At 38.0% G+C, this 144,179-nt stretch overlaps 1 protein-coding gene and 1 long non-coding RNA gene across 14 annotated transcripts; one reads left to right on the top strand and one right to left on the bottom strand.

Annotated features, from left to right (window-relative positions):
* Positions 1-86,717: 86,717 nt before the first annotated feature.
* LOC117078061 lies at positions 86,718-89,049 on the bottom strand. Its single transcript, XR_004434915.1, has 3 exons — positions 88,874-89,049; positions 88,544-88,646; positions 86,718-88,259 (listed from the first exon to the last, which is right to left on the bottom strand). It is a non-coding gene; the product is annotated as an uncharacterized LOC117078061 (long non-coding RNA).
* Positions 89,050-89,122: 73 nt separating this feature from the next.
* Positions 89,123-127,490, top strand: FMR1 (FMRP translational regulator 1). Of its 13 annotated transcripts, none has more exons than XM_033200863.1 (17): positions 89,123-89,433; positions 99,124-99,176; positions 102,706-102,799; positions 105,489-105,560; positions 105,830-105,978; positions 107,169-107,262; positions 107,349-107,465; positions 109,641-109,811; positions 109,904-109,982; positions 113,487-113,596; positions 114,448-114,582; positions 115,078-115,140; positions 117,296-117,382; positions 119,842-120,037; positions 121,609-121,755; positions 122,235-122,317; positions 125,050-127,490. In XM_033200863.1, the coding sequence occupies exons 1-17, from the start codon at positions 89,383-89,385 to the stop codon at positions 125,209-125,211; spliced, it is 1,863 nt and encodes a 620-aa protein (XP_033056754.1). In that variant the 5' UTR covers positions 89,123-89,382; the 3' UTR covers positions 125,212-127,490. The 13 variants fall into 13 exon arrangements, with proteins under 13 accessions (XP_033056754.1, XP_033056765.1, XP_033056760.1 ...); XM_033200869.1 differs by having other exon boundaries at positions 89,124-89,433; positions 121,648-121,755; positions 125,101-127,490; XM_033200866.1 differs by having other exon boundaries at positions 89,124-89,433; positions 121,648-121,755.
* Positions 127,491-144,179: the final 16,689 nt, after the last annotated feature.

Raw genomic sequence — 144,179 nt, 5'->3', positions numbered from 1 at the left:
GGTAGAGAGAACAACAAAGATGACATGCAAACTTGTGAAGCATTCATATTTTTCTTCATAAGCAAACAAGAAAGTAAGATCCTTTTCAGACAAGCAAATGCTTAGTGAATTTTTCAACACTTGCAGGCCTGCCTTGCAAGATTTCTGAAGGAAGCACTGAATATGGAAAGGAAAAACCACTACCAGCCATTATGAAAACACACTGAATTGCACAGACCAGTGACACCATTAAGCAACCACAAAAACAAGCCTGCAAAATAACCAGCCAGCATCATGATGACAGGATCAAATTCATACATAAAAATACTAACCTTAAATGTAAATGGGCTAAATGTCCCAATTAAAAGGCACAGATGGCAAGCTTGACAGAGTCACGACCCATTGGTATGCTGTCTTCAAGAGACCCATCTCACATGCAAAGACACACATAGGCTCAAAACAAAGGGATGGAGGAAATGTTACCAAACAGATGGAAAACAGAAAAAAGCAGGGGTTGCAATATCAATTTCTGACAAAACAGATTTTAAAGCAACAAAGTTCAAAAAAGACAAAGAAGGGCATTACATAATGGTAAAAGGTTCAATTCCACAAGAAGAGCTAATTATCTTATATATGCACGCAATATGGGAGCACCCAGATTAATAAAGCAAGTTCTTAGAGACCTACAAAGAGACTTAGACTCCTACACAATAATATTGGGAGACTTTAACACCCCGATGTCAATATTAGATCACTGAGACAGAAAATTAACAAAGATATTTAAAACCTGAACTCAGCTCCGGATCAAGTGGAGCTGATAGATATCTACAGAACTCTCCACCCAAATTCAACAGACTATACATTCTTCTCATTGCCACATGGCACTTACTCTAAAATTGATCACATAATTAGAAGTAAAACACTCCTCATCAAATGCAAAATAACTGAAATCCTAACAGTCTCTCAGACCACAGTACAATCAAATGAGAACTCAAGATTAAGAAATTGACTCAAAACAACACAATTACATGTAAATGGAAAAACCTTCTCCTGAATGACTCTTGGGTAAATAATAAAATTAAGCAGAAATCAAGAAACTCTGTGACTAATGAGAACAAAGAGACAATGTACCAGAATCTCTGGGATCCAGCTAAAGCAGTGTTAAGAGGGAAATTTATAGTACTAAATGCCCACATCACAAAGCTAGAAATATATCAAGTTAACAATCTAACATCTCAACTAAAAGAACTAGAAAAGCAAGAGCAAACAAACCCCTAAGCTAGCAGAAGGCAAGAATTAACTAGGATCAGAGCTGAACTGAAGGAGATAGAGACACAAAAAACCCTTCAAAATAACAATGAAACCAGGAGCTGGTTTTTTGAAAAGGTTAATAAAATAGACCACTAGCTAAATGAATAAAGAAGAAAAGAGAGAAGATTCAAATAAACACAATCAGAAATGATAAGGGGGATAATCACCACTGACCCACAGAAATACCAACAGCCATCAGAGAATACTATAAACACCTCTATGCACATAAACTTGAAAATCTAGAAGAAATGGATAAATTCCTGGACACATACACCCTCCCAAGACTGAACCAGGAAGAAATGGAATCCCTAAATGGAACCCTACAGCCCAAAAACCCTACCCACATGCTCAGCGTTGCTAGTAATCTTTTTAGTATCTCCCTCATAAATATGAATGGACATCTAAAGATCACAGACATCTGAGGAAACTCTGACATGAGAGAAACCAAAACAAGCAAACAGTGAATAGCCTGAAGAAGAGAGTGATGTTTCAGGAAGATGACAACTTCAAAAACAAAAACAAAAACAACCATACACATTAATATGCCCAGCATCACAATAATGTAAACACTGAATATTGTTCTAACCAATGCGTAGGGAGGAGAGAGAAAAGAAGAAACAGGAAGTGTGAATGTTTAGGGAGTACAGGCAGTGATTGCAAAGAGTGAATTAGAAAGCTTTTCATTTTTGTTATATGACCAGCACAATTTGTATAGCATTACAATGATATGTCTATTGAAGATTTGATGGAACTCTACTGTAAAATCATCTGAGTCAGATACATGGTAAGGGTAAAATTTTTGAATATCTTTTCAGTTCTTATATTGTTATTTTCCTATTCAAATTTTCTACTATTTCTTCAGGTATTTTCTGTAATCATGAGTTTAAATGTAGGGTATAAAATTGTACATATAGAATTCTTCTTACAATTTTAAAATACACTCCATATATTTAATTCTGCTTTCTCATTCTTAACATTACTTGTGTGTCTGTTCTTTTTTCATAATCACACTTGTCAAGTTTTTTATCTTGTTCTTTCCAAAACCAAATTTCAGTTTTGTTTATTTATTTAATGTATTGTTGGCTTGTCTTACCATTTTCTATAGCATTATCTGTGTCAGTTCTTTCTGATTTCTTTGGGTATACTTTTTCTATTAATTTTCTAGTTTGTTGAATTAAGCACTTAATTTTTTCCCAATATTTACTGTTTTGTAATACACATGTTTAAAGCTATACCTTGTCCTCTGAGTACATCTTAAAGCATTCCATGAGTGTGAATATATAGTACAATAACTGTTTTTGATTTTGAAATAAATTGTAATTTCAGTTTTTATTTCTTTTTTAATTTTCTTTTTATTATACTTTATGTTCTAGGGTACATGTGCACAACGTGCAGGCTTGTTACATATGTATACATGTGGCATGTTGGTGTGCTGCACCCATGAACTCATCATTTACATTAGGTATATCTCCTAATGCTATCCCTCTGCCCTCACCCCACCCGACAACAGGCCCCAGGGTGTGATGTTCCCCTTCCTGTGTCCAAGTGATCTCATTGTTCAGTTCCCACCTATGAGTGAAAACATGTGGTGTTTGGTTTTCTGTTCTTGCAACAGTTTGCTGAGAATGATGGTTTCCAGCTGCATCCATGTCCCTACAAAGGACATGAATTCATCCTTTTTTATGACTGCATAGTATCCATGGTGTATATGTGCCACATTTTCTTTTTTTTTTTTTTTTTTTTTTTTTATTTTTTATTTTTTTATTTTTTTATTTTTTATTTTTTTTATTATACTTTAAGTTCTAGGGTACATGTGCATAACGTTATATCATGTATAACTCCCCAATGTAATCCCTCCCTCCTCCCCCCTCCCCATGATAGGCCCCAGTGTGTGATGTTCCCCCTCCCGAGTCAAGTGATCTCATTGTTCAGTTCCACCTATGAGTGAGAACATGCGGTGTTTGGTTTTCTCTTCTTGTGATAGTTTGCTAAGAATGATGGTTTCCAGCTGCATCCATGTCCCTACAAAGGACGCAAACTCATCCTTTTTGATGGCTGCATAGTATTCCATGGTGTATATGTGCCACATTTTCTTAATCCAGTCTGTCACAGATGGACATTTGGGTTGGTTCTAAGTCTTTGCTATTGTGAATAGTGCCTCAATAAACATACGTGTGCATGTGTCTTTATAGCAGCATGATTTATAATCCTTTGGGTATATACCCAGTAATGGGATGGCTGGGTCATATGGTACTTCTAGTTCTAGATCCTTGAGAAATCGCCACGCTGTCTTCCACAATGGTTGAACTACTTTACAGTCCCACAAACAGTGTAAAAGTGTTCCTATTTCTCCACATCCTCTCCAGCACCTGTTGTTTCCTGACTTTTTAATGATTGCCATTCTAACTGGTGTGAGATGGTATTTCATTGTGGTTTTGATTTGCATTTCTCTGATGACTAGTGATGATGAACATTTTTTCATGTGTCTGTTGGCTGTATGAAGGTCTTCTTTTGAGAAGTATCTGTTCATATCCTTTGCCCACTTTTTGATGGGGTTGTTTTTTTCTTGTAAATTTGTTTGAGTTCTTTGTAGATTCTGGTTATTAGCCTTTGTCAGATGAGTAGATTGCAAAAATTTTCTCCATTCTGTAGGTTGCCTGTTCACTCTGATGGTAGTTTCTTCTGCTGTGCAAAAGCTCTTTAGTTTAATTAGATCCCACTTGTCAATTTTGGCTTTTGTTGCCATTGCTTTTGGAGTTTTAGACATGAAGTCCTTGCCCACGCCTATGTCCCAAATGGTATTGCCTAGGTTTTCTTCTAGGGTTTTATGGTTTATGTCTAACATTTAAGTCTTTAATCCATCTTGAATTAATTTTTCTATAAGGTGTAAGGAAGGGATCCAGTTTCAGCTTTCTACTTATGGCCAGCCAATTTCCCAGCACCATTTATTAAATAGGGAATCCTTTCCCCATTTCTGGTTTTTGTCAGGTTTGTCAAAGATCAAATGGCTGTAGATATGTGGTATTATTTCTGAGGGCTCTGTTCTGTGCCATTGGTCTATATCTCTGTTTTGGTACCAGTACCATGCTGTTTTGGTTACTGTAGCTTTGTAGTGTAGTTAGAAGTCAGGTAGTGTGATGCCTCCAGCTTTGTTCTTTTGGTTTAGGATTGTCTTGGCAATGCAGACTCTTTTTTGATTCCATATGAACTTTAAAGTAGTTTTTTCCAATTCTGTGAAGAAAGTAATTGGTAGCTTAATGGGGATGACATTGAATCTATAAATTACCTTGGGCAGTATGGCCTTTTTCACGATATTGATTCTTCTATCCATGAGCATAGAATGTTCTTCCATTTGTTTGTGTCCTCTTTTATTTATTGAGCAGTGGTTTGTAGTTCTCCTTGAAGAGGTCCTTCACATTCCTTGTAAGTTGGATTCCTAGGTATTGCATTCTCTTTGAAGCAATTGTGAATGGCAGCTCATTCATGATTTGGCTCTCTGTTTGTCATTATTGGTGTATAACAATGCTTGTGATTTTTGCACATTAATTTTGTATCCTGAGACTTTGCTGAAATTGCTTATCAGCTTGAGGAGATTTTCAGCTGAGACGATGGGGTTTTCTAAGTATACAATCACGTCTTCTGCAAATAGGGAGAATTTGACTTCATCTTTTCCTAATTGAATACCCTTTATTTCTTTCTCTTGCTGATTGCCCTGGCCAGAACTTCCAACACTATGTTGAATAGAAGTGGTGAGAGAGGGCATCCCTATCTTGTGCCAGTTTTTAAGGGGAATGCTTCCAGTTTTTGCCCATTCAGTATGATATTGGCTGTGGGTTTGTCATAAATAGCTCTTATTATTTTGAGATACATTCCATCCATATCGAATTATTGAGAGTTTTTAGCATGAAGGGCTGTTGAATTTTGTCAAAGGCCTTTGCTGCATCTATTGAGATAATCATATGGTTTTTGTCTTTAGTTCTGTTTATATGCTGGATTACGTTTATTGATTTGTGTATGTTGAACCAGCCTTGCATCCCAGGGATGAATCCCACTTGATCATGGTGGATACGCTTTTTGATGTGCTGCTGGATCCGGTTTGCCAGTATTTTATTGAGGATTTTTGCATCGATGTTCATCAGGGATATTGGTCTAAAATTCTCTTTTTCTGTTGTGTCTCTGCCAGGCTTTGGTATCAGGATGATGTTGGCCTCGTAAAATGAGTTAGGGAGGATTCCCTCTTTTTCTATTGATTGGAATAGTTTCAGAAGGAATGGTACCAGCTCCTCCTTGTACCTCTGGTAGAATTTGGCTGTGAATCCGTCTGGTCCTGGCCTTTTTTTGGTTGGTAGGCTATTAATTATTGCCTCAATTTCAGAGCCTGCTACTGGTCTATTCAGGGATTCAACTTCTTCCTGGTTTAGTCTTGGGAGAATGTATGTGTTCAGGAATTTATCCATTTCTTCTAGGTTTTCTAGTTTATTTTTGTAGAGGTGTTTATAGTATTCTCTGATGGTAGTTTGTATTTCTGTGGGGTCAGTGGTGATATCCCCTTAATCATTTTTTATTGTGTCTATTTGATTTTTCTCTCTTTTCTTCTTTAGTAGTCTTGCTAGCGGTCTATCAATTTTGTTGATCTTTTCAAAAAACCAGCTCCTGGATTCACTGATTTTTTGAAGGATTTTTTGTGTCTCTATCTGCTTCAGTTCTGCTTTGATCTTAGTTATTTCTTGCCTTCTGCTAGCTTTTGAATGTGTTTGCTCTTGCTCTCTAGTTCTTTTAATTGTGATGTTAGGGTGTCAATTTTAAATCTTCCTGCTTTCTCTTGTGGGCAAGAGTTATTTAGAAGGGTGTCATTTCACTCCCTGATTGTGGTAGATAGGACAACTTCCTCCCCTAATCTCCCTGCAAAGATGTCCATGTCTTAATCCCTAAAACCTGTTACCTGACATGGCAAAAGGGTCTTTGCAAATGTGATTGTCCACTATCTTAAGATACGGAGGGCCCAATTTAATCTCAAGGGTCCTTAAAAGATGAGAGAGAATGGCAGCAGAGTCAGAGAAGGAGATGAGGCAATAGAGATTACAGTGATGAGGGTAACCTTTAGAAACTGGAAAAGACAAGAAAATAATTTTCCCCTAGAACCTCTAGAAAAAACAGAGATCTGTTGACACTTGATTTTAGCCTCATAAGATCTACTTCTGATTTCTGATCTCCAAATAATAAATTTATGTTGTTTCAAATCACTAAGTGTGTGGCAATTTCTTACAGCTGTAATAAGAAACTAATATGGAGACTAATTTTACTACTGTCTTTTTGTTAAATTCTTGATTTTGCTTTTGTGTTAAGAGAAAATGACTTGCTTAACTTTTGCTTTCGAGAATGTGTTCTTTTCCTTTGTGGCCATATTCATTATCAATCTTTGTAAATCTTTTGTAATTGCCTGGAAAAGATGTGAAGTCCTTCTTTGATGGATATATGTGTGGATATATATTTTTTATATATATAATATATAATATATAAAATATATCTTAGTTGACAAGATACATATATATTCTCTTGATGGATAATAGATTGTACTAATAAACTAATATAGATAGATGTCTATGTCTCATTTAATTGTTATATATATATATATACACATACATACACACACACACACACACAACAACAACAACATTTAGCATTTGGCCTTAAGTTACATCTAGTATTGATGTGTGCTTTTTTAAGACATGCATTTGCCTGGTGCTTATTTCCATATCTCTTCATTTTCAACTTCTCTGTGTCATTTAATTCATTTGGTTTATTTCTAGTATATTTCTTTATGGTATATAGCTAGACCTTGTTAGAAGGGGAGTTGTGTTTAACTCTATTTAAATGTCTGTCTTTTTCTTTGAATCAGGGAATTTAACCCATACATATTATATGAGTACTGATGCTCTATTTTATGTCTTATATTTACCTTTCTTTCCTTACTTTTTCTTTTCCCCTTCTATTCCCCTTCCTTTCCTTACCTTCCCCTCCCTTTTACTTTCTTGCACTTTGTTGACTTTTTCTTTTTGCCCCTATACAGCTTTGTTACACATCCTATTTCTATTATTTTAGTGGCTACCCTTAAACTGTTAATAAACATTAAAAATTAACATTTCCGTCTTCATATACAATTAATAGGTATCTATACACTGCCCCTGAAAAAGATAAGATCTTTAGCACTCCATGACCCTTTCAGCCTGCCCTGTCCGTCTCCCATATTATAGTGATCTGGAAATTTAGCCCTAGGGATTTTTTAAGTTATGCATCAATTATTATTTAAGCATATATATAACTATTTCTAGTCTCTTCGTGTACTTTTGTTTCTTGTGTTTCCAATTTTCTGCCTTGGATTTATTTTCCATTTTGCTACAGTAGCTTCTTGAGTAATTTTTTTCAGTGAGGTCTGCAGGGAATAACTTTCTGACTCTCTCCATGTCTGAAGAAATCCTTATTTTGCCTCACTATAGTGTTAGCTTGACTAGATATAGAATTGTAAGTTAAAAAATGGTCTTCCCTCAGAACTTTGAAGGTATTGTTTCTTTTTCTTCTTATACAAATCTGATTTTTACTCGTTTTGACAAAATTTTCTTTCTGGCTCTGTCTCTGTAGAAGCTTCTGGAATTTTCTTTTATCCTTGGAGTTATGAAATACATAAGAATATGCCCAGATGTGGGTCATTTATCATTCTTCTTGGTCAGCATTGGATAAAACTCTTTATTCTGAAGATTCCTTTTTTAAGCTTGGGAACCATTTTTCTGTTTTATTATTTATTTGATTATTTCTCCCCTCTTACTATGTTGTCTCTTATTAAACTTCTAGAATTGATTGACAACATCTCTTAACTTTTATCTCAAATTTTCATCTCTTTAGCTTGTAGGAGTTTTTCATTTGTTGGTTTCTATATTTCATTTTTTAAAATCCTTAACTTGTTCTCCAGAGCCCCAATTTGCTCTTCAGTCATGCACATTCTATTATTTAATACTTTTCTTGCATTTTTCATGTTTTGCTAAAAGCATATTTTCCAAGAACGGTTTCCTGTTCTCTCATTTTTGTTGCTGTGAAACTTATTTTGTTTTATGAATGAAAATTATTTTTTCAAACTTCTCAAAAATGTTATTGTTATTGTTGTATTCCTCATCTGTTGCATGCATTATTTCTATTTCCTCTGAGATCAGTTGTTCTCGTGGTTTGTAGTGGCCTTTCTGTTTTATGCAGCTCTCTAGAGGTACTTGGCTATCTGTTCACGTTATGAATGAAGGGCTAGGTTCAGAATACGGGTAGTTTTCATGGATTTCTCTGCAGTTGCATATATTTCCCTAACAGGATGTTCCATTGAATGGGCAGTATTGTCTGTAAACTCAACTATATGTAAATGGATAGGGCATAAAGTGTGTTTAGACATCGTTGCTTAAATGTATGTCAACCTAAAGTAGACCATCACCACTGCAATTGCTGATATATTGAAGGGTTTATTTCTCTCCTGAGTGGCAGTATCTTTCTCAGCTATCTAACTCAACTGCCTATCTGAAACTCTTTTCTACTTCTCTCTCATACTTCGATACCCACACTGAAAGCAGTTCCTAGGGGGCTAGTTCACTTGTTAAAAGTGCAGTTTCTTTATTGTCCACCGCTCCATGGTTAAGTGTATAACAGCCTTCAGCTCAGTAAGAGGTGGGTGTTGTGAGAAGGTATTGGAAAAGATGGAGAAACAGCCCCGTGATTTTAATTTAGGTATTTAATTAATTTCACTGATGGTTTCCACAGGGCCCCTTTTGCCCAGCAGCATTTATTGCTTCTGAGTTTGAAGGGTTGTTTTTTTTTTTTTTTTTTGGCAGGGAGTGGGGGGAGGTTGTTCTTACCTCTGCAGTTTTTTCCCATGTGTTTTGGAATGCAGTTTTCTCTATCTGATCCTGTCTGCTCTCTAGCCTCTGGGAATTTCTTATAATTTCTGGTTCACTGGTGATATACTGTCTTATCAGCATTGTTACGCATTCAACAAATGCTATGCAGCTCCTACACTGTGCCAGTCCCTGTTTTAGTTACCAGAGATATAGCCATGAATAACAACAACAAGAAATTCTCAGCTGTCATGAAGCTTGCCTTCTAGTAGAGGGAGACAGACAACGAATACATCATTAAAATGCGTAGCTTATCAGATAGTGATATCTGCTGGGGTTAGAAGTGGAGGAATTTAGCAAGAAGTAGGAAAAAAGAATATCTGTGTACCTGCTTGGGTCACGGGATGGGGAGGTTGTGTAGCAACATAGATTGAAGGAAGTAAAGGAAGAGATGAAGGCAGCCATGCAGATAGCTAAAGATAGGGATCCAGACAGACAGAACAGCAAGTACAAAGACACTCATAAAGAAATTGCCTGGAGTTCTATAAGAACAGTAAGAAAGCCAAGGTGGACTTGCTCTACATCACTATTTTACTAATTTTATAAAATTGGAATAGAAGGGAGGTAGATATTTGTGCTCAATTGGCATACTTGATCCAAACTTCCATTGGGATTTCATTCTCTGGATATATTAGCCTTATTCTCCATACAACTTATTTATATTATAGATCCTCTCATGACCTTTTATGTTGCTATACCATGTTATACAAGCAACGGTGTGCTAAAGCCAGCTCACACCAGCTTACAAGACTTGGTTGTTAACTACTCAGGAGTTTTGCAAGCTGGTTGTTGAACCATTGGTAGCTTGTAGTTAATTGGCCATGGTGGGAGTATTTACCCCATGGAATGACCAAATGCTATAAATCAGGCTTTTTTTCAGAGACCCACTTCACCAGTACAACAGTATAATTAATTTTCATATTATATAACTTTTTATGTATGTCTATTTCACCTCCCACAATAAATTAATACCAAAAGTTTCTTAAGGACCAAAATTATATTTTGGTATAACCAGAAATAATAAATAAATGTTGCTATGTATATAACAGTGTCCTGTAGTTATTCATTAGCTAAAGGAAACAATTAGGGCAACTAGAATTTTCTAGTTCAAAAGGTGGCTAAGACTAACAGATACGGACAGAAGAGAAAAACTGATGTCATTAAACCTTGAGGCTATCCATTAAATCCTTTTGTAATTCATATCAATTAACCATGGCACGCCTTAGTCTTTTCTACCAATGTTACAGTTAACAATTTTTAGTACTAACTATGCATATGGTGATAAGCACTTTATATGTGTTATTTCACTTACTCCTCAACAAATCCTAGGATGGGGTACTATAAATGGCTCTATTTTTGGATTAAGAGAGACTTGTCTGGAGTCATACAATTAGTGTGGGACAGAACCAAGACTTTTGTCTGGCCTGTATGACTTCCCATTCCATGTTCTTAACCACAGAATACCCTCACCTAATTGTTCCCAAAATGTCACTTCATGTAGCCTCATATTACCACTAATAGCCCCCATACTATGTGTTAATTTAAAATTAGGTTGAAATGGATTACTTTTTTCAATTTTAACTGAGGCAGATGTGAAGATTCTAATATTGACAGTGAGATGTTTTGCTAATTAACACTTCGGTTTAATAGCATGAGCATGGCTGAAATTTGAGCTCAACTTGTCTTTGCAGGTCCTCTTGTGGTACAACTCAATTACTGCAGTTTGGATCTACTAGATAACACAATTTGGAGATTTTCCAAAAGTAAATAGTAAAAGATACAATAAGTCAACACTTGAAAGCCTGGGAACTTTAGTCTGAGAAACATATTTTTGAGGACAGTATTTTGTTGATTCACTTTTTAAGTAATTACGTTAACGTCACAAAGTATATCACAATAGAACTGCCTTCTAGATAACATTTGTACCTGATTTGCAGTTAGGTACCGTATTTCTAGATCTACATTATGTAATATGGTAGCCATGAGCCACATGAGAGCTTGGAATGTGTATAGTGCAACTGAGAAACTGATTTTTAAATATTATTCCCCTGTATTTGATTTTAATTAATTTAAATTTAAAAATTGAAGCAGTGTAAAATAATTTATCTGTTAATCTTTTATTTGGTAGAACTACTTATCACTGTAACCACTGAAAATTTAGCATCTGAACTGAAATGTGCTGTAAGTATAAACTATATACAGATTTCAAGTACTGAATTTTAAAAGTCAAATATCTCATTAATAATTTTATATTGACTACATGTTAATATATTTCAAATATATTTTAAGTGAAGTATAATATGAAAATTAATTTTACCCTTTTTACTTTGTTGAGGTGACTAGTAGATTATTTAAAATTATATGTGTGGTTCACATTATATTTCTATTGGACAGTACTGCTCTAGAGCATTTAAATATTAATGAATTCTAGTAGAGACCCAGTTTTGCTGAGATCATTTGTAAATGAGATATTATACCTGTAGCCATGGTCACAGTCATGCCTAATCTTCCTTATAACGCAAGGAGCATTTCTTATAGCCCAGAGCCTCAACTGGTGTGCAGGAATAGTATATGGTATGCAGTGACAGGGATTGCCATTCCCTTCCTGCACTCAGGGTGGTGGGGGCTGTGAGCCTCCAGGTAGACGCTTCTGGCTGGCACATCTCCAAGCATTGGCCCCAATATCTGTCCTTAACATGCATTGGATTTTTTCTGTCCATTTGTGGCTTACTTGAGCTTTTGGTGGTGTCCAAGCTAGATGCAAGTTGATTGCTCTAAGAATGTATAGATGTTCTGCATTACTCTGAAAAACTATATATAAAAATACTCAACTTGATAGAAAAATATCTTATTACAAAATGTCAGTGTCACATTTGTTAATGAAATAAAAGAGTTGTTGAAATATTTATATCATTTTAACTATTGTACATTTGGAAATGCAAACATTGATTTTACATTTTGAACTGTCTCACTTATGAGAACTATCAAGAATTTAAAGAGGTGGGCCAGGCACGGTGGCTCACACCTGTAATAGCAGCACTTTGGGAGGCCAAGGTGTGTAGGTCACTTCAGGTTGAGGTCAGGAGTTCAAGACCAGCCTGGCCAACATGGTGAAACCCTGTCTTTACTAAAAATACAAAAATTAGTCGGGCATGGTGGTGGGTGCCTGGAGTCCCAGCTGCTCGAGAGGCTGAGGCAGGAGAATTGCTTGAACCTGGGAGGTGGAGGTTGCAATGAGCAATGAGCTGAGGTCTGGCCACTGCACTCCAGTCTGAACAACAGAGTAAGACCCTGTCTCAAAAAAAAAAAAAAAAAAAGAATTTAAAGAGATGATCTATTAAAAAGTCTTGATCAGGAATAGCAAGAGCCTTTTAAGCAAAAATCCTTTCTTTATTGCTTTTTTCCTTTAACAAATATTTACTGTGTACCTACTTTGTTCTCATAGTTATTCTAATGCTTGGAAGCTATTAGTGAAAAAAACAAACAAAAAGCCCTGAGCTCAAAATGCCAGAGGTTGGATAAGACACATGGATTATTGGTCACTTCTACTTTTAAACGCACTTCTCAACAGAAAATTCACTTTGTTATAACATGTTGCACCATCTATTCATCCTAAGAGGACTGAGATCTATGTATCCTTTGGTGATGCTAATTTCTTTCATTGCCCAGAATTTCATGATTTATGATTTAATATTTCCCAAAATTAGTATGTGTGCTTCATTGCTCCTAGATCCCCATTAAGAGGTTTGCTTTTCACATCCTCCTCCAACCCTTCAATGGAGAATAATAGATTCTTGTTCACAGAGAAAAGGACTAAATCTCAGTAGACTGGAACTTACCTCCCCTAGATTAAAGAAAACTGCTAATTTGCTGCAATGATATATTCTTTTTTTTAATTTTTTTTATTTTTTATTTTTTTATTTTTATTATACTTTAAGTTCTAGGGTACATGTGCATAACGTGCAGGTTTGTTACATATGTATACTTGTGCCATGTTGGTGTGCTGCACCCATCAAGTCATCAGTACCCATCAACTCATCATTTATATCATGTATAACTCCCCAATGCAATCCCTCCCTCCTCCCCCCTCCCCATGATAGCCCCAGTGTGTGATGTTCCCCTTCCCGAGTCCAAGTGATCTCATTGTTCAGTTCCCACCTATGAGTGAGAACATGCGGTGTTTGGTTTTCTCTTCTTGTGATAGTTTGCTAAGAATGATGGTTTCCAGCTGCATCCATGTCCCTACAAAGGGCGCAAACTCATCCTTTTTATGGCTGCATAGTATTCCATGGTGTATATGTGCCACATTTTCTTAATCCAGTCTGTCACAGATGGACATTTGGGTGAATATACATTCTTCTCAGCACCACATCGCACTTATTCCAAAATTGACCACATAATTGGAAGTAAAGCACTCCTCAGCAAATGTACAAGAACAGAAATTATAACAAACTGTCTCTCAGACCACAGTGCAATCAAACTAGAACTCAGGACGAAGAAACTCAATCAAAACCGCTCAACTACATGGAAACTGAACAACCTGCTCCTGAATGACTACTGGGTACATAATGAAATGAAAGCAGAAATAAAGATGTTCTTTGAAACCAATGAGAACAAAGATACAACATACCAGAATCTCTGGGACACATTTAAAGCAGTGTGTAGAGGGAAATTTATAGCACTAAATGCCCACAAGAGAAAGCAGGAAAGATCTAAAATTGACACTCTAACATCACAATTAAAAGAACTAGAGAGGCAAGAGCAAGCACATTCAAAAGCTAGCAGAAGGCAAGAAATAACTAAGATCAGAGCAGAACTGAAGGAGATAGAGACACAAAAAACCCTCCAAAAAATCAATGAATCCAGGAGTTGGGTTTTTGAAAAGATCAACAAAATTGACAGACCGCTAGCAAGACTAATAAAGAAGAAAAGAGAGAGGAATCAAATAGACGCAATAAAAAATGATAAAGGGGATATCACCACCGACCCCACAGAAATACAAACTACCATCAGAGAATACTATAAACACCTCTACGCAAATCAACTAGAAAATCTAGAAGAAATGGATAATTTCCTGAACACTTACACTCTCCCAAGACTAACCAGGAAGAGTTGAATCCCTGAATAGACCAATAGCAGGCTCTGAAATTGAGGCAACAATTAATAGCAATGATATATTCTTACGGAAAAAATGCCAAACTGTACCTATCTGTAAAAAAAAACCTTTTATAAAATCTCAAGACCTTTGAGTCTGCCTACAAGCCTCAAGTCATAATGGTAAGTTCTCTGTCTTCCAGGGACACCCTTTTCTAAAGATTTTGCTGCCGTCATCTCCCCTATTTGCTTTGAGAGTCAGAATATCCCTGAGATCTAGCTGCAGCTTTCAGAGTCCTCTCTAAAGTTCTTCTAAGAGGTCCAAGGATTTTTATGCAAATGACTCCAGTGCATTCCCAGACCTTCCAACCTGTGCAGTGAGTTATGTCACTCATATATGAATAGCCTCACTTGAACCCTATTCTTTAAGGCACTGCTTCCCACCTTTTGTGTACTAGAGCAATTGTAGGAAGTAATATTTGCAATGGGCACTAGAGTAAAGTGGGGGGCTTCAGGGGCATTAAGAGGGAGTTGTTTAAAAACACACATTACATTTATGTTATATAATGATAGAAAATATGTTAAGAAGGCTGGGTGCGGTGGCTCACACCTGTAATCCCAGCACTTTGGGAGGCCGAGGTGGGCAGATCACCTGAGGTCAGGAGTTCAACACCAGCCTGACCAACATGGAGAAACCCCATCTCTACTAAAAATACAAAATTGGCTGGGTGTGGTGGCACATGCCTGCAATCCCAGCTGCTCCGGAAGCTGAGGCAAGAGAATTGCTTGAACCCAGGAGGCAGAGGTTGTGAAGAGCTGAGATCATGCCATTGCAGTCCAGCCTGGGCAATGAGAGTGAAACTCCGACTCGAAAGAAAGAAAGAAAGAAAGAAAGAAAGAAGAAAGAAAGAAAGAAAGAAAGAAAGAAAGGAAGGAAGGAAGGAAGGAAGGAAGGAAGGAAGAAGGAAGGAAGGAAGGAAGGAAGGAAGGAAGGAAAAAATAAAATACCAAGCATTATAGAAGAAATTAAATATTAAATTTGATGAAAATAATAATTTTAACCTTCCTTTCATAAATACAACTTCATATCTGCCTTGCAGCAAAGGTATGGTATAAACAGACCAAATCCATATCCCTCTTTTGAAACAGTAAATAAAATAAAATATTTTTTCCATTAAAAAAAGAGTCACCAATAGTCTGTCAAGCTCCTCTCCTTTCCATTCTAATTCCTCTTCCTTCTTGTGTAAGTTGTTTTAGTAACCCTCCCCTGCCCCATTCACCCTTTCCACCACCTCCCCCATTCCCCAGATGAAGCTCTGCATGTTATTTTCCTTCTTAATCTTCCAGCATTTATAAAAATAAAGCATTATGAATATATAGTCTTATCCTTCTCCACCATTTTTATCCCAGAACAATGCACTGTTCTACACACTGCTTTATGCAACTAGCAAAATATGCTAGAAATCTGACATGTTTTATCATCACTGCATAGAGACAACTCTCATTATTTTTTCAGCTACATCCTAGCCTATCTTCTAGATGTTTCACAATTTATTTAAATAGCCTACAACAGCAGACCTCTTGATCTCTTTTACTATTACAAACAATGCTATGTATATATACACATATATGCATATATATGTGTATATATATGTGTGTATACATATACATGGAAGTATATATATGTGTGTGTATACATATATATATATATATATATATATGGAAGTATAACTGTACAGGTAAGGGGAGGTGCAGCTGACAAATGAAGTACTGAGTGTTGCAATTTAGTAGGCATAGCCTTTTATAGAGGTTATGCTATTACTCATCCCACTAGCAATGTATGACAGTGTCTGTTTCCCTACAGCTTTTCCTTCCATTCTCTCTTGAACTCTTTCCAATCAGGAGTCTGTGTGAAAGAACCACATTTAAGAAGTCTTGAGGCCAGGCATGGTGACTCACACCTGTAATCCCAGCACTTTGGGAAGCCAAGGCAGGTGGATCACCTAAGATCAGCAGTTTGAGACCAGCCTGGCAAACACGGTGAAACCCCGTCTCTACTAAAAATACAAAAATTAGCCAAACGTGGTGGTGCGCACCTGTAATCCCAGCTACTTGAGAGGCTGAGGCAGGAGAATCGCTCAAACCCAGGAGATGATGGTTGCAGTAAGCTGAGTTTGTGCCACTGCACTCCAGCCTGGGTGACAGAGCAAGACTCCGCCTCAAAAATAAAGTCTCTGAGGCAATAGGAAACATAGTACATTTAAGCCCTTTAAATAATTCAATATGGCTGAAGTATCATATGGAGAGGAGAGAGAAAGGCAGATATAAACATAGGTATAAAGATGAGGTTAAAGGCAAGAAATTAGACAGGATAGGTATGCATACATACACACATGTACACATAGAGCAACTTCAAATAATTCAATATTACCAGTGTAGTATATGGGTGTGGAGGAGAGCAGGAAAACAGATGTAAGCACATATATAAAGATGAGTGTAAAACCCTGAATAAAAATAATGTATTTTTGATGGAAGAATGAACCAAAAATTGAAAGTAAAATGGTTACATATAGGGAGAGAGAGGGAACAAGTAGAAGGAAACAAGGGTTGAAGCTACACGTCTCTGAATATGCCTTGTTTTGTAAATTTGATTGTGGAACTACAGTAATGTTTTTACATAATTATAATGCAAAATTAAATTTTAAAAAAGCAATTCACAAAACTCTATTTCTTTGAGACAGGGTCTCCCTCTTTCTCCAGGCTGCAGTGCAGTGACTGGATCATGGCTCACTGCAGCCTCAAACCCCCAGGCTCAAGCGTTCCTCCCACCTCAGCCTTCTGAGTAGCTGAGATTACAGGTATGTGCCACCACATGTGGCTAATTTCTTTTCTTTGCTTTGCTTTTTTTTTGTAAAGACAAGGTCTCACTCTGTTGCCCAGGCTGGTCTTGAATTCCTAGCCACAACTGATCCTTCTGCCTCGGCCTCCCAAAGTGCTTGGATTACAGGCATGAGCCATATCCATAAAATTCTAAAGCAAAACAAAGAAAGTGAACATAATCATTTACTGAGTGGTGGCATAACCTGAAAAAAAAAAGGCGATGCAAGTCTATTCTTGTATACATGTTAAATTTTCTATGAGTGGGAGAGGGAGAGGGAAAGGGATGATGAATGGGGGATGAGGGATGAGAGATATCATCCAGAAAGATAGGAGGAAAACATAATGTGAAGTCAAAGAAACTATTCTTTAAGCAAGAGAGAATAATCAAAACAGTGAAATGCTGCCCAGAGGTCAAATAAAATGAGGAGTATGAGACATCCATTGCACTTAGCAACACTCAGCGAGTTGATTTAAAAATATTACATGAGCTAATTTTTGTATAAGTTATAAGGAAAGGGTTCAGTTCTGTATTGGCATATGGCTAGCCAGCTTTCCCAGCACCATTTATTAAATAGGGAATCCTTTCCCCATTGCTTGTTTTCGTCAGGTTTGTAGAACATCAGATGGTTCTAGATACGTGGTGTTATTTCTGAGGCCTCCGTTCTGTTCCATTGGTCTATGTATCTGTTTTGGTACCAGTACCATGTGGTTTTGGTTACTGTAGCCTTGTAGTATAGTTTGAAGTCATGTAGTGTGATGCCTCCAGCTTTGTTCTTTTTGCTTAGGATTGTCTTGGTTATACGGGTTCTTTTTTGGTGCCATATGAAATCTAAAGTAGTTTTTTCTAGTTCTGTGAAGAAAGTCAATGGTAGTTTGATGGGAATAGCATTGAATCTATAAATTGCTTTGGGCAGTATGGCCATTTTCACAATATTGATTCTTCCTATCCATGAGCATGAAATGTTTTTCCATTTGTTCGTGTCCTCTCTTATTTCCTTGGGCAGTGGTTTGTAGTTCTCCTTGAAGAGGTCCTTCACGTCCCTTGTAAGTTGTATTCCTAGGTATTTTGTTCTCTTTGCAGCAATTGTGAATGGGAGGTGACTCATGATTTGGCTGGCTGTCTGGATTATTGGTGTATAGGAATGCTTGTGATTTTTGTACATTCATTTTGTATCCTGAGACTTTGCTGAAGTTGCTTATCAGCTTAAGGAGGTTTTGGGCTCATGACCACTGGTCGTTAGAAAAATGCAAATCATTAGAGAATGCATCACTGGTCATTAGAGAAATGCAAATCAAAACCACAAGAGATACCATCTCATACCAGTTAGAGTGGTGATCATTAAAAAGTCAGGAAACAACAGATGCTGGAGAGGATTTGGAGAAATACGAATGCTTTTAGACTCTTGGTGGGAGTGTAATTTAGTTCAACTATTGTGGAAGACAGTTTGGCGATTCCTCCAGGATCTAGAACCAGAAATACCATTTGACCCAGCAATCTCATTACTGGGTATATACCCAAAGGATTATAAATCATTCTACTATAAAGACAAATGTTCACGTATGTTTATTGCAGCACCATTCGCAATAGCAAAGACTTGGAACCAACCCAAATGTCCTTCAATGATAGACTGGATAAAGAAAATGTGGCACATATACACCATGAAATACTATGCAGCCTAAAAAAGGATGAGTTCATGTCCTTTGCTGGGACATGGATAAAGCTGTAAACCAACATTCTCAGCAAACTAACATAGGAACAGAAAACCAAACATCGCATGTTCTCATTCATAAGTGAGAGTTGAACAATTAGAACACGTGGACACAGGAAGGGAAACATCACACACTAGGGCCTGTCGGGGGTGGGGGGCATGAGGAACAAGAGCATTAGGACAAATACCTAATGCATGCTGGGCTTAAAACCTAGATGACAGGTTGACGGGTACAGCAAACCACCATGGTACATGTGTACCTATGTAACAAACCTGCACTTTCTGCCCATGTATCCCAGAACTTAAAGTATAAATACACACATACATACATATATACATTACATGTGGTTTGAAAAGGGCAAATGTTCTTACAGGGATACCATGATAGAAGGTGAAATCAAGAATGATCTGCACTACCCAGGTTGTGTGAACATGATTCTCTTACTTGTGGCCTTCCACGCTTCCAGATTCTGACCCAAACACCATTTATTATATCCCGTTGCATAAGACAGGTTAACTCCACCAAAATGAGGAGCTTACTCCATTTTGGTGGAGGCTTCAAGTTTTTGAAGGCCTCTGTAAATGACTCTGAAGGCATCAGAAGGAGTTAAGGAGGTAAGATTTGATCTGTTTGAGATGCAGCATGTTACATTGTATATTATTATTGTTGTTATTACTATTTATTTTTAGAGATGGGGGTCTCACTAGGTTGCCAAAGCTGGTCTCAAACTCCTGGGCTCAAGCAATCCTCCCACATCAGCCTGCTGAGGAGCTGGGACTATAGGTGTGTACCACCACACCTAGTTTATTATTATTATTATTAAACAGATACTAATATTGTGTTTACTAAGTACCAAATGCTCTTCTAAGCACTTTGTAAATATGGACTCATTGAATCCTCTCAAGCCCCCTATAAGGTGGATGATATTGTTATAAATGTTTGCTCTGGCTCTACTGCTTTCTCACCATGTGAGCTTCATCAAGTCAGTTCTCCACTCGGTGCTTCAGTTTGCTCCTCTGTAATCTTGGGATTGCAAAAGTTCTTTTAAACATTAATACTCTATAAGCTGCGATAATGAGAAACGAGCATTGCCCACTGACTTAACATGGTAGGGATGAGGATAATACTGACCTGGCCCTTTCTTTTTCCCATCTTCTCTCAACTTAGAGTTCTATTATCTATATTCTGTTGTTCTCCATACAGAAGGTGGAAAATGTTGAATAACTACAGTCCCTGGTTCTACACAGATGTTCAACAAATATTTGTAAATGAATTAATAAGTGAAAAATTAAATTATTCTAGCCTCCATTTCTTAGAGACCCTGTTATGACGTTTCTTTATCCAGAGAAGTGCTGAAATTTTGGCCAAGGCTGTGTATACGTGCATACGTGTGTGTGTGCATGTGCTTGTGTGTGCGTTTTTACAACCATGCTGCATTCCTATCCAGATTCTTTTTACTCAAGAAAAAGACTGCTGTGGTCATTCAAAGCTTTCAGTAAAGAATGTTTTGCAACAAAAATTCGTGATGGTTGCTAAAGGAACAGATTTTTGAGAGCAGTCAAAAGTGGCTTGAGGCTCTTAAGAAAGTTGACTAAGTACTCTAAACACTAAAGAGAAAGCTACATGTCAAGCTCTGCTGTTGATGGATTCAATTAAATGGCTTTTCCTTCAGGCTGTACACAGGTTTGTTAAAGCATTCTTATGTACATTTGCTTCTGAATTAATCAACAAATAATTAAAACTTGACTCTTCATTCTTTAAAGGTTTTCCCATAAAATTATTAAGGTAAAAGAAAAATGTTGGTGCTCCATGTCTTCAGAAAACCAAAACTCAGAAATTATACATATTAGATGAGGATTATTCATGTTACAAAAAAGTTCACTGAATGCAGTTCCTTTAAATAGCCTGCTCCCTCAGTGCCCTTAAGATGTGACTGGATTTTCCAAAGTTGTATCAACACAAAGCTTTTCAGGAAAATACATGTTTTGTAAAGTGAGGCTCCTCTATATTTAAACTGAGCAACCTTATGTTGACACTGTGTATCCAATATTTTTATAGTTACTTGAAGTGAAAACTCATGTTGAAGATGTAAAATACAAAATTGTCCCATTGGAAGCTTTTCAGTAAACACAACACAGAAAGTTCACATAACAGGGAGGAATTTAAAGTTAATTGTATCAATACTTGTCTATCTTGTGATGGAACTACTGCATTTTATTAACACTTGCAAATTAGTTTCTGAGTGATAGTTTCTCAAAAACTAATGTGCATATTTCCCAAATACGAAGTGAGTACATTCAGTATAATTTCTTGGTCAGGGTTATCAGAAACTCTTGGAAAACCTTCTTTGCTCTCCATTAGTTAATTTATGATTTAAAATTTATGATTTAAAATTTTACCCAATGCAGTAGTCATGATTAACATATCTTATGAATTTTTCCCCTTGTGGTATATATGTACTAGGTAATACATTATATATATATCTCACATATACCAAAAGGGGAACATTTCTTAAGAGATAATAATCATGTAATCATGACTACTGCATTGGGTAGCATTTTTTTTTTTTTTTTGAGACGGAGTCTCGCTCTATCGCCAGGCTGGAGTGCAGTGGCCGGATCTCAGCTCACTGCAAGCTCTGCCTCCCGGGTTTACGCCATTCTCCTGCCTCAGCCTCCCGAGTAGCTGGGACTACAGGCGCCCGCCACCTCGCCGGCTAGTTTTTTGTATTTTTTAGTAGAGACGGGGTTTCACCGTGTTAGCCAGGATGGTCTCGATCTCCTGACCTCATGATCCACCCGTCTCGGCCTCCCAAAGTGCTGGGATTACAGGCTTGAGCCACCGTGCCCGGCGTGGGTAGCATTTTAAAACATACATAAATCTTTCTTCCCCACTACCACATGCAGATTACATTTGAATCTCCTTTTCTGTAATCTGTATGCAGTAGTGAGGAAGAAAAAGAAGATTTAAAGCAGGAACATTGAAAATGAGAAGGAGAAAAAGTGGTGCTCCTGAGGGAGTAGTCTTTCTCGTGGCATGCTGCCCAGATACTGCTATTCCTTCCTGGCTAAAGCCACAGGGAAGATGAAAGGCAGAGGCCAACAAACAGAGTGCAACTGTGGTGGGCAACAGAGCTTCATGGATGTCAGCAATTTGCAAAGTCGGAATGTCCGGTTTGAGAGCAACGCAGGCCAGGAAGCTGTAATGGTCAGTCAGTGGAACCTGGGCAGGACAGCGTGGGCATCAGGGCTATCACTCAGAAAGTCAGTGTTCCCAGTAAGAGTGGGACACTGTGGTCATGCAACCAAGGGTGGAGTTTCTTAGAAGGATCATGTGACCTACAGCCCACCTTTTGGGAGAATTGTGCAGTATTGAAAGATGACGCAGACAAAAAATGGAGACACGAGGAAATATGATCCCAAAAGACAGTACAAAGAAAAAATATGCAGAGGTCAAGAGAAAACAGTGTAAATGGCAGTGGCCACAGTAACAGCAGCAGGAACAGCAGCAGAAAAACTGGAACACAAAGCATATAATTTTGCATCAGGATCAAAGACACTAGGAAAATGCAGCAGGAATCTGAGAGCCCCAAATGTCCACTAGCAAGTACCAATGAGATATCCAAAGTAGGGATAGCACATGCTGTCAAGGGGGAAAAGAAAACAAACAAACAAAAACAAAAACAAAAACAAAAAGCAGAATTGAACCCTAGTCTACCACTTTAATATTTCATGATGTGTCAGGGCATGAAAAAAATATGTCCAGTGTGATCAGGTAGGACAGACAGAACCAGGACCCAGAGCAAGGTGTGCCTGTAATGGTGGGGCAAGGACTTCTTGACAAAAGAGATTCCTAAATAACCTTCCAGGAGAACACTCTTCCAACAGATACTGCTCTCTTAAACCATCCCCACCCAGCTGACTCTGGGTGATTTCAGCAGTGGGGGCCTCTTCAGCCATCTCCTGCCTGCAGCTGAACTCACTCCAGGCAAGCTAGTGCCAGCAATTAACCCTACAGGTCACGGTTTCCCCCAAGGGATGTGACACCTGGTTCTGCAGTTTTAGCAGGATCCCAGGCTGAGTTCCCTTGCATTCTATTGGCTTGTTTATTAAGCCCACATCTACTAAAACTGTCAAAAAAGTTTCAAGCTGGTTCTCATGACCAAAAACATAATCCTATAATCCTTGAAAAAATATTTTTGAACAGATAAACTGTACAGCATAGTATCTGACACAGCCAGGCACCTGCAGGCCAACCATCCCCCAAAGTACAAGCCTCCTCACAGCAGTCTGGTCTGGTTAGTGGGCCCCATCCAATACAGTTAACCCTTTCATGCCAATCAGGATTCTAATCCTTCCTTGGAACTATAATCTTTTTAAATATTTTCTGCTAGGGTGCAGGTTACATGCAAAAAAAAAAAAAAAAAAATCAATAAACAATGCTGCGTGGAATAAGGGTTAATTTTTAACAGAGAATGCTGTTGGTTGACCGAAACACCTAAACAAGATACACTGAAGGTAATATTTGCCTTCAGTAAGCCTAAATATTTTACCTTTGGATGATTAAAAGTTTAACAGAAGGCTCTGATTTTTTAAAAAAGAAAGGTCTCTCATTTAATGTTTAAAAGAAAGCTCTCTCATTTAATGGAGGTCTGTTTAGGTTGATTTTTTAAAATAAAATCTTACCTAAAATTGATCTTAGGTGGTTTTGAATTTTGAAAGTTTCATTTCCCTGAAAGAATATTGACAAGGAAGCAAAAGCTCTTATTCAATATGAAGTGAGTATAATATTCCAATTGCCTAGGAGTCTAACTTCCAGTAACTTTAAACAACAAGCTCAAACTGGACAATGAAAGTAAGTGAAAATGTCCCTGAGCCCTTAATGAAACTGTGACAAAGGCCATGCACTTTAGTAAGTAGTAGGTGAGGAGGCTACTCTCCAGCCTTTCAACTAAAATTGTTGTTTTTGAACTATGTGTAATAATGAGGGGGGTGAGAAAGAAAACTGTGAGAAGAAGGTTCATTAATGAACCACAAAGAGAGAGAAAAGTCACTAGATGAGCCACAGAAGCCTGAGCAAACACTCTAAGTGAACCCTGAGAGCCCTGACAGGGCTACAAATAAAATACAATCTATGATGTTCCAAGGAATAATCAAGAAAAGGTTAAATCAGGTTAAGTACTTGATGTTGAGTAAAGCACAGAAAGTGCTTGAAGCATTTTAGAAATTTTCCAACTTTTGGGTAAACAAAGGGATAGACACTAGTTATGATGGGAAAATGCATTTACAGAGACTACCCCAATCCTTCATAGATAATATTCCATTCTCTCACAGAGAATAATGTATCCCTTATAGTCCAATAATAAATGGTAAGAATGGTTCTCAATTATTGAGTCCCTTCACTCAGATAATCAGTGCTGGAGTTCAGGTTCAAATCCAGGATGGTCAGGCTTCAAACCCTTCCCATTGCACAACATCTGGACAGTAAGAAAACCTGATTAAAAACAGGCAAAGGGGCCGGGCGGTGACTCACGCCTGTAATCCCAGCACTTTGGGAGGCCGAGGCAGGCGGATCATGAGGTCAGGAGATTGAGACCATCCTGGCTAACACGATGAAACCCCGCCTCTACCAAAAATACGAAACAATTAGCCGATTAGCTGGGAGTGGTGGCAGGCGCCTGTAGTCCCAGCTACTCTGGAGGCTGAGGCAGGAGAATGGCGTGAAGCGGCGAGGCAGAGCTTGCAGTGAGCTGAGATCGTGCTACTGCACTCCACCCTGGGCGACGGTCAGACTCTGTCTCAAAAAAAAACAAAAAACAAAACAAAACAAAAAGCAGGCAAAGGATTTCATTAGAAATTTCTCCAAAGATTATAGAAATGGTCAAGGGATACATGAAAAGATACTCAACATCATTAGTCATCACAGGAATACAAATCAAAACCAGAATGAGATACCACTTCACACCTTAGAGCTTCCATTTGTATTAATGACCTCATTTGCAAAGTAGAAATTGAATTATGGTTGTGGTATAGATTTGTTCTATATAACCCTGGGAGAGGGATGGCTATAATCAAAATGACAGATAATAACAAGTGTATGTTGCGTGTGGTGGCTAGCGCCTGTAATTCTAACAGTTTGGGAGGCCAAGACAGGAGGATGGCTTGAGCCCAGGAGTTTGAGACCAGCCTGGGCAAAATGGTAAGACTCCAACTCTACAAGAAATAAAAAATAAATAGCAGGTGTTGATGAGGATGTGGGGAAATTGGAACCATCATACATGCTGCTGGAAATGTAAAATGGTGCAACTGCTTTGCAGAACAGACTGTCAGTTCTATAAAATATTAAACATAGTCACCGTATGACTCAGCACTTTCACTTCCATGTGTAACCAGAGAGAAATGAAAACAAATATCCACACAAAATAGTTCATAGCAGCACTATTCATAATAGCCAAAATTGGAAGCAATCCAAATGTTTATCAACTGATGAATGGATAAACAAAACGTGGTATATTCCTATGGCAGAATATTATTCAGTCATGAAAAGAATGAAGTACTGATACATGCTACAATATGGACAAACCTTGAAAACATCATGCTAAGTAAAAGAAGTCAGTCGGAAAATACCACATATTATAAAATTCCAATTATAAGAAAACACAGAACAGGAAAATTTGTAACAACAGGAAGTAGATTAGAGGTACCAGCAGCTAGGGTACTTTAAGGATGGGAGGGATAGGGAGTAATGGCTAAGTGGTACGGGGTGTCTTCTTGGGGTGATAAATATCTTCTAAAATTGATTGTGGTAATGGTTTCACAACTCTGAATACACTAAAAAACACTTAATTGTACACCTTAAATGGATGAATTATATGATATTTGAATCATATCTCAATAATGCAGATGCATATGAAGATAGGATTTTTCTTCAACCTGCATATCTGAAGGACTCAACATTCAGCTTATTTGCTACTGAATTTTGTAAATTGCTTATGAAATGCTGTTGGTTTTGGAGTTATAGTCAGCAATGAACTTTTGCTGCTTTAAGTGTGTGTTCTTCTAAAGGTGCTGAGTAAAGTGAAAATGTTATGTTGTCATTTATTCCGAAGAACAGGAAAAAATATTTAGTAATTATATTTCATAATATATTAATATTAAATCAAGAGGTAAATCTATCTTGGCATGGGGAAGTTTTTATTTAATTATTTATTTGTATTGTATACACTTAAGGTGTACAACATGATGTTTTGAGAAAACTCTACACAGTAAAATGATTACTACAGTCAAGCAATTAACATATCTATCACCTCACATAGGTTACCTTTCTGTGCATTCAATTTCTAGACTTATTCATCTTACACAACTGCAAGTTTGTATCCTTTGACCAACATCTCTCCAATTTTCCCTTTCTGTACCCCTGGTAACCATGATTCTATTCTCTGTACCTATGTATTAGCTTTTTGGTGGGGAGGTTATCCATCCCCTCAAGCATTTATCCTTTGAGTTAAAAACAATTCAATTATACTCTATTAGTTACTTTGAAACGTACAGTTCAGCTATTATTGACTATTGTCACCCTGTTGTGGGATCCAATAGTAGGCCTTAGTCATTCTTTCTGTTTTTGTACCCAGTAACCATCCCCACGTCCACCCCCCTCCTTCCCCCTCCAGCCTTCCACTATATTTGCCAGTCTCTGGTAATCATCCCTCTACTCTCTATATTCTGACTTCAATTGTTTTGATTTTTATCTCCCACAAATAAGTGAGAATGTATGATATTTTTCTGTGCCTGGCTTACTTCACTTAACATAATGATCTCCAGTTCCATCCATGTCATTGCAGATGACAGGATCTCATTCATGTTTCTGGCTGATCAGTACTCCATACTCCATTGTGTATAAGTACGACATTTTCTTTATGCAGTCATCTGTTGATGGACACTTAGGTTGTTTCCAAATCTTAGCTATTGTGACCGCTGCTGAAACAAACATGCGAGTGAAGATATCTCTTCAATATACTGATTTATTTCTTTGGGATATATGCCCAGCAGTGGGATTGCTGAATCATATGGTAGCTCAATTTTTAGTTTGTTGAGGAAGCTCCAAACTGTTCTCCATAGTGGTTTTAGTAATCTCCATTCCCACCAACAGTGTACAAGTGTTTTCTTTTCTCTACATCCTCTCCAGCATTTGTTATTGCCTGTCTTTTGGATATAAACCATTTTAACTGGCATGAGATGATATCTTGTTGTGGTTTTGATTTTCACTTCTCTGATGATCAGTGATGTTGAGCACCTTTTTGTATTCCTGTTTGCCATTTGTATGTCTTCTTTTGAGAAATGTCTGCTGAAATCTTTTGCTCATCTTTTGATCAGATTACTAGATTTCTTCCTATAGAGCTGTTTGTGTTCCTTATACACTCTGGTTATGAATCCTATGTCAAATGAGTAGTTTGCAAATATTTTCTCACATTCTGTGAGTCATCTCTTTACTTTGTTGATTGTATCCTTTGCTGTGCAGAAGCTTTATAAGTTGATGAGATCCCATTTATTCATTTTGCTTTGGTTGCCTGTGCTTATGGGGTACTGCTCAGGAAATTTTTGCCTAAACCAGGATCCTGGAGATTTTCCCCAAATTTTTCTTGCAATGGTTTCATTGTTTGAGGTCTTAGATTTAAATCTTTAATCAATTTTGATTTGATTTTTTAATGTGGCAAGAGATAGAGGTCTAGTTTCATTCTTCTGCAGGTGGATATCGTTTTCCCAGCACCATTTATTGAAGAAACTGTCTCTTCCCCAGTATATGTTCTTGGCACCTTGTTGCAAATAAGTTCACTGTAAGTGTGTGGATTTGTTTCTAGTTTCTCTATTCCATTCCATTGGTCTATGTGTCTGATTTTATGCTGGTACCATGTTATTTTGGTTACTATACCTCTGCAGTGTAATTTGAAGTCAGGTAAAATGTTACCTGCAGTTTTGTTCTTTCTGCTTAAGCTAGTTTTGGCTATTTGGGGTCTTTTGTGGTTCCATATAAATTTTAGGATTATTTTTTCTATTTCTTTGAAGAATGCCACCTGTCTACCTTGTGTTCCATTTTATTGTGACTGAGCTGGCACTCAAACCACAAGACACAGTCCTTCCCACTCTTTCCTCCCCTTTCCACAAGCAGAGGAACCTCACCCTGTAGCCACTGCCACCCCAGGCCACGAGGAGTATGCCAGACTACCAACCAACATTCTCTTAAGACCCAAGGGCTCGTCAGCTTGTGGTGAATGTTCCCTGACCTGGGACTCACCCTTCAGAGCCGTGGCCTCCCCTCAGGCCCAGGGTAGGTCCATAAATGCAGTCCAGGTGTCAAGTCCTGGAATTGGGGAACCCAAGAACCTGTTTGGTTCTCTGTCCTGCTGTGGCTGTGTTGATACCTAAGGTGCAAGACAAAGTCCCTTTTACTTTTGCTTCTGCTTTTTTCAAGTTGAAGGAGTTTTGTCTCATAGCCACCAAAGCTGAGAATGTGCTGAATTTCACATGTAGCCAGCAAGTCTCAGATGCTCAACAAAGGCCCTTAATGTAGTACCTGGGGTTTTCAGCTGGTTATTTAGAGCCCAGGGCCTCCTCGGTTAGCAGGTGATGAGTGCTGCCAGCAATAGGTTCTTCCCTCCAAGGCATCAGGTTCTCTTCTGGCCCAGGGTGTGTCTTGAAATATCATCTGGGACCTAGGGCCTGGTATGGGTGCTTCATGCTGGCTGGTGTCTTAGACGCAAGACAATGTCCTCCCCGCTCTTCCCTCTCCTCTCCTCAAGCGGGAGGAATGGGTTTGTATTGGAGACTGGAGCTGTGTGGCCTGGGGTTATAGGAGGGGTGACACCAGCACTCCCTTGGCTGCCCAGCTGGTGTCTCAGTATGTCACATGCCTGCCCCGGTCCGCTGACTCTGGGCCTAGCACTAGGCCTTGCCTATGAGTGGCAGTCCTTATGGTCTAGACTGCCATTCAAGTTCGTTTAGAGACACAGAGCACTGTAGCCCTTGGTGGTGAGGTTTACAGGAACTCAAGGTTTGACCACTGGGATCAGCAATTCCCCTCTGGCTAGCACTGGTTTAAATGCTCCCTTAGTAAGCAGGTGTCAGCTGAGTTTGGTCCGCTTTTCTTTCCTGCTCTAGCAGGACAATACTAAGTTCAGTTCTTCATAATTGCTGTGCTCTCTCTACCCTGCAACGTCCAGAGATCCTCTCAGTACCAAGTTGCTGCTGTTGGGGGTGAGGGAGGGGTGACATTGGCTATTCAAGACTTTTAAAAAATCTCTTCAGTGCCTTTATCAGTGATATGAAGTTAAAGCCAGGTGGCATGAGTGCTCACCTGATTTTCGGTTCTACAAAGGTATTTTTTTTTTCTGTGTAGATAGTTGTTTACTTGGTGTCCTTGAAGAGGTAGATGATTGGTGGAGCCTTCTATTCTGCCATCTTGCGTCACCTATCTATAACACGTGGAAGTTTTTTCTTTACATTTTTAATTCACAAAATTATTTCTCCCACTAAAAAATAATGCATAGCAAAAACCTTTTGCCAGGATGGATTTCAGTCAACATAATCAGCCTCCTTTTTGAAGTACATTATTATCACGACCCAGAGATTGTGTGAAACACTTCCAGTGCCCTGTGAGGGACCATAATGGTAACCAATTATGGGAGAGAAGAAATAGAAGGAGCTAATCTTCTCTGTCCTGGCTTTCCTTTGCCCCGAACTCTTAAAAGAATTAATTCACTTCTCTGGGAGATACTGGGAAACTGAGGTCTTTATTGGTAACCTTCAAACACTATTCTTAATTTATGGATAGTTACTAAACCACATAATCACCCTGAGTTATCCCATTACAGGGCTCAGCAGAGCCCAGGTCTGCACCTCTGGGTGTGAAGCTCAATTGTGAGAGGTTTTGAGAGTGTTTATTAAAGAGGGCATGAGTGTGCCCAGCCATCATGCAGACCATTTAGGCTCCCAACACACAGCCCAACGAAAGGATCCCATGCATAGGATTTGGCATTTATCCATTGAAATCATTTCCTTTCATTGATTTAAAATGATAATTCAATTAAAATAATTCTTCCAATCAAACGTCATTATCTTTTTGGCAGGTTTTTTTTTGGGGGGGGGCCTCTGCCCTCAATACTATTTTAGTATTTGCTTCATTTGTTTTCTCACTGGGCTGACGTTGGCTCTCTGACTCTGGAAAATTTTATGTCATTGAGCAATTACTGCACCCTTCTGGAACTTTCTGCTCAAGATGCAGAGAACAAGGAAAACAAAATATCCTAGAGAAATGTTGCACTTTGAATTCTGACCAGTGGAGGCCAAGAAATAACTGAGAATGGCATATGGTTGGGGTCACTCACCCATTCACCTAAATGTAAACGTCCAAGAGGCTAGCCAGCCTGTGTTAAAGCTCTAAGGTGAGGATGAATGATAGTCTCACCATCTGATTCTCATCTTTTTAAAATTTCTTCATTTTTCTTTCAATGGCTGTTGTACTCTTGAAATGTATAACAGTGTATCAGATCTCAGAAATCTCTGATATGGTTTTGTTCTGCATCTCCACCCAAATCTCATGTCAAATTGTAATCCCCATGTGTCAGTGGAGGGGCCTGGTGGGAAATGATTCGATCATGGGGGTGGCCTTCCTTCTTGCTGTTCTCATTATAGAGTTCACTTGAAAGCTGATGGTTTAAAAGTGTGGCACTTCACCCCTCGCTCGCTCTCTCTCCTGCCACCGTGTAAGACGTGCCTTGTTTTCCTTTTGCCTTCTGCCATGACTGTAAGTTTCCTGAGGCCTCCCCAACCACATAGAATTGTGAGTCAATTAAACCTCTCTTATTTATTAAAATAAACAAATAATGCAAAATCAACATGGAAAATTCAAAAACTGCAGAAAACACAAGCCAGTCAATTCTATTCTCATGCACAATATAACAACTGTTAACATATTGATGTATTTTGTCCTTTTTTTCAATACTTTTTTTCACATGTTTGTGATCACATGGTGCATTTCAACATTAATCCCCTATCTACTTTCATTATTGCTTTGAGAAATTAGCCTAGTGAAACATGTACCAGAGCACTGATCTATCTCTTAAGGTACATCTTCCCTCCCTCTCAACCTTCTTTTCCTGGAGCTCAGCCCCATCATCAATTGAGCCTGAAGACAATGAAATCATTAAGAATAAAAGCTATTAAAAAAGGCTTGAAGTGTTTATCATCTTGAAGTGTCCATCCATCACCATAAAGCTCACTGTTGTCTCTCTCAGGGTTACATGGAATGAATCAATACTGCAGCAAGAGTTGAATTTCATCTTTGCAAATAAGGTCATGAATAAAAACAGAGATGTTAAAGAGACTCAGCACTCTTCTAATCAAGTATCTGACCCCCTCGCCACATCACAGGAGATCTGTTATGCTGTCACAATCTTCTCAGTATATGACCTCTTTAATGTTGTTAATAGAACAACACACCAGTTCTCCACAAAGTAGAAGGCTGTGTTGCCACTGTTAGGCATGATCATTAATAGTGTAAAATCATTCCAGGCTGAACATTGTATTTTAAAAGTTGTTCGGCATGGTGGTACACATCTGTAACCCCAACTACTCAGGAAGCTGAGGTGGGAGGATCACCTGAACCCAGGAGTTCAAGGCCAACCTGGGCAATACAGTGAGACCTCTGTCTCTAAAAAATAAAAATGTGTAAAAAGACAATGATACAAATTGCGTTTATAAGCAGTGTGAAGCCTGTTTAAAGCATCAGGAAACAGAAGCTCTGCACTAGTCCGGTCTCACACTGCTATAAAGAAATTCCTGAAACTGTGTAACTTATTTTTTAAAAAGAGATTTAATTGGCTCATGGTTCCACAGGCTATACAGGAAGCATGGCCAGGGAAGGCCACAGAAAACTTACAATTATGGCAGAGGTGAAGGAGAAGCTGGCATGTCCTACATGGCTGGAACAGGAGAAGACAGAGCAAGGGGAAAGTGCCACATGCTTTTAACCATCAGATCTCATGAGAACTTACTATCATGAGAACAGCAAGGGGAAAATGTACCCCCATGATCCAATTACCACCCACCAGGTCCCTCCCTCAATATTGGGAATTACAAGTCAACATGAGATTTGGGTGGGGACACAGAGCCAAGCCATATTAAGCTCCACCTATTCCAAAGTCCCCAGCCAGCAAAAGTTGATAGATCCAAAGCTTGTAAATATAATAAATATAAAGGAGTTAATGTCCTATACAGCAGTTGTCCCCAACCCCCAGGCTATGGACAGGTACTGTCCCATGGCCTTTTAGGATAATGAAACCAGGCTGCACAGCAGGAGGTGAGGGGTGGGCAAGTGAGCATTACCCCCTGAGCTTCACCTCCCGTCAGATCATCAGGCATTAAATTATCATAGGAGTGCAAACCCTACTGTGAACTGTGCATGGAGGAATCTAGGCTGCATGTTCATTATAACAATCTGGTGCCTGATAATTTGACATGGAACAGTTTTATCCCAAAGTCATCTTCTCCCATCCTGCAGTCTGTGGAACATTTGTCTTCCATGAAACCGGTCCCTGATGCCAAAAAGGTTGGGGACCACTGCTATACAACTTTATAAAGTCCCTGTGCCTGGGAAATGTACCTGTGCACATATGTGTTCTGTTGCAGGAAGAGCTATTTGATCCAACAAAGCCCAAGGCCCCACATTTAAAAATATGTTTGCTGAAGGTAAGATCCACAGATATGCACTGCAAGATCTACCAAGGCAACAGCCTTGATAACCATGGTAGCACGCCTGAAGTTGCTGAAATGTTGAGTAGGTATCAGTTAAGAGACCTGCTGCTAATACCCTTGTGAATCATTAGGTCTCAATTTTCTCCTTGACATGCTCAGTATTAAAGTGCCTCAGACCTTCTTGTGTACCGATGAAAAATAATACATTAAAAAAAGAAGTCACCTTAAGCCAGTTGTTCTTTGGATCTAACTGTGATTGAAAGTGCTATTAGGACAAAAGCAGAAAGAAACAGATCATTCAAAGCCTGTAACATTAGTCACTAATAGATTCTGTGGGAGAACTAAATGTAATAAGATAGGTACATTGTATGATGTCAAATTAACCCATCTTTTCAGGGACTATTGTACTGAGAAAAACAAAGTAAAAATGTGTGTAGTTGTGAATCCAAAGGTTTACAGTTATTAACAATACTCAATTTGTATAATTTACTAGAATGACCTGAAGTAAAAGTAGCCAGTCCTGTAGACAGGAAAATATTTGGCTAAAACATGGCAAGAAGCACAAACCAACTCTTGAGGAAGTAGTGAGTGTTATGAAAAGCCAGTCGGAGTGGAATAATTTGTTAAATGAGTGTTTTCTTCTACCTTCACCTTGATAAACAAGCACCTCTGAAGTGAGCAGAAGCCTTAAGGAACAGCTATCTAATGCAAGGATGATGACCAGATTTCAGTAAACAAGTGGTTGAACTCAAAGGACCAACCTAAGGCTAATATTCACCAAAGGTTCTTCTAAGGCTAATCACTAATTCATATTAAAGCATCTATGAGTCCAAATACCTGATATAATAGATCCAACAAAGAAAAGATAATTTAAATACGGAAAATTATTGAACTATCTTATAATTTTTCCCCAAATTTAGTCTTGCTGTTTCAGAATAACTGGAAAATATTATGACTGATACTGTTTTTCATGCTAAGGGACAGGGATTTACAGATTATTCCTTAGGGCATTCTGTAGTTTTTATTTGGATTACAGAAAAATAATTTGGAAAATTCATTCTCAATTTCCATTTGTCATCTTTCTGTATCAAAGACAGATGGAATTAGATGCAAACATATGGGAAGATTTTTTTTTTCTAAGCCTAAAATGTCTTGTATATTTGTGTATATTCTCATTAGTATACAGGACTGTCACTTGGCTGTCACCTTAAAGTAATTTCATCTGGGACATAGAGAGTATCTAGGCCTAGGTTAATTCCACCATAGGAAAAATGAAAAATATATAAAACAACTTCACTAAGCAGCCTGTTTTTTCTCTACCCTTCATAAAAACTACTTCTGACCATGTGCTCAGGGCAGTTTCAGCTGCACTCTTCTGGTGCCTCTCTCTCAGTAAACTTTGGACCCTAAAACAGGCGTACAGGATTTCCATGACACAATTGCTTGCAAAATCAATTTCTGTGTTATCTTTCCATTTGTATGTTTATACTCATCTCTCATTTTTGAAATTGAACCAGTCATATGCTTTCTCATCAGCATTTGAGGTCTGTTTGCCACAAAACACTTATTGTCTTTAAATAAGCCCCCGGGATTTACCTTATCTAGCTGCCATCACTATCCACCAATAAACATTTTAATATAAAATATTTCTTTACATAGTTGGCAGGACTTGTTTCCCACGTTCATTGGTAGTAGATTAAGTTTGATTCCTCTATTTGTTGTACTCACCTTCCTGAATCACTCCTTCCCCAGTGTCAGATAAGAAGTGAAAGATGGTACCATTCCAGTTATTTTAAGTTAAAATAAATCCATGAAAGATCAAGAAGAAAATATGGAAGAATATTAATCTTTTCTCAGAATGGGCTAGGCTTTTGTAAACACAAGAGCAAAAAAGAAAAGTCATGAAATAAAAGATGTGTGCACCTAACAACTAAAAAATACAAATCTTCTGTATGTTGAAACAAAACTAAATTGTAAACAAGAAGCTGGGAAAATATACTTACCAAACATATGTGATATGTGAAAAGATAATAGATAAAAACATAACTTAGTAAGTTAGCCAAACAACAGCACATGGTTTTTTGCCCATTTATCTATTTGAATATAAAACTTTTTGTACTGGTTTGTAAAAGCTATTTGTATAGTAACAATATTAACCCTTTTTGTGAGTCACTGGCAAAATGACACAGGGTAAGGATAGTAATGTGACACAAGCTTGCAAGCAAGTATCTGCGGAGGAGAGAGGCATTTCTAGGAAACCTGGTTATGTTGATTAAAAATACAGACATCACATATATTACCACCTCATTCTTCCTGCCTTGGACAAGGATGGGATGGCTGAAGCTGGGGCAGTCATCTTGCAAACATGGTATCATTGAGCTGCTCAGACCGAGACTTACACCATTGGCTCCTCTGCTTCTCAGGCTTTCAGACTTGAACTGAATTGCAACACTGACTTTCCTGATTCCACAGCTTGCAAATAAAACAATATCAGCAGCTGCTTACTTCAAGACATCTGTTTGTGTGAGGAAAAAATAAACCCTTATTATTAAGCCACTGTTAATAAGGTTTCAGATACTTTGAGCCAAAAACATTTCTCACGGATGTTCCTCACATGATTAAGCAAGTCACACACAAAAAGTGAGATACAGATGGACAATAATTATGAATATTATTTCACTTCTGTGATGGTTAATTTTATGTGTCAACTTGACTGGGATAAAGGATGCCCAGATAGCTGATGAAATATTATTTCTGGGTGTTTCTGTGAGGGTATTTCCAGAAGAGATTAGCCTTTAAATTGGTAGACTCAGTAAGGAAGATTGTTGTCACCAGTGCAGGTGGGCATCATCCAATCCTGTAAGGGCCTAAATAGAACAAAAGGGCAGAGAAGATATCTATTTGTTTCTATTTGAGCTAAGACATCCATCTTCTTCTTCCCTAGGACATTGGTGCTCCTAGTTCGTGGGCCTTCGGGCTCAGACTGGGACTTACACCATTGGCTCCTCTGCTTCTCAGGCCTTCAGACTTGAACTGAATTGGACTGAATTGCAACACTGGCTTTCCTGACTCCTCAGCTTGCAAATGACAGACCATGGGATTTCTAGGTCTCCATAATCACATAAGTGAATTCCTGTAATAAATCACCTCATATATATATATATATACACACACACACACACACACATACATTGATGTATAATTCCATTTATTGATATTGAATTTATATATGTGTGTGTGTGTGTGTGTATATATATATAAAATTGGTTCTGTTTCTCTGGAGAACCTAACTAATACAACTTAACAAATAATAAAATATATTAAAAATAAGATAGCCACCTTGAAGACATTATGCCAAGTGAAAGAAGCCAGTCAAAAAGGACAAATATTGTATGAGTCCACTTGTATGAGGTCCCTTGTGTAGTCCAATTCATAGGGACAGAAAGTAGAAGAGTGGTTGCCAGGGTCTGAGGGAAGGAGGAATGGTAAGTTAGTGTTTCATGGGCATAGAGTTTCAGTTGGGAAAAGTGAAAAAGTTCTGGTGACTGATGTTGGTGATGGTTGCACAACAGTATGAATGTACTTAATGCCACTGAGCTATACACTTAAAAATATTTAATGGTAAATGGTAAAACTGGTAAATTTTGTATTATGTATATTTTACCACAATAAAAAAGTTAAAAATCAGAAAAAATAGTATTTTAAATTAATAATTAATACTACTTTTCAATTTTAAAACTGACTACATTTAAACATTTTTTATGAATTTTGTTAATGATGGTCTGCCGGTTCTGAGTGTGGGGAAACAGGGATTCTCACATGCTATTGGGGGCAGTCTAAACTGGCCAAGCCACTTTAGAGGGAAATATGGTCAATTGTACTCAAAAGTTTATACACTTTAACAAAGTGATCCTACAGCCAGTAAAATAATCAAAATTGTAGATAATGTTTTGTGTCCAAAGATGTTCATAACAGCATTGCCTATAATATTAAAACATTTGAAACACCCTATGTGTCCAGAAAGTGGTTGATTAAAATGCATTTCTATGTATTCCTTCCATGGAACACTGTACCAGCGTGATGAAAAATGGAGTAGATTAGCCCTGCATATTTGCTGCTCATTTGAATCACCCAGAGAGATTTTACAATTCCTAGTGCTAGCCTTATCTCATATCCAGTAAAGCAGTATTTCTGGAGGTGGGGCCCAGGGACCAGTACTTTTTAAATCTACCCTCTCCCTAACCACGTACTGATTCTAATGTGCAGCCAAGCTTAAGAATACTTATGTAGATTTCTATTTATTGACATGGAAAAAATATAAATATTCACTAGAATTGATGATAAAAGCAGATTATAGAACAGTCTGTATAGCATGAGCTCATTTAAAAATATAAATGTGTGGGCCTTCTGCGTAAGGATGATGGATTGAACACCTACATTTGCTTTTACTTCCTCCTGAAACTCCACTAAAACAACAATACAAAGATATTTTAAAAAGTGCAAACTGATGAGGAAAATATAACTTGGGGGAGGAGGAACACCAACGGAATTTTGGAAGTTAGAAAGCATTTGAATGGTGACTTAGTAGAATGAAGTTGAATCTCAAACCAAAAGTGGTTGGTAAGCAAATTTACAATGCAAAACTCCCATCCTTTATGATAAACTAATTAGCAGACGTGGATACCTCTGGAAGGGATGAAAGAAAAGATCACTAGAAAGTTTATTTAGGAAGCAGTTAAAGCTCCATATTCTTTCCCTAATCCCAGCAGGAGTTGGTTTATTTTCTGAAGAGAATAAAATAAAGTGTCTCCAGACGGAGTCACCAGACACAGTTGTGGACTGACGGTGCTGTGCTAATAGTGGATGGATTCGGTTAAGGCCAAGATCTCTAGCTCCTTTTTCCCTACTCAGTCTCCAGAGCTGTATTGCCTGGTTTATAATCTTCCAGGAAGAAAGTTGGGAGGAATCTGAGTAGCCCAAGAAGAGAGACATAACGGTATTTGTTACAGGCGTATTGAGCTCTCCAAAAATTCATATGCTGAAGTCTTACCACAGAATGTGACTGTAGTTGGAGATAAGATCTTTAACGAAGTAGTTTAGGTAAAAATGAAGTCATTAGGTTAGACCCTTTTCCGATATGACCGGTATCCTTATAAGAGAAAATTTGGACACAGACACATACAGAGGGAAGGCTATGGTGAAGATACAGGGAGAAAACATCCATAAACAAGCCAAGAAGGGAGACCTTAGCAGAAACAAACCCTGACAACACCTTACCTTGGACTTCTGACCTCTAATATTGTGAGAAAGTAAATTTCTGTTATTTAAGCCACTCAGTATGTGCTACTTTGTTATGGTAACCCTAGGAAACTAATACAGTACTATGCCAGAATTCTCCCTGAAATGGCTTTACCATGCATGCACGCTGCAGACAGACTCTAAGTTGACAAGGCCTACACACTCTTAGATATTCCAATTGACTTCTGGTCCCCCTCTTTTAAAACTTAGCAGATATCCAAGGCTTATCAGACATTTGTGGAACACTTCCAACATGAAAGATATAATCCAAAGCAAACAAACACAAAGACTCATGGAAAGCAGGAACTACTCATGAAGGACAAAACCACATGCTACAACATGGATGAACTTTGAAAACATGATGCTAAGTTAAAATAAGCAGACACAAAAGGTCACATATGTAATGATTCTATTGACATTAAATGTCCAGAATAGGCAAAACCATAACGATAGAAAGTAAATTAGTGGTACATATAGAATTGACTGCCCTACATCTTTTCTTTTTGAAACGTTCCATTGCTTTACTGGGGAGAAAATCCATCATCACACAACTCTGCTTCCCCTGCCTCAAGAGTGTTCACTTGCCCCAAGTTGATCAATATATACCATCCTCCTGATCATGCTGGTTGTTTCCTAACATTGTACAAATAAAGCCAAGCCTAGATCTTTTTCAGGATTGACATAGACATTGGTTATAAAAGTGCCTCTTCTAAGACTGTAAGCACCAGGGACAACGTAAGCCTGGAATTGTCGGAAGCTCTCTTTGCAGCCTAGTGTGGGAGGACTGCTTAAGAATGAAGCTACACTAAGTAATTAGAGCAAAGACATGGAAAGAGAAAAACAGACTTGAAATGATATTATTTGAATGCTTGGAACTAGCTTCACCTTTGGCCATGCAAGGTTATGTGAGCAATCAGATTCATCAGATTCTTTATTTTTTTTCTTTTTCTTAAGCTCATTTGAGATAAGTTTTTGTCAAAATCAAGAGTCCTAACTAATCCAATAATTCATTGCATTGGTATTTCAGAGCAGAATAACTACATTAGCAGTGATACGGTCTTGCTTCATGTGCCAACCCAAATTTCATGCTGAATTGTAATTCCCAGTGTTGGGGAAGGGACCTGGTGGGAGGTGATTGAATCATGGGTGTGGATTTCCCCCTTGCTGTTCTCATGATAGTGTGTGAGTTCTTATGAGATCTTAATCAGGTTGTTTAGCACTTCCCCCATTCTGTCTCTTTCTCTCTCCTGCTCTGCCATGGCAAGACATGTTTGCTTCCCCTTCACCTTCTGCCATGATTGTAAAGTTTCCTGAGGTTTCCCCAGTCATGCTTTCTGTACACCCTGTGGAACTGTGAGCCAGTTAAACCTCTTCTCTTTATAGTTGCCCATTATTAGGTAGTTCTTTAAAACATTGTGAGAACAGACTAATAAAAGCAGTCATCACCAGAATATGCTAATTTTGTCAGTTTCACAAAGGTAGATTCCAATAGTAGCAAGGATTCCTTAGACAATAAAAAAAAATCAGTTATAAAAGTTTCTGCCCCCTGGATTTACTCAAACCTCAATGAGTTTTTTAATGGAATAGAGATCCTATTCGGCAATCAAATAATATTGTATCTGTAATTCAGCATTAGCAATATGTGTGCAAAAAGTTAATTTTTAAAAAGCAGTGTTATTTTCAAAAACGGCATATGTCTTAAATTTGAGCTATAAGATACATGATACAGTTGAAGACATGATAAAAAGAGTTTATAATTCTAACCTAAATTTCACAAATAGGGAGCAAGATGGTGCAATAGAAGGCGCCACCAATCAACCCTTCTTCAAGAACACCAAGTAAACAACTATTTACACAGAAATAATACCTTCATAAGAATCAAATATCAGGTGCACGCTCACGGGTACTTGGCTTTAACTTCATATAACTGATAAAGGCACTGAAGGGATAGAAAAGCAGCCTGGAATTGCCAACACTGCCCCCAACCCTGCAGCAGCAGCATGGGGTGGGGAGTACCTCTGGGTGCTAGGGGAGGGAGAGCACAGCAATTATGAGGCACTGAACTCAGTGTTGTCCTGTTAGAGCAGAAAAGAAAATCAGACCAAATTCAGCTGATGACTGCCCAAAGAGGGAGCATTTAAACCATCCCTAGCCAAAGGGGAATTGCTGATCCCAGGGGTCTGAACTTGAGTTCCTGCAAACTTCGCACAGAGGGCAACTGCACTCTAGGTCTCCATGAAAACTTGAAAGGCCGCCAAGGCCACAAATATTGCAACACTTAGGCGAGTCCTAGGACTGAAATATGCCCAGAGACAGCAGACTGGGGAAGGTGCACACGACCTACGAAGACACCAGCCAGGGCAGCTAAAAGAGTGCTGGCATCACCCCTCCCCTAACCACAGGCTGCACAGCTCTCAGCCGCAAAAGAGACCTCTTCCTTCTGCTTGTGGAGAGGAGAGAGAAGAGTAGGGAGAAGTATGCCTTGCATCTTGAATACCAACCCAGTCACAGCAGGATAGGGCACTATACAAAGTCATGAAGCCCCCTTTCTAGGCCCTAGCTCCCAGATGATATTTCTAGACATGTCCTGCGCCAGAAGAACCAGATGCCTTGAAGGTAAAAACCCAGCCCTGGCAGCAGTCATCACTTGGTAACTGAAGAGCCCTTGGGCCCTGAACAACCAGCAGCAATACCAGGTACTACATCAAGGGCCTTGGGTGAGATTCTGAAATTTGCTGGCTTCAGGTGAGACTCAGCACATTACCAGATGTGGTGGCTATGGCATGAAACTCCTTCTGCTTGAGAAAAGCAGAGGAAAGAGTAAAGGAGACTTTGTCTTGCACCTTCATTACCAGCACGGCCACAGGAGAATACAGCACCAAGTGGGCTCTTAGGGTCCTTGTATTCAGGACTTCACTCTTGGACGGCATCTCTGGACCTGTCCTGGGCCAGAGGTAAAACCACTGCCCTGAACGGTGAGTCCCAGGTCATGCAACACTCATCGCCCAGAATAGTGAGTCCCAGGTCACGCAACATTCACCGCCCTGAATAGTGAGTCCCAAGTCATGCAACATTCACCACAAGCTTGGGCCTTAAGGGAATATCGGCAGTAGTCTGGCAAAACTCCCCATGGCCTATGGTGGTGCCTATGGGGTGAGGCTTCTCTGCTTCTGGAAAGAGGAGGGAACAGTGGGAAGGACTGCATCTTGTGGTTTGAGTGCCAGCTCAGACACAGTACAATGGAACGCCAGGTAGAACTCTAAGGTTTTTGACTCTAGTCCTTGTCTCCCACACAGCACCTCTGGAACCACTCAGGGCCTGGAGGAACTCCCTGCCCTGAATGGAAGTACACAGGTGTAGCCGACTTTTTCATCAGCTGACTGTAGAACCGCAGGGCCTTTAGCAAAGATAGGCAGTAGCCAAGGAGTGCTTACAGCAGGCCTTTGGTGAGACCCAGTGCTGTGCTGGCTTCAGGCCTAATCCAGCATAGTCATAGTGGTGGTGGCCACAGGGGTACTTGTAGCACTCCACCCCCAGCTTCAAGTGGCTCAGAACAGAGAGAGAGACTCTGTTTGGGAGAAAGTAAGGGAAGAGAACAAGAGGCTCTGCTGGGTAATCCAGAGAATTCTCTTGAATCTTGTCTAAGACCATTAAGGTGGTATCTCTACAAGTCTGAAACAACCACAGCATTACTGGGTTTGGGGTGCCTCCTAAAGTAGATACTGCTTAGATCACAACACCCAAATTCTTTCAAATATGTGGAAAGACTTCTCAAGAAGGACAGGTACACATAAGCCCAGACAGCAAAGACTACGATAAATACCTAATTCTTTAATGCCCAGACACTGAAGAACATCTACTAGCATCAGCACCAAAAAGGGAAACATAACCTCAACAAATGAACTAAACAAGGCGCCAGGGACCAATCCTGGAGAAACAGAGATATGTGACCTTTCAGATGAAGAATTCAAAATAGGTCTCTTGAAGAAACTAAAATAAATTCAAGATAACACAGAGAAGAAATTCAGAATTCCATTAGATAAATTTAACAAAGAGATTGAAATAATTTAAAAGAATAAAGCAGAAATTCTGGAGATGAATAATGCAATGAATATAGTCTTTGAAAAGCAGAGTTGATGAAACACAATAAAGAATTAATGACCATGAGGACAGGCTATTTGAAAATACACAATAAGACCAGACAAAAGAAAAAAGAATGAAAAACAATGAAGCAAATAGTCTTACAAGGGCAAATCTAACAGTTATTTGCCTTAAAAAGGAGGTATAGAAAGAGATAGGTACAGAAACGTTATTCAAAGAGTAATAACCAAGAACTTTCCAAACAGAAAGATATCAATCCCCAAATACAAGAAAGTTATAGAACACCAAATAGATGTAACCCAAAGAAAACTATCTGAAAGCACTTAATAATCAAACTCCCAAAGATCAGAGATAAGGAAAAGATCCAATCCCAGCACTTTGGGAGGCCAAGGTGGGCAGATCACAAGGTCAGGAGATTGAGACCATCCTCGCTAACGCAGTGAAACACCATCTCTACTAAAAATACAAAAAATTAGCTGGGTGTGGTGGCAGGCGCCTGTAGTCCCAGCTACTCAGGAGGCTGAGGCTCAGGAGGCTGAGACAGGAGAATGGTGTGAACCCAGGAGGCAGAGCTTGCAGTGGAGGAAGTATTACCAAAGGCTACAGTGACTCTCTCTTAATGACATCACTTGGACTCAGGAAGGGGAACATCACACATCGGGGCCTATCATGGGGGGGGAGGGGGGAGGGTTTGCATTGGGAGTTATACCTGATATAAATGACGAATTGATGGGTGCTGACGAGTTGACGGGTGCAGCACACCAACATGGCACGAGTATACATATGTAACAAACCTGCACGTTATGCACATGTACCCTAGAACTTAAAGTATAATAAAAATAAATAAATAAATAAAAAATAAAAAAAAGTACGGCAGAAGGCCGGGCGCGGTGGCTCAAGCCTGTAATCCCAGCACTTTGGGAGGCCGAGACAGGTGGATCACGAGGTCAGGAGATCGAGACCATGCTGGCTAACACGGTGAAAACCCGTCTCTACTAAAAAATACAAAAAACTAGCCGGGCGAGGTGGCGGGCACCTGTAATCCCAGCTACTCAGGAGGCTGAGGCAGGAGAATGGCGTGAACCTGGGAGGCGGAGTTTGCAGTGAGCTGAGATCCGGCCACTGCGCTCCAGCCTGGGCGACAGAGCCAGACTCCGTCTCAAAAAAAAAAAAAAAAGTAAAAAAGTACGGCAGAAGCGAACTGAAAGTGGGGCTGAAAAAAATACAGAAGGAGTTCCGCGTGGTCCCAGCTACACCAAAGGTTGAGGTGGGTGAGAGATCGTGCCACTGCACTCCAGCCTGGGTGACAGAGCAAGGCTCCATCCCCCACCCCCCCCAAAAAAAAAAAATCCTAAAAGTAGCAAGAGGAAAGAAACAGATAACATAAAATGGAGCTCCAATATGCCTGGCAGCAGACTTTTCAGTGGAAACCTTACAGGACAGGAGAGAGTGGCATGACATATTTAAAGTTCTGAAAGAAAAAATATTTTACCTTATAATAGTATATTCGGCAAAAAAAATATCCTTCAAACCTGAAGGAGAAATAAAGATTTTCCCAGACAAAGAAACCCTGAGGGACTTAATCAACATCAAACTTATTTTACAATAAATGCCAGAGGGAGTACTTCAATGAGAAATAAAAGGATATTAATGCACAATAAGTTATCTGAAGTATAAAACTTCCTGGTAATAGTAAGTAAACAGAAAAACATAAAATATTATAACACTGTAACTGTGGTGTGTAAACTACTTTTATTCTAAGTAGAAAGATTATATGATATCCCAATCAAAAATAATAAATACAACTTTTCAAAACATAGTAAAAGAAGATGTAAATGGAAACAAAAGAAAAGTGTAAAGAAAATGGGGACAAAGTTAAGACATGGAGTTTTTATTAGTTGTATTTTTGCTTGTTTGATTGTTTATGCAAATAGTGTTATGTTGTTATCAGGTTAAAATAGTGGCTTATAAGACAGCATTTGCAAGCCTCATGCTAACCTCAAACCAAAAATCATACAATGGAAGCAAGGAAAATAAAAAGCAAGAAACTAAATCATATCACCAGAGAAAATCACCTTCACTAGAGGAAGACATGGAGGAAAGAAAGAATAAAGAGAAGACTACAAAACAACCAGAAAACAAATGATGAAATAGCAGGATTATGTGCTTACTTACCAATTGTAACATCTAATGTAAATGAACTAAACTCTCCAATCAAAAGACAGACCGGCTGAATGGATGAACAAAACAAGACCCATTGATCTGTTGCCTACAAGTAACATATTCACCTATAAAGACACATATAGACTGAAAATAAAAGGATGGAAAAAGATATTCCATGCCAATGGAAACCAAAAAGGAGCAGGAGTACCTATATTATATCAGACAAAATGGATTTCAAGATTTTAATACAGAAAGTGTAAGAAGAGACAAAGAAGGTCACTGTATAATGATAAAGTGGTCAATTCAACAAGAGGATATAACAATTATAAGTATATATGCACCCAACACTGGAGCACCCTGATATATAAAGGAAATATTATTAGAGCTAAAGAGAGAGAGATGGACCCCTCTGCAATAATAGATTGCAACTTCAACACTCCACTTTCAGCATTGGACAGATCTTCCAGACAGAAAATCAACAAAGAAACATTGGACTTAATCTGACCTATAGAATAAATGGATCTAATAGATATTTACAGAACATTTCACCCAAGAGCTGCAGAATGCACACTCTTCTCCTCAACACATCGACCATTCTCAAGGATAGAATATATGTTAGGTCACAAAACAAGTCTTAAAACATTCAAAATAATTGAAATAATATCAGACATCTTTTCTGACCACAATGGAATAAAACTAGAAATTAATAGGAATTTAGGAAACTATACAAATACATGGAAATTAAACAATATGCTCCTGAGTGACCACTGGGTCAATTAAGAAGAAAATTGAAAAATTTCTTGAAAGAAATGGTAAAGGAAACATGACATACCAAAACCTATGGGATATACCAAAAGTAGTACTAAAAGGGAAGTTTTCACTATAAGTGCCCACAACAAAAGAAGAGGAAGAAGTTCAAATAAACAATCTAACAATACATCTTAAAGACCTAGAAAAGCAAGATCAAACCAAACCCAAAATTAGTAGAAGAAAAGAAATAATCAAGATCAGAGCAAAAATACATGTATTTGGAATGAAGAAAACAATAAAAGAGATCAATGAAACAAAAAGATGGTTTTGGAAAAGTTAAAAAAATTGACAAACCTTTAACAAGACTAACTGAAAAAAAAAGAGAGAGGCTCAAATAAACAGAAACAGAGACGAAAAAGGAGACATGAAAACTGATACTGCTGAAATTCAAAGGATGGCTACTATTAGCAAAATATGCCAATAAACTGGAAAATCTAGGAGAAATAGACAAATATCTAGAAACATACAACCTACCAAGATTGACTCATGAAGAAATCCAAGACCTGGACAGACCAATAACAAGTAATGAGATCAAAGTGGTAATAAAAATTATCACAATAAAGAAAAGCCTGGAACCCAATGACTTTGCTGTTGAATTCCACCAAACATTTCAAGAAGGACTAATACCAATCCTACTCAAACTATTCTGAAAAATACAGGAGGAGGGAATAGTCCCAAACACATTCTATGAGGCCAGTATTACCCTGATGCCAAAACCAGACAAACACACATGAAAATGAAAAGTACAGGTCAATATCTCTGAGGAATATTGATACAAAAATCCTGACAAAATACTAGATAACCAAATTTAATAATAAATTAAAACAATCCTTCATCACAACAAAGCCCTGTGATGCAAGGATGGTTCAACATATGCAAATCAGTATGATACATCATATAAGAGAATTAATGATGGAAACCATATGATCATTTTGATTGATGCTGAAAAAACATTTGATAAAATTCAGCATCCCTTCATGATAAAAACTCTCAAAAAGCTGTGGATAGTAGGAACATACCTCTACATAATAAAAGCCATCTACAACAGACCCATAACTAGTATCATACTGAATGGGGAAAAACTGAATGCCTTGCCTCTCAGGTCTGGAACACAAGAATGCCTACTTTCACCACTGTTATTCCACATGGTACTGGAAGTCCCAGCTAGAGCAATCTGAGAGAACACATAAAGGGCATCCAAATTGGAAAGGGAGAAGTCAAATAATCCTTATTTGCAGATGATATGATCTTATATTTGGAGAAACCTAAAGACTGTAACAAAAAACTATGAGAAGTGATAAATTCAGTAAAGTTGCAGAATACATATCAACATACACAAATCAGTAGTATTTCTACATGCCAACAGGGAACAAACTGCAAAAGAAATAAAAAAGTAATCCCATTTACAATAGCCACAAATAAAATTAAATACCTAGGAATTAATCAAAACATGCATGATCTCTACAATGAAAACTATAAAACATTGACGAAAGAAATTGAAGCAGACACCAAAACATTGAAAAAATGTCCACGTTCATGGATTGGAAGAATCAATATTGTTAAAATGCCCATATGACCCAAGGCAATTTACAGATTCAATGAAATCCCTATCAAAACACCAATGACATTCTTCCCAGAGATAGAAAAAAACAATCCTAAGATTTATATGGAACCACAAAAGACCCAGAATAGCCAAAACTATCCTAAGCAGAAAGAACAAAACTGCAGGTATCACTTTATTTGACTTCAAATTATACTACAGAGCTGTAGTAACCAAAACAGCATGGTATCAGCATAAACTCAAACACATAGAACAATGGAACAGACTAGAGAACCTAGAAACAAATTTACACACTTACTCATTTGCAACAAAGGTGCCAAAAACATATACTGGGGAAGAGACAGTTTCTTCAATAAATGGTGCTGGGAAAACTGGATATCCATCTGCAGAAGAATGAATATCCTTCATTCTTCTAGATAGATAGATAGTCTATCTCTTGCCACATTCTATCTCTTGCCACATTCAAAAATCAAATCAAAATGGATTAAAGACTAAAATCTAAGACATCAAACAATGAAACTATGACAAGAAAACACTGAGCAAAATCTCCAAGACATTGGTCTGGTCAAAAATTTATTGAGAAGTACCCCATAAACACAGGCAGCCAAAGCAAAATGAACAAATGGGATCTTATCAAATTATAAAGCTTCTACACAGCAAAGGATACAATCAACAAAGTGAAGAGATAACCCACAGAACAGGAGAAAATATTTGCAAACTACTCATCTGACAAGGGATTCATAACAAGAATGTATAAAGAACACAAACAGCTCTATAGGAAGAAATCTAATAATCAAATTAAAAGATAGGCAAAAGATTTGAACAGACATTTCTCGAAAGAAGACATCTGAATGGCAAACAGGAATATAAAAAGGTGTTCAACATCATTGATAATCAGAGAAATGCAAATCAAAACTACAACAAGATATCATCTCATGCCAGTTAAAATAGCTTAAATCCAAAAAACAGGCAATAGCAAATTCTGGAGAGGATGTGGAGAAAAAAAAACACTTGTACACTGTTTTTGGGAATGGAGATTACTACAACTACTATGGAGAACAGTTTGGAGGTTCCTCGACAAACTAAAAATTGACCTATTGTATGATCCAACAATTCCATTGCTGGGTATATACCCAAAAGAAATAAATCAGTATATTGAAGAGACATCTTCACTCCCATGTTTGTTTCAGTATGGTTCACAATAGCTAAGATTTGAAAGCAACCTAAGTGTCCATTAACAGATGAATGCTTAAAGAAAATGTGCTACTCATACACAATGGAGTATGGAATACTGCTCAGCCAGAAACAGCCAGAATGAGATCCTGTCATCTGCGACAACATGGATGGAACTGGAGATAATTATGCTAAGTGAAAGAATGAATAAGACATACCGTTTGATCCCACAACAAGGTGACTATAGTCAATAATAACTGTACATTTCAAAGCACTAATAGAGTGTAATTGGATTGCTTGTAACACAAAGGGTAAATGCTTGAGGGGATGGATAACCCATTCTCCATGATGTGATTATTTCACATTGCATACCTGTATCAAAACATCTGATGTATTCCACAAATATATACACCTATTATGCACTCACAAAATTAAAAATGGGAAAAAAAATTAAAATTTATCAAAAAAGGGGGATAAGGGGAGGGATAGCTTTAGGACAAATACCTAATGCATGCTGGGCTTGAAACCTAGATGACGGGTTGATGGGTACAGCAAACCACCATGGCACATGTACACCCATGTAACAACCTGCATGTTCTGCACATGTATCCCAGAACCTAAAGTAAAATAAAAAGAAAAATTATCAAAAACTAAATTTCACAAATAATTTCCAATCTCTTAAAGTTTTTAAACATTAATTTGTAATCATTTTAATTTACTCTTTATAGTCTGTATGTATACATATATTCTCCTTAGAGCATATTTTCAGAATTAAAGAGAAAAACGTTTTCAATTACTATTGGCAAACAATGAGTTTGTGTGGGACTCAGATTAGTGTGAGTTTTTACTTTGGTGTTTTCTTTTGGAAATTGAATATATTAATTTTCATTTACAGAGAAAGGATGGAAGTAGGGAGAGAGGAAGGAGAAGGGAGGAAAAGGACATACATAGGCAAAGGGAAGAATAACTAGTACTTGAATCATTTGTTAATTATAAGCATAATTTTAAATTTTCAGGTGCAAAAGTAGAAAGCAAAAGATTTTGCATAATTATGATTCTATCAAGCCAGATTCTTAAATGGATGTGTTCTAAGTTTGGTATAAACATATTAACTCAAGGGTACATATTTTACCACACTTATTGTCACAAAAATGTCCAGTTTTTTTTAAATCTTGTTTAATCTTGTCGGAGAGCCACCCTTATTTAATGTAAAGGTTGAAAATACCAGCCACCTAATAGAATAATATCTCCTTTTAATAAGTAAGATCTCTTCAGATGAAACCAGTTTTAGCATATAAAATACAATATAAAGAAATGTCATTTGTATAAATATCCAATCCATTAGCATAATAAAACTTCTAAGTCTAATTACAATCTAGTATTTAAAAAAATAATTTGTATTTTAATATTTAAAAAGTAATCAAATTTACTTCTCTTCACAATCAGTTTAGAGTGAATTACGGTAATTCAGACATATTGGCTTATAATATGGTTTGGCTGTGTCCCCACCCAAATCTCATTTTTGAATTGTAGTTCCCATAATCCCCATCGTGGGAAGGACCCAGTGGTAGGTAATTGAATCATGGGGTTTTTACCCCCATGTTGTTCTCGTGATAGTGAGTTCTCACAAGATCTGATGATTTTACAAGGGGTTTTCCCCCGCTTTTGCTCAGCACTTCAACTTCTTGCCATCTTGTGAAGAATGACATGTTTATTTCCCCTTCCTCCATGACTGTAAATTTCCTGAGGTCTTCCCAGCCATGCTGAACTGTGAGTCAATTAAACCTTTTTCCTTATAAATTATCCAGTCTCAGGTATGTCTTTATTATCAGCATGAGAACAGACTAATACAGCTTATTCAACACATAACAAACTGCTGCTTTCCCTGTCCTAATTTTTACTTTATCAAAGTAATGAATGCAAATGGTACCAAAAGGTACAGAAAATCCTATGATGAAAGGCCCAGACTCTCTCCAACCTCACTCTTCCCCAACCCTGAACCCACTGTTCTAAAGCAGTCAATTTTTACTGTTTTGCACTTTGAGCTCTCTAAGTATGGATGACGTGCTTAGACCACTATTTCATGATTTGTATCTGTTGAGACTCTCAGAGTCCTGACATGAAAAACAAGCACTTAATTCACACGATCCCTCTGGTCCTCTCTCATCTTCCTGATTTTTGATCTTTGTTATTTTTAATTCTCCTCTGGTTGCCTAGGTAACTTTAAATACTTGTGAAATGTGATATACAAAATGGTGTCACTCTGCTTCAGAGCTCTAAAATGGAGTCAGAAAGCCATTCTAAGAAGGACTACCTGCACAGCTTGCAACCTTGCAAAAAACAAAAACAAAACAGAAACTTGCCTTGAACTTTTGAACTGGGCCAAACTGCAATGACCACAACATCTTGGAAAACAGCCGAATTTCACCAGCACTACAACTCCTGGACAGCAACAACCAATGAACTATGGACTCATGTAGCAAGCCAGCCACCTGCACCAATGATAATTCTTTCAAAACAACTTGCACAATCAGCATTCTTTTAAAAATCTCTACTCTCCTTTTCCCTTTGGAATACAATTTCATTTCTAGCCCAATCTGTGTCTCCTGAATTGCAATTCTAAGACCCCAATAAACACTTTGTCTTACTGCTTTGCTGTCTGGTCTTTTGCCTCTTCTTGGTTGACATTAAATGGTGTCAGAATAGAGTGGGGTACAAAGCAACTTTCCCCTGCATTCTGGCACTGCCATGGATTCAAGCATGGTACCTGTAGGATCCCTTGTGTTCCATCGTCTCCCCAACAGCCCAGGACCTTATTGGTGAGTCTTCTCGTGCCCCTGAACCTCCCTCCTCGATTAAGTTCAGCCCTGTCTTTTGTTGCTGGCTGTCGACAAAGGAAATTTTCCGTTTTTGGTGAGTGCTCATAGAGACGTTTGCTTCTAAGGGTATCGGTTATGTTGTTCCCTTTTGGAGGCCCTGCTGGGTTTTCGTACAAAAAAATTTATGGTCCTTCATTTTATAAACTTCTTTCTTGATGGATCAACATTACTAAAAATGATTTGGAATCATAATGGCCAACCTGAGGATTTTTTGATCTCCTGAACTTGTTTTCCTCCATGGACAATTAGAAGGGCTAAAAAGAAATATTAAAAGATTAAACAGTCAAAAAGGGACATCTACTTTAATTCGGTATCTTGAGGCAGCTAAAATACTCCAGGAATGTAAACTGGTGTCCCTAAGAGGTAACAATACCAAATGAGCTCAAAGACCCTAAACGGGGGAATAAAAAGTAGAAGCTTCTATTAATAATAATAAAACAAATCCGGAATTGTGCATGCCTCTGTTTGTCTTTGGCCTGTGTTGCCTCCTGCTCCTAGCAAACCTCCATCCCACTACTACCCTCTGCATTCTCTTGCTTATGTTGTAAAAATCTATTCTAAACTGGAAAAATTATCTCCTGGGCTCCATGGAGAGGCTTGTTGGAGGGAGTCACTATTGGAATAGGAACACCATTAGAAATTCTAATCATCAGTGGTCAAAAGATGAATCCTTTAAATTAAAAAGACTCCTTTATTTGAAAAATAGTTTAGAGATTTCTCATTCTAAACAATTATTTGTACTTATGGGAGGATTAAAAAAATTAAGATGCACAATAATGTCATGGCTAGCCTTACAAATTCTGACAAAATTAAAGAGCAAAGATCTAATCTTAAACAAAGTTAAAATCCTTTGTATGCTCAAACTGCCTGCTTTGGATTCCCTGTGGGATTTACATAGAACAGGCACTCCACCCTAGGGTCTAGGGGCCAGGATTTGGCACTTTTACTGCTTTTGCCCTGGTTTAATTCCCAATCAGGAAACCATTCCCTGCTGATTTAAGTCTTTTAAATCAGAAGAAACATTTACTTAAAAATCATTTGATATTAGTGTGACTCAACATTTTGGGGTACTAATTTGTTATTGATCCTATTCCTTCTATGGGCAACTTTTGATTTTCTGTCTTACCAACTGATATGGTTTTGGTATTTGTTCCCTCCAAATATATTTTAAAATTTGATCCCCAATATGGAGCTAGATCCTGGTGGGAGGTATTGGATCATAAAGGCAGATCCCTCATGAATGGCTTGGTGTGTCTTCACAATTATGAGTGACTTCACATTGTATTAGTCTACGTGAGAGCTAGTTGTTTAAAAGAGTGTGGCACACCTCCCCTCTCTTGCTCCCTATTTCATCATGTGACACGCCTGTTCCCCCTTCACCTTCCACCATAATTGGAAGCTTCCTGAGGTTCTTACCAGAAGCAGATGCTGGTGCCATGCTTCTTGCACAGCCTACAGAACCGTGAGCTAAATAAACTTCTTTTCTTTATGAATTACCTAATCTCAGGTATTCCTTTATAGCAATGCAAAACAGACACTAACTGACTTTTAAAATCTGTTATCTATGGGGCACATGGGATGGTGACTTTTGTGTGTAGATGGTCAGCTGAGAAGCTGAGATCCTAGATAATTTGGCAGGAAAGAAATATGGGTTGTACTTTATTTGTGACTGAACTTTCTTTAGCTGCCTTTGAGATGCTTCTGGATCTTATGAGGACTGCTTTGCACCTCTTTGGAGATGTCTCATGCATTCTTAGTTAAGTCATAATCTTGGTTAAGAAGTTTTGGTTTTGATGAGTTATTTGAAAGATAACTTCAGGGGGGAAGTTTGAAAGCCAAGAATATTGACTATGTGTCCCAACTAAAATCTGATCATGAGAGATTAATTTTTTTTTAAAAAAAAAAAAGCTCTATGGTCAGAAGTCAGCTTAATTAAAGGCTGATATTCAGACTATAATATTTTTTAAAAAAAATAAAGGTTCTTTCTACTTTTTCTCTTTTGGATTCTGCTAGTGGGATTTACTTTTCAGTCATTTGAAACCGTTTTTTAATTATATGATTGGTTATTCCGTTTCCTTTTTTTTTTTCTTTTTCCCATGATTTTTTTCTAAGAAAAATGTAAAACTTCATTGTCCCTTCTGGAAAGCTTAAAATCTCCAAATTGGTACATCTAAGACTTGTTCTTTCATTTTCTTTCACTTCTACTCCTCTTTCTTTTTTGCCATCTTCAATTCCACATAAAGAAATCTAGAAAGGACTTCTAGTAGCTCTAAGACCCCTTATGGAACACAGAAAAAGTCAAAAAGTCCCACACATCCCTTTTCGGGGTCATATATTTTCTCATGGATCCCCAAGAGTTGTGGACAGGTTCCTCTCAGTTCTAAGGCTCTGCTCTTTTGCATTAAATTCTATGATCTAAATTTCTGGGGGTACCAGGAATTACTTTGTACCATGAGAGAAAACTTAATCTCTGTGTGTCTCATAGCTAGTGGATCACTAGCAAAGGCTGTAATTCTGGGGGTGGCTGAGAGCAGTTACAATGAACGGTTATTTCTGTATGGGGCTATTCATTTGCTTGTGCATTTAGATCAGAAAAGTGAGGTTTGGACACTTGGAGGCTATGGCTACATCACCATCATCAAGGGATAAGACTCCCATGGGGGACGAACTGATCACAGAGTGGGCTGATTGACATTGGGTCACCTTTTGCAGTGTGGAAGTGTTGTATAGCTTGGTCCTGTGGCATTCCTTTTTTTTTTTTTTAGGTCCCAGGATTCAGTGAAAAAATTGGGTTATTCGGGAGGTGGAGCTTGCAGTGAGCCGAGATCGCACCACTGCACTCCAGCCTGGGCGAGGAGTGAAACTCTGTCTAAAAAAAAAAAAAAAAAAAAAAATGGAGTTAGTGATTCTGAGGAGCTAGATGATTGCCTTCCACTGCTTCTGCTTTTCACTATATAAGTGAAAAGACCTCAAAAGCTACAAAGTTTTGTTTGCCCTATTCACTAATGGGCTCTACCCTGAGGTCAGTGGTCCAGTTGTAAAATGGAGACTAAACTAAAAGCCACCTATCTAACTAAAATTGGTCTCCTTATAAAATCATCTGGTGATTCTCAATGATTTTGTGTTACCTTAGCATTCATTTTAATTTTCCTCTAACATACCCAAATTCTTTCTTCAAAAAGCTTAAATTCTCTCTTCATTCTTTGAGATGTAAATTTGCAACCCTGGTTTCTCTAAAACTCAATAAGGACTTCAACCATGTGAGACAAATAAACTTTATTAAAAATATTTTTTATTTTTTATTTTGTTAGAGACAGGGTCTTAATCTGTCACCGAGGCTGGAGTGGTGTTATGATCCTAGCTCAGGGTCACCTCAAATTCCTGGGCTGAAACAATCCTCCCACCTCAGCTTCCCAAGTAGCTGGGACTCCAGGCACACACCACCACGCCTAACTAATTAGTTTATTTTTTACTTTTTAGTATAGACAGGGTCTTGCCTTGTTGCCCAGGCTGGTATTGAACTCCTGGCTTCAAGTGACCCTCCTGCATGAGGCATTGCACCCAGCCCAGACAATCTTTAACTTGTTTCATTTACAGAGGCACAAATTAATCGAACTGTCCTTTTAAACTAGTGAGTTTTATCTGTCTCATGACTAAAATTTTAAAATAAAGGAAACATAGCTTACATATTTTCCCTACCCAAATCTTATGTTGAATTGTAATCCCGAATGTTGGAATTGGGGACTGGTGGTAAGTGTTTGGGTCATGGGGGTAGATCTCTCATGGCTTGATGCTGTCCTCAGGAGAGTGACTGAGTTTTCCTGTAATCTAGTTGGTTAAAGTGTATGGCACCTCCCCTACTCTCTCTGGCTCCTGCTTTGGCATGTGAAATGCCTGCTCCCATTTGCTCTCTGCCAGGAGTAAAAGCTTCCTGAGGCCTCATGAGAGGCTGAGCACATGCCAGCACTATGTTTCCTATACAGCCTGCAGAATCATGAGCCAATGAAATCTCTTTTCTTTATAAATTACCCAGTCTCAAGTATTTCTTTATAAAACAGCCTAGCAAAAAAGCTATAAAATCTTTATTTATGTCTGTTTGTTTTTTATGTATCAATGTGTATATGTCTGTGTTTGTATATTGTCTACATGGTACTGAGTTGACTTATAAATAAATGAGTACTCACAAATTAAATAATCCCAAGTTTTTAAAATTCATATGACTTAGTAATCTTTGATATAAAAAGCAAATTTTTACATTGTCCATAAAATAAAATAGAAATGTCTTCAGAACTTTAGACTTTTTTGTCTTAATCTACTGGTCAAACAAATGTATGTTGTTTCTGCTAAATGTTTTAAGGTCAAAAAACTTGTTTCTGTGATATTTTTGATAATTGTTTGATTTGTCTTTAAGCATATGTCTTTGGTTTCGAGACTTTAGATTCCAGAGTCTCGACAGGTGGTCATGGTGAGGCTTCCACAGCACGTAGACCACTAGCTGCAGGGCAGAGTCAAGCCCAATACATCCTCCCTGGCCCAACTTTGCCTCCTGGCCATGCTGGAAGGGGATAGATCCTCCATTAACTGTCTTTGCAGCTCCGTCATTTGTCCTGGGATTTGCATTTGATACATAACAATTAAAATTGCTTTACTTCCTAACTTTCTCATTCGAAATTGGGGTTACTAGAGTTAAAACTGTAGATAATATATGAAATTAAATCTACTAGACATAAGAGAAATGATTCTATAAAAAGAATGTACAAAGAATGTAGGATGTGTTTGGGGTGAGGAAGGTTATAAGAAAAACATGAAGCCAGATGCTGTGGCTCATGCCTGTAATCCCAGCACTTTGGGAGGCTGAGACAGGAGGACTGCTTGAGCTCAGGAGTTCATGACTAGCCTGGGCAACATAGGGAGACCCCATCTCTACACACACACACACACACACACACACACACACACACACATATACAACTTGAGAATGTGGTTTTTGTTAAAGGAAAAGTATTTTTTTCTAGTTTAGAGGTTATTTGAAGGCTCCTTTAAGTTGAAAGGATAAAAAGGAATGACAGGAAAAACTGAATGGATATAAAAATTGGGGAAAGAAAGAGAATTGGAAAAATTGTGAAAGATTATAAAATGTTCATGAAAATCTTTCTGTGGTCAAAGCTGATTGAGATTGGATGGATTTGTTTATAATATTTTATTAAATTAACTTTAGTGTTAATAATACACTGAAGAAAAGTACAATTTGGTTTTCTCTTTTGAACAAGATTTTCATGTAGCACTAACAAGAAATGGTAAAATATTTGTTCACCTTTTCAGTTAAAAAGGAGGAAGACTTTGCCTCATGCTGTCTTTATTAGGTCTTTTGATTGTTTGGAAAACTTAATCTCCTCTCTATCAAATAGTAAAGGGTTTTTTTTCACTTTTTGAAATCTTTTAATTATCATTTTGACTAAATGAATGACTAATATTTTATAGTGATTTGTGATCTTATTTTGATATCAAGTGTTTTAAACCTTTGATATTTGACAAACATCCCAAAATCAAATTTCAAATTCTAAATTAAGTGTTATTTAAGCTTGAACTAAATATTTGAACATTCCAAAAAGAGCCCCTGGAAGTCCAAGAGAGACATATTAGGCTTATTTGGTATGTTAAAATTATATGGGAAGCATTGTCAAATAAAAAGTGATGTCTAACTTTCTTTGAGTTATATCCTTATGGATATGTTATTAATGTATTCCAAAATTCTATGAGATTACTAAAAGTATTATATATCTTGGCATATTCAGTAAATTGCTTAATTCTGATGCTCTTTTTCTAAAAGTTCTTTTTTACTTCTAAAGTGATGTGTCTTCAAGGAAGTTCATGGAAAAGACTGATATGTAATCTGAAATACAGTCCTCTGCATATGACTTTGAGATTACACAATTGCACTGGGGGGGAGAAAGTTAAAAAGAAACCTCCAATGAAAAATTAGACATAAAATTAGAAAATTGCTAACCTAACATCAAGTAGAACAAGAACATGAGACTAAAGTGATGAAGGGCTGAAATGATTTTTCATGCTTTTTTGCTTCAACATGGATGATTCTTTATCTGCTTTGTTTTCTATAATCAAGAAACATCTTTTTCCCTCTTAAGCTATTCATAGCTTATAGTAATGGGTGAAATATAGTTTTGTAAGAAAATGGAAACATTTATCTCATAGGAATGTTTTCTTCTTTAACAGGACACAAATGAAAACACTGGTTATTTTACAAAAGCTTGGTAATTTTGTGTCATATTTTCAAATGTGACTAGGCTGCTTTGAGGAATTGCAGTTTACTTTAAAGCTGACATACTTGGAAAAAGACTGGCTGGGTACCTTATCTACACTGTTCCCTTACAGGGTTCCTGACCTTGTGGTAAGTAAAAGTTGTCAATTTCTGACAGAAATAAGCTACCTCAGATATTTTGGGGACCTCAACAAGAGAGACACACACAGGTATTACAAGCCCAGTCTGAACATGAATCCTTCGCTTAGTGTCCTAGCCTCAAGAAGCTTTTAAAACTCTATTCCGGGATTTCTTATTTAAAAGTTCCAGCAAGGCCAACTTAAAAATAGCCTATATGGCCAATCACTATTCTTACTGCAAACAATCAGGCAAAGTATACTAAAAGTTGTTTTGCAAATAAATTGGTCCTCCTATGTTTTAGCTTTGGTAGAAATGGGAGACTAAAGAGAGATATATTTTTCAGAAGAAATCTATAGTACACATTATTAGACTCTAGCCTTGTCCTTTGTGAGTTTTTATTATTTGATTACAACAATTTGTACCGAATTCTGAATTTTTTCCTGGCTACAGATCTCCAAACTAACATTTTCATATTTTTCCATTTTTCTGACTTGGACTCAGTGAAACTGCAGCTTGTTCCTGAGGCCCTGCAAGCTGAAGCTCATATATAAACAACCTTGTGATATACAAACTACAGACCAGAAAAATATGTCAGATTGCCACTGCCTACTTCCACTTTAACTGAAGATGGTTTGAGTCTAACGTCTAGCACTTCAACTGATTGACCCCCAAACTCTAAAGAAACTGACTTAAAAAGTGTTCCAAACATTTGGGAGGCCGAGGTGGGCGGATCACGAGGTCAGGAGATCAAGACCATCCTGGCTAACACAGTGAAACCCCGTCTCTATTAAAAATACAAAAAATGAGCCGGGCGTGGTGGCGGGCGCCTGTAGTCCCAGCTACTCGGGAGGCTGAGGCAGGAGAATGGCATGAACCAGGGAGGCGGAGCTTGCAGTGAGCCGAGATGGACTGCATTCCAGCCTGGGCAACAGAGCCAGACTCCGTTTCAAAAAAAAAAAAAAAAAGTGTTTCAAACATTAACCTTTCTTCTTCTTCAGTTTGAGAGCCTGACTGCAACATCATTTCCTGAAATGAGACACAGCTATTTAATTCACTGGCCTATTCCCAGAAATGGGAGATCAGTTTAATGGTATCCCTAGCCACTCAGCTACAAACTCAGTTTTTCCCTCCACAGCCACCAACTCAGTTTTTAGTGTGTAAAACGTCTAGGGAAGTTTCAGGAAGGAGAATGTTGGGCTGCAGAAAATGATTTTCCAAAATATGGCACTTTGGCACGCTGAGTACTTTTGAAAATTGAAAGGCATCAGAAATAGGATGTTAGGCTAGCAATTTTATACGTCCTCAGAATCAAAGTCCATCTAACCTTGTCTTGTTCCTCCCACTGCATGGCCAAAGAGGTACTCTCTCTAGAATTTCCTTCCGAGTAGCTAGAATTACAGGTGTGCCCCACCATGCCTGGTAAACTTGCCTTTTATCCTATCCCTGAAATCTCACAATCTATTTCAGAAAAGAAAACTGAGTAATGACCTACAGACATGGTTAATCAAATATACTCTTCTCCTGACATACAGCTAATCACCATAGACTAATGCAGACCTCCTTATTAGAAAGGCTTTTTTGTTACTTAAATTAGACTAATCTCTAATGGCTTGGACGCACACTGACTTTCAATAACCCAAACTCTAGAAACACCTTTAGAGTGGAACATGACACTCTAGAAACGCATTTCTACCTCCAAGAGGAAAAGATAACAAATCTTTGGCTGACCAACTGATGTTTATCAGCAATGCTTCTTCACATCACATCTTTATCAAAATGAAGAAATGTGAAATGTGATATATAAAACAGTATCACTTGGTTCAGAGCTCTAAAATGGAATCAAGAAGCCACTCTATTACTACCTACACAACATGCAATCCTGCAGAAAAAAAAAGGAACAGGGACTTGCCTTGAACCTTTGAACTGGGCTAAACTACAATGCCCACATCTTAGAAAGTAGCTGAATTTCACCAGCACTGCAACTCCTGCATAGCAACAACCAATGTACCATGGACTCATGTACTAAGCCAGCCACCTCCACCAATGATAATTCTTTCAAAACAACTTGTGCAATCACTCTCGGCATCCTTTGAAAAATTCCTACTCTCCTTCCTCTCTTTGGAAAAGAATTTGGCTCTTAGCCAACTCTGTGTCTCTCAAACTGCAACTTTAAAGACCTCAAATGCCTAGTCTTACTGCATTGCACTCTGGTGTTTTGACCCTTCTTACTTGACATAAAGTTACATCTCTATTTCTAGTTGTATTGATTTTTTTTTTTTTTTTTTAAGATAGTGTCTCACTCTGTCACCCAGGCTGGAGTAAAGTGATGCTGTCAGGGCTCACTGCAGTCTTGATCACCTGGGTTCAAGTGATTCTCCCACCTCAGCCTCCCGAGTAACTGGGACTACAGGCATGCACCACCATGCCTGGCTAGTTTTCTTATTTTTTGTAGAGACATGGTTTTACCATGTTGCCCAGGCTGGTCACAAACTTCTGGGTTCAAGAGATCCACCTGCCTTGGCCTCCCAAAGTGCTTGTATTACAGGTGTAAGACACTGTGCCTGGCCTTGTATCAACTTTTTGATAGTATCTCTTGGACAGAATGTAAATGTGAGTAATATAGACTCAGCATGGTAAAGAAATGATATATGGAAGAGTGGTATTACAGAGACAGGATAGATTATTCGATAAATGGCTCTGGGACAATATGCCCTATTCAAAAATCAGTTGCTGGTGGATCAAAATTTTATTTTAAAACTTTATTTTAAGAAAGTTTGTTTATTTTATCATATATATATATATATATATATATATAAGCATCTGCATGGAATTTTTCCCATGTTTTTAAGTGTTTGAGGGTACACAGTAGATACACATATATTTATGGGGTACATAAAATATTTTCTACAGGCATGCAATGCATAATAGTCACATCAGAGTAAATGGGGTAGCCATCCCCTCAGGCATTTATTCTTTATATTATAAACAATCAGATTGTATTCTTTTAGTTATTTTGAAATGTGCAACTTAATTGTTTTTGACTACAGTCACCCTGTAGTACTAGCAAATACTAAGTCTTATTCATTCTTTCAAACTATTTTTTGTACCTGTTAACCATGCCCAACTCCTACCCACCCAGGACCCCATTACCTTTTGCAGCCTCTGGTAGCCATCCTTCTAGTCTCTATGTCCATAAGTTCACCTGTTTTGATTTTTAGCTCCCACAAATAAGTGAGAACATGCAAAATTTTTCTTTCTCTGCCTGCCTTATTTCACTTAACATCATGACCTCAAATTCCATCCATGTTGTTGCCAATTACAGGATCTTATTCCTTTTTTATGGCTGCATAGTGCTCCATTGTTTATATGTGCCGTATTTCTTTATCCATTTATCTGTTGATGGAGACTTAGGTTGCTTCCAAAGCTTGACTATTATGAATAGTGCTGCAATAAACATGGAAACCTTGATACACTGATTTCCATTCTTTTGTGTATATACCTAGGGGTAGGATTGCTGGATCATAAGGTAGCCCTATTTTTATTCTTTCTGAGGAACCTCCAAAGTGTTCTCCATAGTGATTGTACTAATTTCCATTCCCACCAACAGTGTACGAGGGTTCCCTATTCTCTCCATTCTTGACAGCATTTGTTGTTGCCTGACTATTGGATAAAAGCCATTTTAACTGGGGTGAGATGATATCTCATTGCAGTTTTTGTTTTGATTTTGGATGATTAATGATGTTTAGCACCTTTTCATATGCCTGTTTGCCATGTCTATGTCTTCTTTTGAGAAATGACTATTCAGATCTTTTGCCCATTTTTAAATCAGATTATTAGATTTATTCCTATAGAGTTGTTTCAGCACCTTATATATTCTGGTTATTAATCCCTTGTCATATAAGTAGTTTGTAAATATTTTCTCCCATTCAGTAGGTTGTCTCTTCACTTTGTTGATCATTTGCTGTGCAGAAGCTTTTTAACGTGATGTCATCCTGTTTGTCTATTTTTGCTTTGGTTGCCTGTGCTTGTAGAGTATTGCTTAATAAATCTTTACCCAATTCAATATCCTGGAGATTTGTCCCAATGTTTCCTTTATTATTTTATAGTCTGGGGGCTTACATTTAAGACTTTAATCCATTTTGATTTGATTTTTGTATATGGTGAGAGGTAGGGGTCTACTTTCATTCTTTTGCATATGGATATCTAGTCTTCCCAGCACTATTTATTGAAGAGAATGTCCTTTTACCCAATCTATATTCTTGACATGTTTGTCAAAACTGAGTTCGCTGTAGATGTATGAATTTATCTCTGTGTTCTTTATTCCATTCCACTGATTTATGTGTCTATTTTTATGCCAGTACCATGCCATATTGGGTATTTGTAGTATAATTTGAAGTCGGGTAATATGATTTCTCCAGTTGTGTTGTTTTTGCTGAGGATAGTTTTGGCTATTCTGGGTCACGTGCAGTTTCATATAAGTTTTGGGATTCTTTTTCCATTTCTGTGAAGAATGTCATTGGTATTTTGATAGAGGTAACATTGAATCTATAGATTGCTTTGAGTAGTATGGACATTTTAACAATATTGATTCTTCCGATCTATGAATATGGAGTATATTCCCATTGTTTTATGATCTCCTCTATTTCTTGTATCAATGTTTTAAAGTTTTTCTTATAGTGATCTTTCACTTCTTTGGTTAATTCAGAGGTATATTGTTTTGTTTGTAGCTATGGTAAATGAGATTTTTTTTTTTATTTCTTTCTCAGATGGTTCACTGTTAGCATATAGAAATGCTACTACTTTTGTATGTTGATTTTGTTTCCTGCAACTTTATTGAATTTATTGTTTTTTGTTTTTTGGTGGAGTCTTTAGGTTTTTTCCAAATATAAGGTCATATCATCTTCAAATAAAGATGATTTAACTTTTTCCTTTCCAATTTAGATGTATTTTATTTCTTTCTCTTGTCAGATCATTCAAGCTATGACTTCCAGTACTATGTTGAATATTAGTGATGAATGTGGGCATCTTTGTAGCATTCCCAATCTTAGAGGAAAAGCTTACAGTTTTTCCCCATTCAGTATGATACTCTATATGGGTCTGTTGTGTATGGCTTTTATTATATAGAGGTATGTTCCTTTCATACACAGTTTTTGAGGGTTTTTACCATGAAGAAATGCTGAAATTATCAGATGCTTATTCAGCATCAATTGAAATCATTATATGGAGGCCAAGAGCAGTGGCTCACATTTATAATCCTGGCACTTTGGGAGGCCGAGACAGGCAGATCACTTGAGGTCAGGAGTTCAAGACCAGCCTGGCCAACATGGTGAAACCCCGTCTCTACTAAAAATACAAAAATTAGCTGGGTGTGGTGGTGCACACCTGTAATCCCAGCTACTTGGGAGGCTAAGGGAGGAGAATCGCTTGAACCCAGGAGGCAGAAGTTGCAGTAAGCTGAGATTGTGCCACTGCATTCCAGCCTGGGGCACAGAGTGAGACTCCATATTAAAAGAAAAAGAAAGAAAGAAAGAAAAAGAAATGATTATATGGTTTTTGTCCTTCAGCCTGTTGATATGATGTATCACATTAATTGACTTGCATGTGTTGAACCATCATTGCATCCTTGGGGTAAATTTCATGTAGTCATGATGAATGATCTTTTTAATGTGGTAATTAATTCCATTTGCTAATATTTTGTTGAGGATTTCTGCATCAATATTCATCAGTCATATTGGCCTATAGGTTTCTTTTTTTATGTGTGTTTATCTGGTTTTGGTATCAGGGTAATACTGGCCTCATGGAATAAGGTTGAAAGTAGTCCCTCTCTTCTGTTTTTGGGGATAGATTGAGTAGGATTGACATTATTTCTTCTTTAAAAGTGTGGTAGAATTCAGCAGTGAAACCATCAGGTCACTGGCTTTTCTTTGCTGGGAGACCTTTTATTACAGCTTTGATCTCATTACTGGTTATTGGTCTGTTCAGGTTTTGGATTTCTTTATGGTTCAATCTTGGTAGGTTGTACATGTCTAGGACTGGTCCATTTCTTATAGATTTCCAATTTATTGGCATATAGTTGCTCATAGTAGCCACTAATGATCCTTTGAATTTCTGCAGTATCAGTTATAATGTCTCCTTTTCCATCTCTGATTTTATTTATTTGGGTCTTCTCTCTTTTTTTCTTAGTCTGGCTAAAGGTTTGTCGATTTTGTATAACTTTTCAAAAGAACAACTTTTTGTTTCTTGATCTTTTATATTTTTTATTTCAATTTCATTTATTTCTGCTCATATTATTATTTATTTTCTTCTACTAATTTTGGGTTTGGTTTACCCTTGGTTTCCTAGTTCTTTAAGATGCACTGTTGGATTGTTTATTTGAAGTTCTTCCTCTTCTTTGACGTAGGCACTTATAGCTAAACACTTCCCTCTGATTACTGCTTTCATTGTGTCCTATGGGTTTTAGTATGTCATTTTTCCATTATCATTTTCTTCAAGAAATCTTTCAATTTCCTTATTTTCTTCACTGACTCGCTGGTCATTCAGGAGTATATTGTTTAATTTCTGTGTTTTTGTATGGTTTCCAAAATTCCTCTTGTTATTGATTTCTAGTTTTATTCCATTGTAGTCAGAGAAGATGCTTGATATGATTTTAGATTTTTTGAATGTTATAAGAGTTCTTGGCCGGGTGTGGTGGCTGACACCTGTAATCCCAGCACTTTGGGAGGCTGAGGTGGGCGGATTGCCTGAGGTCAGAAGTTTGAGACCAGCCTGGTTAACATGGCGAAACCCTGCCTCTACTAAAAATACAAAAATTACCTGGGCATGGTGGCGCATGCCTGTAATCCCAACTACTCGGGAGGTTGAGGCAGGAAAATCGTTTGAACTCAGGAGGTGGAAGTTGCAGTGAGCCAAGATTGTGCCATTGCACTCCAGCCTGGACAACAAGAGTGAAACTCTGTCTCAAAAAAAAAAAAAAGAGTTTTTTTGTGGTCTAAATATGGTCTATCCTTGAGAAAGTCTATGTGCTGAGGAAAGATGGTGTATTTTACAGATGCTGGATGAAATGTTCTGTAAATATGTATTAGGTTCATTTGGTCTACAGTTCAGATTCATTCTGATGTTTCTTTGTTCACTTTCTGTTTGGAAGATCTCTCCAGTGCTGACAGTAGGGTATTAAAGTCTCCAGCTATTATTGTACTGGGGTCTATTTTCTCTCCTTAGCTCTGATACTATTTGCCTTACATATCTGGGTGCCCCAGTGTTGGGTGCATATATATTTACAATTGCTATATCCCATTGCTGAATTGGCCCCTTTATCATTAAATACTGTCCTTCTTTATCTCTTCATATAGTTTTTGTTTTGAAATATATTTTTTTCTGATGTAAGTATAACTACTCCTGCTCTTTCTTGGTTTCCATTTGCATGCAATATCTTTTTCCATCCCTTTAGTCTATGTGTGTCTTTATAGGTGAAATGTGTTTCGTATAGTCAACCAATCATTGTGTCTTGTTTTTTTTGTTATCCATTCAGCCACTCTATTGGACTGTTTAGCCCATTTACATTCAATGTCATTATTGGCAAGTAATGACTTCTGCCTTGTTGCTGTTTGTTTTCTGGTGGTTCTGTGGTCTTCTCTTCCTTCCTCCCTTCCTTCCTGTATTCTATTCAGGGAAGACGATTTTCTCTGGTGGTTTTAATTTGGTGATTTTGATTTTTTGTCTATTCATTATATGTGCTTGATTTGAGGTTACCATGAACCTTGCAAGTACAATCTTAGAATCCATTATTTTAAGCTGCTAAGAACTCAATACTGCTTGCATAAACAGAGACAAAAAGAAACCTAATAACAATTCTACATCTTAACTTACCCCCAACTTTCTACCTTTTTGTTGTTTCTATTTATATCTTATTGTACTATGTCTTGAAAAGTCATTTTAGTTATTATTTTTAATTGGTTTATCCTTTAGTCTTTCGACATAGGAAGAGTTCACTCACCATAGTCACAGTGTTATAATATTATGCATTTTTATATACTTATTATTGCCATTGAGTTGCATACCTTCAGATGATTTCATCTTGATCATTAACATCATTTTCTTTCCGATTGAAGTACTTCCTTTAGCATTTCTTGTAGGAAAGCTCTGGTGTTGATGAAGTCCCTCAGCCTTTGTTTGTTGGGAAAGTATTTCTCCTTCAGATTTGAAGGCTATTCTTACTGGATATACTATTCTAGGATAAAAGATTTTTTCCTTTAGCACTTTAAATATGTCATGCCACTCTCTCCTGGCCTGTAGGGTTTTCACTGAGAAATCTGCTGCCAGATGTATTGGGGCTTCATTGTATGTTATCTGTTTCTTTTATCTTGCTGCGTTTCAGATCCCTTCATCTTTGACCTTTGGGAGTTTGATTATTAAATGCCTGGAAGTAGTCTTTTTGGGGGTTAAATCTGCTTAGTGTTCCATAACCTTCTTGTAATTGATTGTTGATATCTCTCTCTAGGTTTGGGAAGTTCTCTGTAATTGCCCCTTTTAATAAACTTTCTAATCCTCCTCTTTCTCTGTCTCCTCTTTAAGGCCAAAAAACCTTAGATTTGCCATTTCAAGGCTATTTTCTATATCCTGTAGGCATGCTTCATTGTTTTTTATTATTTTCTGTGTCCTGTGACTGTGTACTTTCAAATAGCCTGTCTTCAAGATCGCTAATTATCTCTTCTGCCTTATCAATCCTGCTATTAAGAGAATCTAATGCATTCTTCAGTATGTCAACTGCATTTTTCGAGTCCAGAATTTCTGCTTGATTACTTTTATTTCTGCCTCTTTGTTAAATTTATCTGATACAATTCGGAATTTCTTCTCTGTGTTATGTTAAATTTCTTTGAGTTTCCTCAACACAGCTATTCTGAATTTTCTGTCTGAAAGCTCATGTCTCTGTTTCTCCAGGATTGGTCCTTGGTGCCTTATTTAGTTCATTTGGTAAGGTTCTTTTCCTGGATGGTGTTGATGCTCCTGGATGTTCATCTGTGTCTGGGCATTGAAGAGTTAGGTATTTATTGTAGTCTTCGATGTCTGGGCTTGTTTGTACCAATCTTTCTTAGGAAGGTTTTCCAGGTATTCAAAAGGACTTGAGCGTTGTGATCTAACGCATATCTGCATTAGAAGGAAGCCCAAGCCCTGTAACTCTGTGGTTCTTGGAGACTTATAGAGGTACCGCCTTGATGGTCTTGAATAAGATCTGAAAGATTTCTCTGAATTACCAGGCAGAGACTCTTGTTCTCTTCCTTTACTTCCCCTCCCCCCCGCCAAAATGGAGTCTCTCTCTCTGCTCTGAGCTACCAGGAGCTAGGGGTGGAGTGATACGAGCACCCCTGCATCCACCACCACTAGAACTGCACTGGGTCAGACTTGAAGCCAGCACAGCACTAGGTGTTGTCCAAAGCTTGCTGTAACCACTACCTGGCTACCGCCTACATTTGCTCAAGGCCCTGAGACTCTACAATCAGCAGTTGGTAAAGCCAGCTAGCCTCTTGCTTGTTTCTTCAAGGCAGCAAGCTCCCCTGGGCCACAGGCAGGTCCAGAGGTACTGTCCATCCAGGAGCTGGAGACTGGAGTCAAAAACCTTAGAAGTCTACCTGGTGTTCTACTGTACTGTGGTTGAGCTGGCACTCAGACTATGAGATGCAGCCTTTTACACTGTTTCCTCCCCTTTCCAAAGTTAGAGGAGCCTCACCACATAGCCAGTGCCACCACAGGTCATGGAACCTACTGCCAGAGTACCGCAGATGTTCCCTTAAGGCCCCAAAGGATCATCAGTTAATGTGTGGTGAATGCTGCCTGGCCTAGGACTCAGGTTTTGGGGCAGTGGGCTCCCCACTGGCCCAGGGCAAGTCCAGGAATGCCATCAAAGAGTCAAGTCCTGGAATAAGGAATCCCAAGAGCCTGCTTGGTACTCTGCCCCACTGTGCCCAAGCTGGTTACCTGATTTGGGATTCTTATGAATATGCTTTTTTATTTTTTGTATGGATGTTAAATTGGTGTCTTTGTGGTGAGATGGTTGGTGGAGCATTTTATTTGGCCATCTCGCTCTGCCCCCTCCTATTTTTGGGATTAAAATTTTAATGTGACAAAACAAATTTTAAAATGTAAAACATACCATGGGAATATATCTTTACAAACTCACACTAAGAAAGTATTTCTTAAGACACATAAAGCAATGACAATAAACTAATAACTTTGAATTCATTAAAATTAACTTTTGTTCACAGAAAAAGATAACTCATAATCTGTCACTGGATTAAGACTGTTTAAAAAAAAAAGCAAAAAGCAAAATAAAGACAAATTAAAAAGACAAGTCAAACTAGGAGAAGATATTTGCAACAAATAGGCCTGTCAAAACATTAATATCTAGAATACATAAAGAACTCCTACAAATCAATAAAATAAACAATTGAATAGAAAACTGGGTAAAAGTCGTGAACAAACATTTCACAGAAGGTGAAAAATGAATGTCATATAACCATGTAAAAAGATCTTCATCCTCATTAATAAATTAATAATCAGAGGAATACAAATATAAATTTATATCCACTAGCTTGTCAAAAATTAAGACGTCTGATAATATCAAATGTTTTTCAGCGTGAATATCATTAGGAAGTACTGATGGGAGTATGTTCACATATAAACACTTTGGAAAACAATTTTTTAGTTCATTTTTCATTAGGAATACCCCAGCTTTATGTGAAGACTCACGAGTTTATATTCTGTCCTGCCACAGTCATTGTATTCTAACCCCACATTTTTTTTTTTTAACTGAGATTGGCAAGCATGACAGCCAGAGCTTCAGCTCCGCTCTAGCTTACACCAGTGGTTTTCAATTTCATTTGGTTCATCCCCTAGGAATTGCCCTTATTTGCTTTTGAGCTCAGCTAACACTTTTGAGATGTTAGGAATAGTTTATCCAACATTTTTCTGGTGGTTTTTGCCATGGTACATTATAAATTATTTTTTCAATCTCTTACATGAAATTGGTCTTTCCTTTTTCTAACTTCTACTTTGGTCAATTTTTGTTATCATATATTAAAAGGAAATCAGTAAGCCCTCTCTGTTTTCAGATCTGCTGCTAAACACACGTGTGTAATTATTTACTTATAATTCTCACTATATATTTTATATGCATTTACATCTTCTTTCTGCTTGCAAATTTTGTTAATTTTTGGTTTCTCTACTTTTTTTCTTAATCTTGCAAAGGGTTTAGCTAATTTACAGGTATTTTCAATGAAAAAGCATTTGCATTTTATCCTATGAACTAAGGATTTTTGTTTCTTAATTCATTAATTTTAACTTTTACATTTCTGATTGCTTTTTCACTGTTCTTTTTCTAATATTTCAGATGAATAATTTTTTAATCATATTATTTTATTAAATTGAAGACATTTAAGGCTATGACTTTTCCTCTCAGAATGTATATTGTGGTTTAAATTACTCCCATTGTTTTCTGAATAATTTTCATTTTTTTTCTTTGATCCAAAGTTTATTTATAAATGTGTTTTTAATATAAGCAGATAAGGGCCACCTTTATATTATTATTTTATTTAAATTGGATCTGTAAATTATATTTAATCTGTAAGGGAACTAATTTTAAAATTCTGTTTCATCTTTCTTTTTGGACCAAATCCTGATTGACATTTTAAATATTCCATTGCTTTCTCCCTTTTCCTCAAAAATAGTATGCTCATCAATCCACACATACCTATTAACTCAAGTTTATTGACTGTGTTATTTAAATCCTCTATGTATCAGACAGGAATTGTTTTCAGCTGCTAGAAAGAAAACCAACACAACAGTAATTTCAACAAGAAAGATATTTATTTTCTTTCTTAAGCACACACAAAGCAAATCTGGCAACAGATAGTCCAGGAAAGATATGCCAGCTCTATGATGTCATTAACAATCTGGATTCCTTTCAGCTTTGCAATCTTGAATTCTATCTTGTATCCTCAAAGTTGCTTCATGGTCATGAGATGGCTGTTGCAATTTTGGCCATCATATCCAACATTATGGACAGAAGAAATAAAGGGAAGGGGCAAAAGACATTTTCCAGGTGAGTCAGCCTTCTTTACATATCTCTCCTAAAACCTCACTCAATAATTTCTGTTTATAAATCAATGACCTCCCTTCACTCTCTTTAGCTGATATGTTGTTTACTGAGTATAAGTTTATGTTTATGACTTTTACAATTATATAATGTTCTTATTTGTCCTGTCTAGTGCTTTTAACTTTAAATTCCACTTGCATCTTTTTTTATTTGCATTTGCCTAGTATTTTTTGGCCAACCCTTTAAGTTAAATACGTATCAATTTATTTAAGTGTATTTTTAATCTCCTGTCTCTGTAGTTTAACAAGAGAGATCAGTTCATTCAAATATAATGTAAAGTATCACGTGTTACTTTGTTTTACAGCTTGCTTTATATTTACTATTTTTTTGTATTGCTGTTTGCTATTTTTCCTTTCTTCTAATACACATATTTCTTTACTACTTACTTAAAATAGCATATCAAATGTGGCCTCCATCAAAATGTTCTATTTCTTCCCCATTTTTTTCCAATGCAAGTAAGATAAAACACTTACAATACTTTCACCTCACCCTACCCTCGTCTCCTTATCCTTTAAAAAGGCCTTTATCTCTCCTTTCCTCCCATCTTTCAGCCTAACCTCTATATTTGGTGCAGGAACAATTGGATATCTATTTGAAAAAAATTGAAGCTTGACCCACACCATCAATTTTATAGAAAAGTTAAACTGAAATGGATGAGGCCAAGCATGGTGGCTCACGCCTATAATCCTAGCACTTTGGGAGGCCAAGGTGGGCAGATCATTTGAGCTCAGAAGTTCAAGACCAGCCTAGGCAACATGGTAAAACCCTGTCTTTACCAAAAAACAAACAAACAAACAAACAAAAAAACCCCACAAAAATTAGCCAGGTGTGGTGACGTGCACCTATAGTCTTAGACATATAGGAGGCTGAAGTGAGAGGATCTCTTGAGCACAGGAGGCAGAGGTTTCAGGGAGCCGAGATCGCACCACTGCACTCCAGCCTGGGTGGCAGAGTCAGACCCTGTCTCAAAAAAAGAAAAGAAAAGAAAAGAAAGAAAGAAGAAAGAAAAGAAAGAAATAAAGAAAAGAAAAAATAGATTTAACATTTTAAAAATTGAAATGAATGATAAACCTACATCTAAAATCAAATCTATAAAACATCTAGAATATAATATAGGAAAGAGACCTTTACCATCTTGAGGTAAGTAAAGATTCTACTAGGTAGAACACATAAAGCTCAATCTATAAAGAATAAATAAATTGTACTGTATCAAAACAGAATACTAAGAGAAACAAACAACCTTTTAAAAATCGGCAAAAGATCTTTGGGCAGTTTACTGTAGAAGATAAATACACGAATTTAACATGCTACTCATCGGGAAAATACAAATTAAAACCCATATGTGGTATCACTTCACACCTATCAGGCTGGCAGTTTTTTTTAATGACAATGCCCAGGGCTGGAAAAAATGTTCAGCAACATATATTGCTGGTGGCAATGCAGAATAGCCACTTTCAAAAATCGGCTAGCAATTTCTCGTAATAGTAAGCACACCATTACCATACAACCCAGCAATCCTGCTTCTGTACATTTACCTGAGAATGAAAAACTTGTATTCACACACATATTTCTATGCAAATTTTTAGGCCAGGCTTATTCATAATCTTCTAAAAGGGAAAACAACCCAGTGTCTTCTAAACAACGATTAAACTGTGGTGCATGTCCATATATGCACATAATGCACTACTACTCAGCAATACAAAGTAACAAATTACTGACGCATGAAACAACATGGACAAAGTTCAAAAGCATTTTTCTAAGTGCACAAATTCAGACTCCAAAGGAAACATATTGTATATGATTCCATTAGTGAGACATTCTGGGAAAGGTAAAACTATAGGGAAAGAAAGCAGGTAAGTTTTTGCCAGGGGCTTGGTACGAGAGGGAGAGACTGTGGTTATACAACTGTGATGATTTATCATAACTCATAGAACCATATCAAAGCCTGTAAATTGTACTTTATGTAAATTACACTTCAATGAAAAAGACAAAAAAATCCAAAATAACTCAATTTTGCACTCTGTGGTTACCTCATGATCAATACAGTGATAAGGCACCAAGTCTGTTCCTTCCAAATAATCTAGTGAATAGAGTTCATAAAATCCTCAAGAATGGTGTATAGTTTTGTCAGAACCATGAGAGGTCAACTAGAAGTTGAAATTCCTACTCAGACTTGGGTGGGACCAATGCCAATAATGTATTCTTCAGGAATTTAACTGCTTCAGATGAACTATTTTCTTCTGGCTGGTAATACTAGCAGTTCTCAGTTTGCATGTCCAATCAGCACCTGTTTTCAGCAGCAATTTAACTTGGGGGCAGGGCTCAGTCAAGCCTGTCTCCCCGGAGTTGCTTTCTGAAAAGGTTTTTTAAAAATTCTATGTTTTCCTTGTGCCTGCAGTCAGACTCTTTGAGCTCTGAAGCTAGGCAATGCAGCTTTTCTTCCACAGGTCTTTCTGATTTCCTTTGTCTATCTGACTCATGGCATCCTTCATTGTGGTTGGTTCTGGCTGTTCATGCAGGAGGAGCTCATTGTGACCTGACAGTGATAGGGAGGCAGAGGATCTCCTATGCCTTGCTCAGTTTATTCCTGTTCTGTGTGCCTAATGCCAGAACTACCACTGAACTGTTAATACTGTAGATTTCCCTCCTGTCTAATAATACTGTGCACTTAACAACCCCTCCCATCTTTTACAATCTGCACTTTCCCAACTTTTATTAGACAGTCCAAATTTTCCATTTGCCAGCTCAGATACCACAGCCTCAAGCCAAGATTTTAAGTCTAAGAAAAAGAAAATAAAAGAAAAGCAAACAAACTATTCTTTTCCTAAGACTTGTGGCCTTGGGAAAAAGTATTCGGTAACTATCTGGGCTTATTGAAAACATCCTAGCTCCAAATGCTAATGCTGAAAAATTAATTTCTTCTGAATAATTACTTGGTCAGTTTTCATGAATAATAACAGTGTGTTTAAAATGTAGCTTACCACTTCAGGAGGTTGAGGTAGGAAGATAGCTTGAGGCCAGGAGTTTGAGACCAGCTTGGGCAACATACTAAGACCCCATCTCTACAAATTAATAATAATAATAATAATGATCTTGTCCCAGTGCAATCAATTCCTTGCCTCCTCGGTATGCCAGCTTTATGAATGCTTTTACTGGTTCTTTCATATGGAGAACTCCAGCAGGAGGCCATGGGTTCTGCAGCCAGGATTCATTCTAAAAAACTGGTAATATAATATATTTAGTATCAGTCCTCCTGTCCATGCAGGCCTCTGTTCTTGAACCACATTTGCTGGATCTCTCTATACATTATTTCTTAATAGCCTCCCATTCCTCATGAAAAGAAATAGATTTATTGTGGATCATTCTGCCAGCAGTTTTGTGGACATGCCAAAATTCCAGCTGTGGAAATACCTTAGGTTCATACTAGTACATTTGGATCTCATTCATTCTAATTACAGTTGCTGTTTTTTCTATGTAAATACTTATTTTGTCATGTAATAATTTTTCCTCCAGCATTCCCTTAATTTTTTTGGTGTTTGTTTGTGTGTTTGTTTGTTTGAGACAGAGTCTGGCTCTGTCACTCAGGCTGGAGTGCAGTGGTGGGATCTCCACTCATGGCAACCTCCGCTCTCCAGCTCAAGTGATCCTCCTACCTCAGCCACCTGAGTAGCTGGGATGACAGGCACACACCACACCACCACACCTGGCTAATTTTTGTATTTTGTTGTAGAGATGTGGGTCTTATCATGTTGCCCAGACTGGTCTCAAGCTCCTAGGCTCAAGCAATCCATCTGCCTCACCCTCCCATAGTGCTGGGATTACAGGTGTGAGCCATTGTGCTCAGCTCCCCTTAATTTTTTTAATGAGGAAATGTTGGAAGAAAAATTATTTTCCTTTTTATTTTAGAATAATTTTCAATTTACAAAAAAGGTACAAAGCTAATACAGAGTTCTCATATAACCTCCACCCCTCACCCCTCACCCAGTCTCCCCTAATGTTAACACTTTATATTAGCGTGTCCGCAATTGGCAGGGTCTTGGTCTCTCTGACTTCAAGAACAAAGCCGCGGACCCTCACGATGAGTGTTACAGTTCTTAAAGATGGTGTGTCCAGAGTTTGTTCCTTCTGATGTCCGGACATGTCCAGAGTTTCTTCCTTCTGGTGGGTTTGTGGTCTCGCTGACTTCAGGAGGGAAGTCGCAGACCTTCGTGGTGTTACAGCTCATAAAGGCAGCACAGACCCAAAGAGTGAGCAGCAGCAAGATTTATTGCAAAAAGCAAAAGAACAAAGTTCTCTAGCCTAGAAGGGGACCCAAGGGTTGCCACTGCTGACTCTGGTGGCCCGCTTTTAGTCCCTTATCTGGCCCCATCCACATCCTGCTGATTGGTCCATTTTCACAGAGAGCTGATTGGTCTGTTTTGACAGAGTGTTGATTGGTGCGTTTACAAACCTTTAGCTAGACACAGAGTGCTGGTTGGTGCGTTTACAATCCTTTAGTTAGACACAAAAGTTCTCCAAGTCCCCACCTGATTAGCTAGACACAGAGTGCTGATTGGTGCATTTACAATCCTTTAGCTAGACACAGAGTGCTGATTGGTGCATTTACAAACCTTTAGCTAGACAGAAAAGTTATCCAAGTCCCCACCCATCCCAGAAGCCCAGCCGGCTTCGCCTCTCACTGGCACTGGCTGCCAGACTTTGCTGGCACCTAGCCCTGGCACTCTGGCAGCCCAGAGGGAGCTCAACCCAGACAACCAAGAGGAAAAGAGGGGAAGCAACAAAGAGAAGGAGACCCACCATCATGGCCAATGACCCCATGAAGAGAGAACAGCAGTCCACCCACAGGACCCAGGCTCTGATCAAGCCCAGCAGGCACCAGGGGCCCGCAGAGCCCATGCCCACCTGGAACCCATGCCTGCCCATGAGCGCTGTGTGCAACCTGGGCTCCCACCAGTGCTTCTCCCTCCACACCTCTCCATGAGCAGAGGGAGCCAGCTCCGGCCTTGGCCAGCCCCAGAGAGGGGCCCCCACAGTGCAGCCGTGGGCTGAAGGGCTCCTCCAGCGCGGCCAGAGCAGACACAGCGGCTGAGGAGGCCCCAGAGGGACAGTGAGCAAGGGCTGCTAGGACGTTGTCACCTCTCATTAGCATGTTACATTTGTCACAACTAAGAAAGCAACATCTGTATGTTACTATTAACTAAACTGCAGATTTTTTTCAGATTTTGCTCACTTTTTCACTACCTTCCTTTTTCTCTTCCAGGATCTAATCCAGGATGCCACATGGTGTTTTGTCAATATGTCTTTTTAGTCTCCTTTGGTCTATTGACATTTCTCAGTCTTGTCACTTTAATTTTTAAATGATTGGATTTTTTTTTTTTTTTTTTTTTTGGAGACAGGGTCTGCTCTGTTGCTCAGGTGGGAGTACAGCGGTGCAGTCTTGGCTCACTGGAACCTCTGCCTCCCGGTCTCAGGTGATCCTTCCACCTCAGCCTCCTGAATAGCTGGGACTACAGCCTCCTGAGTAGCTGGGACTACAGGCACATACCACTATGCCTGGCTAATTTTTTTTTCTTTTTATTTGGTACAGACGATGTCTCCCCATGTGGCCCAGGCTATGGTTAGGATATTTTTATGTCAGTTCGACAGGAAGGATCTGAGGCCTGCTCTGCCGAGGTACTACAATTTGTGAAAAATGTTATTTCCCACTAATTCTAAAAAGGCATATTTGTCAACAGAGAGGAGCAAGAAAGCTCTAGAATGTTGCTTCATAATATAATCATGGATTATGCTACTGAGGTTGGATTTTCCTTTACTTCTTTAAAACAGGCAATCTTTTCATACAGACTTGGAGCAAACATCTCTGCACTTAAGCCATATCCTCTGCTCCATCAACTAGTTTGCCATTTTGAGTAATGGGATGAAGGGTACAGCACACACAGCAAGTTGCACGCCCAAGACCATCATCCCCTTCTTCCAAAAGAAATACAGTTCTGTTTAGGACAGCAAGGTGTCTGGCTACAATCCTCAGGCTTCCTTGTAGCTATGTGTGGTCAGGTAACATGGTCCTACTCAATGAGATGTAAGCAGAAATCTACTGAATGTAGATTTCTGAATGCAGGAAGAGCAAGTATTTTCCTGATTATTATTTTTAAAGGAGCAGCTGGCATGTGCCTTTTGCACTCTGTTCTTAAACTCTTTTTCCTGCATAAAATGTAAACTCATGGTCTAGAGAAGGAGCAGTCAACTTCCCAGCATGGGAATTTCAAGGAGGATTAGTGGGAAGAAGAAGGCGCCACCAGACTATATCCTCACTGCCTGTCTCCTGACTTCTTGTTACATAAAAAGAATAAATGAAATAAAATAAAACAAACCCTTTACTTGTGTAAGTCAATATTTTTCATGTTTAAGTAATATATAGTCAAATGTAACCAGATCAATAAACAGAGCCACACTTGTGACATGTACTGACCGAGTAAGTGCAGTAGACAGTGACAGTCGGTAACTACCTTAAATAATCTCTGAGAAAGATGTCAGGAGATTGGAGATAGACAATATTCCACATTTCCACATTTCAAAAGAAACATACAGACCTCCAAGCTCAATCAACTCCTGGAAAAATTCTAAACTCTATTCTTTCTAAACAGAGTCATACTTCTGAAAGACTTTGTTTACTGCCCTTCAGGTAAAAGTTCACTTAACTTTGGCAGTTCATTGAGCCCAAATTAATGCTCAAGCCAAGGTCCATTGCAGCTTAGAAATATTTCTCTGCTTCGGTATTAAGAGCTCTCTTAAAGCACTCCTTGATATCAGAACAAACTAGTCATAAGTGCTACTTCTCAGAGGCAAAATTTTGTGTGGGTTTGTGGATGACGAGGGCAATACATGCAGAGGGCTAAGTCCATAATTCAGTTTTAACATCGTTGAAAAGACATTTAATGTGTGCAGACACTGGTTGAGTTATTTACATAGATTATCTCAGTTGATGCTCAAAACACCTCCAATGAGATGCACGCTTTTATTATCCCCATTTTATGGATAAGGAAACTGAAGCACAGAGAGATCAAGTAACTTGTCCAAGAAGACTGGTTAAAGAAGAGCCTCATTCCTAATTCATAAAAACCTTAGAAATCTATCCTTTGGTTGGATCTGATAATCAAAATGAGTGATTGTGCCATAAGTCTCAAAACATCAAGGTTTATTGAGCCAGCTTGAGGGTGCACCCAGGAAAAATGTGAGTCACAGAAGCATCTGTGGCTGTTTTTTCCCCAAAGAAGTTAACAGGAGGTTTAGCATTTACACATTTTTCTTAAAAATGAGGGGTGGCAGTGAGACAAATAATTATATATTTGTGAGACTTTAGTGTCCAGTAAATCCACACTTACATAAAACAAGGTGAACATTTGAAGAAAAAGGGAATGGAGAAAGCAAATTTCTTGGGGAGAGGTAAATAAATGATTAATCTCATCTTGTCTTTGTTCTGTACCTGGGACAATAATCTAGTAGTCTTTCGAAAGGGCTGGTTTCTGTTTAGCCCTTAGGAAATAAAACCTGTGACTGTTAGCGAGGGAGGGAGTACAATGAGGCGTGTCCAATTTCTCATCCTGTCATGGCCATGAATTCAGCTTTCAAGGTTTCTCTGCAGTTCTCCTGGCCAAGAGGGGGTCTGTTCATTCAGATGAAGGCTTAGAATTTTACTTTTATTTCTCAGATCCATCTGTGCAGCTCAGGGAAACTACTAAGGCTCCCACCTCCTTGAAAATTGCTATTTTCTCATGTTACTGGTCACTGATGCCTTGGTTTAATGCTTTTTCTTTTTCTTTTTCCTTTCTTAAACTTTTTTTTAGAGACAGGGTCTTACTTTGTTGCCCAAGCTGGGGTGCAGTGGCCTGATCGTAGCTCACTGTAGCCTCAAACTCCCGACCTGGAGTGATCCTCCTACCTCAGCCTCCTAAGTAACTGAGACTATAGGCATGCACCACCATGCCAGGCTAATTTTCTTACTTTCTTGTAGAGTGGTGGGGGGTGCAGAGGGAAGTCTCACTATGTTGTCTAGGCATGGCTCAAACTCCTGGCCTCAAGCAATCTTCTTAACTTGGCCTCCCACTGGGATTACAGGAATGAAACTGGCACTTGGAGTTTACAGAGACAACATCCCCTCCACATTTCATGTGACATATGTGCATAACAAATGGCAACCAGCAAAACTCTAGTACTTGGAATTTCAACAATGTTGAAACTGATCTTTGCTTTAGTTCTTTGAATGGGTGGGCCTCAACATGACTCACTGTAGCCAAGTTGACTCCTGCTCTTCATAGTTGTTATCTATTAGTGTGGTGGTTTGCTTTGTACCTCAGATTCCATATAGGTTTGGTGCTCTATCAGAAATGCATATGACTGCAGGTTATTGAAAAGCCACTTTAGCAATACCTAATCAAACAGAGGTTTATTTTTCTCACATAAGTCTGGTGGTGGCTGGACACAATGGCTCATGCCTGTAATCCCAGCACTTTGGGAGGCCAAGGTGGGCAGATCGTTTGAGCTCAGGAGTTCGAGACTAGCTTGGGCAACATGGTGAAACCTCGGCTCTACAGAAAAACACAAAATTAGTTGGGTGTGGTGACGAATATCTGTAGTCCCGGCTACTCAAGAGGGTGAGGTGGAAGGATGGCTTGCGATTCTCTTAACCACAGCCTCAAGGTTTCCCTAACTTTAGGTGTCACATCCATAACCAAGGCAGGCATTACAAAAGAAGATACAACATCAGCCAAATTTGTCCCCTTTTCTCAAAAAAGCAAGAGCTTTTCTAGAAACTTCCCTGTAAACTTATGTTTAGATCACATTTGCAAAAAAGAAAAATAGTCATGTGGCTGCTGTGGCTTCAGGGTTGGCTGGAAACTTGCATATTTAGGTTTTCCAGTCTCTAGGTTAGAGGCAGGCAAGAGAAAATAAGGCTGCACATGGAAGTCAAGTTAGCCAAACCAGTGACTGTGACAGATTGCATGCTATTTGTTCTCAATGGATAAAGAGAAAATAATGTGATTATCTCATAATGAAATCAACACTAAAATGACCTTGAGAGTCAATACTTCTACTTGTACAGGCTTCTTGGTGATGTTTGGGCTCTGAATATCAGTCCTGACACTCGACTCCAAGCCAAGAAAGAAATTCCAACACAAATGTCTAATATTGAGCTCTGACATGTACAGAGCTTGGAAATGGCACTCCTTTCAACAACAACAAAACATTGAACAAACAGAAAAGCAATGATTTATCTTAGACCAAGAGATTTGAGGTCCCAGGGCAACCTGCCAGCACCAAATCTAGAGCAATAGGTGAATACAGAGAATCAGAGCAGAACTTAGATTTCCTGAAGCAGCAGCCACTGGAGCCAATTAGGTAGGAAAACTTAAATGGTGGTTTTGGTGAATTGCTTGAGACTGGGTGTGGGCTAGTTTGAAAGTTGAAAATTCCTGGGGGACAAATGGGTGGCAAAGGCTACACTTTCATGGGTTTTGCCTTCAGGAACCCCACCACTTTCTGACAGTGTAGATCAGAGAATTTCTGCTTCTTGTTTCCTGAAGGAGGAGCAGGAAGCAACCACTGACATATATTCAGAATATTCTTTATAACAAATGCCTGCCCTACAAGGGAAACTACCTTTCCAGAACCATTCCTGACCTAGGAAGGGACTATTAGCCGGTGCCAGTCCTTTCTAGCCTTCTTATCTCACCTAAAGGGAGAAAAAAAGCTAACAAATAATTCTGAAGATTGCAGCCCAGAAACTCAAATAAAAATCTGAAATTTAGTCATCAATTATAGAACATTTCCCTTCCCTAACACCATGCCACTGCATCAACAGTGCTCTAGTATAACAGCAATAGATTACAATGAGAGAGCTGAGAAACCCAGACCATTTAAGAAGTTGATAGGGAAACGCAAAGACTGCAAAGGAGACAAAACCAAAGATACTGAACTAAAGCATCTGGCACCTACAGCTACAGCAAACATTAAACACCCCAACTCTTAACTGATTAACATAAAACTCAAACTAAAACCTAATTACCTCAGTTCCTATTACCCAATACATTATACCTGACTTTCAACAAAAAATTGCAAGGAATGCAGAAAGGCAAGAAAAAACACAGTCTGTAAAGATAAAGCAAGCATAGGAACCAGACTTAAATATAACAGTGATTTTAGAATTATCAGAAAGTAAATTTAAAATAATTATAATTAATATGTTTAGAGCACTAATGGAAAAAGTAGACAACATGTAAGAACAAATGGGTAATGTAAGCAGAGAGAGAGAGAGAAAATCTCCAAGAAAGAATTTTAAAAATGATAGAAATTTTTTAAAAAAACAACTGTAACAGAAACACAAATACCTTTGATGGGCTCACCAGTAGACTGGAAAGAGCTGCGGGAAGAATCAGGGGAAAGAATCAATGAGATTGAAGATATGTTAATAGAAACTTCTGTTAATCAAGTTTATCCCAAAGCTGCCTCCTTACATATTTAAGTTCAGCCTAAAGGTTTTTCTGTACATCTTGAACTATAACAAGTGGAGGTATAAACCGACCACAGTTTATACCTGTGCTAATGACTGAGTTTTGACCAATCAAATGTAGCCAACTGTTTGAACCCTGTTTAAATACAGTTAACACCAAGCTGTAACCAATCCAGTTGTTTCTGTACTTGACTTCTGATTTCTGTATGTCATTTCCCCTTTTTGTCTATAAATCTTTTATCACATGGCTGCACTGGAGTCTCTGTGAATTTGCTGTGATTCTGGGAGCTGCCCGATTCACCAATCATTCATTGCTCAATTAAATTCCTTTAAATTTAATTTGGATGAAGTTTTTCTTTTAACACTTCCCAAACTGAAATGCAAAACCTAGAAATAAAAAAAAGAAACAAAATATCCAAGAACTATAGAACAATTACTAAAGGTATAATATGCTTATATGAGAATACCAGAAGTAGGAGAGAAAGAAGCAGAAGAAATATATGAAATAATAAAGGCTGATAATTTTCAAAATCAGTGACAGACACCAAACCACACATCTAGGAAGCTTAAAAGACACCAAGCAGGATAAATTAAAAAAAAAAAAAAAGTCCACACCTAGTCATATTATGTTCAAATCACAGAAAACTAAAGACAACCAGAAACATGAAAGAAGCTACAGAAGAGAAATTTACCTAAGGAGGAACAAGGATAAGAATTACATCAGAAATCTCATTGGCAACGATGCAAGAAAGAAGAAGGTAGTGTGAAATATTTAAAGTGTTGAAAGGAAAAAACTAGAATTCTGGATACAGTGAAATTATCCTTCAAAAGCGAAGAAGAAATGCTTTCTCAGACAAAGGCTGAATCTGTCACCAGTAGACCTGCCTTGAAATAAATGTTAAAAGAAATTTTTCGGACAGAAAGGAAATGACATAGGTCAAAAACTGAAATCTACATAAAGAAAAGAAGAGCTTTCAAGAAGGAATAAATGAGCATAAAATAAACTCTTTAATGTTCCTTAACCTTCATTGATCTAATAAATATAACTATTTTTTTCAAACTAATGATGTTTTGGGTGATTATAGTATATGGATAAGTGAAGTGAATAATTGCAAAATTATAAGGGACATAAGGGAGGAATTGGGAGTACTCTGTAATAAGGTACCTGTATTACCCATGAAGCACTATAATGTTATTTGAAAGTAGACTTAATCAGATGTAAATATATACTGCAAATTCTAGGGAAACTACTACATTTTAAAAACTATAATCAATATCTAAGATCTCTTTTCTTGGAGAATAATATAAAATGCTCAATTAAAACCAGAGAACGCAGAAAAACAGGAAAAGTTCAAAAAGAAACCAAGAACAAGTGAAATAAATGGAAAACAGTTAAAATATGGTATATATGAATCTAACTATATTATTATAATAATCAATTTAAATGTGAATGGTCTAAATACATAAATTAAAAAATGAATACTGCCAGAATGAATTATTTTAAAAGACCCAATTATGTACTGTCTTCAGGAAGCCCAATTTAAATGTAAAGATATAGCTAGACTAAAAGTAAAGGGATAGAAAAAGATATACCATGATGACACTAATCAAAAGAAAGCTGAAGTAGCTATATTAATTTCAGACAAAGCGGACTTCAGGGCAAGGACATTATCAGGTATAAAGAGGGGCATTACATACCGATAAAGGTGTTAATTATCCAAGAAAACATAAAAATCCTTATTGTGTATCCATCTAGCAACAGTGTCAAAATATATGAGGCAAGAGCAGACAGAACTGCAAAGAGAAACAGACAAAAGCACTGTCATATTTGGAGACTTCAACACCACTCTGTCAGTAATTTACAGATATAGCCAAAAAAATCAGTAAGGATATAGTTGAACTGAACATCCTTATCAATCAACTTGATCTAATCAACATCTATAGACTTTAGTGTGTGTGTGTGTGTGTGTGTGTGCGTGTGTCTCGCTCTGTCACTCAGGCTTGGAGTGCAGTGGGCAATCTCTGCTCACTGCAAACCTCTGCCTCCCAGTTTCAAGCGATTCTCATCATGCCTCAGCCTCCTGAGTAGCTGGGATTACAGGAACACACCACCACACCCAGCTAATTTTTTGTGTTTTTAGTAGACTCGGCATTTCACTATGTTGGCCAGACTGGCCTCGAACCTCTTGCCTCAAGTGATCCTCCCACCTTAGCTTGGGAAAGTACTGGGATTACAGGCATCAGTCACTGCACCTGGCCTGATATTTATGGACTATTTGATCCAACAGAGACAGAATACACATTTCTCTCATGTTCACATGGAACATTAATCAAGATAGACCACATTCTGTTTTATAAAATTCACCTTAAAAATTTTACAAAAATAGATATCAAACAAGATATTTTCACAGATTACAATAAAATCAAACTAGGTATTTTTAGAAACCTAGAAATATAGCTGGGCAATGCCCTCAAATATTTGGAGATTAAACAACACACTTCTAAATAATATACGGATCAAAGAAGACGTTTCAAGAGATATTAAAACTATTTTGAACTAAATGAAAAAATAAACTTATTAAAATTTATGGGATGCAGCAAAAGCAGTGATGAGAGGGAAATTTATATATCAGCAATGAACAATTGGAATTTGAAATTAAAAACATGCCATTCAAATCAGCACTGAAAAACAAAATATTTAGGTATAAATCTAACAAAATATGTACAAGATCTAGTTCAACACCTTATGAAAGAAATGAAAAATCTAAATAAATTGAGAAATATCCCATGTTCATAAATAGCAAGATTAATGTTGTTAAGCTGTCACTTCTTCCCAACTTGATCTATAGATTCAATGCTATCTGAATCAAAATCCTAGCAAGTTATTTAGTGAATATTGACAAACTGACTGTAAAGTCTATATGGAAAGACAGACGATCCAGAATAGGCAGTGTAATATTGAGGAAGAACGAAGTTGGAAGACAGACACTATCTTACTTCAAGGCTTATTATAAAGTTACAGTAATCAAGACAGTAGGGTATTGATGAAAGAAAAGAGAAATAAAGTTGTTCCTCAGTATCTGGGGGAAACTGGTTGCAGGATGTCTGAGGATACCAAAATCCATGGATTCTCAAGTTTCTTATATAATACGATGTAGTATTTGCATATAACCTATGCATATCCTCCTCCTGTATACTTTAAATCATCTCTAGATTATATATAATACCTAATACAGTGTAAATGCTATGTAACAGTTGTTCCACTTTATTGATTTTTTATTTGTATTATTTTTACTGTTATATTGTTATTTCTAGGGGATTTTCTTTTTGAGACTGAGTCTTGTGCTGTCGTCAGAGCTGGAGTGCAGTGGCGCAGTCTTGGCTCAGTGCAACCTCCGCCTCCCGGGTTCAAGCGATTCTCCTGCCTCACCTTCCCGAGCACCATGGATTACAGGTGCCCACCACCATGCCCAGCTAATTTTTTGTATTTTTAGTAGAGATGGGGCTTCACTATGTTGTCCAGGCTAGTCTCGAACTCCTGACCTCATAATCCCCCTGCCTCTGTCTCCCAAAGTGCCAAAATTACAGGCATGAGCCACCGCTCCTGGCCTTTTTTAGGGGATTTTTAAAGAATATTTTTGGTCTGTCGTTGGTTGAATCTGTTGATGCAGAACCCATGGATACAGAGGGCCAACTGTAGATAAATGGAACAAAATAAAGATGCCAGAATTAGACCCACACAAATACAGTCAACTGATCATTGACAAAGGAGCAAGTAATTCAATGGAAAAACAATGGTCTTTTCAACAAACAGTGCTGGAATAACTGGACATTCATATGCAAAAAATAATCTAGACACAGACCTTATATCTTTCACAAAAATGTACTCAAAATGGATCACAGACCTAAATGCAAAACACAAAACTGTAACACTTCTGAAAGATAACATAGGAGAAAATCTTATGTTCACACAAGGTGAACTTGTGTATGGTGATGACATCTTGGGTACAATGCTAAAAGCATGATCCATGAAAAAAATTGAACAGTTGAAATATTTTAATTAGAAACGTCTGCTCTATGAAAGACATTGTTAAATGAATGAAAAGACAAGCCACAGTCTGGAAGAAAGTATCTGCAAAATACATAATCTGATAAAGGGCTGATATCTAAAATATATAAAGAACACTTAAAAATCATCATTAAAAAAACAACCCAATGGGTAACAGATCTGAGCAGACACCTTATCAAAGAAGATAGATAGATGGCAATTAAGCATAAGATGCCCAATGCCATACGTCATTAGGAAATTGCAAACTAAAACAATAAGATTCTACTATGCACCTATTAAAATAGACAAAATTCAAAATACTGTCAACCCCAAATGTTGGCAAGGATGTGGAGTAACAGGAAATCTCATTCATTGCTGGTGAAAATGCAAACTGTTATAGCCACTTTGGAAGACCATCTGGTAATTTTTGATAAAGCCAAACATAGTCTTACCATATAATCCAGCAATCATGCTCCTTGGTATTTACCTAAATGAGTTGAAAACTCATGTCCATACAAAAACCCGTACAAGAAAGTTTACAGTAAGCTTATTCATAATTTTAAAAGACTGAAAGCAACCAAGATGTCTTTCAATAAATAAATGGATAAATAAACCATGGTATATCCATACAGTAGAATATTGTGCACAATAAAAGAAAACAAACTATCAAGCCATGAAAGCCAAGAATAATGTTAAATGTATATTGCTAAGTAAAAAAAAAAGCAGTATGAAAAGACTACATACTATATGATTCCAACTCTGTTACATTATGGAAAAGGCAAAACTCTACAGAAAGTAAAAACATCAGCGATTGCCAGTGGTTGGTTGCAGGTGTACCAGATGAATAGGTGGAACACGAGGAATTTTTTAGTGCAGTGTAACTGTTCTGCTGACACACTAATAGTGGATATGCTATGCTTTTTTCAAAACCCACAGAGCTGGCCGGGCGCGGTGGCTCAAGCCTGTAATCCCAGCACTTTGGGAGGCCGAGACGGGCGGATCACGAGGTCAGGAGATCGAGACCATCCTGGCGAACACGGTGAAACCCCGTCTCTACTAAAAATACAAAAACTAGCCGGGCGACGTGGCGGGCACCTGTAGTCCCAGCTACTCGGGAGGCTGAGGCAGGAGAATGGCGTAAACCCGGGAGGCGGAGCTTGCAGTGAGCTGAGATCCCGCCACTGCACTCCAGCTGGGCGACAGAGCGAGACTCCGCCTCAAAAAAAAAAAAAAAAAAAAAAAACCCACAGAGCTGTGCAACACAAAGAGTGAGTCTTAATGTCAACTATAGACTTTAGTTAGTAATAATGCATCAGCTGTAATAAATGTACAATACAAATGCAAGATGTTAATAATAGGAGGAACTGTAGGGGAGGAGGGGAGATTAGGGAGTACACAGAAACTCTCTCCACTATCGCTTAATTTTTCCATCAATCTAAAACTATTCTAAAAAATAAAGCCAATTAATTTTTTTTTCTAATATCTCATTTGAATGAGAGGTCACGGTTAAAGGAAATTGTCAGAGAAAGTGTCAAGAAAGAAGTGTGACTTTAGCTGGGTCCTGAAGGGTACATAAAATTTGAGAGTCGGAAAGGGCAGAAGGCATTTCAGCTGGGATTGAGGCATGAAAAAGACTCAGAGGGCTCAAATTGCGAAGGAGCAGGAAATAGCACAGAATAAATCAATGCAAAGACAACAGGCAGCAATTTAATGGAAACCAGGGGCCAAGGCTGGGCTAGAAACACTGAAGCATCATTCCAATATCAGATAAATATAGGCATGAGAGCTGACTCAACCTTGGCTGGGTCCTCAACACATATTCATTCATTCATGTAATATTTAGTAAACATTCACTATATTCCAGACACTGTGGTAGGCGCTGGGGACAAGCAGTGAATGAAACAAATGGAAATCTTTGTTCTCACTGAGCTTACACTCTAGTGAGAGGAGACAGACAGAACCTGTCTAGTATTTGCAAGAAACAACAAAGAAAACATTGACTGGAATGAGAAACAATGGCCTTTTCAATAAATGGTGCTGGAATAACTGGACATTCATATGCAAAAAATAATCTAGATACAGACCTTATATCTTTCAAAAAAAATTACTTAAAATGGATCATAGAACCCAAATGCAAAACACAAAACTGTAAAACTTCTGAAAGATAGCATAGGAGAAAATCTAGGTGAACTAGATAGATTTCATTCACTGGAATGAAGTGAAGGGGGAAAGCAGAAGGTGAGATAGAGGAGATAACAGAAGTCAGAGTATATAGGGCACTGAAGCCAGAATAAATAACGACTCTGGCTTTTACTCTGAGAGATGTAGGGAGTCACTGGGGGATTCTGAGTGGCAGAGTGACTTGATTGACACCTGAACAGGGTCATTCTGTCTTCTGTGCTGAGAACTGTCAGAGAGAGGACAACAGTGAACAGTGACTGCAGGGATACCAGCAAAGAAGTTGTTGCCACAATGTAGGTAAGAGATGGAAGCCTGGACTATGGTTTTAGCTGAGAAAATGATGAGAAACAGATTCTGGATTCTACAATGATTTGCTGATGGATTTGATGTGTGAAAGAAGGTCAAAACGTCTCAGTTTTAGGCTTGAGCAATGAATTAGAGGGCAGGAGCTGCCTGTAATGAGAGAAAGGAGAGAGAGAGAGAGAATGTGTATGAGAGAGAATGAGAGAGAGAGAGAGAGAGAGAGAGAGAGAGAGAGAGAATGTGTGTGAGAGAGAATGAGAGAGAAGAGAGAGAGAGAGAGAATGTGTGTGAGAGAGAATGAGAGAGAGAGAGAGAGAATGTGTGAGAGAGAATGAGAGAGAGAGAGAGAGAGGATTTTGGAAGAGCAGCCTCATGATCAGGCCTGAGCTCAGTGTCTGAATTCAGGTAAGCTATCTTGAAAGGTGAAATATCAAAAGCTAGAGATCAGAGTGAGGCTGAGACTGAGAGTCATGTGGCAAGACTAAGTGGCAGTATGTACTGGCAGTGAGGATAAGTATTTATGCATTCATTGAACATACCTTGAAATCAACCACTTTTAATGTGCCAGGGACACAAAGATAGAAAAGACATTTGCCCTGTCTGGAAGGTACTAATAATTCAATAAGGAAAACAGAAATATAAATAAATTATTCTGATACACTAACCATCATAGTAGAGGTATTCAACGTTTGTTGGGTCCCTGCTATATGCCAAGCAGTTTAGGCATGCACAAAGTTCTACAAGAGCACAAAATAAGTTCTGGCAAAGGTTTGTAAAGACATTCACAAGGGTTGTCACCACAGTATGACCTCAGGAGTTGACAGTAACCTAGATGCCCGATCAGTAGGGATATGTATGAATACAATTTCTGGCATACTCAGTAGCAAACTAGGTGTACACACAGCAATGTGGGTATAGCTCAAAAACAGAGTGTTGAGTAAAACAGTTATAAAGAGAGATTTACAGTCCAATACCATCTCTGTAAACACAAGAAGCATAAACAAAACATTGTCTTAAATTATCAAGAATCTCTATCAAACACATTGCAGTTTGTGTCTAGAAGAATGAGAGGGGATTGAGGAAGATGAGGAAAAAATAATATAAAAAATATAAAATAATATAAATAAGGACCTTGTAGGGACTGATATGACAATGTGCTGAAAATTGAAGAGCAAAGTTAACTCTCTGTACCTGAGAGAAAATAACTAGCTAATGGGAATCCAGCTGAAAACCATAAGGGGTAGGGCCTCTACGGGGCCCAGGAAGGATATGTAGAGACATGAACGGATGAAAGTGCATCACAGGTTCAGGGAACAACACAGGTTGAGTGTGGCTTATAGTAAAAATGGTTGTGAAGAGCTGACATATTTTTAAGCCCTGGGTAAATTGAACAACATCTTACACTTGGAGGGGTATAATCATTGTAATCAATGTGTACCCTTTTACTATAATACATTGGAGTTACAGCTAATGCTCTGCTCCCATCAGCCTGATGAGATTCTCTTCAGCCCTCTTGGGGTCTTGGCCTCATGTGACTACTTCAAAGACTCTAGTCCAAAAGGTCTTTCCTGTTTACTATGGCCTTGAGGAATGTGGCCCTAGATCCACTGCTTTAAAGCTGGAGTTCCACCAGCAGCAACAATCCTCTCATTCTGGGGCAACTGCCTGAGGTAGGTCATCCTGCCTCGGCCAACCCAGTGCTACCAATTAACTCTCACCTGCCATATTCCAGCTGGAATCATTTCCCCTTCTCCACCCCAGACTGGGTCATGTTCCGCCATCATGGAAGCACCTATTCTGCATATCCCTTATCACAGCTGCAACTCCTCATTTACTTGTCTGATAATTTGATTTATGTCCATTTACTTTGCTAGGTTCTAAGTTCAATGCTGGCAGTCTTTTCTTCTTTTTTTTTTTTTCTTTTCTGTTTTGCTCACCGACTTCTCGCTACCACTTAGCACAGTGCCTGGCACATGACAGGTACATAAACTTCTCAGTTGGATACCAGCATCCCAAAGGGAACATGGATTAAGGCAGCTATAAGCACGGTGCAAAACAGGAATAAGAAAAAGTTGAGGTTTGTTTCACAGTAGAAGGTAAAGGGTTGCAAGTAGGTGCATCGGCCCCTGTAGACAGGACGCATGACTGCTACACACGTGTTCACCCCACCCTCTGGTACAGGGTGCACATAGAGTAGGGGCAGAAATGAACCTCAAGTGCTTAATCCAATTTTTAAAAAATATATGGTCAAGTGAAAGTATGAGAATTAGTTGAGGAAAGGTGAGTACGTGGGTCAAAGCTGGGTCTGAGGAAAGGCTAACATTTTGAGGTCCTGACTCAATCCATGTCCCTTAAAGGGCACACGGTGTCTCCACAGGGCCACCCAAAATCTGGTGAGGGAGGGCGTGACTCCTCACCCTCTGCCTCTACGGGTCACAAAAGCCTGGGTCACCCTAGTTGCCACCGTTCCTAGTTCAAAGTCTCTTCTGTCTAATCCTTCACCCTATTCTCGCCTTCCACTCCACCTCCCGCTCAGTCAGGCTCTCCGCTACTTTGAAACAAACCAAACCAACCAGACATCCCCCGGGAATCCTAGCGAGGCCGAACTGGGATAACCGGATGCATTTGACTTCCCACGCCACTGAGTGCACCTCTGCAGAAATGGGCGTTCCGGCCCTCGCGAGGCGGTGCGACCTGTCACCGCCCTTCAGCCTTCCCGCCCTCCGCCGAGCCCGCGCACGCCCGGCCCGCGCGTCTGACGTTCGACCCGAATCCCCGGCCGGTTCCCAGAAGCGCGCATGCGCGCGCTCCCAGTCCACTTGAAGAGAGAGGGCGGGGCCGAGGGGGCTGAGCCCGCGGGGGGAGGGAACAGCGTTGATCACGTGACGTGGTTTCAGTGTTTACACGCGCAGCAGGCCGAGGGTTCGGCCTCAGTCAGGCGCTCAGCTCCGTTTCGGTTTCACTTCCGGTGAAGGGCCGCCTCTGAGCCGGCGGCGGGCCGACGGCGAGCGCAGGCGGCGGCGGTGACGGAGGCGCCGCTGCCAGGGGGCGTGCGGCAGCGCGGCGGCGGCGGCGGCGGCGGCGGCGGCGGCTGGGCCTCGAGCGCCCGCAGCCCACCTCTCGGGGGCGGGCTCCCGGCGCGAGCAGGGCTGAAGAGAAGATGGAGGAGCTGGTGGTGGAAGTGCGGGGCTCCAATGGCGCTTTCTACAAGGTACTTGACTCCAGGGCAGGCCCCATCTTCGCCCTTCCTTCCCTCCCTTTTCTTCTTGGTGTCGGCGGGAGGCAGGCCTGGGGCCCTCTTCCCAAGCGCGGTGCCAGGGCACGCTCGGCGGGATGTTGTTTGGGAGGGAAGGACTGGACTTGGGGCCTGTTGGAAGACCCTCCAGCCCCGCTCCGAGTCCGAGAGGCCCTAGCGCCTATCGGAATGAGAGACCAGCGAGGAGAGGGTTCCCTTTCGGCGCCGAGCCCCGCCGGGGTGAGCTGGGGATGGGCGAGGGCCGGCGGCAGGTACTAGAGCCGGGCGGGAAGGGCCGAAATCGGCGCTAAGTGACGGCGACGTCTTATTCCTCCTTTCCTAAATATCTTCTCCCAGCGGGATCCGGGCCTGACGTGTGGGTAGTTGTGGAGGAGCGGGGGACGCTTCAGCCAGACCGCCTCCTGCAGCGCCAAGAGGGTTTCAGGTCTCCTTTGGCTTCTCTTTTCCGGTCTAGCATTGGGACTTCGGAGAGCTCCACTGTTCTGGGCGAGGGCTGTGAAGAAAGAGTAGTAAGAAGCGGTAGTCGGCACCAAATCACAATGGCAACTGATTTTTAGTGGCTTCTCTTTGTGGATTTCGGAGGAGATTTTAGAACCAAAAGTTTCAGAACATGGCCCAGCAATGCATTGAAGAAGTTGATCATCGTGAATATTCGCGCCCCCCTTTTTGTTAAACGGGATAAATTCAGGAATGCACATGCTTCAGCGTCTAAAACCATTAGCAACTCTGCTACTTAAAAATTGTGTGTGTGTGTGTTTAAGTTTCCAAAGACCTAAATATATGCCATGAAACTTCAGGAAATTAACTGAGAGTATATTATAAATAGGGCAATTTTTTTTAAACTGAGCGAAAATATTTTTGTGCCCCTAAGAACTTGACCACATTTCCTGTGAATTTGTGGTGTTGCAGTGGACTGAATTGTTGAGGCTTTATGTAGGCATTCATGGGTTTACTGTACTTTATACAATTACACCATTGCAGATCAACTAACACCTTTCAGTTTTAAAAAGATTTACAAATTTGATGTAGCAGTTGTGCGTTTGTTGGTACGTAGTTGCTGTAGATCTATTAATCTATAAATTCTCATTTCCTTTTGAATGTCTATAACCTCTTTAAATAATATCCCACCTTACTACAGTATTTTGGCAATAGAAGGTGCATGTGGAAGGAAGCCTGGAAAATAGCTATTACCAGTGTCCAGCACAATTCTTAAATGTATTATAGTATGACTTGAATGTTTCAAACAGGACACGTTTGGCTATAGGAAAATAAACAATTGACTTTATTCTGTCTTTACCAATTTTATGAAGACATTTGGAGATCAGTATATTTCATAAATGAGTAGAGTGTAAACCGTTCCATACTTTGAGCACAGAGTTAAAACCTTTTGCTGTAAACGGAGGCAAAAGGTAACCCCACGTTTATGTTCTTAACACTCTCATAAATATGAAATTGTTTCAGCTGACTCTGCAAAGTTTTAATTTCATTGATTTTATTGATCGATAATTTCTTCTGGTGAGTTTGCGTAGAATCGTTCAGAGTCCTAGATTAGTGGTTTTGGTCACTAGATATCTGGCACTAATAACTGTAATACATATACATATATATGTGTGAGTAAGGGGTAATGGTTAAGCAAGATTCTGATTGATCTTTGATATAAACTTAGATTGGATGCCACTAAAGTTTGCTTACCACAGAGGGCAAGTAGCACATTATGGCCTTGAAGTACTTACTGTTCTCTTCCAGCAACTTATGATTTGCTCCAGTGATTTTGCTTGCAAACTGACTGGAATATAAGAAATACCTCCTATTTTGCTATTAATTCCCTCCTTTTTTGTTTCGTTTTGTAACGAAGTTGTTTACCTTAAAGGTGAATGAAGAATAGGTTGGTTGCCGCTTAGTTCCCTGAGGAGAAATGTAATACTTGATCAAGTGTGTGTCAGATAAATTGCTGTTACGTTTATTTAATTAAGTTTGATTTCTAAGAAAATCTCAAATGGTCTGTACTGATGGAAAAATAGTTTCTGTAACAAAAAAGCTTGCAATTTTTAGATGACTTATAATATTGCTGTGAGTTTAAAAAGTAAAGCAAAAGTAAGCTGAGTTGCTTGTCCAGTGGGATGGACAGGAAGATGTGAAATATAAACCAATTAAAAATGAACTGCTGTGAAGAAGTGTTACATTTATAGAAAAAGAAATAGGAACCTTGTTCATCAAATTGATAGAAAAGCTTTAAAAACTAAACAAACAACTTGAGTGTAATTGAATTCAGACTTTGATTTGCCTGACATAACCACCATATTTCCAAGGACATCTCTCTGTCTTCTGGTGTTTATTCTTAAAAACTTAAAAGTTAGATTTAGCAATCACCAGAGCCACTACTTTTATGCTTAGGTATTTGTTTGACTTAGAAATAATTGGTCACGTGTACCACTTTACAGTGCCCTGCAGGTGTTAAGATATGAAGATACTTTGACTTACACCTCATAAAATCTTTACAAAGTATTTTCTAAGTGAATAATGATGAAATAAAGTCTTTATTCTAGGTGCATCTGCCCCACATAATTTGTTTTCTTTGGACTAGAAGTTTTGATGTGTTGAGAATGGTAATGAATTAACTCCATTTTAAATGTAGAATGCGTATCATTCCAGTGTGAATGCCCTAATCCTAAGATTTGTAGGTTTTGTGTACTAGTATTAAAATTACTGAAGATGGATAAATCACATGTTGGAGACATAAGATATAAACCTTTTTTGTTTTCTGAAAATACAACCTCTGATTTCTGATTCCTTATTGTAATATGGTATAATTATGCTTGATTGTAATTTTATTGTTAGATTATACTTTATTTTTTAAGTTCAGTGTTTGAGGACAGACTTTCATTTGGTTAATAGTATTATGGCAGCTAGCAGCTAAATATGGTGAAGTGTACAATCAAAAGGATATTTTTAATGAAGATATTAGTGGTCTAACATGTCATTTCAGATGCATAGCTGAAATGTAGTAAAATCAGTTTTGCTACAAATAAACTTGCATAAGGTTTATAAATTTATAAGTTTATAAATCAACTTGTGTAAAGTGTAAATAAACTTGCACTCATGGTTTCTCTGAAGTTTTTTGAGATAACTTTGCATAAAGGTGTTATTCTGTACTTCGAGGAAGTGAATTATTGGGGTCAACCACATTTTTTTTTCCTTCCTAGAGTCTAATTGCCCTTTTTAGTTTTTAGGATCTTCGTGGCTGCGTCATTTTTCCCCTGTGCTTTTTCTAACTCCATATGAAATATTCTGATAACCTCCAAATTATTAATTAGATGCAATGTTCAGTGGTATATTCCTGGAGTTTCTGATTTCTGCCCACTATAGGAATGTGCTTCCTGAGAAGACTGGGATCGTGATTATAATAATAGTTAACAGGGGATGAGTACTTTCTAGGTGCCAGGCACTGTTCTAGGTGCTTTACCTCTGATACTTCATTTGATGTATTGTTGTTATTCTCATTCTTTAAATGATGCACAGAGAGGTTAGGTAAGTGACTTAACTACCAAGTTTCAGGACCATAAGGGTCAGGATTCTGAATTCCTGAAATGATGAAATTTAGCGTGAAGAAATTGGTTTGATTTCCTGCTCAGTTCTCAATTTCATTGTGGTCTTTGATTGTATTTTGTGCTATAACGCTGCCTTAGCATCCTATAACTATAGTTACAATGTTATATTATGATTTTTTACTGTTGATACAAAGCCATCATGAAATAATTCAGTTTATGTGCCAACGTCTCTTGTTATTAGCTCTTGAACCTTGACACTGTACTTCTTCATATGGATGCCTGTTAAGGAAGGATAAGGTTAGAAATCTTTGACCCTGCTAGGAAATTTGCCTTTGTTATATTGGGAACTCATAAAACTGAAGTATTCAAAAGTTAGAATACATACAAGAAAAATTAATAACTAATTTAATAATGTTTTCTTTGCACATGTGTCTGTTGTCTTTTGGTCAGAATGAAGCAGAATGTGTTTTTCTCACAATTTGTAGCAGATGCCTATATGAAGTCCTGGACATGTGGTATGGTTGGAAGGACTGTTGATGAGGTTTATTGTCTCTGTTTATTCTTTTATGTTATTAGTGTCCCCATACAACGGGGCGGGGGGATGGGGACAAAATGATAACTTGCTTTATATATGAAGCCTTGGGTTTGAATCATACTTTTATCACATTTCTTATGTCCCTATCCTGTCTCCTGCACATTTTCTTTCTTGGTGTTCTTCCTTTCCTTTCATTTCCTTTCCTTTCCGTTCCGTTCCGTTCCGTCCTTTCCCTTCCCTTTCCTTTCCTTCCTTTTCTTTTCTTTCCTTTTCCTTCCTTTCCTTCCTTTCCTCTGTTCCTTTCCTTTCCTTTCCTTTGTTTCTTTAGTTTGTTTCTTTGTTTCTTTAGTTTGTTTCTTTGTTTCTTTAGTTTGTTTCTTTGTTTCTTTAGTTTGTTTCTTTGTTTCTTTTGACAGGGTCTCACTGTTGGCCAGGCTGGAGTGCAGTGGTGGGATCTCAGTTCACTGCAACCTCCACCTCTGGGGTTCAAGCCAGTCTCATGCTTCAGCCCTCCAGGTAGCTGAGATTACAGGCATGTGCCACCATGCCCGGCTATTTTTTGTATTTTTAGTAGAGATGGGGTTTCGCCATCTTGGCCAGGCTGATCTCAAGTTATCCGCCTGCCTCAACCTCCCAAAGTGCTGGGATTCCAGGCATGAGCCACACAGGGCCCCGCCTCCGGCAGGTTTTCTTTAGGAGGAGTATTTTACAATGCTGTAAGTTTTTCCTAACGAGAATTACCATAGCACTACATGTTCTATCTTCAGTAAATGATAGAAGCTTACTGATGATGTTGTAGTTGTGTTCATTGCTGGTTGGGTGTACATTGAAACTTTAATACACAATATCCTCTCCTGTGAGCAGTGGTTCCTGTTTGTAAGGTACTTTACTAAGGGAAGGAATGTAAGGTGTTGCTAGGGAGAGTTTACCCAAATAGGGATGGACTTTCTGTTTTTACTTTATCAGTCCTGGTAATAGAATGTTTGAATGGATAGCACTAGGCTTTACATACTTTCGTAAATATGATTTTTGTGATTACCTCTTTGGCCCAGTTGCCAGTAAATTAGGGACCCCTTATGATTTATTTCCTGTTTATTCACCCTGATGAAGAACCTGTATCTCTTTTAAACTGTACTTTATCATCTTTCTCAAACCCCAAGATTTTCATCACGTTTTTTTTTCTTCCCAAACTCTAAATAACCTTTTAGTATTAAGTATCTTTGTGGAAATGTTCTTTTCTTTTTCTATCCCAATTTTTAAAGTTTTTTTAAGTGTGCTTTTGTTGGAATGTACATTTTCCAAATGCAAAAGCATTTATGATTTTGCATCTCTTATAAAATATGACACTTGCTACTTTATCTCTCATTTATTTGGTGCCCCCCATGTGTGTAATCTCATTACCCACAACAGTCTTAGGGAGACTGGTCGAGTTCCTTATTTGCAGATGAGGAATCCGAGGTCCAGAGATCACTTCTTGGTGAGAGTCTCACAGCTATTACGTGTTAGAGCAAGATTTCGAACGTAGGTCTGATTCGCAGCAAAACCGTTAACCACTAACTACACTGACTCCAACAAGAGCCCTAGCCCTCACGCAATACACTTTAACTCCACTGTGTGTTCTTTCAAATTCATTCAATTTGCTGCCTTTGGAAACCTCTCAGGAACCTCCTCAACCTGCCTTCTCTGCAGACATCAGCTTTGCCTGATAGGTAGAGATCACAGGAAAATGCAGTTTTCCAAGGTGTTGATAAGTGGAATGATAGTGCTCTGGAGATGGCCAAAGAAGAAAGGTATGAGTGTATCTGTGGGTGGGTAAGTGGTAGATAAGCGGAAAGATAGAGCCAAAAGGGGGCTATTGGAAAAACTATGATGAGAAACAGGAAGATGGAACCTTGTTGGAATGAAGATTTAGTGAAAGACCTTAGAATTAACAGGAGGTATTTGTCTTTCACGCAAGTGTAGACCAAAGGCAACCTATGAGTTTCTTTTATTCCACTTATTAAAGCAGCAGCCAAAGGTATTATATACCTTCTGTATGCACTTAAAATGACTGATTTTGAAAAAGTCATGCAAGCATCCATTTACAGATAAGCCTTATTAACTCAAAGGCAGTGGCCCTCTTGGGCTCCGATGATTATTCAAACCATTTCTGACACTACATCTGGAAATGCATTCAGAGCCTGCAAAAGCTCTTTCTTTCTTTCTTTCTTTATGAATGGCCACAGCACTTGCAGATCTTCCTCCTTTGAGAGAATATTTGATTTTAGGAAATAAGCAAATGTGAATAAGTATGATTCAACTGGGCAATAACTTTTAGGCAAAGAGAAAAAAGCAAAATATAGCAATGTAGTAATAAGGCTGATATTATAGTGCTTTTATGATGAGTCTGGAAACAGTCTCCAACATTTGTAAATGTTCTAAATCGGTTCTGTCTACTGCAGTAGCCCTTAAGCCATATGTGGCTATTGAGCACTTGACATGTGGCAAGAGTGAATTGGAGACTGATTTTAATTTTATTTAATTTTAATGTAAGTAGTCACACATGACCTGTGGCTACTGTGGCAGATAGCATAGTTTTAGACAAGGGCGGTAGTCTTGGATAGATACTTGATTTACTTAGAACATTTCTTTACCCAGCTATAACAAGGTTCTAATAGCTGGTTAAAGGACTTAACATTTTTAGCATGTAGTATACAGTAAGGAACTAATGTTAATTACTGCCAAGATGTATAAACATTATAAAACTTTAGACAAGGATGAACACAGAAGCATTGGCCCTTCTTTGTAAATAAGGGATCAGTTACTTCCTAATAGGTGTCTTAATTTTAGTTAGTAATCTAATAGCACCCCCAAAAAGCAAACTGTTAATTTGTTATTAGCCATCCCGTAAAGACAAGGGAGAAATGGGGGCCAGGAGAGTCCTCTTTCCCATTCTCCATAATTTTTATGACTTATAGAAATAAGAGCCTAAGAGTGACCAGTTCCTGCAACCTAACTCAAAATTAGGCCTCTCTGTTGAAGTAATAGTGCAGCAAACAATCCCTTGAAGCACTGGGGCATGAACCCTTATGAAATCTAATAATTCTAAAATATCATTGGCAGTATTAAGCTAGAGTTCTCAAAATATAAGAGCTAAATATAGAAAATATTGGTCATTTAAATATAGCTGAGTAAAAATAACCAAGATCAAAATGATAAGAAAATGTTGATTTCTCCCCCTTTTGAACCAGTAACTATAAGGATATATACCCATGCTTAACTTAAAATAATTAGCCACGTTGGGTATAGCGCAACATATGGATGCCATTATAGTCCACCTTGATATTACAAGGAAGCTTTCTTTCAGCGTAGTTTTACTTTTATTTATTTAAGCATTATTGAAGAAGCTTGGTATCTCTGTTAAGTTGCTTAAGTTGCTTCCCTATCAGTGTTTTCCAGGCCTTGTCTCAGCTTCCATAGTTTTTCTTAAGAGCAGCTAATTAATGCTTCACTCCATATGCTTTAATTTGTTATTTTGGGAAGTTTCATTTTTTAAAAGAATCTTTTTATTTCAGGCCTTTGAAGACAGACATGTTTGTTTAACAAGATATCTGCATTGAACCATTTGTTTTTAAAAACATGTATCGGGCATCTTCTATATACCAGAAACTATGCCATTTCCTGAGGACGCAGAAGTTAGAGAATGGTCCTAATCCGAACCAGTTATCGTCTCACTATCCATTATGGGTATCAGACATTCAGTGTCATGAGGATTTACTACTGTGTTTTCTCCCAAGAGTTTTATAATTTTAGCTCTTATATTTAGGTCTTTGATGTATATTAATTGATTTTTTTTTTTTTGTATGTAGTGTGAGGTAAAGGTTGAAACGTATTCTTTTTGCATGTGGATATCCACTTGTCCCAGCTTCATTTTTTGAAAACACTATTCTTTCACCATTGAATGTCTTGGCTTCTTTGTTGACAAAGGATTTATTATTTCTGCCGCAACCCAGCTGTTTCTCACTGTCTAAACCTTTATGCCTGCTGCCCCTTAGGCTTAGTGGAATGCCTCTCCGTCCTCCTCTCTCTTTTGTTTAGCTTATACTTCCTTATCCTTTAAGGGGTCAGTAGGAACCTCACCTTCTTCAGTGTGTTTTCCTTTGTCTTATTAACTACCGCCATCACCCACACACATACCTTTTCCCTAAGGCTGGGATAGGAACCTCTTAGGCAATGATCTATTTGATAACTACTCACTGAGTTCATACTAGCCACTCTGCTGTATGACCATAAATGAAGTAAAACCTGACACCACCCTCAGGAAACTTACTGTTAGTGAGAAAATGGGCTATAATAGTAGAGTGGGGTAAGTTTATTGTAGGGATAAGCATAGGATGCTATGAGAATGCAGAGGACAGGAATTTAACCTAGACTTCTCAGTTCTCCCATTGAAGATGACATCTGAACTGAAATCTGGAAGAACAATAAGAGATAGCTATGTAAAAAGAGGGGAAGGACTAGGAAAGAAGGAATGGAGAGAGGCCCAGAAACTACAGAGTATGGCACAAGTAGTTTAGCATTGTGGGTCACAAACTCTAAGGATGTGAAAGATAAAGTTGGAGAAGTGGTGGGACTGGGGAGGACAACTCCTGTAGAGCCTTTTATGGCCAGAGAAGGAGTTTGGCTATGGTCCTGCAGGCAGGGAGAAACCACTGAAGGGGAGAAACACATACAGAATAAATTTGAATAAGAAGCTTAAATCTCCCCAAGCCCTTTTAAAACGAATTAAGTTAAAAAGCCTTCGGGTTTCTTTATGCTTTGTCCTATTCTTCTAATTGTCCAAAACAAAAACCCTCCTTTTCTGTACCTATTAAAAGGTTAATTTTGTAAAATTACGGACAGTATGCTGATTAAAGAATTCTTGATAATTGGCCATTTTGTTCTGTCTTTGTATAGATTATTAACAATTGTGTCATCAGATTTAAAAGATCTAAACCTCTGGACTTTATATATTTTTTCTACAAGTGCCTGTGAGATTGAAAACTTAATTCAACTCTAGTAACTGGACTTTTTAGTGTTGTTTGCAGCATATGATTGTTAAAGAAAGTTTAGTATATTTGTGTGTGTATATATATATATATAGACTTGAGGTTATATTTAATCATTGACTATTGGTATTCTTCTAAGATTTTAAGGAGAAAAAGGTAGTTTACAACATGTGGCTGATAAATGGTTCTGGAACAATTTTCTTAGTTTTCAGTAATTCTATCCTAAAATGTACGTCCAGCTTTGCACTCACCACCACATTGTAATTTTCAGTATACTTGCCTATTTTTTGAGATGTTGAAGGCTATGCAGCAGTTTTTTTCTTGTTTAGTGTTTTAGCTCTCTGTGTCTTTAGGGTGTAGCACATACAAGGTGGCAATATAGATGTGCTTAATGAATGAATGATCTTCAAAAACTGACCTTCATTTGAAGTTCTGTTCATAAACACATAAAACATTTGGTATCTCTGTAAAATTTGACTAAAAACAAAAACTATATTTAAGCTCACAAGTTAATTTAACATTTTTTCTTACACAGGCATTTGTAAAGGATGTTCATGAAGATTCAATAACAGTTGCATTTGAAAACAAGTAAGTGTCTTGTTACATAATTTTAATGATGAGGTTCTTTAATATTTTATGCTAATTCTACTCGTCATTTTTTAAAAGTTCAAGTCTAGTTTGAGTGCTTGTCAGGAATAGATCTTCATGTTACTGACTTAGAAGTTTGTGAACAGCTCAGTATTAAACTAATGGAATGACTGTTTCTGCTAATGACCTGAAGGTCCCTTATTGTATGATATTGATCCTTACGTCTTAATTACCTTGAATGTGAGTAAAGAAACCAGAGATTCTTGTGTATTAGTAACTGGAAGTTTGCATAGGAATATTTGTAAATTTTAAAAAGATAGCAATGAAGGGATTCATGGGTACTGCTAAAAAACTGTATGTGAGTTCTTTAACATTAAATCTAAAACTGATGGTTTTAGTTGTCTAGTATATTTTATGGAAACAGTCCTGTTTACCCATTATCTGATTTTTTTTTTTATGTTTCATATATTCAGCAATAGCAGTAGCTGATTTTTTCTGCTCTCTTTTGCTAGATGAGGAAATAAAAACAGTCATAGGCCTAGGAATATAACTGTATGAAAGCATCAATAGTATAGATGTTAACATTTTATTGGAGAAGACAAGTCTCTTGACTAAATTTTTTGAATGCTAATAAAGGCTATTTTCAGGGTAGCTGTTTAAGATTGTAAAGTACATATAAACTCCTTAGTCAAAGTGTAGATGTGGCTGTGATCTTAGGATTTTACTAAACTCTGATGGATGGTTACAGTTATCATTTTTTTTTGGCTCTTATGTACCAAGAAAATTAATAATATATCAAAAGCAGGCTGCAAATCTATAGAGACAGAAAGTAGATTAGTGATTGCTTAGTGCTGGGGCTGGTAGGGAGGCCATAGCTGAAGAGTACAGGATTTTTGTGTATGTGGCAATGAAAATGTTGTAAAATTGATAATTATTGCACATAACTGTAAACCTTCTACAAACTGTTGAATTGTACATTTAAATTGATGAATTATATGATATGTGGATTATGTCTGCTCAAATGTAGTATGTGACCCAGGCATACTGAGCAATAGATACACACATCTTGCTTCTAAATAAAAATAATAGTTTAAAACCAGGCCTGTGTTTCAGTGTCTAGAAAATACATTTTGTAATTGAACTTAGCAGAGTCTTTTGACTAGCAGTAGGACAAAGTAGTATCCTTAGATGCCTGAAACACATATAGGGGGACAGAGATAAAAGGATTGAAAGTATCTAACCCTATTTCTGGCTCTGGACTAATAATCACAGACCAAAATACAAGTTTGAATAATAGAATACCTTTCCCTGAACACATAAAGCCAAAAATTTTAGTATTTGTCTCTTTGCCGTTTCATATATCCATGGCCATACAATAGACAACAGTATCATACCAACCATACCAACAGAGGAATCTTTGATAACTTGGAGGGTATTTTTTTCGTACAATTATACACTTTATCTATTTACTAACATCACTAGATAAATGCTGTTTCCCATAAAGGGAGAGTTGTCTTTATTTGCTACTCTTTTAGTTTTTCGCATAGTCTATAATCTAAAGTATTAAGCAAACACTCATTTCCTCTATGCATTTAAGAATTTGTCTAGTTTATACATTGATTTATCAGATCACTTCTTTTTGGTTTTCAGTCAGATTTCTACCATAAACTTAAAATTATTTCCTCTTGGACCTTCTAATTATTTATCTCCTCTACCATATCTGCATGAAAGTTTCTCTTCAAGCTCTTTGTCATCCTGGGAGTTTGAAATAGATCATTGATTTTTTAACTTGTGTTCATGGAGTATGTTTGCGATACAACATTGGGTTTGAGCACATCAATAGGATTTAATAGGCCTCTACCGAAGTAATCTCTTTGCCCTTCCTTGTGTGTTTCCTTTTTGGTTTTCTGTTAGAAACAAAACGAAAACAGTGTTTTGTAGAACACCAGATTGTATTTACCCTTTCTTTCCTTTCAATCAGGAAGAAGCTCCTGTTACTGATACCATATTGTTTTAGGTGCTTTGTTTTTAGGTGCTTCCTAAACCTTCCATAAAGCATAAAGCTGTTTTCAGATTTCACATTTTTTAATAAGGAATTTGAATTTTTATCTGTATACACTTAAAATAATTATTTCTTCTTTGGAACCAAGAAGTTATATTATACATTATTATATGCTTTAAAATCAAATTTAGCAATGAATCTGTAACATCTATGAGGTATGTATAATAACTCAGAGGAGGGTTTAGTTAATTTAGGCCCTAATCAGATTTCCACAAATTCTGACTTAATATTTGCCCTCTTATATAACAGCTCTTCTTTAAACAAAAACGAGTACTTTTCTCAATAGAATTTTACTAAGAAAGCTCTTTAGTAAAACATCGACATTATACATAGAACATATCTCAGTATCTGCTAATGAAGAACACCAAAAAGAACCCAGATGTGACTGCTCTGGAAGTTGAATCCTCAGCGTTTTTGCAAAGTTTGTCTTTTAATATTTTATATATATATATATATTTTTTTAAGACAGGGTCTCACTCTGTCACCTAGGCTGGAGTGCAGTGGCATGCTCATGGCTCACTGTAACCTTGAACTCTTGAGCTTGAGCTATCCTCGCACCTCAGCCTCCCAAGTAGCTGGGACTATAGACACATACCACCACACCTAATTTTTTTTTTTAATAATTTGTTGTAAAGATGAGGTCCTACCTTGTTGCCCAGGCTGCTCTTGAAGTCCTAGCCTGAAGCAGTGTTCCCACCTCAGCCTCCCAAAGCTCTGGGATTATAGGCTTGAGCCACCGTGCCCTAATATTTTATATTTTTATGGATATAAAAAATAATTTGGTATCTTTCAGAGTTGTTTCATATCATTTTAAATTTAAAACATAGGCAACTTAAACTCCTATAGGCTGTCTGCATCGGGTTTCTGTGGTTTAGGAGACCCCACCATCCCAGTGCATGCTGATAACGTCATACTGATCAGCATCCAGCTACCCACAGCAAGAATTGACCACCTCGTGGGATCTAAAATTTAAAGGGGGAAAAGTGAGTTGTGAATTGCTAATGTGCTGACAGCCCCATTTTGCTTGGGAATTAGAGGGCAGTTTTTGTGGTCCTTGGAATGTGGTTAAAATTCTTCTGCAAGTGGAAGTATGTTTATATTACTAACAGTTACTGGTACTAATATTCAAATATTGAAGGAAATTTCTGTTGTGGACTTATGTTTAAAGCTCTTAGAAGTTGAAATTATTGGAAAGAAGACTTGTTTTGAAAATCATAATATTGCCGTATTGTGTTTAGAGAAATATTCCAAATGGGAGTAGGCTGCTGTGCTGCATGCAGACTTTGCTGAAATGTTACTGTATTGCCATTATGTCCCACTCAGCAAAAACTGATGATTTTAAAGCTTTTGCTTCTTGAAAGTAGAAAAAGAGGGGTCACGCTTAACCAAAAGTTGATGGCAGAGTGGTCACTGTTTCAGTAAAACATGAAAAGCATGTTAAATAATTGTATGTTTGCTTATTTACAGCTGGCAGCCTGAAAGGCAGATTCCATTCCATGATGTCAGATTCCCACCTCCTGTAGGTTATAATAAAGATATAAATGAAAGTGATGAAGTTGAGGTGAGTTTTCCCTGCCATAAAGTCATTTAGTACTGAAGAAGTGGGGTTATTTAATTTATCTGTGTATGTGTGTGTGTGTTTTTTTTTTTGATACCTTGTCTTTAACACTGTTTAAATTACTTTGAGAATTACAGTTGGAATGGACATGTGCTTTTGACTGACTCATCTTATTAATAATTCAAAATGATACATGATGCTTACATTTGGCTATTTGAGCAGTACTCAGAGCATATATTTGAAAGTCACTGCCTCAAGTTCCTTTGCCCACTAGTAATTCTTTTCTCCTTCCCTTAATTTCTGAATCTTTGAATATGTCATTTGTTTACAACTGTGTCCCCGTTGTAAGCAAAATGGATTATGAAAATTAATTTTACACAGGAAAGAAACCATGCTTTATTACAGAGTAGTATACTAGAATTTCTTTAAGTAGCAGTGAATCTTCTTGGTGTATTTTTAAAAACCTACAAGCTTTAGTTAATACATATTGGTAAAATCTCTTTGTCATAGGGCATATCGTGAACTACCTGCTTATATCCCATTGAGTTCTTTGACCAAAATGTGCTATGGAGATCTAACATGTAAACAGAAATGTTATGCTTGTGATTTCTTTCTCCATTAGAAATCGGTTTTGTATTTAAGGCACTAACAGTGCCTCATATAGTTGTGTGGTATCCTCTCTCCTTTGTATCCTTTCACGTACTCCATTTTGAGCTGCTTCTCTTTTTTTTCCACGATAATAAGCATAATGCCTTACTATTAGTTAATAGTAGTTGCCGTTCCATGAATATTTGTAGTATGAAGGATGTGGCTAAGTAGACATTTGTGCAGGTGAGGCAGAGTGGTTCTAGGTCCTGTCCTTCAGTTCTGTATTTTAATTTTTTTTTTTTTATTTTTGAGATGGAGTCTCACTCTTGTTGCCCAGGAGTGCAGTGGCACAATCTTGGCTCACTGCAACCTCTGTCTCCCGGGTTCTAGCGATTCTCCTGCCTCGGCCTCCTGAGTAGCTGGGATTGCAGGTGCCCACCACCATGCCCAGGTAATTTTTATATTTTTAGTAGAGACGGGGTTTCACCATGTTGGTCAAGCTGGTCTCGAACTCCTGACCTCAGGTGATCCACCCGCCTCAGCCTCCCAAAGTGCTGGGATTACAGGTGTGAGCCACCGTGCCCGGCTGGTCCTTGAATTCTTATTTGCTGCACTAGGTAGTAAAGGTGTAGCAAAAACAGGACAGAATCTTCTGCCCTTGATGAAATCACATTCCAGTGAGGATAGCTAATATGACAGATGTGAGTCTTAACAAAGAAAAAAAAAAGCGAGAGAATGAAAGGTGATACAGGGCAGGATTGCTGTTTTAGAGAGTAGTCAGGGAAGGTCTGTCAATGTCCAGGCCTGTGTTTTTCTCTCTACAGTTTTAAAGTGGACATAGAATAAAGTGTTATTTATTTTCCAAAAATGTAAGCAATCTCTACTAGGTTTAAGCAGCTGGGCTTGGTTTTGCAAGGGATCTTAATAGGGAACAGAAACACTGTGTATACTTAGCTGTCCACTTCCCCAGGAGACTGTAAGCTCTCTGAAGGCAAGGCCCAGGTCTTTGGTCTATATTAGGAGTACCCAGAATAGTGTTTGACGGAGGGATGAAAGGGACTTTTTCTCCCCAGCTTGGTCACTTGACAAATGGGGACCAGTGAGATACCATTGCTAGGATGACCTCACCGATTTGCTGAGGTGATTTCTCTGGCTAGAGTAGTTGAGAAAGATGGAAGCAAGAGGGAAAGGTATGTTAGTTGTATTCAGTCACTGTATTGTGTGATCATTAACTTTGGTTGTAAAAGGGAGGCAAGTTCGAGCTTTTACTCACTTGTCACCCCTAGACTCTGTACCTTTCTTGCCCTCATGTCCTCATCCCCCTTGTCTTTGTTTCTGTTTTCTGCTTCTGAGTATGTCTGTCTCTCTCTCCATATATACTCTATTGTCTCTTTTCCTATTAACCTTGATTTGCTAGGGTCTTCATGAAAGGTTCCATGCTGTACATCTTAAGTGAACTTTAAAGTGGTCACCAAAGAGATGAGTTAGAAGAACTGATCTGCAGTTTGTGACAGACCAGGAAGGTGATATCCAGAGGATTGTCACCATGAAGTTGTCCTTTTTAGTGGAGAGGAAGCAGGAGACCAGAGAGTGACCAAGGATCTGTCCATTTTAGTTCCAGGAGATGTGAATGCCAGAGTGGTGTCCTTAGTGGGCTGAATGTTCAGTGGTCTTACTTATTTAGTGACGAAGCAACAAGACAGTAGGGCATGGTCAGTAACTTTCAGTCAATTTTTGGTTACTAGAATAAAACAAAAATAAGTTTATACATTTTTAAATACATTTTTGTAACTCTCTGAGTACCCAAGGAAAGTGTGGTTATATTAGCGTCTATTTTCAGAGCACTAATTATTGCTGAATTAGAACAGAAATATAGGAAAACGGATTTTTACAAGGAGCTTCCAAGCAATCTCAGGTAGTTTCTGATTATGTATCTCTGCCTAGCTCGGGGTACATAGACAGGGTTACAATTTGGTTAAAGATACATGACATGATTTTAAAGACACCTAGGGGCATTTTAAGAAAATTTCCTCGCTATCTGATAATCTGCAGATTTCAAAATTATGTTAATCATGAAATATTCTGTGTTGTAATTTTTGTGTAGGTGTATTCCAGAGCAAATGAAAAAGAGCCTTGCTGTTGGTGGTTAGCTAAAGTGAGGATGATAAAGGGTGAGGTAGGAAAATGCCTATTTAAATTTTTTTCTTATACTATTTCCTTTTTTTAAACCCAGGTTGTACATTTCCAAATGGATTTCTATTTTGAAGTAATATCTAATTTTGAGTAATTAAAATGTTTTCACTATGTGTTCAGTATGTTTCAGTTGGTTATAAATTTTTTCCCCTAGATAATTTATTTTAAAATAACTGAATAGGGAGAACTTCTTACTCTTCTTACTCTTACTTTAAAAATTGTAATTAGAAGTGACTTTTATTTATTTCTCAGTTTTATGTGATAGAATATGCAGCATGTGATGCAACTTACAATGAAATTGTCACAATTGAACGTCTAAGATCAGTTAATCCCAACAAACCTGCCACAAAAGATACTTTCCATAAGATCAAACTGGATGTGCCAGAAGACTTACGACAAATGTAAGTTGATACACAAGAAATGCTGAGAACTTGGAAGTGATATGCAATTAGTTTAAAAGAATATAAATTTTAAAATACTAGAAATTGATTTTAAATTTGGTGGACTTTGGCAAAAATGGTTTGGTTTGCAAGAGCAGTGGGGGAAAAAACTTATTTAGCTTTTCCAACTTATAGAATCAAGGCAACCTTGCACTTGATTAAACTTACTTGGCTACACACATGGCTGATGTACATAATGTACATTTGTTTTCTAAACTAACTTTGTTCATTCTAAGATTTAAAAACAGATCAAACAAATATGATAATTCTGTCATAAGTCACAAACTAAATTATAGACTAAATAATTTCTCCTGTTTTTTTCTCTTTTACCTAAAATGTTTTTGGATAAATGTGTAGTAAGTAGAGCCAAAGAAGCTTTAAAAAGTCATCTCATCTTATAATCCTTGATCTGGAATAATGATTAAAGACTATAGAAGAGATGCATTTTTTCTTGCAGATTTTATCAAGTGAATACAGTACATTTGATTTGGACATGTTGTTGAACATTAAATTGCAGTTCAGAATACATAGAAATCCTCACTTTCCTAGAGATTGTGTATGTGTATAAATTTTTGTGCCTTCTGGTTCATATATGTTTCCTTCTCTCCCTCAAGTTGTTTAGCAGTTTCTTACCCCATTCTCCATGATGTGCTTATTTCATATTGCATGCCTGTATCAAAACCTCTCATATGCCCCATAAATATATATACCTACTATGTGTGTGTGTGTATATATATATATATACACACACACAGTATATATACCTACTATGTACCCACAAAAACTAAAAGTTAAAAAAAAGAAAAAAAAAGGCCTGTGACAAGAAAAAAAGAAAGATACCAGTTACCCTGTAGGTAGCTATCTCCAAAAGTTTTCAATAGTTGACTTAAGAAAACTACTGACTTGTATGTAACTGAAATCAGGAAACCTGTAGTGTAGAGTGGTTCCCCTGAGTATGTCTCCTTTGGTAATCTAAGCTGTACTTCAGAGATGTACAGAAAAAGGAACTAAGCTTCTAATGGATATAGCTTATTTTGTGTAAATCAAATTTAATATGAATCCATGATTCTTATACATGTAAATCTATCTGCATTTATTTATGTCAATAGTTGGTAATTACTCATCTTAATTTTTTTTTTTTTAATTTCTAGGTGTGCCAAAGAGTCGGCACATAAGGACTTTAAAAAGGCAGTTGGTGCCTTTTCTGTAACTTATGATCCAGAAAATTATCAGCTTGTCATTTTGGTGAGCATTTTCGAGTTGTTTATTTTTGGTTTAATTCGTCTCGTGCAATTGCCTTAATAATAATGTTGTTAATTTAAATCATTTAGTCCATCAGTGAAGTCACCTCAAAGCGAGCGCATATGCTGATTGACATGCACTTTCGGAGTCTGCGCACTAAGTTGTCTCTGATACTGAGAAATGAAGAAGCTAGTAAGCAGCTGGAGGTATGTCACTTTCCCTAGCATTGCTTGTAAGGCTACCTAGGAATGATAACTGTATCGTTCTACAACTTGAATATGGGGAGCTTGTTATTTATTTACTGCTTCTTAACAATTCCTTATGTTCTATAGTTGGAAAATTATACAAAGCATAATCATACTAAAGTTTCCATGCCTGAGGTTTCAAAATTCAGCAGCAGCTTATGTATATTAAGGGACTTCTGGTCCTTTCACTTTTACTAGAAGTTTATCAAAGCTGCTAATAAAATGAGGCAATGCTTCTTCCATATAACATGTTGTCATTAAAAATACTAGAGAATATTTAAATATCTAATCATACTCCTTTCATTATGTATGTTTATCTTTGTTTAAAAGGATATAGAACTTCTTCATTCTAATTGGTTGTCATTCTTTAAAACTCCTGTCTTCAGATTCCCGCCAGAGGCTATTTCCCTAACTTACTATTTCGTCTCTTAAGGTGCATTTTATCTACTTCTATTAATCCTCCAATAATTTTCATCACCATACATTTGTTTTCATTGATTACTATCTAGTACGTCCATCCATTACTATAGAAACTAAGTGGATCTTAGAAGAATGTGCCAGCTCTACTATATTACTGTCAAATTCCAGAGTTCCTCATCATTATTCATTAGAAGGAAAACACCACACATTTGAAATAGTAAAGATAAAAAGGAGTTCCAAACTGCATTTTAAGAGAAAAGGTAGTCAAGACTGTTCTTATAAAAACCCTGTGAAATTTGCCACCTGTCAACTTGATGTATGATGCTGAACTCTTAGCAGAAGGGGAATAGTTTAATCTCCTTTTGCCACTTTGTTTTTTCTTAAGGCCATGGAGGGCTGTTTCATTGGTCTTTGCTCTCATTCTTTCTTGATGTCCCTGTGTTAACGATTTTGTGGTTCTTTAGTGATTCTCTCATAACTTTTAGCCCAGAGCTGCCTCCTTACTTTGTGAATATTATGAAAATATACTCATATGCCTCTTCTTAAACATCAAATATTCTTAAATGATCTATTATACTTTTGGCTAATCATTTATCAGGGAATTATCAATGAAAAGGAATGAACCAGATTAATGAACCAGTACTCAAAAAACATGACTTCTTGAAAAGTCCTAGAATTATTTTATAGATTTTATTACTGCAGTCTAAAAAAAATGGATATTGCACTTTTAAATTATTTATACTAGTTACATTCATTCATTCAAATTATCAGGTCTATTGAACAATGAGAAACTAGTTTGCATGTCTGTCTTTGTTCACTACTGATATTAAAGAGATTTACATGTTCCTGTAAGAAATTCCCATTTTTCAAAATGAGCCACTAATACGTTTGGTTTTTCATTGATGGCATGCTAGAACTAAACACTAAATTTTGGTAATGGTATTTAAAGACAGTGATTATCCACAAGTTTGGGATGTCAGTGTAACTTAGTTTCGTCATCACTGAATATTTACAAGTGCTCATCATACTTGTGGATCCAGATCACAAGGTCTTACAGACTCTGGTCTCATGTTAGCTTTCAGATGCTTACTTACTAAGTTTTTAATTTTTGACATTTTTTGATTATTCAGTTTAACTACTGTACCAACAATTTTTGATTCCTTAGGTTTTGAGGGAGGTGTCATTTTAATGTCATTTCACAACAGTGGAATGTTTAGACCACAGTACCTAATGAAAAATAGCACTATTTCCAGAAAATATATACTGATACCTTTTAATAAAAATGAAGCGAATAAAATTTTCTATAAAGATGATATTTAAACTTTTTTTTTTACCTAAATAAGTAACATTGAGTTTGTCAGACCGAGTGAGCTGGTTTTTATTGGGGGAACATTTGACCTGCTTCTTAGTTATTATATTGTTGATGTCATTGGTTAACTAAGGCAGCCTTGCAGATAAGTTTTCAGCAATTACCTTGGAAAATGTCACTAAGTTCTTTCCTATTAACAAAAACATAAAATGTCATAGACCTTTAGTAACCTAAAAAGTACTTAGGCTGTGAGAGGTATTTTCTAAAACCTGTTAGTTTTTAACTAAAACTATTAATAATTTATGGACCCTTCATATACAGGGTCAAGATAATTTACATGGCTGGCCTCAATACAGTTGTCATGATAGTTGATAATGTGTATTTATCAGATGTGCATTTCTCTTCAGAGTTCAAGGCAGCTTGCCTCGAGATTTCATGAACAGTTTATCGTAAGAGAAGATCTGATGGGTCTAGCTATTGGTACTCATGGTGCTAATATTCAGCAAGCTAGAAAAGTACCTGGGGTCACTGCTATTGATCTAGATGAAGATACCTGCACATTTCATATTTATGGAGAGGTAAATATTTTACTGCATAGTTTTTTTTCCCCCCCAAAACAAGTATTTCAGCTAGCTAATCTTTTGTCTTAAAACTTTTCCCCCTTTATTAGGATCAGGATGCAGTGAAAAAAGCTAGAAGCTTTCTCGAATTTGCTGAAGATGTCATACAAGTTCCAAGAAACTTAGTAGGTAAGTCAGAAGTATCTGTTGACATATAGTACAAAAACAAAGTTTAGGTATGTTTTAGTTTATTTATGGTGATAGAATTCAACTTTTTCTCACTGGAGGGTATCATTTAATTGAAACATAGTCTTTGAAATATGGTCTGTTCTTCTAGCATACAAAAAATTATTTGGTAAGTATGATGTTCAAAGGTTACATTTTCAGAAGATATTCAAAAGAGATTGCTTTTCTAATTCAAACCTACTAATACCTGAAAGGGTAAATCTTGCCCAGCCTCCTTACTGTATACTTTTTATATCTTAAAACTAAATAATTTTTCAAAATGAATGATATTTGGGGGCTTTATGATTTGAAGTAGATTTGTGTTTGATCTTTCTCATGGGACTATAAAATGATAGCATTCATTTTAATTATCTCAGGGTTGAAGATCTGAACATAGGTTACTTAAATCTAAACAGTTCCAAAGCTAGAAGAAACTTCAAATGTCTCTGGGACTTTCTGCAAAGTCAATAGTAATTCTTCATTTTGACTTGAGTACTGTTTTATGACCATCACCATCGTGAGTATCAGCAAATATATAGGAGCTCTTCACCAATACTCCTAAATGCTGCAGATATCTTTAGTAGAACATATCAAAACCAGGTGCAGTTTTATCAAGAAAGCTACGTATGTTTTTAATTTGTAAATAAAATTGGGACATACTGCCTATATGTGTTTTATCTTTTAAACTTGAGATCATGGCCATTTTATATAAAGTAATACATTTTCTTTGGAAACTTTAAAGAAGAAAGCAAGGACTTCTCATGAATTCTGTTTACGTAGTTTCAATGCTAATTTAGCCTGATTTTTTGTCAGCATAGAATCATAAACATCTTCCTTGTCATTAACAAACACTAGAAATGGTATCTCCCAAAGAAAATTAGCTTGAAGATAAAGTACAAATAGTAGGGATATAATGCAGAAGTGTTAGCTCAACTGTATACTACAGACAACTAGAGAATGTGTTTGTAATGTTACTAAGGTAACTTGCATACCAATTGTATGTGTACAGAATGTATGCATAGCACAAGATAAAGTGGTAATCTCAAGACAGTCGGGTGATGAATAATATTTATTTTCTTCTTTACAGCTTGTCAAGCAGTTGCATACCTTTTGTAGTTAGAAAGGTTATTGTAAATTTAGGAATTCTTATGGAAAAAGAGCCGGTAGGTTTTTTTGTTTTTTTAATAGCAAATGAGTAGAGAATTATGTGTCAGATTCATTAAAGTTGGTTTTGAAGGTGGCATGATGGTAGTGGGGAGAGTGCTTGGGCATTGGAGCTGGATCTGGATTTCAGTCCTACTTTGTTCTTTGGTGGCAATGTGACTGTGGGTCACTGTCTTAGCCCCCCTGAGACTTCTTTCTTTTACCTATCAAATGTGATAATAGTATCCATCTCATACAGTTGATGTGATAATTAAATGGGAAAATATAGTAGGGGACAATTCTGGACACAGTAGGGGACTCTGTTCTTCAGCTTATTCAAAACAACTCCATTTCAGTAGAACAGAATCATAGTAAATTGCCCTTTGGGATTTGGAAATAAGTATGTAATGTAGAATTGGATTATTTGCTATTAAATATTAAAAGTAGATTCTACCTGTGGTTACCTGGAAAGAAGAGGATCTCAGAAATAACCAGAAAGACTGCTAAAGTAAATCAGCCTTGTTTTTGTTTTGTTGTTTCTAGTTAGTAAAATGAGAGACTTCTGTTTTAGAGATGGTCCACTGCAACACTGGGAATGTTAGGAATTTTCAGAAAGCATTTTATGTAAGATTTTGGGCAAGGCAGATCTTTAGAGAGGTATCATAATCAGTTTTGCATGCGTTTTGTTTGAGTCAACAAACATTATTTGTGATCTCTATTTTTCACAAACTCTCTTTAGTATATGCACTAATGTATCTTCTTTTCATGATTCTTCACTCACTCAGAATGAATTGGTATAACTATTCAGTCTGCTATAGTTAACACACAGTACTTAGGATAGTTAAGACATTATCGTAATAAAAACATCCCAAAATCTCATTTTTCATTTTGATAACTCACTTAGATCTTTATTAAAGTCGACATTAATTCATGAAAATATAAGTGTTGCAGATGAAAATCAAACTGTGTGAAGACTCCAAGTAGCTTCTCTCACCTCACCTTTCCCCTTTTCATTATAGAAGAGCAGAAGTAATTGACAGAAGGACCTAGACCAAGAATCCTGATTTAATGGTGTCAGTTCTGTTCTATGACCAAAGAGTTTCTAGTGGTGAATGAGGCAGCCACACACAGCAAGAGTGTCAAAGCTATGCTCTGATTACAAGAGCCACAAGAATTTTTTGTGAGAAGGCTTTTCACTGAGTTCTTATCTAGCATGGCTCAGAGCAAATTTTCGCTTCCATCTTTTCCCCCAACTTTGCCTTGAGCTTTGCCTTTAAAGGCAAAAAGGAATACATAGAAGATGAGATGGTGAGGGCAAGCATATATGGTGGATATGGCCAATGTAAGGGTTCTTAGGTACCTTGGGTGAGCCCTCAGAATCAGATGTAGTTCACATGTACATTCCTAGAATTAGTAATTCTTAAGTTTGTAATGTCTTGCTTTAACATTCATGTGCGATGATGCTTATGAAAGCAGCCATTTTCCAGTAATGTATATGATTGAATTTTGCAAAATAAGGAAAATGATCAAGTGCCTATTTTTTACTGGTACTTGAAATCCCAAATTTTAATAGATGTTACTGAAAAATACTTAAACTGGTTTTAAGTTTTTTCATTGTGGTTTTGAGTTATCTTAAAGTCAGTTTTCTTAATCTTTTACTCTGTGACTAATCCCTTCACTTTTTAATACATTGCTAAAGTTTATAAGTAATGCACAGGAGTGATACTCTGTTAACACATTGACCTTGAAGAATTTGTAATCCTTTTGGATGTATGTATAGCTGCTTAAGCCACTTTCGAACTTAGATTATCTTTTATAAATGTGCCTTCCATACAGAATTCTGAAAATATTTACCATGGACAAAGAAGCAGATTTAAATCAGGTACAGATAAGAATGGAAAGTATTGAATAAGTGAATATATTTCCCATTATCTCTCCTTTTTTCTTAATTCTTTTTATAGAACTTTGCAGAAAGAATGATACATACCACAGTACCAGCAAGTTTAAAGCATACCCTTTTGTGCAAAAATAAGAGGCTATCTTTGAACTGCCTTAAAAATTCAAAATTACTCAATCAGTTTGCAAGCATTAATCAACTCTGGTACCTGACCAAAGGAGTTTAAACAATGATGTCCTAATTAAACAGAAAACCAGATTAACCATCTTGTTGAAAAGAGTCTCTACTTTGGTTTTGAAATCTTACAATTCAATACATACACATACACATAAAAATATCTATCTATATGAATGTAATAGTTTACAGTAGGGCTGTGCTTACTGCTTTAAGGTATGTGTTTTTAAAACCAAACTTTATTTATTTCTTAGGCAAAGTAATAGGAAAAAATGGAAAGCTGATTCAGGAGATTGTGGATAAGTCAGGAGTTGTGAGGGTGAGGATTGAGGCTGAAAATGAGAAAAATGTTCCACAAGAAGAGGTATGTTCCAGTACAAATATTTTGTGGCTTGTCTAATAAAAGTAAAAGTTTTTTTATGTGATATGTTGAAGACCTCTAATATGTGCATAAAGTAAATGCAAATATTCTGATTATCAAGCATGCCTGCTGTAATTAATGTCATAGTTGTAGATAATGGCCCCTCTCTGTCCTCTAATGCTGTGAGTTTGGATTAGTCACTTTATTGAATTCCTTTTTCCTAATCTTTAAAATGGGTAGTTATAAATTTTTAAATATGAGACATACATCACTGGGTCGAGTGTTAATAACAATTTAGTAAAATAATATATATATAAATGCTTTTTAAAGCACTTTGTAAATGTTAATGTTGCTGACAAAGGCAAAATTGGAACATAGGTTTTCTGGCTTTTATCTTTTCACTTTTTTAGTTTGGGGATTGTGTAGTATATGTGTTTATTCTGTGTGCTTTAAATTTATTTCTGTGCTTAATATCTCTTCCCCATCCTCCTTACCTTTAAATTCTATAACGCTTTTATCTTCATAAATATATGCTTTCTGTAGCAGCTTTTAAAGTATTTGCATGGGGTAGAGAGGTGAGGATGCACCTTTCTGTACAATAGTACTCTTAAGATACTGTCTCCTCAAAGAGCCATAATTTTCACATATTGTCTAGCTTTCTTTTTGAAAGATTCTTTTAGCTGAAGTCAAATCTTTTTTTTCTGTATGTAATTTGTATTCTGAAATTTTATAAACCAAAACTGTTTATAATAACTTAACATTTTTAAAAAATATGATTGATAACATTAATAGAGCTAAATAAAGTCTTAAATTGGCCCTCTTTTTCTTTTTTGTGTTTTCTGTTTTTTACCAAGGAAATTATGCCACCAAATTCCCTTCCTTCCAATAATTCAAGGGTTGGACCTAATGCCCCAGAAGAAAAAAAACATTTAGATATAAAGGAAAACAGCACCCATTTTTCTCAACCTAACAGTACAAAAGTCCAGAGGGTAAGAATTACTTGTCACTTTGAATTACAATAAAAGTAATTTGTCTCAGATGTCACAATTGGTATTTTGGGTTTTTTCTCTGGTTAGACTTGTAGGCTACTTATGTTCTATTTTTTTTTTTCAAATGTGATTGCCAGTTTATGAGATACTACAAATTAATGTGATACATACTTTTCAATTTATTCACAGTGACAAATCTTATGCGGTAAACACAGAATAATGGGGTTGCATTTAGTGGTCACATTTTTCTTTTGACAGTGGGCTGTCTTTTTTCCATGCCTTCTTTCTTTAAATTTTCCAGGTATTGTAGCTCAAAATACACCTTCTGTGAGATGCATTAGTTACCACTTAAAACCATATTTTAGAAACTAAGTTTCTGAACTAATCTATTTAGACATCGGTTTAAAAGTCCTGCAGTGAAAGTCCTGCGTTCAGGCTTCTGTGTATCATTTGTTATAGTTAATGACATCCCTTGCATTCCTTATACTGCTTTAGGTGTTAGTGGCTTCATCAGTTGTAGCAGGGGAATCCCAGAAACCTGAACTCAAGGCTTGGCAGGTAGGAGAACATTCCTTGAGAAGTACACTTTCAGTTTATATTTTAATGTTTATTCCCCTTGTTAAGAAAGATTGCAAATGATCATCAGGATTAGGGACTGGAGGGAGGAATGTTTGTGGGTATGTGGATCCATTGCCCCGGAGTTAAAGCTTAAACACCTTCACGCCGCTTGTAAGGCTTTTCCCAGTTACTTGTCCAGTATCATGTCTAAATTATCTTCTCCCTTGCACTCTAGAGAAGCTTAAGCCATACTGAAGTACTTTGAGTTCTCTGAACATTCTCATGCTTATGTTGCTTCTAGATGTATGTAGAGGTTTACTCTGCCTGGAACGCTTTTTCTCCTCCACTTGTCACCTCATTTTGACTTTATTCCTTACAAAGCTTTCCTTGTGTACTTGCCAAAGATCCCCACCCCCATGGCTGGTTCAAGAGCCTTCCCCTTCTGTTTTGCAATGTGCTCACCCCTAGCATAGCACTTAAACATAAATGTTTATTTGTTGATCTCCTCAACCACATTGTAAGTTCCTTGAGGGCAGGGAGAGCTCGTGAGAACTGTTTATGGAAAAAATGTTGTGGACTCATGGATTAAAAAGCAAAGGTGCCATTTTACAAAGAGGACTATAACGGCAAGTGGATTGGATATGTCTCATTGCCGGGCAGCCCATTATCCCAGAACAAGGAGTAACTTTTTTCTGGTGTCCGTATTGAAGGCCATCAGTCCATTCTTGCCTTTCTTCATTTTAATTTACTATTCAGGTCTACTCATGAAGTGCTTAAATTAGAGTGGCCCTTGGGGTACTCCCGCCGTTTAGACATGTTGCAAGAAAAGATATTCGTAAATAATTTGCTCCAAAGTCAATCTAACTAAATCTATTACATAGGATTTTAAAGCTTAGTTTGGTGATATTTGACCCAGAGGGAAGGGTGTAGCATTCATTCCATCACATGGTATTTTGGGAAATAATACAGTTAAAGGCTTTGTAACAAATAAAGCTTGTTGGAGAAAAACCCAACATGCAGAAATGAATTGCCAGTTAATAATTTGCACAGTTGTGTCCAGGTTTCCCTATAACTTGTGACAAAAAGTAGGTTTTTTTCCCTCTTTCTCTCTCTATATATATGTATGTATGTATGTATATATGGGCTAGGAGTACAGACATTTAGCATATGCCTTTTAAAAATCTGTTCTTATATTAAGTAGTGTCCATAGAGAGAAGTTCAAACTTTCCTTGTGATTCAGCCTTTTAAAATTTTCTGAGTACATTATTGAAATGTGTATGGGCTTAATAAAACTTACGCTTGTCAATGTACCTATTTTTTTGTCTCACAGATTATTCAGTGCATTTTTATCCTGATGTTTTTGTTTGTATTTTGTGTGTACTGTTTTACTTGGTTAGCAGAAATGATTTACTTTTTACTTTTGTACCCTTGGTATTTCATTTTGATTTTTTTTAAAGAATTTGATCGGCCAGGTGCAGTGGCTCACGCCTGTAATCCCGACACTTTGGGAGGCCAAGGCAGGCAGATCGCCTGAGCCCAGGAGTTCGAGACCAACTTGGGCAATGTGGCGAAACCCCTTCTCTACAAAAAAATACAAAAATTAGCTGGGTATGGTGGCATGCACGTGTAGTCCCAGCTATTCAGGAAGCTGAGGTGGGAGGAACAGCTAGGGCCCGGGGAGGTCAAGGCTACAGCAAGCCATTATCATGCCACTGCACTCCAGCCTGGACAACAGAATAAAAAGACCCTGTCTCAAAAACAAACAAACAAACAAACAAACAAAAAAAATTGATCAGGATAAAGCCTTTCGTAAATGAATTAGAGCATCTTATACTACTAATTTTGTTCATACATCTCATGCTAAAGCTTGTATAATTTTGAATTACACATTTTGTGATTTTGCTAATACTGAATACTAGTCTTTATAATAATCTGATACGTTTAAGAGGTTGCTATTGATCTATTCGTATTCATAGTAGATGTATAAAGTAGTATATCAACTACTTTTGTTTTCATATATTGATTTATATTTACAGCAAACATTTGTGTACCTACTGTTCACCAGATCCTGTGCTAGGGAATTAGTCGTTACTTGCATTTTTCAGATTAATCTGTCGTTAATTTTATAGGATCATTGTTGCAATTTCTTTTTCAGGGTATGGTACCATTTGTTTTTGTGGGAACAAAGGACAGCATCGCTAATGCCACTGTTCTTTTGGATTATCACCTGAACTATTTAAAGGTGAGAACAGAAAGAACTTTACTTCTAATCCTTTTGTACTAAAATATACAACTTTATAGTAGATCTTTCAGCAGTTAGGACTCATTCTAGCCTGTGTAAAACACTGTATGACTTGTCAAAGATAATAGAGAAAATACGTTGTTTAGCTTATAATTTTTCTAAAAATGGAAGTCTTTATAAATTTACCAATATACCAGTTCTCAATAAAGTTTTATATTTCTCCTTATTCTTCTCTTAAATCCTTACACTCAGTTTAGGCAATCCTGTACATAGCCTATTAATCCATTTGATCCTTTCTAGCATTTTGCTTTTTTCCAGGCCAAAATTTGTGTCTATAACTCTTGCCTTTATTGCTCCTTTTATGTCATTTATCAAGGAAATCTAAGCATTTCGTGAAGTTCTTTGCTTAAATGTTTACCCTCTCTACTTTTCTCTTTACTGTTATTCAAAATACAAACTATTTGTGTCTTCTTATAAATGTTCATTTTAGTTAGTGTGATGCAGTTATGCCTCCTTTAAATTTCAAACTGGAAGATAGGAACCAGGAGGCTACAAGGTGTAGTGGAGAAAGCACTGGATTGACAATCCAGCAATTTACTTATAAGACTTCAGCCAATGAACTAGCTGTGTGACTTTAGGCAAGTCACTTCCCTACACTAGATGCTTCTTGAAATTCCTTTTGGCCAAAATGTTCTATAATTTAATGAAATGGAAACTGATCTACTTCATTTTCATAATGTTTTATTTGTATCCATACATATCAAAATTATAATGTAGCTGGTATTAAATGTTTTTAAAGAGCATTTCAGCTCTTATTTATGGCATTAAGAGCTTTTTTTGCTGATTTCTTGAAAGAAATAAAAAGTACATGATTTCAGCTTGTGTGTAAATAAGAATGAAAGGAAGAAAAAGTGTAATACTGGGCATGCCATTCATTCTTATGGTGGCCAGTTAATTAAAAGTGGGAAGGTTTCATCCAGCAAGGTTTACATGGGTAGGATACCTGTTTGATTTTTTTTTTAAGTATATTTATGTGTAATCTTGTGTGTGTGTTTCTTCATATTCTTAGCCTAAATCATTATGAAGGCCTGGAGAGTTAGGATTGCATTGTATCAAATCCCTTGTTCTTTTGACTGATGTTCTTTCTTAGATCCTTTGATTTATTCTCAATAATATCTTCTTTGGTTATCAGCAGCTGCCCTGTTGCCATTCTTTCCATCACCAGAACTTCCCTTGTTTGGGCCTGGCATCTCACCAAAAGGTGACTGCTTTACCCCAGTGGGATAACCTGGACTACTGTTCTGTTTTGCAAGATATTCCCATTCTATGAGCTATTACTATACCTTTGGAAGAAGTCACTCAGCTGCAGTCTCTCCTTTGCTCAAATTCTATGTAAAACAGATTCTGGTGTAACTATGTAACTTGCTAATGATGGCAGAGCACAGATGAAACTGACCAAATCCTTACCTGACCTTTCTTTTCCAGAAGCTGCCACAACCAAGATTTTAGAAACTTAGCTGTACAGGGGCTTCTCCAATGACTGTTGATATAGACAGTCTCTATGATAACCTCTGCTTCACTGAGACACCTACTACTACTATAGTTATGAATCTGATTCCCTGTAGCCAGTAAATGAGATGTTTATGAGTGGTTTGGAAGGACAGTGGTTAGAAATGAGGTTTCATCTGGTTTTAACAGAACCCAACATACTGGAAACACTGTTTGTAAGGGTCTGTCAGTGGACCCCAGGTGTATATTTCTATCAACTGAATGTATACTGTTTCTCATACTTGTTGTAGCAGAGTTGTAGTCTTTAAGTTTTCAAGGCCTGATGTAAGACCTAGCTGTCTGGTCAGGTATTAAATAGTTTTGTTTTCCCCTCATGAGGAATAGTCAGCATTTTCAGTTCATGAAAAAATCATTGTTCCTTAACCATAGTATATGTTCTTTTAAAACAAAAGATGGCCCAAACTCAATGCTTTGTAAATTAAGGTATTAACTGGCAAATCTATTTTAATCAAGATTGTTTACAACGTGTGATTTTTAAGGTTAACTGGTTAAACCTTAAATGTCATTTATCTGTATTCATACAGTTTAGCATTGTTTTATTTAATATCCTATCATGAAGAAGTCCCCAAAATAGCATATCTGTGCCTTAGCAGTAGAATAATTGGATAATAGTGCCAAATTAGGCAACTTTAAATTGTATTCAGTATAACTTTAATGCTGAGTGTTTTTGTTGTATCTCTAATTCTCGACATCGATAATCTGTTATCTGTAGTGATTTTCTTTTCAAGGAGATCATTCAGTTTCCTGATAATTCTGTGTAACAGTGGTTACTGTAAATTTAGAGCTGAAATTGAAATATTCCAGTATATTTTTATCTGATGAAAAGGAGAAAGGTTTTATTAAGTAAAATGTCAAATTATTTTTACTGTTATCTTGTATATTTTAAATAGGAAGTAGACCAGTTGCGTTTGGAGAGATTACAAATTGATGAGCAGTTGCGACAGATTGGAGCTAGTTCTAGACCACCACCAAATCGTACAGATAAGGAAAAAAGCTATGTGACTGATGATGGTCAAGGAATGGGTCGAGGTAGTAGACCTTACAGAAATAGGGGGCACGGCAGACGCGGTCCTGGATATACTTCAGGTACAAACTAAGCATTTTACTCAGTAACTTTATCTGTTCCTAGACTTATAGCTGCTAATCTCTAATATTCATTAGAACCCCATTATAACAATTTGTCACTACATGGTTTCCAGTTCGCAATGGGTTAAATTGTGTTACAAGAGACATAGAGTAAAAACCTGATAATAAACACGTAGAGTTCACAGGGCAGGTGCAAGTTCTGTTCATGCTCTGATTGGGGGTAAATCTGCAAAGCCTTGTGTGTTGATGACTTTCTTTAAGGCCTCTCCTGATTTTATAACTGTATAGTCAAAACTTTTTTCATTTGTGTACTGTGGCTCATTTTTTTGTCAGGTATGTGCTGGTCATACTTGCTGGATGGACTGTGTAAATCAGGGGTCTGCCTCTTGTGGCTCATAAGGTGATTTTGAGTGGCATGGCCAAAGTCAGCCCTAGGCACAGTCAAGAAGTAGGCAAAGTTTCTCTTTGCCTTCCCAGCTTTTCTGTCCGTGCTTCTTTCTTCTCTCCCAGTACCTTTCAGTGAACCTGATCCCCACCTGCCAGTGCCTACTGTCTTTCTTGCTCAACTGTGTATCTACTTTGTAACTTGCTAATGGTGGTATAAGATATAATCCATCTCACGCATATTTGCATTTCAAAAAGGAACTCTTTAAGATGGAAAAGCCTTCAAGATCCACAGGAATGAAGCTATAATGGTGAAGCTATAATTGGTCATTAGCTCCAACAGAGGAAGAGAGAGGTAGTAGAGTTGATATTCTGGAGTTGGGGAGAATTACCTTCTCCTAAGGCCAACCTTGAACCTAACCCCTAACCCCTCTCCCAACAGTCTCTTCTTTTTACTCATGAATTTCTGCCTCACCGTGGAGCTCTTTTTCTCCACTCCTGTCCTCTAAGTCATTAACCCCTTCAGGCCTAATGAGTTTATTATAGTAATTCTTTATTAATGATCAGTTATTGTAATGGGAGTGGGGGGGCAGATTGTGGACCAAACATCAGGCAACCGTGTATCAGCCTTCAGCTAGATCCAATCCGTGACCCCACAAAAGACCCTTCCCTGAAGCAGTTGCCATGGTGGCCTCCTTTGCCACCCTTTCAGAAATGACCAAATTATATACATTCCCCTTTGTCCTGGGCCAAATCTTGCTAAAAGGAGCTCTCTTTATAGAGGTTTTATCAAGGTATCACACTTAACTGTCGTAGATAATCTTTCCTCCAGAGAGCATAGATGTTTAAAGGAACACAGCTGTTTAATGATATGGCACATTAAGGTTTGAACTTAGGTGGCTAATAAAATACCTTTTTAAAAATGAGAATGAAACATGTTTATAACCGAAATTACCTCAAATATTGCAAAGCCCTTCATTTTGAGTTTAAAATTTTGTTTTATGAAATGGAAGGTGATAATACTCTTTGTGGGCTTATAAATTGGGAAGAGTTTTGGATTACCCCTGAAACGTCTCTGGAAGCTTCTGTTAACCTCTTTTTTTTTTTTTTTTTAAGTCAGACAATGGTATATAACTTTTAACTCTCGATAGGAACTAATTCTGAAGCATCAAATGCTTCTGAAACAGAATCTGACCACAGAGACGAACTCAGTGATTGGTCATTAGCTCCAACAGAGGAAGAGAGGGAGAACTTCCTGCGCAGAGGAGACGGACGGCGGCGTGGAGGGGGAGGAAGAGGACAAGGAGGAAGAGGACGTGGAGGAGGCTTCAAAGGTATGGAGATCTTCATTAAGAAATCAAAGTGAATTGTAGCAGCTGTCTTGAAGTTCCATGAAAAATCCTGTTGATGCAATGAACTATTATCAAGATCCCATCTCTCCCATTTTGTGCTGATCACCATAGGAAAGAATCAGCCTTCCACTTGTGTAGAAAAAAGAATATTAGGCAGCCTTCCTTATGGTTCATATAGATACATGAATAATGCTGATAACTAATTCAGCATCTTTGTGAGTCTAAACAGCATCACTTCATTAACTCACATTGACCTGTAGATGCAGAATTATAATACCTGTGAAATATTTTCTGTTACTTGGCAGCAGGCTAGATTATTGATCATTATGTAACTGGAATCACTGGGGTTGATTACGTTTCAGATTCTATGGTGGTTTAAATAGAGGATGTGGCAATAAAGAACTTCCACTAAGCATTTCAGAATTCAGTAACTGTTGAACCTTTTGAAAATATTCTCATAGGAAACGACGATCACTCCCGAACAGATAATCGTCCACGTAATCCAAGAGAGGCTAAAGGAAGAACAACGGATGGATCCCTTCAGGTAAAACCTGTCTGCCTCTTTTCATGTTAATTGTTTGAATATGGTAGTTTGAGATTTATGAGTTTACTTTATTAAAAACATGTTCAAAGATTACAAATCCAGTTTATGTGAAATATTTTACCTTCAACGTATAGTTGTAGTCAATCTTAGTTCTTTGTGACAAGTATAAAAATAAGAGGATTTCTCTAGAGAATATGCAGTCTGAGTATTTGTAAAGACCTTGACAAACACACTATGATTTTATTATTTATTATTTATTTTTACTTTTTTGAGACGGAGTTTTGCTTTTGTTGCACAGGCTGGAGTGCAATGGCGCAATCTCAGCTCACAGCAACCTCTGCCTCCCAGGTTCAAGTGATTCTCCTGCCTCGGCCTCCTGAGTAGCTGGAATTACAGGCACCCGCTACCACGCCCAGCTAATTTTTGTATTTTTAGTATAGACCCGGTTTCACCATGTTGGTCAGGCTGGTCTTGAACTCCCAACCTCAGGTGATCTGCCCGCCTTGGCTTCCCAATGTGCTGGGATTACAGGCGTGAGCCACCGTGCCCAGCCACACTATGATTTTAATACTGCTTTGTAGACCTACAGTCCCCTAGAGAAGGAACATCCTGGGATGTACTTAGAGACTTCAGTAAGCCCTATGTGTCTTTGCTCCCCCGAGATACAGGGATAGGGTATTCTCTTTGAATAGAAAATAAGGAAAAGAAGATGTCTCTCACAACTAATAATCGTGATAGACAGAGCTGGTGATACTCAGCTAGTCTCCATGCTTGGTCAGTCATCCGCTTATTTACATCCAGGACCTAGTCTGAGGATCCCTTCTCATTTGGCTGTCACCAGTGCTAAACCAATTGTTAAATAATTTTTAATTATCTCCTGAGCACATCCAGGCACCTTTGCTAAGTGCTTTGTGTGTTTTATCTCATTTCATCTTACAGCGACCCACTGAGGTAGTTTTATTATTCCACTTTATAGGTGAGCGCACTGAAGCCTCAGTCCTTTGCCCACAGTCATATAGCTAGCATATGTCCGAATGATAGTCAAACCTTAATGTCGGATTCTCCGAATCCGTGTTGTTGTCTACTTTTTCGGTAACTTTTAATTTTCAAGACAAGTACTTAGGGTTCCTTCCTGACTGGATTCATTTGAGACCATCACCCAAGATTAGTGAGAGATACTTTTTAAGACAAAGTTTATGATGGAATATTTCTTGGAATTCATAGCAGCTCAAAGTGAGTGTTAACTATTGATGGGTTCTTAAGGACCAGCACAGAAATCCCTTGGACATAGATAGATTGGCAAATTAGTGTATGTACCTGTCTTTTACACAGCTATAAGATATTTATGTACCAATGTTGTAATTCTCCACTTAAACTGACATGTTTGATGAACTTGGCAGTCTAACCAGGATGCACATTTATATTTCTAAATGAAATGGAATACTGAATTAAAAAGGTGATGTTATGAAAATAGATACAAATCTGGCCAGGCACGGTGGCTCACGCCTGTAATCCCAGCACTTTGGGACGCCACGGCAGGCAGATCACCTGAGGTCAGGAGTTTGAGACCAGCCTGGCTAACATGGTGAAACCCCGTCTCTACTAAAAATACAAAAAATTTGCCGCGTGTGACGCCATGCGCCTGTAGTCCCAGCTACTCAGGAGGCTGAGGCAGGAGGATGGCATGAACCCGGGAGGCGGAGCTTGCAATCAGCCAAGATCATGCCACTGCACTCCAGCCTGGGCGACAGAGCGAGATGCTGTCTCAAAAAAAAGATACAAATCAAAGTACTGAATCCTTGGTAACCAGACACTTAAAACACATGGGCGTACCCACTACTTAAACATACTTTGAAATTAAAACCATTTGGGGATGTTTTTAGCATTTGTGCTTGAAGTAGATCAATATTTGTAGTTGTTTTAGTTTCATTTGTCACTGTTAACTTTCATTTGTACCTCTGGAATTAGCAGTGCTGTATTCAGCATTGGCACTTAAAATATTGTATAGCTCTTAGAACACTATTTTTTAAATTATATTAATCTTTATACTCTCCTAGGATCCCAGTCCTTCCACAGATTATTTTATTCAGTTTTCTTTTACTGTTCCATTCTTCAGACGGAGTTCAGGTTGTAGGATCATCCAAATTTTCTTAGTGAAATACAAGCCAGTAGAAACCAAAGCTTGTGTTTTTCTACTGTATGACTATGGGAGCTCACAGTATAGAGAAACTTGATCATACCTGTGATAGATACAAAGATGTAAACTAAAGTCTAGTTAGTGAGTTATTTGAGGGTAAAGCCAGAATAGGAAAGCATTTTGTTTCTCTTTTCCTAGGTTTCACAATCTTTGGAGAATAACTCATTTTATTTTAACTCTAGTGTTAGAGGCATGTATGTCTTCTGGTAATCAGTAATAGTAATTCATTTTACCTGTTTGTTTCTCACTGTTTTATTCTACTTAGAAGAAGACATGATAGGATTGTGAGTTTTTCTCTAACTTTGGATGCAGTGAGATGACCAGTGTGTTCCAGTTAAAGAAGAAGAGTGTTTTAAAATCATAAACCAAATAAAGAATCCTTCCTTACATTAATTTCTTGCACTTCTTCTGTTCTCATCTCCATTTCTCTTTTTAACATGTGGAGTTTACACTTCAGGTTTAAATTTCTTCTCAGGCCAATTACAGATTACAGTAGGATATGGTCTGTGTATATAATAACTATAACTTGTTTTAGATCAGAGTTGACTGCAATAATGAAAGGAGTGTCCACACTAAAACATTACAGAATACCTCCAGTGAAGGTAATCGGCTGCGCACGGGTAAAGATCGTAACCAGAAGAAGGAAAAGCCAGACACCGTGGATGGTCAGCAACCACTCGTGAATGGAGTACCCTAAACTGCATAATTCTGAAGTTATATTTCCTATACCATTTCCGTAATTCTTATTCCATATTAGAAAACTTTGTTAGGCCAAAGACAAATAGTAGGCAAGATGGCACAGGGCATGAAATGAACACAAATTCTGCTAAGAATTTTTTATTTTTTGGTATTGGCCATAAGCAACAATTTTCAGATTTGCACAAAAAGATACCTTAAAATTTGAAACATTGCTTTTAAAACTACTTAGCACTTCAGGGCAGATTTTAGTTTTATTTTCTAAAGTACTGAGCAGTGATATTCTTTGTTAATTTGAACCATTTTCCTGCATTGGGTGATAATTCACCAGTACATTCTCAGTTTTTCGTAATATATAGCATTTATGGTAATCATATTAGACTTCTGTTTTCAATCTCGTATAGAAGTCTTCGTGAAATGCTATGTCATTTCATGTCCTGTGTCAGTTTATGTTTTGGTCCACTTTTCCAGTATTTTAGTGGACCCTGAAATGTGTGTGATGTGACATTTGTCATTTTCATTAGCAAAAAAAGTTGTATGATCTGTGCCTTTTTTATATCTTGGCAGGTAGGAATATTATATTTGGATGCAGAGTTCAGGGAAGATAAGTTGGAAACACTAAATGTTAAAGATGTAGCAAACCCTGTCAAACATTAGTACTTTATAGAAGAATGCATGCTTTCCATATTTTTTTCCTTACATAAACATCAGGTTAGGCAGTATAAAGAATAGGACTTGTTTTTGTTTTTGTTTTGTTGCACTGAAGTTTGATAAATAGTGTTATTGAGAGAGATGTGTAATTTTTCTGTATAGACAGGAGAAGAAAGAACTATCTTTTCATTTGAGAGAGGCTAAAATGTTTTCAGCTAGGAACAAATCTTCCTGGTCGAAAGTTAGTAGGATTTGCCTGCTCTTTGGCCTGATGACCAATTTTAACTTAGAGCTTTTTTTTTTAATTTTGTCTGCCCCAAGTTTTGTGAAATTTTTCATATTTTAATTTCAAGCTTAGTTTGGAGAGATAGGAAGGTCATTTCCATGTATGCATAATAATCCTGCGAAGTACAGGTACTTTGTCTAAGAAACATTGGAAGCAGGTTAAATGTTTTGTAAACTTTGAAATATATGGTCTAATGTATAAGCAGAATTGGAAAAGACTAAAATCGGTTAACAAATAATACGTTTTTTTCTTTTGTTTTTTGAAGTGTGGGGTTTGGTTTGGTTTTTCGAGTCTTTTTTTTTTTTTTTTTAGTGAAATTTATTGAGGAAAAATATGTGAAGGACCTTCACTCTAAGATGTTATATTTTTCTTAAAAAGTAACTCCTAGTAGGGGTACCACTGAATCTGTACAGAGCCGTAAAAACTGAAGTTCTGCCTCTGATGTATTTTGTGAGTTTGTTTCTTTGAATTTTCATTTTACAGTTACTTTTCCTTGCATACAAACAAGCATATAAAAATGGCAACAAACTGCACATGATTTCACAAATATTGAAAAGTCTTTTAAAAAGTATTGCCAAACATTAATGTTGATTTCTAGTTATTTATTCTGGGAATGTATAGTATTTGAAAACGGAAATTGGTACCTTGCACACATCATCTGTAAGCTGTTTGGTTTTAAAATACTGTAGATAATTAACCAAGGTAGAATGACCTTGTAATGTAACTGCTCTTGGGCAATATTCTCTGTACATATTAGCGACAACAGATTGGATTTTATGTTGACATTTGTTTGGTTATAGTGCAATATATTTTGTATGCAAGCAGTTTCAATAAAGTTTGATCTTCCTCTGCTAAATTGATGTTGATGCAATCCTTACAAATGATTGCTTTTAAAATTTTAAGCTAGGAAAAGAAATCTATAGAAAGTGTTCTGTTACAAAATGTAACTGTTACCATTGGAAATTTCACGTCATAGGAAGTTAGCCTTTATCTACCAACTTTCAAGAACTTGTTTAATAAAGTGAAAAACTCAACCAAATGGTACAAAACCACAGTGTACCATTACAATATGCACTAAGTCTCTTTTTTACAAAGGCTGAATTCAGCAAGGCGCTAACTTGCTTAAATGTGAATTACTAACTTCTAAAACTGTACTTTGATTCACATGTTTTCAAATGGAGTTGGAGTTGATTCATATTACAATATTTGTGTGCTAAACGTGTATGTTTTTCAGTTCAAAGTCATGATGTTTTTAAAATCTTATTAAAGTTTCAAAAATCTGAAGATTGTTTATCTAGATGTAAATTTTTATTAAAAAGTTGCACTTATGAAAAAGCAAAAAATTAGTCTGACAGATGTTTGCTCCTGGTTTTAAATTTCTACATTTGACAAAAACTAATGATATGTGGGGGGAAGGTTGTGCAAAGTAAATGTATGTCGCAAATAATCTTTTATGAGCCCTTAAAAGGCAAAAACGAAGATACTTGAAAATAATTCTCCATATTCCCAGACATAAAATTTCAACACATTTATTGCATAGGGTGCCACTAAACCATATTAAACATATACTCCTATTTGTGCACACATAAACATACCCTGCCCTTTGGAAAAAAGTATGTCTATGGAGTTAAAAAAAAGTGATTTAAACATCTCAGTAATAAAATAAATGACAGGTTTGTAGGTAGAATGTGCCTGGGAATTGACTATGGTAATCACTTCAAGGAACTCTGACACAGCCTACCCGCTTAAAAGGTACAAATGGAGAGGTGACGGTGTCAGTGTTCTACCCAGTGTTAGAATCCAAAATGATGCTAGACAGCTTCCTCTACATTGATGAGTCTTTTTTGCCAGAAAAATAATTCTTTATTTTCTGCTTTTCTAGTTTTTCATTCTGATACTTTTGTGGTTCTTTGCTACCCATTTTGTCTAACTGGGCATCATTAGTGGTGGGTAGGTTGAAACCATACTCAAGTAACTTGTTTGGATTTTCCTTGTTTCACAGTAATTTTCAGCACTACACATGAACAGCCTGTTGGAGGCAGCCAGCTTAACACTCAACTTGCTTAACACTCAACTTAGCTCTCTCAGAGCCATCTCTCTCATCTGATCATGGTCTTAGAGTTCCTGGTGACTCGGAATGTATGTCTTTTAGAGGCAGCAAAATGATTCTGACCCTTTTCAGCCAGTTTCAGTTTCATGGCCATAAACAGCCTTGTGAACCTCTATGCCTCTGATAACCAGTTATTCTGAAATAGTCATTACCATGTGCTACTCTTGATTGCTCATAAGGCTTAATGTACCAGACTTTAAATCTTGAGCATCTTTTTTTCTCTGTTTACCTGAGGTCATTTAAAAAGTTTTCTTTCAATTTCTATGTACCATAATGAAACTGAGAAAATCCATTTTATTTTAATTTTTTTATATACTAAGGAGTTTTCTGTTAGTGGGAGAGGCTTGCTCTGTGTTAAACTCACAGGGAAGAAAAATCCTTCCCCTAGAATACAGACCCAGAGTGCAGCCAGCAGTGCTCTGGCCTTTGCATGAGAGAGTGGTATCCTTGTGTCTCTTCCTGACCCTTTGCTGACACGTTTCCCTCATTAAAACCTTTTTCTTCTGTGTGTCTTTGTGCAGTTTGCCATAACCCATTACCTCACAAATGGTGCCCAACATGAGGTAAAATCCGCTTATGTCACCTCTGGCTTTTTGGAAACTGCAAAAGGGATCAACTGAGCAATACTAGGGATGGACAGCATCCCTGCTGGAGCTGGTGATGGGAAACCCAGCCAAGCTAACATCTCTGCTATGCATGTTAGTGTGGTGCTTATTGGTGTCCGTGTGCCACAAAGATCCTGGGAAGAGTGTGTATGGGAGATTGAGACAATGTAATCATTTGGCACTCCAAGTCTGGCAGACTTTTTGAGACCTAAGGAAAAAAGAAGTTGGGAGAAAACCCTTACTCCCAGCCCCTAAGTGCCATTAGAATAGTTGATGCACTCTAAACTTTTTTTTTTTTTTTTTTTTTTTTTTTTTTGGAGACAGAATCTCTGTCACCCAGGCTGGAGTGCAGTGGCGTGATCTCAGCTCACTGTAACCTCCGCCTCCCAGGTTCAAGCGATTCTTGTGCCTCAGCCTCCCTAGTAGCTGGGACTACAGGCACGTGTCATCATGCTCAACTGATTTTTCTATTTTTTGTAAAGATGCAGTTTCGCCATGTTGGCCAGGCTGGTCTCGAACTCCTGACCTCAGGTGATCTGCCTGCCTTGGCCTCCCAAAGTGCGGGGATTACAGGCCTGAGCCACCGCACACAGCCACAACTTTTAGATTTGAGACTCGTCATTGTGCAGTGTACCACCCAGGGGCCTTTGGGAGGAATTGAGGTGTATCCTGTGGGGTTTCAAAAACACTAACAGGGAATTGGACTCCCAGCAATGGTCACAAGAGTAACCTGAGGCTTTAATTGCTTATATGATGAAAAAGCTACACCCACAAAGTAGTGAAGCTGAATGGCAAGCACTTTGGGTTTATCATGGGATTATCTTTTGCCAGATGAATGTGCTAGGCTGACCAACGGGGAGGGAGCAAATGGACCTGCCTTGTTCTTGAATTGGATGTTCAGGGAAATCAGATTCACATAACCTCCAAGAGGAGACTTCCTGAGAAACTGAGTGCAAAGTGGACCCACTCTACTGAGGTTAAAGCTGTTTTGAGACAACTTGGCATTTTTGCATGCTTGCATGAAAATCCTAGGCATCTGGGATAAGTAGTAACCAAATGACCTTAATTCAGAGAATGCTGGAGAAGTTGATGGTTTCTTATACGAAGACATCCCTAACTTTGCTCCTTCTACCAGAGTGTAAAGGATGAAATAATCCTTTGGAGCTTATATATGCCCCACCCAAAGCGGGGTAATGAGATAAGGGACCCTGGAAAGAATATGTCTCAGCAAAAATGAAAAGGGAAGAGCATCACTCCAGACTTTTCCTAGGCTTGCACAGGCAGTACATTATGACTCTTGGTCTGGAAGAAAGTGATGACTAGCTAAGGAGACAGATAGGAAAAGTAGAATCACTAAGGAGCTTGCAGAGAGAAGGATGCAGGAAACAACACTGGTATTACAGTAGGCATTAAAGACCCCCCTATGGAGAGCTGATGCAAGGAGGTTCTGGATGGGAGGGTTCCCTTTGGAGATGGAGGCAGTTAGCTTTCCCCACTGCGTGGCCAGCAAAGCTCTAATGCCTCCTGCGTCCTTGTAGAAGGGTTTAGAGGAAGCTAAGCAGTTGACCACATCTTAACACTGCTGAAACAAGACTCTCAGACACTTCCTACCCCCAGAGGCCTCTGTGTCACCTGAGAGTTTGATTTTCTAGGCCGATTGCTGGGGAGCTGTTCAATCCAAGTCCATTTAAACTAAAAGCAAGCTTGGCCCAGGGCCAGTTCCCTTGTCCTTTACAAGGAGATGCTAACTTCATGTCCCAATCCATGTAGCCTGGAACATAGGTAGGGGAAGGACTTAACAGACCTAGACTTAATAAAACACAGGAGCCCAAGAAGCTGTTATTCTTGGACCTGATAAAGTCCACAGTAAATTTCCCTGGCCGGAGTTGGGATTGGTTTTACTTAGAACCAAGAGACTCAGCACAATTACTGCAGATGCTGTTGGCTGCTTTGATAAGACCATGCTCACTCACCATCCCTTTGTCAGACTCCACAATTGATATGGACATGCTGAGGCCCCTCAGCCCAGCAAAGCAAAGCATCTGAATGGATGCAAGCATGGCAGTCTCTCATAGTGAATACTATAAATCAGTCTTATTGAATTTGCAGAACTCCCTGCACTTCCAAAGCCTGTCGGAATTGTGCAGTTAAAGCTGGCACATATCAAAGATGAGAAAGAAAACATTCCCCTCGTACAAGATTTACTGGCATTGCCAGGAGGGAATGGTAGGCTACACTACCTTCCAATTCCACAACCCTGTTAAGCCAGTGAGCAAATCCAGTGTCCTTGGCCCTAGATTACAGATCATTATGGCTCATTGTGATTTTAACAGTGGCCGCCATGGCACTCACAGTGCCTGATACACCAACAGATGACTGAACTGATTGCAGCCATTACTGGCAACGTGGTATGTCCTAGAGCTATGCGGTTCAGTTCTTAAGCCACTAAGCCACATATGGCTGTTGAGTACTTGAAATGTGCTCATCTGAATTAAGACTTACTGAATGTGTAGAATACACAAGAGATTTTGAAGAGTTGGTTTGGAAAGAAGAATGAAAAATGTCTCTTTTTTATATTTAGCTGTTGAAATATAAATATTTTAAATCTCTTGGGTTAACTAAAATATGCCATGAAAATTCATTATACCTATCTCTTTTTTACCCTTTTTAGTAATGACCACTAGATAAGTTAAAATTACATATGTGGCTTACATTATATTTCAATTGGACAGAATTACTCTAGATATTACTAATGTTCTTCAAATTTCTCCAAAAAGAGAAGAAATATTTTGCTTTCACCTGACAGGACATTAATTTCTGGTTTGTTGTGGGAATTTCACACTCCTCCAGCAAATAAGTGCAATTTATCAGTAATGGGTTGGGCAAGCCCATTCCATTATATTGATGACATTTGGGTAGTCCTCACTTTAATGCATGCTCTCTAATCTAAGCACAAGTGTCTACAAGTGGCCTGGCCCTTGAATGAGGATAGATACCAGAGCCAGGCCACCCAACTACATGTCTTGGGGGCTGTATTAGCAACAGCCCAAAGAGACATCCCGTAGCATAATAAGGAAAGTCTATTGGTCTTACAAACACTACCAAAAAAAAAGGAAAAAGCCTATGATCTGTTTGGCCTCTTTGGGTATTAGAGGCAGTACATCTCATATTTCAAAATGTTATTCAAGCATCTGTACATAGTCACCAGACTGGTAGCCAAATTTAAGTGGAGACCCCTACAGCAGGAAGCCTCAGAAGCAATACAATAAAATATAACCTGATTCCCATGGAGTTTTATGTATCTATGACAGGTCTTATATCTGATACACCTGGCAAAAAGACTGCCAATACTGCGGTGGGAAATATCTCCACTGCTGAATGGTACGTGCCTTTTAAATGACAATTATTGTCCATTATAAATCCCTGGCAGGGACTGTTGTCTCACTGAAGGGAAGTGATTGTCAGATCTAACATCTCCACTCTACAATGGATTCACTGAACCAAATTTCATAAGATGAGTGTATCAGTGAGTGTATCCCCCTGCCCCAGAGTAGTCAGGAAAACAGAAATCACACCACTAATTTTAACAGAGTTTGATGTAGGGATTGGTTCAACAGATATTACAGGGCTGAAAATGCAGAACAAGAACATTAAGGTAATAGAGGTAGGATCTGCAGGAAGCATCTACCATCCTGAGGCCTAGTGGAATGAAGGGATGAAGCTGGTATGATGAGAACCCAAAGCTCAAAGGAGAGGCCCATGGAATTAAAACTCCAGACCTTTAGGAAAGGGCCACTGCGTAGTTAGTACTGGTATCTTGAAGGCAGACCCTCATGGGGATTGGACTTAGACCATTGAGTAGAGGGTGCCAGCCAACTGGCTGACGCTGGTGTCTGAGGAGGCATGATGATACTGGCTCAGAGAGTGTGGAGGTGTGGAGGGAAAAATCTGGGAACTGGATTCAAGTGATACTACTAGAACAAACTGTTTCTACCAGAGTGAAGAACCATCATCTTCAAGTCTCCTTCTAGAACCCCTTGTTGTCAGAACCTAATAGGAAGCAGCTGCTGAAGGAAAAATGTGATGTGCAGAGTCTCAGCCCCAGCATCACAGAGCAGATTATGGAAGGATAGTTTGGAACTGAGAGACAATAATTTAATAATTGGCAGAGTGTGACAAGCTAAAGAAATGTGAAATGGAAATAGTACATCCAATTGAGAGTCAAGCCAACTGCAAGGATAAGTGGTTGCCTATGCAGTAGGTATGGAGAAAGCTTTACTCCAGCTTTGCCTGAGCAACTGGCTCAATGATGGCTTCAATTTCAATGGAATACTAAGCGATTGGTTATACTGATGATAAGTGTTGATGTCCCATGGCACTGGCTGCTCTGCATAATTAATAGAAGTACTTCAAGTGGTGCTTTTGGGCAATAAAACATTCTGCTCCTTGAATGAAAATGTCTTTACACAGACATGGGCTGCTGCTACTGGCTTTGCTCTTAGGTCAGGATGTTGGACCACCCAGGATGAGACCATTAAAGTCAGACTCATGTGGTGCTCCCTATGGAAACAGATGCAACTCATCCACAGGCTCAATTAATAAGTCACATATGTATTTGTCTCTTAAAAAAGGCCACATCCGGAGAAAAGCAAAACATTTGGAATGAGAAAGTCAGTTGAGCCTGTGAGCCATCCTATTTATGGTGACCTACTAAATCCAGATTTAGACCCACCATAGAAACAAAACCATCATGAAGGGCTGTCATACAGAAGTCAGAACTAACTCATACTGGCAGATTTACTTTATAGGCCCCCCTGCCCCTATGTAGGGCCATATAGTGGGTCCTGACTGCTTTAGATACACTCTAGGTATGGGGTTGCTTTCCACCTGTGCCAGTCAGAATGCACACATAAAGTGTGTGACTGACTTTACTACCTTTGTCATGTGTTGACATGTTCTTACATGATACAATATGACAACTCATTTATGGCCAGTGTCAAACAACAATGGGCCAATGAGTCTGTCGGCATGGAATTCACTGGCACTCCTATGCTTCTTTCCACTCGCATTCAGCAGGTGAAATAAAGTGCTAGAATGGACAGCTTAAGGAACAATCACACTGGCCACTTTAAGAACAAATTCTGTAAGGCTGACGAGCACAATTCTCATTAGCTGTATACACTGCCATATTCCATGTGTTAGTTCAGGTCCTCTGAGAAGCAGATGTCAAGACAGAATTAAACGTGCAAGATATTTTGGGGTGAGAGTCCATGACAGATTAAAGGGGAGGGAGCCAGAGAACATCAAGAGAGAATTTAGACCATGATACAGATCTAACACTGATGAAGGATAGGAAGAAAGAAGGACTGGGTAGGGAGATCCTTAACTATAGTGCAGTTTCAAGTAAGTTTCAACCAGGTTGATGAGGAGTGCTTGATCTGAAGTCATCTATTAAAAAAGTTCTACTTACAAAAATCGTTCTGCATTTGCATTAGTACCTCCACTATGCTAAATTGGTGGCTAATTATTGGCTGAAAGTAGCCTGAAGGAAGCACAACCTTGGTGCATACACAGTGGTGGATCCAGAAGGGTAGCATCTGGGGCTGTCAGTCAATTATGCTCTCCACAATAGGAGACTGAAGTGGTACACTTTGGTGGCCACCACATTATGTAATAATAATTTCCCTCTTCTTTGTTTTAAGAAATGAGGTTTCACTCTGTTGCCCAGGCTGGTCTTGAACTCCCGAGCTTAAGTGATTCTCTACCTTGGCCTCCCAAAGTGCTAGAATTACAGGCATAAGCCACCACACCCAGCCAAATTCCCTTCTTTTTTGGTCCCGCATTGACCATGATGAATAGCTGCGAGGATTGTACTGCATGGATCACAGAAATGTGGATGAACATACATTTGGAGGCTCTTTTCTTTTTTTCTTTTTTCATTGAAATGGCATCTGGTGACCTTTCCCCTGCCCCCCACATCCCCAGACAACTCTGAATCTGGGATTGCCACATGCCTCCTCTGCAATTTGAGAACACTGCTGTGGTTCTCATGCTCATGTAATTAGTCACCTCTGTGCTTTAACCATCTTCCTGGATCTTAAGAGGTTGCCTTTGATAAAGGGATTGTTATCTCCATGGTCTCTGCAGAGATTTTCATTCTAGGAAATAAAAGAAAGTCTGGTTCTTTCCTGAGGGTAGCTGACAGACCCTGACTGGTTGGGCATGGGGGCGAATTCAACCCTGAGAAGCAAGTAGAGGATCAAGGGGCAAAAAACCTCTCTGTTTTCCTATTCCAGATAGGGACAGACTATACCTGTCTGAGGCAGTGACCCCTAGTGCCAACTATTACAAAGCTATATCTGTCACTCCCAACTGGATTTGGCTATGGGGGATCATATTAGCATCCCACTATCAAATGATGCCTCAAGTATTGCTCCTATAGGCAAGAGGCCTCAGCCACCATTTTCCTTGGCCTTCTACACTCATGTGTCTATCCCCTGTGATGTCCATACCAAACGAATGCAGAGGATCATCTTGGACCCAACTCAAAGTAGCATTTGTGTACCTCTTGCTCGCTTTCAGGATTAGTTTTTCTGTGCAGTTAAGATAGCTTCCTTTGCCTCCCTGCCTTTCCCTTTAAAGGGTTGTCCACTTCCTGAGGGTAGTCATACAACTCTTCAAAAAACAAAGAAGGAGTGGGCGCAGACTGTATCTTCAGCTTCTGGCACCATCAGTAGGTTCTCCTTGGGAGCATTATGGACACAGTTTGTTGTTATTTTACATGGGTTTTTCTCTCATCAAGAGGTGTTTGTAAGGCTTACCAGGAGAGATTACCGATGAGACAACTGGAGATCTCACTATCAAAGATGTGGACTCTCTAACTCAGATTGTTAGACATCTACATAACTTTGGATTGTTTACTAACTAGGCAATGTGCATTGTGGTCAACTCGATTCTGGGTGAATACTTCAATACAAGTAGAGCTATCACTCAGCAACTGGTGGAGTTAGCCACATGGCTCCAAAACACTCCCAATCTAAGCCTTGGATCTTTTTCTCATAGTTTGGCCTGGGCTCCATGACTAGAGGTCTCAGAGAACTCTACAGGTTTTTGTTTTAAACTTTGTACTATTATTTAGGACCTTCCTTATTTTACGCAATTTCCTTTGGCATAGTCACAAACTCCAGAAATCCCATTGAAAAATCCAATTGATGGCCAGGCGCGGTGGCTCAAGCCTGTAATCCCAGCACTTTGGGAGGCTGAGGCGGGCGGATCACAAGGTCAGGAGATCGAGACCATCCTGGCTAACACGGTGAAACCCCGTCTCTACTAAAAAATACAAAAAACTAGCCGGGCGAGGTGGCGGGCGCCTGTAGTCCCAGCTACTGGGCAGGCTGAGGCAGGAGAATGGCGTAAACCCGGGAGACGGAGCTTGCAGTGAGCTGAGATCCGGCCACTGCACTCCAGCCTGGGCGACAGAGTGAGACTCCGTCTCAAAAAAAAAAAAAAAGAAAGAAAAATCCAATTGATGTTTAGTCCCAGTGGGCAGGCACATCTCCCAGAAGAACAGGAACCCATGTACTTCATCTTACTAACACTTTGGCCTTTACGTTACTCCCAATTAAACCTATTCATATGCCTATTCCATATAACACAATAGTGTATTCTTCCACTCACCTTTCAAAGACAGACTAAATGGGCAAAACTAGAGGCAGAAAGATCAGGTTGTTGAAATTATGAGCCAATGCTAAGGTAGTGAGAATGGAAAAGAATTATGGGATTCTTATGACATTTAGGAGATGGGATCAGTGAGACTTGCTGATTATTATGTGGGGAGAAAGGGGAAGGGAAGAAATTAGGGTTATGATTTACAATTTCTTTTGGAGAAATAGATTTATTCATTCAACTGATGTTTATTGACTGTATACCATGAGTCAGGCAGCATGTTTGATGTTGGGGATACAGAAGAAAAATACACTGGGAGACAAAAATTAACATAAAATAAAAGAACAATTACAGAGACAAATAGATATAATGTGCCTCCTCATATGATGCACTGAGAAGGATACAACCTCACTTCTGTAGTGTTCCTGCTAAAAAATGAATAAGCTGAAATTAATCATATGGAAACATCAGACAAGTCCAAATATATGAACGTTTTACAAAATGAATTGCTTGCACTCTTCATAATTATTGAAGTCATAAAAGACAAAGAAATACTGGGAAACTATTTCAGGCCAAAGGATACTAAAAAGATATGGTAATTAAGTGTAACATGATCCTGGATTGGACTTTGAACCAGAAAATGTTGTCTTTTATCATAAATGACATTATTGGAACGATTGGCTAAATATGAATAAAGTCTGCAGACTACACAATGCGACAATGCTAACTTCCTAATTTCAAAGGTTGTACTGTGGTTATGTAAGATAATGTTCTTGGTTTTAGGAAATACACACTAAAGTGTTTAGAAGGAAAAGGCTGAGATATTGGCTGAAAGAAAGCGTAAGCAGTAGCAGAGCAACCAAGCGTGCTTAGGCTCTGGAGTTAAACTACTTGGGTTCTAACCCCAGCACAGCAATTTGCTACCTATGAGACTTTGAGCAAGTTATTTAAGCATTCTACAAATTAAATTTTCTCATGAGTAAAATGGACGATGCTTATAATACCCCTACCCCATAGACGTGGTATGAGGGTGAAATTAGTGAGCATATGTGAAGCACTTAGGTTCATGCCTGGCATGTATGTGTCATCAATGCTGGCTGTACTTAAGCTATTTTCACTGTGTCCTGTGAATACAGAGGGAAATGTGACACAGCCTCCTTCTTCAAGAAGACACAGTGTAGTGGGAAAAATAACAAGGGTAACAGACAGTAATAAAACCATGTGATGAGTACCCTGCTCTGGACTTGAGCTGAGAGCAGCTGAGCTGGAGCAATAAATTCTGTTGGGGGATGTCAGGAGGGGTTTCACAGAGGGCTTATGATTTAAATTGGATCAAGAGATGTGAACAGAAGTTTGCCCAAACTGTGCATCTCTCACTTCTGCCAGGCCAAGAGCATCATCGAAACTATGTATAAGCACAGAGTTCTAGAAGGGTATTGCATACTATAGTGTACGCATAAGATATGCAGTTGTGTAGCATGGGATATGCAATAGAAGGGACAGACTTACCTTCCAGGTGTGTGGAGAGCATTGACTGCCAGTCTTGTTGACACAGGTTCAGATTCCAGCTTAAATATCAATGGTAGCTTTGAGCAACTCATGAAACCTCTCTGAACCTGTTTCCTTTCCAAAATGGAGATACTAATGTTTACCTCAGAGTTCCTATGAGGATTAATGTAAAGTGCTTAGCACAATGCTCAGCACATGGCCTGTGTTCAATAATGGATAGCAATTAGTAATAATACTGGTATTAGACATTTCCAGGGCCCCCCAAATTTCCTGGTTCTCCTTTTCTCCCAGGTACATACTTCCTTGAGAGAATATGGCCCTGTACCTTCCTTTGGATAATAAAGTGGAAGTGGAAAGGATACATGTCCTTTCTGACTGGAGCCATTGAAGAGGCAGTGTGGTTTGATTCTCTGCATACTCTTCCCTGATACAACAATTTGGAAGTTCAAGTTGGGATGGCAGCATCATAAAATGGTGATATCTCTGTCAGCAAAGGTCTCAGGGACGATCAGCAGTGTCCCTGCCAACCTGTGTTGGGCATGTATCATGAGCAAGCAACAAACCTTTGGTGCTTTAAGGCACTGAGATTTTGGAGTTTCATCATCTTTAGCCACACTTGGAAACCCTGAAGAATTGGGGACTATTCTAAACACGTTCATGTCTCATGCCAACCTCCAGATAAGGGAAAATGGGCACTCTTTACCTCTCCTGCCTTGTTGATGGGATGACAAAATTAGGGGCAAGGTTTGGCAGCAACTTAGCTTAACAGAGGAATCCCAACTCAATATAAACAAAGAAAAAATGCCAGGCAGATGTATGGCCACTTAAAGACATAGTGACTCAGAAAAGCTCCCAAACAGTTCATAGAGGAGGCAGTAAATATTGAGCATATATTTATCTCTTCATTTAAACTAACTGAATTATTTTTTCATATTCAAGCACTATAGGATTAATGATATTGTAACCAAACCTTATTGGAAAGTATAAGATGGGGATTGAACCTGGTCTGAGGATGATATTTAAGTTGAGGCCTGAAGGAGGAAGAGGAGCTAGCTATGTGAAAAGAAGAAGAAAGCATGTACAAAGGCAGGAGGCAGCATCAGGAGTCTGGGGAAGTTTGGTATGGTCATAACATATGAATGAGAGAGAGAGGGCAAGAGCTTAGGCTAGGGTGGTAAGCAAGGTACAGAGAAAGTGAGTGTTCATAAACCAGGGAAAGGAATTTGGATTGTTGGGGCAATCACCAGCAGTTGAAGGATATTAAGCAAGAGAGTGACATAATCAGGTTTACAATTTTACAAGTACACAAGAGTTTCAGTGTGGTGAGTGGATTGGAATGAGCAAGACCACAGGAGGAGAGAGTGCAGAGCCCTGAATTAATTAGAGACATAGTGTATCAGTCAGGGTTCCCTACAGAAACAGACCCAGTATTTTGTGTGTGTGTGTGTGTGTGTGTGTGTATAATATAAAGTATATAATGTATAAAATATATATTGTATACATATTAGATCAGAGATTTATTTAAGGAATCAGCTTATGCAATTGTGGGAGCTGGCATGTTCAATAGGGTAGACTGGCATGCTGGAAACTCAGACAGGACTCCATGCTGGAGTCTTCAGGCAGAATTTCTTTTTCTTCAAGGAAACCCAAAATTTTCAACTAATTGGATAAGGTCAACCCAAATTATCAACAGTAATATCCTTAACTTGAAATCAATTTTAACCGCACCCATTCATTACACCATATACAAAAATTAGCACAAGATGGATTAAAGACTTAATGTAAAACCCCAAACCATAAACACTCTAGATGACAACGTAGGAAATACCATTATGGACATAGGAACTGGCAAAAGTTTCATGACTAAGATGCCAAAAGCAATCACAATAGAAGCAAAAATTGACAAATGGGATCTTATTAAAATAAAGACCTTCTGTAGAGCAAAAGAAACTATCAACAGAATAAACGACAATCAACAGAATGGGAAAAATTTTTTGCAAACCACATATCTCACAAAAGTCTAATGTCCAGTATCTATAGTTTACTTATATAACAAACCTGTATATGTACCCCAAGTTTGTTTTAACTTAAAACAAAAGTTAAAAAAACTCAGTTGATTGTAGATTTAACCTGATCTACAAAATACCTTCAAGTAATACCTAGTCTAATGTTTGAATAACTTGGCACTATAGCCCAGCCAAGGTGACATTTAAAACTAACCATTGCAGGTAGTTTTGGAGGTAGAATAGACAGGTTTTGCTGATTGAATGAATGGAGATTGAGGAATGTGGAAGAATCAAGGGTGACTCAGATTTTTGACTTGAGCAACCGGATAAAGTATATCACTGCCGATTAGATTAGAGAAAGGTGAAGAAAGTGCAGGATTGTGGTAGATAACCATTCAATTTTGGATATGAGAAGTTTTAAGCGTTTTCAAGTTATCCAAGCAGAGATATTTAAGTGGGGATCAGTAGAGAGAGACATGTAAGCTGTAGTTTTGTAAATCATCGGGATATCATGGCAAGTTAGCAATGGGAGTGCATGGGATCATTTGGGAAGATAGTGTAGAGTGAGCAAGGAAAAAGAAGACCTAAAAGAAAGTCCTGAGGAAACCCAACACTTAGATGCCAAGTAGAAGAGGAATATTCATGAAAGCAAATGAAAAACGCAGCCAGATATGTAAGAAAACAAGGAGACAAGCAACTGAAAACACCAAAGAGAGAGCGACTGCTTCATGGGGGGAGCAGATTTATTGCCATCATTTTTCTTGTAGACTTCAGGGAGCCAGAAAAGGCATTCAAGCAGGAAGAATCATTTGACTGCAATGAGCAGGGTAGATTCAAACTATGAAACCCGACTGGTTGAGAGGTTATTTAGGGACCGTTTTCTAGCCAAGGGAAGAAATAACAAGGGTCTGATCCAGGACTGTTGATATAGGAATAGAAGAGAGGAATGGGCTTGAGAAGCATTTTGAAGCAAAATCAACAGGCGTCTAATTGGATATGAGCAATAAAAAGTCCAAAATGACCCAGAGGTCTTAAGTGGAAGAGACCAGAAGAAGGGTAGGAAGTCAGAAGGAGATATTAACTTAGGAGGAAAATATTTGAAGGTCAAGTTTGGGCATAGTTTTAGGTGTGGCAAAATATTTATCTGTTTCCCAAATGTGCCATATCTATCATACTCGTTCATTTTTCTAAGTCTGTCTTCAGATTCCTCCATGAAAAACACCTTTCCCTTCTTGTTTGCCTGGACATTATCTACTCAATCTTCAAAGCCCAAGTTAAATGTCACTTCTCAGTAGTTTTCACTGACGATTCCAGGCTGAATTAATTGCATCCTCCATAGTGTTCCTGCAGCACTGTGTTCAAAACTTTGTTTTTAAGAGCATTCATCACGTTGGACTACAATTGTATTTTACACGCTTGTTTCCTATACTAGACTGGAGGTCCTAGAGCCAAAGGGTCTCTGCCTTAATCCGTCTGGTTCTTCTAGAAGTAAGAACATTGAGCTTGCTTAGTTGATCTCCATCTTGGAGCTCAGGAAAGGGACAAGACGAGATATATGAATATTAAAGTGTCATTGATATAGAGGTGATCTCTAAAGAAATGGAAATAAATATATCATGCCTGGTTGTGGAGTGACTAAAGAATACAAATAATAGATGGCAGTAGGACCAAATTTCAGGGAGTGTTTACATTTATACAACAGGATGAGGATCAGAAGAATGTGAGAATTGAGCTTTGTCTGACAATTATGCATTAAAATATATTTGTTGGGGAAATACTATGATCTATTTAATATTTAGGCCTGAAAACACAGCAACAAATAAGGCAGATTAGTTCTCTTCTCTTGTAGAGCTTACAGGCCAGTAAGGACACATAGATTCCCTGAGAAAAAGAGGGAAGTTAGGTGTTTCAAACGCTGCAAAGTGTTTGAGAAGGATAAATACTTTAGTGGCTTTCAAATTTGAAAAGTGGAAGCCAAAATAACCATGTAGCCAATTTCATTCTAAGAATAAAGGCCAAGGGTGTTGTGAAGGAAAGGAAGTTGCAGATTCAGGTGCAAAAGTATAGAAGGAAGAATATAGACTTTAAAAAATTTAGTAGGCCCTTGAGATCCAACAACTGGAGCAGGTGGTATAAACAGATAATGTGGGCTCCAAAAGAGGAAACTGACCACAAGCATTGAAACCATGGTTTGGGGTAGCAAAGAGGTCTAAGAAATTTACTGACCTCTTCTTTTCTCCTGGAAGTAGAAGGAAAAGCAGTATCCACTGAAGGGAGTTTCCAGCACAGTGGTTAACCCAGGGAGGATTAATCAGTTGGAAACTAATTCAAGGGATAGGAAAGCAGAGGAAAAGAAAAAAATGTGAAGATTTAGAGCAGCTTCTTTATATCAGGATGGAGATTTTAAAAGGCACAGTGGAAGAAGCTGATAGAGTGTGTAAGAAGTGTAGTGTGCTTGAGTGGTAGTAGTTCAGGGCATAAACTGGGTGCATGTGAAGCTATTAAAGATGGTAGTGGCTTGCCCAACATCCAAACCTCTTCAAGTATGCCTTCCTACACTGCAGAAACTAGAAAGCTAAAAAGCCACATTTTCCAGATTCCTATGCAGACAGGATTTTGGATGTGATTTTGGTACAACCAATCAGTTGTAATTACATTATGCATGATTTCCAAACTGAGCCAAATGGGAAGGAAGTGGCATGCAAGACATCCATTTTGCTGGTGAGGGTCTGGAGCCAATAGTTCTGGCAGCAGGTTCCTTATCCCCAGATCTCAGCAAACTACGGTTTTCCTAGAATCAACCATTCTAGAAATGACTTACTGAACCCCAGGCAAAGTACATGAACAGATACTTCCCAAAAGAAGGCATACAAGTGGCCAAGAAACATATGAAAAACTGCCCAACATCACTAATCATCAGAGAAATGCAAGTCAAATCCACTGTGAGATATCATGTTGCACCAGTCAGAACTGCTATTACTTAAAAAGTCAAAAATTAACAGATGCGGGCAGGGCTGTGGAGAAAAGGGAATACTTACACACTGTTGGTGGGTATGAAAAGTAGTTCAGCCACTGTGGAAAGTAGTTTGGAGATTTCTCAGAGAACTAAAATAAAACTACCATTAGATCCACAATCCCATTACTGGGTATATAACTAAAGGAATATAAATAATTCTACGAAAAACACACAAGTACTCATATGCTCATCATAGCACTATTCGCAATAGCAAAGACATGAAATCAATCTAGGTGTCCATCAATATTGGATTGGATAAAGAAAATATGGTACATATACACCATGGAATACTATGCAGCCACAAAAAGGAATGAAATCATGTCCTTTGCAGCAACATGGATGACACTGAAGGCCATTATCCTAAGCAAATTAACACAGGAACAGAAAATCAAATACTGCATGTTCTCAGTTATAAGTGGGAGCTAAACATTGGGTACACATGGACATAAAAATGTGAGCAATAAACACTGGGGACTACTGGGGGTGGGAAAAGGGAAGGGGGAAAGGGCTGAAAAGCTACCTATTGGATACTATACTGACTACATGGGTGACTGGATCTCTCATAACCCAAATCTTAGCATCATGCAATATACCCATGTAACAAATCTGCACTTGTATCCCCTGAATCTAAATTAAAAGTTAAAATTATAACAACAAAAATAAAAAATAATAAAAATATTTGATTTAAAAATATATAATCTGGTAAAGAAACTGAAAGGACACAAAAGAATGGAAAGATATTTTATGCTTATGAGTCACAATATTATTAAAATGACAATACCCTCCCAAAGCAACTTATAGATTCAATGCAATCTTTATCAAAATACCAATGATATTCTCATAGAAATAGGAAAAAAATCCCTAAAAATTATGTGGAAACACAAAAGACTCAAATAGCTAAATCCTGAGTAAAAAGAACAAAGCTAAAGGCATCACACTATTGGACTTCAAAATTTACTACAAAGCTGTAATAACCAAGACAGCATGGTACTAGCATAAAAACAGACACATAAACCAATGGAGCACAATAGAGAACCCAGATATAGAGGGGTGTTCGCCATTGCTGAGGCTTGAGTAGGTAAACAAAGCTGCCAGGAAGCTCGAACTGGGTGGAGCCCACT

Source organism: Trachypithecus francoisi, unplaced genomic scaffold (assembly GCF_009764315.1).
Source record: "Trachypithecus francoisi isolate TF-2019V2 unplaced genomic scaffold, Tfra_2.0 Lachesis_group6, whole genome shotgun sequence".
NCBI lineage: Eukaryota > Metazoa > Chordata > Mammalia > Primates > Cercopithecidae > Trachypithecus > Trachypithecus francoisi.
Note: the sequence above shows the minus strand (reverse complement) of the source record. Positions and strands in the feature narration are given on the sequence as shown.

Excerpts from the sequence above, each read along its gene's own strand:
- FMR1 (XM_033200862.1), top strand. The coding sequence starts at position 89,383 with ATGGAGGAGCTGGTGGTGGAAGTGCGGGGCTCCAATGGCGCTTTCTAC. Across the intron at positions 99,177-102,705 it reads ACAGTTGCATTTGAAAACAA|CTGGCAGCCTGAAAGGCAGA; the intron begins GTAAGTGTCTTG and ends GCTTATTTACAG. Across the intron at positions 105,979-107,168 it reads CCAGAAGACTTACGACAAAT|GTGTGCCAAAGAGTCGGCAC; the intron begins GTAAGTTGATAC and ends TTTAATTTCTAG.